Source organism: Cynocephalus volans, chromosome 10, assembly GCF_027409185.1.
Source record: "Cynocephalus volans isolate mCynVol1 chromosome 10, mCynVol1.pri, whole genome shotgun sequence".
Taxonomy (NCBI): domain Eukaryota; kingdom Metazoa; phylum Chordata; class Mammalia; order Dermoptera; family Cynocephalidae; genus Cynocephalus; species Cynocephalus volans.
This window is the reverse complement of record NC_084469.1, coordinates 5,902,416-6,003,795: the sequence shown is the minus strand read 5'-3', so window position 1 is coordinate 6,003,795 and position 101,380 is coordinate 5,902,416. Positions and strand designations below refer to the sequence as shown.

The 101,380-nt window shown below is 52.0% G+C and overlaps 1 protein-coding gene across 1 annotated transcript; it reads right to left on the bottom strand.

Moving 5' to 3' along the window:
- Positions 1–348: 348 nt before the first annotated feature.
- On the bottom strand, positions 349–66,976 carry SRCIN1 (SRC kinase signaling inhibitor 1). The gene is given in 22 exon segments (XM_063112981.1): positions 349–483; positions 9,716–9,862; positions 14,343–14,495; positions 14,839–14,993; positions 16,673–16,907; positions 17,407–17,653; positions 17,956–18,103; positions 18,212–18,342; positions 23,100–23,275; positions 24,412–24,599; positions 24,908–24,951; positions 25,208–25,300; positions 26,324–26,646; positions 26,649–26,780; positions 26,782–27,177; positions 27,676–27,769; positions 28,172–28,370; positions 28,951–29,146; positions 32,835–32,858; positions 39,471–39,569; positions 42,668–42,969; positions 66,853–66,976. Coding segments are annotated over 22 exon segments (3,741 nt in total).
- Positions 66,977–101,380: the final 34,404 nt, after the last annotated feature.

Genomic DNA, 101,380 nt, shown 5'->3' with positions numbered 1-101,380 from the left:
CCCAGGATGGACTTGGGAGGAAGAGTGGTGAACGAGAAAAGGGAGAGACGATGACAGCACGTGGGCCGGTGAGAGGCCACATGGGAGCAGGACATCAAGGGGAGGTGGTGTGTTTGGTTTTTAGTTTTACGGTTTTACTGTTTAAAAAAAGATAATTAAAAGTGGATCATTTAAAAAACCAAAAACACCAAAAGGGGATGAGTGTAGAGAGCCGAGGAAGTTCACCCCCATGGCAAACCCTTCAGAGGGTCTGGAGAATGTGGAGGGGTGGAGAGGACGGGAAGAAGAACAGGAGAGAAATGGTAGGAAGGAGGGAGGGGGACAGGCGGGGGTGGAGGTGTGAAGGTTCTAGAAGGAGATGGAAGAATTCCTCGCCCCAAAGGAAGTCAATACAGGGATAGAGGTTCTGGAAGCCGAGGGTTTTTCTGAGACTGGGCTCGAGGTTTCATTGGACCCGCTCATCTCTTTAGATGGTTTAGTGGCCTGGAACAAAAACAGGGGTCAGGGGTCAGAGAGGAAGGGAGAGCCTTCACACTGGCTCCCAGCTGAAGTTTCGAAAAAATGGAAAACCTCCACAAATCCCAGAGAAAATTAACTGCAAAAAGAAGAAACCGGAGGGACATCTGGACAGCAGTCCCCTGAGGGAGCTCACGACAGGGGCAGAACCGAGGTTGGGGAGGGGCGCAGGGTTGGACTAAAGGGCCTTGGGCAGGCAGACAGGGAGACGGGGAGACGGGCACTGGGGGAGGCGGGCGGAGGGGAGGAAGGGAACCATTAGCTGTGATGGGGTGCACGCCCTCAGGAGGCCAGAGGGGAGCAGCCAGGGTGGGTGGGTGGGGCAGCCCTTAGTCCCAACTGGCCAGTGGCCCAGCCAGGGACCCTTCTGGCCTCAGCAGGAGACTCATCCTAAGCAGATCTTTTGGTGCCAGTAGAGGAGTGAGCTTGTCTCCCTGGGGAGCACGTCTCCAAAGAACACCCAGCTGGGAATCCAAGAAAGAAGGCACTTCCTGCACCCAGCCTGCCACCCAGTGGAGGAAGCTCTGAGCACCCCCTGCCAGTGTCCCTCCAGCTCTGAGTTGCCCCATATTGGTCACAGCAGGCCACTCCCTCATGACGTGTCCTGCTCTCACTGGTCAGCTCTGATAAAGTGGGCTGCTCACCCTCATCCCCACCTCCAGCAGACTCTGTGTCTACAATGGTCCTGGAGGCTCGTCCTCTGGAGCTGTGGCCTCCAAAGTGTGGTTCAAGAGCCAACTGTAGGGCTGGCCCGTGGCTCACTTGGGAGAGTGCGGTGCTGATAACACCAAGGCCACGGGTTTGGATCCCATATAGGAATGGCTGGTTAGCTCACTTGGGAGAGCGTGGTGCTGATAACACCAAGTCAAGGGTTAAGATCCTCTTACTGGTCATCTTTTAAAGAAAAAAGAAAAAAAAAAGAGCCAACAGTATCGCCTTGTCACAAATTCAGTTTCCTGGGTGCTCTCCAGAACCCGTCTCTGACTTGGGCTCAGGAATGTGCATTTCAAGCCAGCGCCCAGGCAATTCTGCCTGCACACTTACCTTTGTGACCCACCATATTAGGGCTACACAGACCAGGTTTTCTGCCTGCAGTTGTATTTACTATCCCTCCTGGCCTTGCTTAGCCACTAGTGTCAAAAAAAGATGGAACAGATAAGAGTGAAAACAGTCCTGTGGCTTATCACCAGAGACCTCCCTGAGGTTAGGTCTAGGCAAGTCTGCTCCAGCTGCTGGGTAGGCTCTGTCAGATGCCTTGCAGGGGGAAAGCCAGCGTCTAGAGCATGCCCTGCCTCCAGCAGCTGCAGAGAGACAGGAGACCTCAGCCTGACAGTGAACCCACCCATGCTGCTGGAGATCACCATTTTCTCTTTCGCAGGTGCACAAGTGGTCTGTTCAGTGACTCATCTGAATTTTCAGTCTACACTGCCCCGTTACAAAAATCAAGGCAGGGGTTCACCATTTGGGTTCCTAACCCCTCTCCTCTTTACTGTGGCTGCTTGTCCATTACTCAAAGGGGGTTCTAGGGCTGCAGCCACAGGATGGTTTGATTCACACAGTCCTTTGCTGAGTGCCACTTGCCAGGCATGGCCCCTGCCCTCACGGAGCCCCCAGTACCTGGGCCCAATGACAAACTCATTTAAGGGCAATCAAAAGCTCTCTTACCATTTTGTCTCTTACCATTTTGTCACTTACCATGGGCTCAGTCCTGCCCCTCTCCTGTCTTTCCCATTTAAAGTTCTTTCTCCCAAAGAAATGGCGGGGTGGGGGGTGGGAGTGGGAGGGAGCACATCCGCTTTCTCCTTGGTGTCCCTTCACATCTCACCATGTTCTGAACCGATCTTTCTAGTTAAAAGCTTTTTCTGTTCCTTCCCTTTAGCATTTTTTAAGAGCCTCGGTCTGTTCCAAGCTTTGGTCTTTGGATCACTTGCCTTCCGGCCTATGCCACCACCTGACTCCTGTATTCACTCAGCTGTCATGTTCTCAGCCTGGTGATATACCCCTTCTCCCTCTCACAGCCAGTGCAAGACCTTTAGACATCTAGTGTTCACCCATTCATGTGGACCCCTCCCAGCCGCTTATGGTAACTCTGTAAGCATTAGTTTTGTAACGTCCTTTCAGGCCATCTTCCCTCCCAGGAGACTGGCTGCAGCACCATCTAAAAATCAGCTTTCCTGAAGCTGAGAGAGCATTCCAGCTGTGCCCAGTGACCCCATCCTGTGCTGCTCAGAGTTCTCAGGTGACACAGCTGCTGTTGCAGAAGCTTCCTGTCACTTCCATTCCACCTGCAAGTCCTCACCTGTTGGTCCCAATTATGTCCACAGAAGCAGAACTTTGTCACCTTTGTGGCAAGGCAGAAACCTCATAGATGTTCAGCTTTCAGCTGTGGGAGACATGGAACACTGAGCTGGGCTCAGAGGCTGAGCGCTGCACACCTCGCGCCTGCTTGCAGATCACAGTCTACCACCTGCTCTGTGCCAAGAGCACACTGCCTGTCCCTCCACACTCCGACCCATAGATTTCCATACAGGGGTGGATCACCCTGATGTGGTGACCCTGTTGGCTGCCTCCTCCAGGGCCATTCCCAGCACCACCCCTCCCTAGCCCACATGCCCTTCTTTCTTGCTAACTCCTGCCTGGATCAGGTATTGGGCTGTCAGGAGAAGTTGGGCTTTCCCACAACCTGGGGGTGAGGGGGCACAGGGGTCATGACAAATCTATGGCAATTCAAGCAATTTCTCTCTCCTTGCCAGAGGCTGATTTAGGAATGGTCAATGAGAAGAGAGGGGAAGTCTGTTGGAGGCTTCTGGAAAAGATTCTCCTGCTTCTAAAAAGATTCCCCTGCTTCTAAAAAGAGCTATGTGCCCAGGACCCCTGGGATGAAGGCAGCCATGGGGTGGGGGGCAGGATGACAGGCCCATAGGACCAAATATGGAAGGGACCTGGGTCCTGATTCCTTGAGCTGTTGAATTGCCCAAGCCTGGAATCTCCCTACTTCCAGATTTCTTATTTTGTTAAATACTACCCTTCCTTATTGTTTAAGCCATTTTGAATAGGGTTTCTGTTACTCACAACTAAAAGCATTCTAACTGATACACATGAGTGCCAGGGTTCCTCCCTACTGTCTACTCAACCTTTTTTAAAAAAATTTTTAAATAATGTCTTCTAGTATTCCCATCACGAACACTATCTCTTCAAGGCCTGACACCCACAAGGTTATGCTCCCTAACAAAGCAATAGAATCCAGCATTAAAACAGCAGCATTTGTATCAGGCAGACCTGGGTTTAAGTCTCAGCTCTGCCACTTTCTAACCGTGTGGCCCTAAGCAGGTATCTCTATGGGCCTTCACATCCTCACCTGCAAACAGTAATAATGGTCCCTACAGTATCAGATTCACAGGAGATGATGCAAACAGAGCCTGAGGCCCTGTACCCGACACTCAGTATGCATGCAATAAATGGTTATTATTTTAACCTTTCAAGTTCGCTTTGACTATTTCCATCTGGATTGGGCCTGATCAGTGGCAAGCTCGTTCATTCATTTATTCATTCACCTACCCAACAAATAGTGACCGCTTATGCGTGCCAAGCACTGCTCTAGGTGCCATAGGCTGCAGCGGTGACAAACGGATAAACTTTAAGATATAAAGTGCTATGAGGATTAAATAAGATACAGAAACTTGGTACCTAACAGGTGTGCTGGCTATTTTCCATTTGCCTCCCCGCCCCCCCTGCAGATCCAATTTCTGCCCTGCTCTGTGCCCTGGGAGGCTGACCCCTGCCGTTCCTTTTCTGATTGGCATCTGGTTGGGTCCGGCCAATGTGGGTCAGGGCAGGGTGGAAGGACAGAGAGGGGGCAAGTTCCTTCCCCAGTCCCTCTCTCCTTGGAGCCATGCCATGGGCAGCAGCTGTGCCTCTGTGACTAAAGCTCCTGCTGCTCCAGCTCTCACGGGGCTCCCTGACACTATGTCCCCTTGCTCTCCCCCTGGGGAGGTCACAGCTTCCTGCTCTTGCTAGTTCCTGGGTGCCTCAGCATCTCTTGTTTGTTCCCTCAACCCTCTGGAGTGGTCTCTTTATTAGTCTCCTCATTTGCACCATCTAAGGAGATATGGTCGGTGCTCAACAGATTTCTTAGCCCGGGAGAAGATGGGGTGTCCATAGCTTCACACCACACCCTGGATCCTTGCACTCCTGGGAGTCTGGCTCCCATGCCACCCCTGGATCCTGAGCACAACACTCCAAGGGCTTTTTCTCAGTCCTCTCCTCCGACTTCTCTATAGTATCAGGCACTGCGGCAATGCACCCCCATCTCGGAACTTTCTTCCCTGCCGATTTCTGTGACTCTGGTCCCAGCACTTCTATTCCCATCCTGCTCAGTATTGTCAAAAACAGCTTTGAGCTCCCCGTGGTAGAATCACTTGACAGGGAGCGGCCTCTGTTACCGCCCTGGTTTCTGGCAAATGTACAATCCAAATGAGGAGGATGGTGGGTCTTCCCTTTGCAGAGAACTTGGTGGTTTTCAAAGCTCTTTCCTACACCGATGTTATGTGATCCCAGAACTCTGCTGGGTACTTTTGTCCCCATTGTACAGATGAGGAGAGAACCTGGAGAAGACGGAGAAGTTTGACCAAGGCCACGGACTGAGCTGGTGTGGAGCGGTGTCCCAGCCCAGGTGATCCAGGGGGCTGGAGCGCACCAAGGGGGTAGGGTGGGGGATAATGGGAGAACTGCGGCAGGGTGAACCGAGGCTGAACACGAAGAGCCCTAGAGCCCTGGGCAGCATGTGAGGGGATTTAGGTTTTATCATCCGGCAGGGCCAGAGGGTACAGGTTTTAAGCTGGGGATGGGCGGGCAGGGTGTGTGTGCACATGATATAACCAAACTTTATAAAGTTCCTTCCCCACCCCACAGGTCTTAGAAAATAGGTTTGAGGTGACAGAGGTCATAGGGAGACCTTAGAAAAGCATGCGTTTTGGTAGTGAGGCATAGATGGGTTTTCCCCCTGGTTTTTTTTTTTTTTTAAGCAGCCGTCCGGTACGGGGATCCGAACCATTGACCTTAGTCTTAGAAGGCAGCGCTCTAACCGACCAGGCTAACCGGCCAGCCCTCCTGCTTCTTTATATTTTACTTCAAAAAATTCTCACAAGAAACATGTACTACTTTACCAGAAAGAAGACATTCTTTTAAAGAGAAGCTACTGGTAGCATTTCTTTTCTCCAATAGTGAACATGCAGAACGAGAAATCAAGAAAGCCTGCCCATTTACAATAGCCACCAAAAAAATAAAATACTTAGGAATTGAGTTAACCAAGGAGGTGAAAAATCTCTATAATGAGAACTACAAACCACTGCTGAGAGAAATTAGAGAGGATACAAGAAGATGGAAAGATATCCCATTCTTGGATAGGAAGAATCAACATAGTAAAGATGTCCATACTATCCAAAGTGATATACAAATTCAATGCAATCCCCATCAAAATTCCAAAGACATTTTTCTCAGAAAATGGAAAAAACTATCCAGTCATTTATATGGAACAATAAAAGACCACACATAGCCAAAGCAATGCTGAGCAAAAAAAATAAAGCTGGAGGCATAACACTACCTGACTTTAAGCTATATTACAAAGCTATAATAACGAAAACAGTATGGTACTGGCATAAAAACAGACACACTGACCAATGGAATAGAATAGAGAATCCAGAAATCACCCCACACACTTACTGCCATCTGATCTTTGACAAAGGCACCAAGCCTATTCACTGGGGAAGGGACTGCCTCTTCAGCAAATGGTGCTGGGAGAACTGGATATCCATATGCAGGAGAATGAAACTAGATCCATAGCTCTCACCGTATACTAAAATCAACTCAAAATGGATTAAGGATTTAAATATACACCCTGAAACAATAAAACTTCTTAAAGAAAACATAGGAGAAACACTTCAGGAAATAGGACTGGGCACAGACTTCATGAATACTATCCCAAAAGCACGGGCAACCAAAGGAAAAATAAACAAATGGGATTATATCAAACTAAAAAGCTTCTGCACAGCAAAAGAAACAATTAACAGAGGTAAAAGACAACCAACAGAGTGGGAGAAAATATTTGCAAAATATACATCTGACAAAGGATTAATATCAAGAATATATAAGGAACTCAAACAACTTTACAAGAAGAAAACAAACAACCCAATTAAAAAATGGGCAAAAGGCTAAGTAGGCATTTCTCTAAGGAAGATATACAAATGGCCAACAGACATATGAAAAAATGCTCAACATCACTCAGCATCCGGGAAATGCAAATCAAAACCACACTGAGATACCATCTAACCCCAGTTAGGATGGCTAAAATCCAAAAGACTCTGAACGATAAATGCTGGTGAGGTTGCGGAGAAAAAGGAACTCTCATACATTGTTGGTGGGACTGCAAAATGGTGCAGCCTCTATGGAAAATGGTGTGGAGGTTCCTCAAACAATTGCAGATAGATCTACCATATGACCCAGCTATCCCACTGTTGGGAATATACCCAGAGGAATGGAAATCATCAAGTCGAAGTTATACCCGTTCCCCAATGTTCATCGCAGCACTCTTTACAATAGCCAAGAGTTGGAACCAGCCCAAATGTCCATCATCAGATGAGTGGATATGGAAAATGTGGTACATCTACACAATGGAATACTACTCAGCTATAAAAACGAATGAAATACTGCCATTTGCAACAACATGGATGGACCTTGAGAGAATTATATTAAGTGAAACAAGTCAGGCACAGAAAGAGAAATACCACATGTTCTCACTTATTGGTGGAAGCTAAAAATTAATATATAAATTCACACACACACACACACACACACACACACACACACACAAAACTGGGGCGGGGGAAGAAGATAATAACAACCACAATTACTTGAAGTTGATACGACAAACAAACAGAAAGGACATTGTTGGGGGGGAGGGGGGGAGGGAGAAGGGAGGGAGGTTTTGGTGATGGGGAGCAATAATCAGCCACAATGTATATCGACAAAATAAAATTTAAAAAATAAAATAAAAATAAAATAAAAATAAAAAAAAAAACCATTTTAAACACAGAAAAATTGAGAGAAGCATAAAAAAAAAAAAGAGAGGCTACTGGAATAGTGAAAGTGGGGGGCACTGCTGGGCCAGCAGGTGGCGGGGGCGGGGGGCTGTGTGCCTGTCGGGAGAGAGGGAGAGGGAGGAGCTGAGGAGGCCCAGGGTAACAGGGGGCATTGGGGGCGTGAGTGGGTGACTCGAGCTCAGAACAGAGACCTGGGTGAGAACAGAGACTGGGTGGTGCCTGGTGCTCAAGGAGAGGAGAGCATGGTTTAAGGGGAAAAGAGGCGGAGGAGCCTGGCCACAGAGAGGTGAAGAGGCGGGCAGAGAAGTGCCCAGAAAGAGCCGGGAGGGTTGGGCGAGGGTGGACGGGGGAGGAGAGGACACCAAGGAACGGAGGGTCTACACAGCTCCCCGGGGGTGGGGTGCGGGAGGGTGTGGAGGCCCCTGGAGACCTAGCCAGGCCCAGTGGTGGGGTGGAGGGAAGGCAGAAGTGGGCTGAGGGACAAGTGGCGGCCAGTGCAGAGGCGTGAGGCCGAGGCAGGGGCAGGAAGAGCTGGGCTCTGGGGAGGGATTAGGACGGGAGATGGTGGAGTGTGGTTACAGCTGAGGAAGGGGCCTACTGAAGAGGCGGGAGCACATGTGTGCACGGGGGATGGGTGACAGTCTGTGTCTGTATTTGGCTCCCCCACTTGCCAGCTGTGTGACCCTGGGTAATGCCTCAGTTTCCCCACCTATCAAATAGGGATTATAAGAACCCACCTCAGAGTGGTGAGTGCAAAACGAGATAATGTATGTGCCTGGCACAAGGGAACACCCCATAAATGTCAGCTGTTCTTCTGGGCCTGCCTGGACAGGATGAGGGGAAATCATCCATGGGATGGCAGGAAAAGAGCTGGGAGTGGGACTTCAGGGTGAGTCTGGGGACCACGAGAAAGTGGGGAGCTAGTGAGGAGAGGTGGGGGGGCAGGGCTGGCTGGCCAGTCTTCAACAGATTCTCCGGGGAGCCAGTAGGCAGGCAGAGCCTTGTGCACCCAGGGAAATCCCAGTGCCATGTGCTGGGAAGGGCTTTGGGATACCCGGGTCCCAGTCCTGGGTGATCCCACCTTTCTGTGCACCTTTGAGAAGTCCCTTTCCTTCTCTGAGCTGTCCCTCATCTGTAAAGGAGGTGGGACATCTCTAACTTCCTGTCTGAGCCTAGAACCTTCTTTAAGTCAGAGCATCTGGACATATCACAGCTTCCATCCCTGCACCCAGAATGTGCTTGGCACACAGGAGCTGCTCAGAAATATTTACTGAACCAAACAAGTGCACTAATGGTCTCTCTCAACATCCAGGCCTGGGGATCAGCCTGCACCCTCTGACCAGGCCACATGGGCAGGCCACAGAGCACTAAACACCCACTGGTGAGGTTTAGCTACTCTATCCACTGCCCCGGAGCCCTCTAATTCAGTCTAAGGGGTTGCAGCGACCCTGCAAATCCTACCCCACCCCTACCCAACCTGGGCCAAAGTCCCTCTCCCTCGCCCTCTCCCCACACCCCAACGTTACAAAGATCAGTGGTGAAGCCATTGAAACCCAAGCACAAGGGTGGAAAGCAGATGCAAAACTGGATTCTCCTGAAGCTGGGAGAAGGCCTAAGAGCTAAGAGAGAGGCTGAGAAGAGAGTGGAAGCCCCAAAGAGCAGGTGGTGACTTTAGACCAGGCAGAAGGAAGCAGAAGAGAGGAGCAGAGCAGCCAAAAGATGAAGGGTGTAAATCCCCCCTCCAACCCCCAGTGTAGGCTGGGCCTTAGAAGGGACCCAGGCTTTGGGGCTGGAGGAGTCTGAATCTGCTCGCTGCCCCTTCCCTAGGAGTACGGCTGCAGAGAGGGCCTTCTCTGCCCCCCGCAGAGGAGAGGGGCCTGGCCGAGAACACATGCTCTAAACCAGATCCGAAGCCCCAGGACTGGGAGGAGGGAGGAGATGGCTCAAGGGATGGGTGGGGCAGTCCAGGAAGGGAGGGTCTCTCTGGACAGCGGCAGAGGAAGGTGGTCACGGGAGGAGTGGCAGGGATGCCCAGCACATAGCAGAAGCCCTGTGTGCAGCCCTGGGGAGAGCTGGATGGGGCCCCCTGTCCCTGCCCTCACCTGCTGCTGGGCCTGGATCCTCATGTACTCGGCCCTCTGCTTGCCATGCTTGCTCTTGTCGGGGCTTCCTGCCTGGCCCTGGGCTGCCTTCAGCCGAGAGGCCCCCGGAGTCACCACCTTCATGGGTGGCACGCTGCCACCACCACTCTGTGGGAAGAGGAACAGGATTGAGGTTGGAAGGTCCCATGTGGAGGTGGAATCACACAGGAACCCTAGGCGCTGGCTGGGGTCTCGGGCTGGGACTTTGTCGGTGGGGGCCTTTGAGACCTGGAGACCCCTCTCTGGCTCCACGTTGCAGTCAAGGACTCAGGCCCACTCTCTGAGCCCAGGTTTAAGGCCTCCCTGCAGGAGAGGGGCAGGGGCCCCCGGCCAGGTTCCCAGAAGCTCCTGAGTGAGAACTCTAGTGGGTTCCTTGAGTAGCTCCAGAGCAGCTGGAGCCCCCCTGGGAAAGCCACTTCTCAAGGGAGGGTCCACAGCACCACCCCCACTCCTGGCAAGGAGCACCATCCTGGGCCTGAGTTTTAGGGCGTCCCTCTATAATGACAGACAGAACAGGATTGGCAGCCCTGGGCCACGTCCTCCTAATGGGAGGATAGAGGCGAAATCTAGAGAGGGGCAAAACTGGTCCCCTTGAACCACCCCAGGTACCAGGCCTGCCCAGAGGGGCTCTGTGGATCCAGAGGCGCAAGTGGAGAAATGACAGAGACAGACAGAGTCAGAGACAGGAGAGGGAGGGGAGCAGGGGACGGAAAAGGGGAGAGAACTTTATTTGCTGGTTTACAGATACAGAGCAGAGGGGAGAGGCCCAGCTCTTGCCAAGGCTGGGAGGGCTGACCCCTGGGTAGGCTGGCTTCCCAGCCTCCCGGGGCTCTGCCTGCAAACCCTGCCAGGCACCAGGCCCCCAGGAGGGTGGAAGGGGCTGAGAGAAGGCCAGGGGAGGAGGGGACTGGCATGGTGCTCCCGCAGCCCCCGACTCCCTCCAGCTCTGAGAGACTGCAGCGTGAAGGCAGCAGGAAGGACAAGGAGGAGCAGCCACCTGTGGGCTGGGGGGCGGTGCTAGGGGGCTGCCAGGAGGCCCCACAGCCGGGGCTGTGCCCATCTCGCTCAGGGTGGCCTCCAGCTCCTGGAGTGTTTCCTCCAGGCTGTCCATCCGCTGAGTGGTGGCGAGCCACGCTGCGCAGCCTGGGCCGGTGGCAGGCTGGCCCTTGTGCACCCCACTGCAGGCTTGGGTCTCACGTCCAGAGTCCTCAGAGGTCTCCTCTGGGTGGGTCTCAGCAGTAGAGGGCTCCTGACCTCCATCCGGGGCTGATCCCTGAGGACAGAGGACACTGGCTCCTCCATCCTCTGGGCTGCAGCGTCCTGCGCCCAGTCTCTTCAGAAACGCCCCTTCCTTCGCCAGCATCGAACTGCTCCTGGGCCAAGGAGCCTCAGCTTCTACTCCCAGCGGGGCCTGCGGGCCATCCCGGCCCCTCCTGCTGCCAGCCAAGGTCCGGGGTCTCGGGCTGGGGGTTGTCCTGGGACATGGTTCCTCAAGCCTGACCTCTGGCAGACAGAGAGGGTTGGGGGCACACTCTGTCAAGATGATCCGTGGGATACAGAAGGCCCTGGGACCTGGGGTAGCCTGGGGGAAAAGGAAGATGTGGAAGAGTGTGATCCCTGCAAACCAAACTTCAAGCTGGGATGAGGGGTTAGAGATAGGTGAGCCCAGCCCCTTCCTTTCACAGATGGGGAGAACCGAGGCAGGGGCAGGTCCTAACTAAGGTTACTCACAGAAGCACAGATACATGCTTATTTCTCAACACCCACGTTCAACTCTGCGGACAGGTCTCAGGGTTATTCCCATGAGCTTGCCTATTTGTGCAATGGGACAATAATGGGTTGGTGGGGAATTAAGTGAATTCATGTCGGCACATTGTGAGCACTCCATACATTTCAGCTGCTTGTCCAGCTGAATTGCATGACTGAGTCCTTCAGCCCTGTGTGCATCAGCCTGCGGCCTCTGAGATTGGGGCCATCATCCTCGTCTCAAGCCAGAGACTCCTGTCCTCTCTGCCCCCCGCTACTTTGTGTGCCCTCCCCAAGGGCTTCAGTCAGAAGGGGACAGGCTGGCCTTGGCTGGGTTCCTCTGCTGCACGCACACGGCAAGGCTCCCTCTGGGCTTCTGCTTCTGTGCGAGCATCCCTGGCCCTGGCCCCGGATCCGGTGGGGGAGCAGAGAGAGGCACTCAACTACCACCCCCCAACTTGGGTGAATTCTGGTCTAATGCTGAGGACAGCCTGCTGCCAGGTGCTTTATATACGTCTTCATCCTTAATGCTCACTGTAACCCATGAAATGACTACTACTCTCATTGTCCATTTCGCAGATGAAGAATCCGAGGGCGAGGGAGATTATGTGACTCGCCCAGGTTGCTTACCCAGAGCTAGTTAGCGACAAAGCCAGGATTTGAACCCAGACAGTCTGACTCCAAGTCCAGTGCTCTTTCCACTAAAAGGAGCCCCGGGGAGATGCATGGGGGACAGCAGGGATCCCAATCACGCCCTCCCGAGGCAACCCACCCAGCCCTGCAACCTGCTTACCTGGAAGTGGGGGTGCAGACTGGGAAGGCAGAGAGGGTGACCCCGTGCTCTCCCAGCTCCACTGCCCGATGGCACCTCAGGATGCAGAGGGTCAGCCAGGCCCAAAAGGCTAGGGAGGGGCCTTGCCCACTGGGCCCCCTCAGGATTAGCTCCCAGAGCTAAAAGGGGTAGGGGTAGGGGGGGCCAAGGTGCCGAGGGTACAGCCAGCCCAGGAGGCGCCCCTTCCACACTGCTCATCCCCGAACAGCTCCTCGGACTGCTCCGTTCCCCTCCCCTCCCCAGCAGACAACACTGGCCACCTGTCTGATGCCCGTCTGCTCCCCCCTGCCCGGAAAGCACAGCATCACCAGGCCTCAAGCCAGGTCAGAAATCAGGTGGTGGCCAGCATGGAGCCCACTGTGGGCCACTGAGAACGAGGCAAGGAAGGTGAGACGGTATGCATGGGAAGCTGCCCTCCCCCGAGCAGAGGCCCTCCTGCCCCAACCTGACCCTCCCCCATCCTCCTCCCCAAGCACAGTATCCAGGGGTACAGACAGCAGGTCCACCCCCAAATTCCCAAGAAAGAATAAAGAGGAAATAAGTGCAGCAGGACAGCAGCAAGGACTGAAATTAGAAGGAAGGAAGAATTTCCCAATATTGAAAGACAGAACCGGCAGCTGAGGAAGGGCACGGGTTTTCATCCATTCCAAGCTCCCTGACCAGGGGAGGCCGTCAATGAGGCTTCCCCGGGGGGTCCTGGCCCCCAGGGCAAGGCATAGGTTCCAATGGGAAAAACAGAGCCCCTCACCTGTCACAGGCAGCAGAGCAAGGGGTTGGGGGTGGGGACAAGGCAAGGGCTCAGGACAAAGTCAGATTTTGAGTTGGACCCAAAGTCATCTTGTGAGGAAGATCTAAACTCCAATCTTGGCGCAAGACAATGCTCAGGCTCCGGGCCAGACCTGAACTCAGGCTGCAAACTGGAACAAAATACCCAAGCCACCATGAGCCAGACTCGGAATCAAGTCTGTAAGAAAATGCAGACTCACAGGTATCTTGAGGGCTATACCCAGGCTGCTGGAGTCTCCGGGGAAATCCCACCTCGGAGGCAGAGGGAGGGGAGGGGCACATGCCTGTCCTCAGAGTGGGGGAGGGGTGATCCACGTATGTGAAGCTGTGGCAGTGGCAGGACTGGGACCGTGACTGGAGGTTTAGCAGGTTAGCGTGAGAGGTGAGGAGAGGAAGCTGTGGAGGCACAGGCAGAGAGAGAGCCGTGAGAGGTGGGGGGCAGCCCCTGTTACCTTCCGTGTGGGGCCCGGGGCTGAGCCCCCGAGGGGCCCCAGGTCCTGAGGGGACAGCAAGGTGGGGATCGGCTGGCGGCGGGGCGTGGGGGGGAGGGAAGACACTGAGCTTCTCTCAAACACCTGGGGAGCAGAAGGTGGGGGCAGGTTTGGAGGCGGTACCAGAGAGGAAGGGGGTGCCAGTCCGGGTGGCATGGGGACAGTGGCCTGGGATGGCATTAGGCCCCCAGCTTCACCCCTTACCATGGCCACTGCCCACTCTGCCCTCCATTTCATTTCTCCTGAGAGGCCCGGGTTGTCCAGGGTCTCCAGGCACTGGGACTGGAGCTGGGGTGTGGGCTGGCTGCTGAGCAAACTTGAGTATGGCGACTCCCAGCACTGGGAGAGTCCTAAGGCACATGGCATGAGGGTCTCAGAGCACTGTCCTCAGAATACTCAAGTGTGGGGGTCTCAAGCACAGCTGTCCCTGAGACTTGGGGATGGGGGTCTCAGCACTTGGCGATCTCAGATTATTGAAGTATAGGGCTTCAGGGTACAGGGGGTCTCAGGCCACTTGGACGGTCTCAGAGACTACAATAAAAAAACTCAAACCTGCAAGGAAGGACTTTAGATCCCTCCCCAGTGGGGAAGAAATGGAGGCACGAAGGATGGAGTCCTGCACGGGCCAGTGCTCAGCAAGGAGCCTGAGAGTCCAGCCACCTGCCCAGTCCTGCCACCTGGCCTAGGGTCAGCCTGGCTGAGGCCTTGGGGCCCAGACAGGCCCCTGACCCACCTCTAGCTCTGCGATGATGCGGTCCTCATCGTCCTCGTCCTTGATGGCAGAGGCCATGATGGGTGGTGTGGAGGCTGGGCGGACCACCTCGGACACGGCCCGGCGCAGCTTCACCTGGGGCTTCTGCACCTCCAGCTCCTCGGACTCGGCCTTCTGCAAGTCCCCGCACCCCTGTCAGGACCATGTTCTGCCCCACTGCAGCACCAGCTCACCTCGTGGGCCCCATCAGTTCTAGAGCACCATCCACCTACTCCAGCTTCTCATCTGCCATGTCCTCTGTCCCCTGCCAGGATGTCCCCCAACAGGTAGAGGGCGGGGCGGGCCTAGGGTGGATTTGGGCAAACACACATACCCGGGATCCCAAGCTGCAAGTACAGAGTCACCACTGGCCAACCCCCTCTTTCCTTCCACTTCCACGGAGAGAAAAGCCTCTCTTCTACCCCAGAGGGTGGTCAGAGGTCAACTCCTGGCCCCCTGCCCATGGGGGCAATGGTACCTTGATGAAGGCTGAGTCTTTCTTGCTGGTGACCACCACCTCTCCTGTGCGTGTGGTGGTCAGGCCGTGGGAGGAGGGGAAGCTCCGGCGGGGAGGGGGTGGCGGAGGCGACTTGGAGGGCTTCTCTGTGCGGTATCGGGGCACTGTCAACTCATCTGCAGGCAGCCAAGGGGCTGGGGGTCAGGGGACCTGCAACCCTGGAGTCAGCATACTACATCTGACTCCAAGGGGGTAAACTTTGCTTCTTCCCCCAGGGAGGAGCAGGCAGAGAGAGGCAAGCTCAAGGGAAAGAACACAGATTCTCTCCCCTTCTCTTACCACCCCATGCAACCCAGCCCCAAGCCTTGTCACTCTTCCTCTCACAGCATGCTAATCCCTTGCTACTCAAGGTGTGGTCCGTGGACCAGTAGCACTGCCGCACCTGAAAGCTTGTTAGAAATGCAGCTCAGGGCTGGCCCGTGGCTCACTTGGGAGAGTGCGGTGCTGACAACACCAAGGCCACGGGTTCAGATCCCTATATAGGGATGGCCGGTTAGCTCACTTGGGAGAGCATGGTGCTGACAACACCAAGTCAAGGGTTAAGATCCCCTTACCGGTCATCTTTAAAAAAAAGAAATGCAGCCCAGGCCCAACTCCTGAGCTGCTACACCAGAATCCAATTTTAATGCATCCCCAGTAATTCGTGTTCAAGTTTGAAGAGTGCTGCTCTACTCCATCTCCTTCCCACAACCCCTCAGCCCCTGCCCAAGCTCACATCTCCATCTTTTCTCTGTTGAGCTTGGCTCTGCCCACCAGGCTCTCCCTTCCTCCAATTCTTCCTCCAGCCACATTTCCAGAGCAACAGGCCGAAAGGTAACTCTAACATGACATTCCCCTGTCTTTGATTATCCAGTAACACTGCATCACCCCTGCCCACCCCTTCTTGGACATCAAACCATGTCCAAGTTCCATAGCGCAGCCCCCTCTGCGCCTGCCAATCTTTTAGCCTCAGCTCTGCTTGCTATTCCCTGGCTTGGACCCTCTTCAGGCAGCACCAAACACACACCTCCAGCCATTCGCACATGCTGTTCCCTCTCCCTGGAATGCCCTTTCTCATTGACCGGAGAAGTGCCTACCATTTTCAAGACTCCAATGGGAAGCTCCCTGCTCTGGGAAGCCCTCCTGCCCTCCTTTAGGTCTGCACAGCACCGGGGCTCACATCTGCTCTTGCATTTAGCACCTGCATTCTATTTCTGGCTTATACACTAGATATGGCCTGGGACAGATTCTTATCCCATAGAAAGTGCTTGATGAACATAATGTTAATATCATTTCACCACTAAATTTTGAGTTCCTCGAAAGCAAGCACTGTCATATCTCCATAGCTCCAGCACCTGGCACACCATAGGTGCTTAGCAAATATGTGTTGCAGCAGCGAATAAGTGAATGAATGACAACTGCCACTTTGGTTCAGATTTCTGCTTCCCCAGTGAGCTCCCAGGCCCACGGAGCAGAGGAACCGTGTTGATCAATACGGGTCAGCACCGCACCTGCTGTCAATCTGGGTCAAGGTGCACACTCAGGCCAATGACTGCCTGCACTTGCTCATCTTCCCTGCATGGTCCTCTCAGCAGCTCTCAGAGCCGGGGGAAGAGCCCCGTATGGAGTCCAGCTTACCCCGTCCTTCTGGGTCTCCACATCCCTTTAGTGCGCAGCTGATATCCCAGCGCTTTCCTCTCTGACAGCCCCACCAGAGTGATTCTCATCCCCTGGTGCCTCCCCCATCAGCCTGAGAGCTCCTGGGGATGGGGTGCTCCAACTCTGGGCTCTTTGTCAGCCCCTATTACCCCCATACCTGAGCCCCTCCTCCCGCTGGGCTCTGTTCGGGGGGCGGCCTTCTGGCCATGGGGGACCTTGGGGGGCTTGTGGTCTGGGGTGGGGGCCAGGCCCTGGTGGGCCTTGCTCGCACAGTCCAGGTCAGGGATGGCCTTGAGCAGCTCCGCTTGCGTCTCTTCCAGCAGCCGGTTGATGTCCTTGGCGCTGTACTGGGTCAGGGCTGCCCGCTTCTCCTCCCAGTCTCGCTCCGCAGCCTTGAGAGGAGTGGCCAAGAGTCAGGACTGAAGTGGCTGCCCTGCTCTGGGACCTCTGGAGCCTCAGCCCCTTCCCGCAGCCACACATGCAAGGAATGGAAAAGGAAGCCTCACATTCGATCCAGCCCCCCAGCAGCCCTTCAGATTTCTCCTTGGGTGTTACATGCTACCCTCATGGGTCAGAAATGCCACCTTCACTACACAAGGAAATGTTCTTGATATATTTAGGCCTGTTTCTGAACATTTTATTCTGTTTCATTGACCACACAGTCTATTTTTATGCTAACACCACACCACTTTGATTATTATAGCTTTATAATATGCTGGCTGTTTAACAGGACTAATGTTGCCTTCATTATGCTTCTCAGACTTCCATTAGGGAACTGACCCACCTCCCCCAAGAAAAAAGATGCACATGTTCAGCACTTCCCACCCTAGAACGGTGGTAAGAACATGTGAACCTGCTCTGGCCCCCCACTCCCAATCCCAGCCCCAGCACCTCAACAGACACAGCCTTGTCCACGCTTCTCTTGCCAGGAGTGTCCAGGCCTTTAGTGGGGTTGCCTCCTTTGGGGATAAGAGGGGCTCCCTCGGCTGGCCCACTCAGCTCGTGGAGGTTCAGCGGGGGGCTGGAGGGTGGCATTTCGAAGTCCAAGCTCTTGTTGAAGTCAGTTTCGGCTGTCATCTTCTTAGGGGACTGACTCAGGAGGTTGTTGGGGGGTGGCCACACACCCTCCTCCACTTGCCTGGGGTTGGGAGAGTTAAGAGCAGCTGTGAGACCAGCAGGGTGGTGGCCCTCTCTGAGAGTCCCCTAGCTTGAGGCAGGGAGGTGAGGAGAGCTCTGGGATATTGCAGGAGAGAGGGGAGGGCCTGGGGAGCAGTGTCTGCATCCAGCACAAGGGAGAGCCAAGCCTACAGCATGCGAGGGGCCCCAGGTCACATCCAGTTGGCACACCAGAGACCTTGGAAGGGTCAGGACCAGGCTGATCTATGAAGCTGGGCCCAGTTTGTAACCTCATGGGAAACCAGAGGTCAGGGAGAGAATGACCTTCGGATCTGTGCCAGCGTGTCCGTGACCCCACGGCAGCGCTTGAGGAGCCCGTCCAGGCGCTGCGGCTCCTCCTTCAGGAACTTCACCGCCTCCACCTCCACTCGCAGCACTACCCTCATCTTGCTCTGCAGGCCTGGGAAGTGAGCTGAGGGGACAGGAAGCAGTGAGCTGGGGGGGGAGGGACCTCAGAGGACTGGGAGGACCACAGGGTGGGGTGGAGCCGGGCATGCCACACTTCCTGGAGCGGGCTTACCCTTAAGCTCTGTCAGCGTCTCCCCGAGCTGCTTCAGCACCAGTGCCTTGTCCTCCAGCTCGGGGCCAGGCACCAGCCGGTGGTTGTGCGACATATCCCTCTGGATCTTCTCCACTGACTTCTCCAGGTCACTGTAGCCACAGAGAGACCCTCTCAGCCCCGCTGGCCCCAGCCCAGCCCCCTGAAATTGGGCAGCTGGAAAGAAATCAGGCCACCAGTCAGACCAAAACTCAAAACCATCCACCAGGCCATGTGAAGTCAGAAATGCCAAATCTCAGAGATGAGGAGACCTCAGGAGAGCTCCCTAAGAGGGCCTCCCCCATCCCTCTGGAAGCTCTGATCAGTAACATCAGCCCAAATCTTCCTCCCTGTAACTTGCATCTTCTGACCCTCATTCTGCCAAGGAAGCAGCGGGGAAGTTGGCAGCTTTTTGGAGAACTGGAGGCAGCCGCATGTGCCCCTACGGGGGGTCTCTTATCTGCCAGGGACACTGCCACGTCCACCAATCTTTTCCACCCCATTTTGGCCACCTGCAGCCAAAACTGCTTTAGATTTTCAGCTGGTTTATACTGAGCTTGTGTCATTCAAGGCCCCACATCTTTCTAAAATGTAAATCAGACCAAGTCACCACCCTTTGCATTGAACCCTAAATGGATTCCATCATCCTGAGGCTAAAATCCAAACTGTTCAATGCAGCCAAGAAGGGCATGAGTAGTTGAAAACTTGGCTGTACAGTCAGACAGAGCCAAGCTCCAGTCCCAACTCTGCCCTTCCCAGCAGAGATCTTAAGCAAGTTACCTAATATTTCTGGGCCTCAACCTCCTCATCCAAAAAACGGGGATGGTAAAAGTTCCTCCCTCGTGGGGCCATTATGAGGATTAAATGAGCTAATGCAGATGGGAAGGCAGGTGACAAGGGTCCAGCCCCTGGAGCTGTGCTTGTTTTCCCTCCAGCTGCACCCCTACCCCCGCTGGCTTGCTTCTGTTTAGAGCCCTTCAGAACTTCTCTTGAGTTCCTTGCATGTGCTGCCCTCTCTGGCCCGTTACAATGCTGTTTTCTCAGCCTAGAATATTTCATTCTCACATACACACACACACTAATTTCCACTCGTCCTTGGGTCTCAACAGCAAGCTCTCTTGCCAGTCCCTCCACTTGGGGTTGGGGGTCTGCTTCCTGCCCCCCAAACTCCTGAGGCTCCTGTTTGCTGGGTTGTGCAGGCTTCTGACCACTAGCCTCAGGCAGGGAAGGATCACGTCTTCCAGATTCATCTCCAATTCCCAGCACCTGGCACGGTGCCTGGTGTAGAGTAGATGTCTGGTGAATAATTGTGGAATGAATGAACACGTGAAGGGAGGAACTGCTGCCCAGGTAGGTCATCTCAATTCTGTGCTTGAGTTGTTGACATTCCTGACCCATATGTGGGACTTTACATACACTCCTGTCAAATCCCATCTGTTGGATTTTGGCTCAACAACCCAGATGCGAACAACTTTTCACTTTCAGTTCTACCATCCAACAGATTTGCTCCTCCTTAAAGCTCCGTGTCATCAGTAAGTCTGATCAGCATGCCTATACATCTTCATCCAAGTAGCCGAGGGAGACAGACCAGATTGGAGCCAAGGGCAAAATCCTGTGACCCAACACTACCAGTTAAAGAGCTATCTTGTATTAAGTACTTAATGTATGCCAGATGCCACACTTAGCCCTCGACTTTCATTACCTTACTGATCCTCAAAACAAATCGTAGAGGTGGGAACTGTTATTACCTCCAATTTACACATGGATAAACAGTGGCTCAGACACTACACTGCACTTCTCAGCTTCTCTTGCAGTTAGAAGTGGCCTTTCAACTGAAATCTTCCCAAAGGAATATGAGTGGAAGGGGTACATGCCACTTCGGAATCTGGCCCATGAAAACCTCCCATGTAAGCTCCTCCGTGCTCTTTTCCCCTTCTGCTGGCTGGAAAGGTGATGATTCTCTGGGTGATCTTAGAAGGCACATGCTGAGGATGGCAGAACCTCCATCAGCTTGGGTCCCTGAATGACTGCAGGAAGGAGAGCCACCCAGTACTATTCCATGAGCAGAAAAGATAAGTCTATTACTTTCGAACCATTATACAATTTGGAAGCTTATCTGTCGTGGCAGCTACCCAAGCTAATTAATCAGCAACACTAACAAAGCCTTTGTTATTTAAAAAAGAGGGGGGGAAAAAGAGGCTCAGAAAGATTAAATAGTCCAAGGTCACACAAGTATTTTTTGTTTTATTTTGTTTTGGTGGCTGGCCGGTGCAGGGAACCGAACCTGTGATCTTGTTACAAGCACACAACTATTCTGTAGCAAAGCAGGATCTATTCACATCTGACTTTAGCCACTGTTTCTGTGGAATTTCACTTCCACACTGGATTAACATCACCCATACACCCACCCATCGTCCTACCCCAGCCCTCGCTCCACCACATGGGAAAGAACAACTCTCCCTTACTTGTGTGTGTGACACCTGACTGGTTCACTCCCTGACATCACTCTGACTGGGAAGAGACCTTCGCTTGAAGGCAAGCCTTCAGGAAGGGACAACACTGCCACTCCCAGGCAGAAGGGACTAGGCTCTTCCTTAGGCTCATTCAGTGCTTTGGTTTTCTAGTCATCCAATTTGCCAAAGTTCGGGGGTCCTAATTTGGGCAGGCCCTGCAAAAGAGACCTGGACCAGCTGGTCAAGACACTGAATTAAAAAGTGTCCAGGCTTTCCAGACCTGGGTTTAGTCCTGGAGGAGTTGAGAGGAGAGGCTCAAGACAGAACCAGCTAAATAACTTGAAATGAAAAAATTTGCCCCTAGTTCAAAACTTATTAAGAATTTCAAGACAGCAACAGCAGAGCATTAAGCCAAGCATGGGGCCCTTCTGAGCATGGGGACCTGCATAATTGCACTGGTCGCATGCCTACAAAGCTAGCCCTGAGCTAGACAAAGGTAGACTCTGGGAGCCAAAAGGTCTCAGCCAGCAGAGCCTGCCCCTAAGGGCAACAGCCAGACAGAGCTCAAGTATTTGGCTAGGTGGACAGGTGAGTGAGCCAAGCCGAATGAAGCACAGAACCAGACTTAAATTCCAACAAGATGCCAGGAAAGAGGAAAGGGCACAGCAAAGCAGAGCAAAAACAAGCATGTGGGGGCTGCAACCAGAGAAGGGTCAGGAAGAGCTGCAGGGTTAACACCCGGGAGGCTATGGGAGCTGGGCGGGGAGGCCCTTCATGGCCAGGCCGGAGCCACTTACAGGGCTGGCAGGCAGCCCAGCCCCTGCCTCACCCCAAAGAGGCAGAAGCCCCATTCCAGGAGAATGAAGAATCCTGCCAGAAGCAGTATTTCAGGCCACAAGCTCTCTCATGTGAGTTGTCTGAGTAATGGGTTTGATAATGGGGCAGGGGGTAGAGAGTCCGTGTGTTCCTGGAGAACAGAGGCCCCCAGGAAGCCAAGGACCAGACACTCATAATGACAGGAGCACCGATCCATCCTTTCATCTCTTCTGCCTCTGTGCTTTTATATTTCCTTTAATTTTCCTTTAATGTCTCAGTAAAGTTTCTTTGGAAAATTCTGATCCAGCTCCTCTGTGCTGAATGGAAAGAGACAAGGAGACAAGGATGGGACAGTTGGGTAGAAGGAATTCCCTGGGTCAGAAGGGATGGCAGCTGCTGGTCTGTTTGGAGATCTGGCTGGAGTTGACACTAAGCTATCACACTTACAGTGATGGGATGGCTGCTGCTGGCTTATTTCCACATGGAGCGGGCCCTTACTTGAAGGCCCCATGCCTTTCTGAAATGCACATGTACCACCAGGCTGCATGGGACCCGGGCTGAGGAGCAGTGACCCTCCTCAAGCAGCCCCTTGCAAGAGATCCAGATACGACTTAGTGAAGAAGCCGGGCTCCTTTGAGCAGCCTCTCCTGGCTTCTTGAGTCAGTGGCTAGTATAATTCAACTCCTTGCTAAAAAGAACCACAAAAATCTTAATACTGGGCACAGATGAGGATGCTGAGGCACAGAGGACAGGAACTGCCCTGATTACACAGCCGCTCAATGCTGGAGCTGGGTCCTAGGTCCCCTATTGCCCTGTGCCACCAACAGGGGGGCCACAGGAAGGAGCAGGGCCTTGGCCTCAGATTCCAATGACTAACAAGGGAAGGCTGCAGTGGGGCAGGGGCGCTCACTCCCTGGATGGACAGCAAAGGCACCTTCTCCCTTCAACGGTGCCAGACAATGGAATCGTGGCCAGACAGCTGTTTGCTAAATTTGGATCAGAAGACTGTCTTCTTTTAACCCTGCCATGTCTAAGCATCTGGGGGTAGGGTGTTCTCTTCCTTCTTCCTTCTGAAAACACTAGCCCTGTTTCAGCTGCACTAAGAGAGAAAGACTTTTCCTTGGCTGTACCTGGTCTCAGAGATCAGGAAATTGGAGTGGTGGCAACAGTGGCTGGTCAACCCGAGTTGGAGCTGCGGCGACACCTGAACGCTCCAACTGAATGCTTTACCCGGGGACCGATTTGCACAGGTCACAGGCCAGAATGAAAGTAGGCAGAGGGAGGAGGGAAATCAGGCAGCTGGCCACATGAGAGTGAGGCTGCAGGCCACAGGAATCCAGACTGTGCATCGTTAGGAAGCAAGACCATAGCAAAAACAGGCGTCAAGCCAGAAAAATCAGGAATTATGCCAGATGGTCAAAGGTTTGTGGGTCACAGAGAAAGCTGGCCACAGAGGAGAATGAAATCAGGCTTCGGAAAGATCAAGGTCACCTGTGATTCAGAAGGGAGCTGCGCCTCCCAGTGAAACCAGCTTGTGGGTCACCGCGGCCGCACCCCCGCCCTCCCTCCGCAGCCGCAGCCGCAGCGGGGCCGGGCCTCACTTGAGCTGCTGAGTGATGAGCTCCTCGTCGTTGAGGTAGCGCAGCCGCTCCTCCTCCACCAGGGTGCGCTGCCGCTGCAGCGGGTCCTCCTGCCGCCGCGCCGCCTCCGACACGCGCATGCTCAGCTCCGCCTCCGTGCGCTTCAGCAGCGCGCGCACCGACTCCTGGTTCTGCAGCTGCGGGACGCGCGGATGGACCGTTGGACCCGGGGCGGGGGGAGGGGGGGCGGAAGCGCGCGGCAGGGGAAGGCGGGCGGAGGACAGCGCCATGCGGAGCGGGGCTCCACAGAAGACGCGACTGCTGGGCTGGGGCCGCGAGCCGCAGCGAAGGGGCGGGAGGTGGGGGCGGGGGCTGAGGGCTGAGTTCTGGGGAAGAATAGACGCGGGAGAGCGGGATGGAGATCTTGGAGGGGGCAGTGACAAATGGAGCCATGCGGAGGTGCGGTTGCACGGCTGTGGCCGGGAGCAGCAGCGAAGGGGCGGGTGTTGGGGACGGAGGACAAGGTTCAGTTCTGGGGAAACACAGAGGCAGGAGGAGAACGAGATGGGAATATTTGGAGGGCAGGGGGTGGCCCTAGGCCGGGCGCTGCCGACTGTGCGGCTGTGGCTTCGAGCAGCCCTGAATGGGGACGGGATTGGGATGAAGGACTCGAGTGCTGGGGTTTGAGTTTCCGTGGCTGGGACGGGAAGACTTAAGTTAACGCTCGAACCCAGTTCCAAGCCCGAATGGCGGGGGTGGGCTAGCTCTTACCCGCTGCCCAGATGGCAATTCTCTGCCCCCTCCCCAGCCTGTCTCTGCTCATTATCTCCACCCGACGGGCGCTCGGGCCCTCTGGAGGAGCGAGCCCAGCGATACCAGGCTCCTGACAGGTGGGACCATCTGCCAGGCGGGGCGGGGGAGACTGTCCGGCTCAGGAAGGGGGAGCGGAGGGGACCTGGGGGAAGGGCTCCTGGCAGAACCCACGAGAAGGACTGCGGGGAACTGGAACTACCCGAGAGGAGCAGACAGGGGAGGGGGCTCAGTGGGGTGAGCTGGAGGAGCTCCCGGAGGCCGGTGAGGACTCAGGGACGGGGAAGGGGCGTTGGGAGGGGGACATGGGCGCGGGGTGGGGGTTTGGCGAGGGAGTGGAGATTCAGAGAGGGAGCAGGAGCTCGAGGAAGGGCAAGGGGAGAAAGGGTCCGGAGAGGGACCCGTGAGCACCGCGGGAGCTCTGTTGGGGAAGGATAGGAGAGTAGGGATAGGGCGGACCTGAGAGAAGGGGTTTCGTCAAATAGGTGGGTTTTGGTGGGACGGGGCCGGGAGGCGGCGCTACCTGGAGCTTGCGCAACTGCTGAAGCTGGCCGCGCAGGTCACTGGTGCTGTTCTGCAGGCCACGCAGGTGCAGCTGCATCTGCAGACGGCTAACGGCAGTGGGCTGCCCTGCAGGGGTGCTGCTCGCCGAGGGTGGGGGAGGGCCGGACACTGGGGTGGCTCCGGTGGTCCTGCCGCCTGACCCGCAGGCTGCAGAAAGGGACCACGAGGATGGCAGATCGTGAGCCTGGGAAGGGCTGGGGGCAAAGTGCTCCCCACTCCCGACCTCACACAGTAGCCAGAGAGGCACATGGCTCTGACTCCCTGCCCCAAGTGGTGGTCAGCCCTAACTGTGGGGAGCAGAGTTCCAAGGCAAAGACATCTTGTGCTAAGGTGACTACTGATTTACTTATTGGAAGCCCAGTGACATAGCTGTTGTTTAATCCCTACTTTACACATTAGGAAACTGAGGTTCAGAGAGGGCAAGGACCTGTGGGGGAGAGGAAAAGGTCACTCACGTGCTGAGGGGGTGGCTGCTCCATTGGAACCTTCAATCTTCTCACTGTGGCACAGAAAAAAAAAAAAAAGATGGCTATCTGGGGAGTCCAGGTCAACCACAGATTGTCAAAGCTAGGTGGGCCCTACTCTCTTCTAGCCCCCAATCTCATAATGGAGTTCCAGCGAAAGGGAGGGACTCATCCAGGGTCACACAGTTTGCTACCTTGGCACAGCTGAGCACAGGGCTCCTGATGCCCACCTCTTCTTCCTCCCGCCCCAACCCCAGGATTTGGCAGTGGTTTTTGGGAGAGGGGCCTCACCTGGGCGTTTCAGGCTCAGAGCCTCGCAGTAGGGCGCTCTGCACCAGGCCTGTGAGGCTGGCAATCTGCTTCTCCATGGCCTCCATACGCTCCCTGGGAAGGAAGGTGGTTCTGAGCATGCTTCTGCTGTCTCCTGTCCAGCCACCCATTCCTAAAACTGTTAACGAGGAAATACCTTTCCCTCCCTGACTTGTAACAAAGACAATTCAAAGGTCCCCAAAACCTAAGGATCAAGACCATAGCTCCCGCCATCTCAAGACCATAGCTCCCGCCATCTCTCACCACGGCCTCCCCTAAAGCCCCCCACCCTCCCCCGTGCCTTTGCACACGCTTCCCCCCTGCCAGGTATGTCTTTCTGCCTACCTCCTCTCTGAAGCCTTGAGGAACCCCTCCTACTACGCCACCCGGGGGCAGTGCAAGTATTTTTTTTTTTTAGTGTGTCTCTCTACTAGACCAGGACAGGAACTGGGTTTGCCCAACTTGGCATCGACAGTACCTGGTGCAGTGCCTAGCACACAGGCCACAAGAGAGCTGTGGGAAGACTAATGGCTTCTCCTTGCCTCACAGCAGCCCTGCCTGAGGGCAGAGGTTACCTCCCGCCCTGGTTACCTCCTCCAGCCCTGCACCCTCAGGAGGGGACCGGGTGCTGGGCCAGGGGTCCCCACCCTGGGGACTAGGTAACCGAATGTTCTCTCTCGGTCCCTGTTTCTTCCAGCCCCATCCTCCTCGATGGAGTTTCAGCTGGTCCTGTGCTGGACAGCTCTCGAGGTTGCAGATCCTTTGTCCGAGCTCGAAAGGAACTAAAAGGGACTGGTTCAGCCCCACACTTTTACAACTGGGGAAACTGAGTCTCAGAAAACGATGCAAACCCACGTCTCCACAATCCTTGTCTGGAGCCCTCTCACCCGCTCCTTCAGGACTTACAGACGGAAGGAAAATGGCATGTCCCTCTCTCCAGTGCCCTCCCTGCCACATCCAAGATGCTCTGGCGACCCCTCAAGACCACTCCGGGTCTACAAAGCATCTCTGAGACCAGGACGCACACTTGCCACGAACTCTGCCGAGACCCCTGTCCCGCCACCCCCCAAGCCCTGAGGCCTCGCGAAAGACCCTCACCTGGTCTCCGTGTCCTTGGCTGGCACCGGCGGCCCGAACCCAACGAGCGAGCGCTCCCCAGGCCCGGGGAAGAGCTCGGGAGGGGGAGCTCCAGACGTCGAGGCGCCCCCGGCGCTGCGGGTCTTGCCTCCGGGACTCTCGGCGAAGACGGACGAAGAGCCCGAGTCTTTGCGGAAGGACTGTCGCACCGGCGAGCCGCGGCTGGGCGGCCCCGAGTAGGGGCTGTGCGGCGGCGGGGGGCCTCCGGGGGGCGCCGCCACGTCGGCCAGCTTCTGCGGCGACGAGGGCGGCAGGCGGAAGCCGTAGCCGTCGCCGTAGAGCGGGGCGCCGCCGCCCGCCGCCTTGTACAGCGAGTCCTCCAGGTCGGACTGCAGCGCGGCGGCCGAGTAGGTGCTGAGCGAGCGCACCGAGCCGCGCTTGTACAGCCCGCCGGCGCCCGGGTAGGCGAACGGGTCGCCGGCCGCCGCGGCCAGGCTCAGGCGGCCCTCGTGCAGCAGCCCGTAGGGGTCGGCGTAGAGGCCCTCGCCTTTCACCAGCACCATGCCGCCCGCCTTGCCCGCCAGGTCCTCGTCCGGCTTCACGTCGCGCCGCTCCAGGATGGCGCTGGGGCTGGGGCTGACGCCCTGGGCGGCCGGGGCGCCTCCCAGCCGCTCGGCCGCGTGGTGCACCGGGCTGCCGGCGTACGAGGGCGGCCGCCCCCCGGCGTAGGAGAGGCGTGAGCGCGACGGCGAGCCCGACGGCAGCCCCGACGGTAGCCCGGGAGGCGGCGAACCTGACGCCAGGTGCGGCGCCGGCGACAGGTTGTTGAGGCGCCGCGTGGGCGACGACTCCCGCGACGCGTACACCATCTCTCTCTGCGCAGACAGCCCCCCAGAACCCCACGGGGTTGGTCACAAAGGAGACCCCCTGCCCCTTGCTTGAGGAGCCAGCATCTCCCCAACGCTTAGGAAGTCCCCTCTGTTCCCTGCCTTCCCACTATCCTGCTGCATCTTGGGCTCCTTCCCCATCAGGTCACCCAACAAGGAGGAAAAAGTGGCAGATGGAAAAGCACCAGAGGGGCAACCCTCAGCCCCCGCTGTGGCGAGGAAGGGATGGTTCCCGAGAGAGGCCTTGGAGTATCTAGAAGCCTGTTAGAGAAATCCTGAGCGGACAGGCCCGGAATGGAGGGGGACGTGGCAGATGGGACAGGGCCTCTTCCATAACCCCACAATTAATGGAGGCGACCCTCTGCCTTAACCCCTGTGTTCTCTTCTTGAAAGCTGGCCCTGGTCCCCGGTGACAACTGCCAGACTCTGCTCGCTTGGACCCCATTTGCCTAACCACCCCAATTGCCTGGGCGTCCCCAGCCATACCCGGAGGTCCCCGTTGGTGAGGTGTGAGCCAGGGAAAGCGGCGTAGAGTGGCTCCTTCCTATAAATCTTGATAATACTGCGATCCTGGATATCCCTGGGAGGAGGGAGGAGGTGCACAGGGTCACCATCCACCCCCCAGCCCTGCACAATGAGATGGGGCAGCTACTCCAGGCAGAGAGAAGAGAGTGGCAAGAGGGACCAGCAGCTCCGACCCCTTCCTAAGTCCTTCGCCTGCCACCAACACACACACCCAGCAGCCTCCACCCGTCCACTTCCTCAGCCTCAAACCGAAGTGAATCAGCGGGGACGGATGATTTAGAGGGGAAGGGGTAGGGCTCAGATGACTGAGGAAGGGGGCGGGCCAGCGGCGCTCAGAGAGGGGCAGGGGGAGGCTGAGGCGGCGTCAGGAAGGGCTCAGGAAGGGCCTGAGGGCTCCAGCACCCCTCAGAGGAGGAGTGTGGGGAAGCCCACCCCATCCCCCTGGGGCCACGCCCACCGGACGTCCTCCAGCTCGTAGAAGACGTTGCGAGCCTCGTCCTTGATGAGGATGGCGGTGTTGGGCGACTTAAGCATGCCCATGGTGAGCTTCTGCGGGAACATGTGCGCGATGAGTGCGTGCAGCGTGTCCAGGCTGCTGACCTCGTGCGTGATGTGTACGCGCCGAGTCTCCTCCCCGAACTGCAGGAACAGCACTCCTGCGAAGCAGACGCCGCCCTCGCTGTCACTGCCACCGCCACCACGCCGCCCGCCGAGAGAGCGAGGGGGGCCTTCGGGAGCCGCATCCGTCCCGCAGCGGCAGGGTCTGAGGCCGGACGCCGCCCCCGAGTGCAGGTGCACCCAGGAGCTCCTCATGCTGCGGGCTGGGGCGGCAGGCCGGGCCCCCAGCCTCTCAAGACACCCTCTGGACCCCAAGGAAGGGGGACCTGGACGAGGAAATGGAATTGGGCGCAGGAGCGGGCAAGGCAGAAACTGAGAGGGAGTCGGGAAGGGTAGAGAGGTGCTAACGGAGAGAGGTTGGAGAGAGCTGGAGGAGGGAGAGAGGTGACAAGGGAGGGATGAGGAAAGGGGGAACTGCCCAGGGACTGAACTAGAAGCCAGAGGGGGAGGAGAGCGTTGGGGGAGAGAGGAGGCTTGAAGAGAGGGAAGGGTAGGGCAGGGGATGCTGAGGGAGAGAGCAGGGCTGGGAGGAGAGACGGAGTGGGAGAGAGCGTGAGGCGATTCCTGGGCGAGGAGAGCAGGGGAGGAGCCTGGGGCTGGCGGAAGGAGGGGCAGTACCTGGCGAGCGCAGCTTGGTCTGGCTGGCAGAGCGGGAGAGGGGCAGGCTCTGTCGAAAGCGGTTCATCCTGCTGAATCCCAGGGGTAGCTCAGCCTCTGACATGGTCTCCAGCGACTCAGCCGAGGCATAGGACAGCTTGGCCGCCTGGTCCGCCAGCCCGGGCTGGGCTCCCTGAGTGTGGCGTGAGCTTCGGGTCTGCAGGGCAGGGTAGGACAAGAGGAACCAAGCATGAGCTCCCCTGTGCTTGGCTGCTACTCCCATCCAGGCCTGGGGAGCCCGTCACCAGCCAGCAACGCACACACACGCGCACACATTCACAGGACAGTTTCCTGGATTCCAAACTCGCTGTGTGGCCGCGGGAGAGTTCCCCAACCTCTGAGGGCCATGGCCTCCCTGCAACACCCAGCAGGTAAGGAGTGGGCAAAGGACTCAGGCACCCTGGGAAGGCAGACAAGAACCCATCTGAGCAGGAGCCATGGGCACGGATGCTATTTTAAGCTTCCAAAGAACAACAACACAAATTTGTCACTGAGGTGAGCAGCAGAATCGTTGAACAAATTGGGGCATTAGTTCCAGACATTAATTAAGTGGCGGGTTTGTGAGCGGTGAATTTATTCTTCATGGAGTTCAGAGGGTTGGAGTGGGGGCGGGAAGCGGGGCCCAGGGAGAAAGCAAAGAAATCTAAGGACCCCAGGATACTAGCTTTGGGAAGTGTGGGCTCTCACAGAGCTAGGCACAGGGAATGTCCTTGATTTAGGGTGACTGGGAAAACTATGACAAACCCCTCAAAGTCAAGTGGACCCCTGTTTCAAACAGATACCTACCTACCACACACAATGCACATGCTAAGCTCAGTGTGATACGTATGAACACATGATACATGTGCCAGGCCTCAGCCCCTCCCTGAAAGGCACACGCTGCCACACGGCTGGCCAGCCTGGCTAGCCTCCCCAAGTACCCTACATGACAGCCACCTCCGTGAAGCTACAGCTAAGGGTGATATCTAGCAGAGGTAGAGAAGAATGTCACAGGGCAGCTGGATTGCTCTCTCCTTGGGGTGGGGATGTGTCACACTATGATTTCAATTGTACTTTAAGAGCTTACTTTTGACTGAAACTTGGGGCTGTCACTCAGGGCCACAGCCCCTGCCATTCTGCCTCAGTCCCCACTCTCAAGCCTGGCTGCTGTACAGAAAAACACTCATTTACATAGGAGAGTAAGATAATGGATCAGATCTACATTATTCCATGTTATTACACTATATACATATTTTATATGTATTATATACACATGTATTATCAAGAAAAAAACTGCCCAATTTTTCTGTAAAATAAATTGTCTATTTTCAACAACAAATCACTCAAAACCATTAACACTGGTTATCTCAGGGTTTAAAGAGAGCTTTCCTTTTTTACTTTAGAGATTTCTCTACAAAATTGTGTAAAATTTGCACAATCAGAATATATTACTTTTTGGTAGGGGTGGGGCAGCTGGTCAGAATATATTACTTTTTATCATTTTAAAAAGACAACAATGAAAGAATCTCTAAAATGAAATCATTTATTCTCTCCTTCAGTTCCCTCTTTCCCCAAATCCTCATTAACCCCTAAGTAATCTCTATCCTCACATTAACTCAATCTTATGTTCCAATTGGATTAGCACTTTCAAAAAGAGAGCACCTTCCCCACAAAGTGGTCTTGATGGCTTGAGGATGTGGAAAGTCGGATAGGGGGACATCAGGGACTTTCAGCCTTGAGCACAATGCTTTGACCAGTGGGTGGTCAGGAATCTTGGGTGGAGGGAGGCAGGATAGGAACTGGGCCTACTTGGGGGGATGCTGGTGCCCAGACTTTAGAGGCTGTGGCTCAGCTTGAGGCTGGCCACCACGGCCAGCCTGTGACCCTCTCAGGGCAAGGAGCTCCAGGCAGTGTGGGGAACTGGGTCTGGTCTGGTGGTCATGGGGTTGCCAGGCAACTGAAAGGTCAATGGTTGCCAGGCTAGTGTGGATGAGGGGCTACAGAATTCAGGCAGCATGAGGCAGCTAGCAAGGATGAAGATCAGGGGTGGCCACAGAGCCAGGGTGGCACAAGTGAGGCGCCGGTAAGAAGACGGAACAGGAGCCAGGATGAAGGGGGCCAGGGCAGGGATCCAGGGTGTTGCTGACTGCTGAGAAGGTGGGAACCCTGGGAGAAGAGATGCCCACCACCCCTGATCCACAAGTTCCCATCCCCATTCTGGTCTCATGGGCACCTTTCCATTCTCACAGCCTTTGTAGAAAACCCTCTTGAGAAGGGGGAAAACCTGCTAGCACTTCTCTCCATCCCTGGGCTGAGACAACAGGGCAGAGGAAAGTGAGACATCCAGAAGGACTTCCCAACCACAAGAGAGAGCTCAAGAGAACCAAGCAATTCAAGCAGAGCTCTCTGAAGAGAGGAGGGAGTGAGCACCTGTCGCTAGCTGTTCCAGGGGAGAGTTGACTTCTGGTCAGAGGTCAGGCAGAGGGAACCTTGAGTTGGGGATGAGGCTCAGACTAGGACCGGAGGTTCCCAAAGGCTGTCCACAGACTGTGGCAGAATCACTTGGGAGCTTTTAAAAAAACACTTTCGAGGACTCCACATTCACTGAATCAGAATCTCTGTGGGTTGGGCCCTGGGGTTCAAGATTTCTGGAAGTTCTTAAGGTGATTCTGATTTCAAGCCAGGGTCCATGATTCTGATCACTAACAAGGTTAGCTGCCATGCAGGCCTTGCTGTGAGCTAGACACTGTGCCTAGAACATGCATTATCTCACTTTTTCCTATCTGTACAACTCTCTGATGCAGGCATTGTTGTTCCACTTTACAGAGGAGAAACCGAGGCTGGGAAGATTATGTAACCTGCCGTAGGGCACACAGCTAGTTAGTAGCAGACTGGAACTCACCACCAGGCAGTTTGGCTCTCAACCCACGCATTTAACCACTACACTTTCCCGCCTCCTCCAAAGAGACTATGCGTGACACCATGATTCTATGACTCCATGATTCTCTGATTCGAAGACTTCTTACAGTGCTCTGAGAGAATGCATGCAAATAAGATGCTTGGGGGCTCTGGGATGTATGCCTCCCACCCCCTGGCACAATACATGGGACTCACAGGGGCCAGAGACTCCCATAGGCAAGCAGCAGTTTAACTTGGTTCACTCAGCTCTGAGCCTGAGTGTTGGGAAGATGGAGGAGATGCCTGAGGGTGCTCCTCCAGGGGTCAGCAGGATGCCCCTGGAGGGGGCAGGCAGCTGTCCAGCTCTGGATAGTCCAAAGTCTCCAGAGGCAGCATTCCTGAGCTTAGCCCTCCACCTGGACAACAGGTTTGGGGGTGCAGGGCCATGAGTCGCTTGCCTGGCACTGACCAGCTCCCCAACGGTGGAGAGTAAAAAAGAGATGAGGGACCCATCATAGTCCTTCATCTGTGGACACTTCACCACGCTGGGAGGTGAAATCTGAGCTCAAAGAACAAGGCCCTCAACAGGATCATGGGATGTAGGTCCCTAACTCAGAGTCAGCCGTCTCTCTAGGCTGGGGGAAATGTCAGGCAGCTCCTCTCATTCAAAATGCCTCCCACGGGCTGGGGAAGCCTGGGGACTGAGTGTCTTCAACCCAGATCCCCAGCAGAGCTCGGGGGTAGGGTGGGCAGTCAAACTCCCACTCTGGATCCACAAGCCCCTGGCAAGCAAACCCAGACTCTCCCAAAGCAGCAGCCACAGCCTGCAGCCCCAAGGCCCACCGCCCACACCAGAAGGTGCCCGTGCAGATGCACACCCCAGGACAAAACATGTGCAAGGGAGGGGCAGGGGCAGGGGACAGAGAGCACATGCAGTCGTCATGGAAGCAGAAGCATCACACACTGACCTTGAAACTCCAGTAGTTTGGCTGCTGATGGAAATAAGAGAAGAGATGGTTATGAAGGGGCTGGGAGGGAAGTGGAGGGGCAAGGGCCGGTTAGAGGCCCTTGGAGCTCAGCACTCAGCCCTGGGACATGAGCCCTCTGCCCTCCCAGGAGCAGGAAGGAAGTAATGCCTGGTACATCCATTTTCTACCAAGCCCTGGAACACCATGGTGCACCCAGGAAGGCCCTGCCTGAGCAGGGGAGCTCCACTCCAGATGTCGGCAAGCCATGCATTCTAGCTAAAGTAACTGTTCTTGGAGAATGGCAGGTAAGAAAAGGCACAGAGAACCATGATACAGGGACACAGTCAGAAGAGGGGCACAGATCAATCTGAGTTGTGGGGTCAGAGTAATGACATCTGGTTGTGGCAGGCCAAGGAAAATTTCCTACAAGAGGTGGCATTCGAGCTGGGTCTTGAAAAATGAGCAGTTGGAGACTGGGAAGAAAGGCAGGCTGAGCAAAAGGCACAGCATGGGAAAGTGCCGAAGGGTAGGTGAGCGGAGAGCGTGCTGAGGGAATAGTCAATAGTCCAGTGTGGCTGGGGTGCAGCCTGGGAAGTAGCAGATTAGGGCTCCGGGGATGGGGTGGGGTGCGGGAAAGGCTGAGGCCAGATGATGAGTGGCCTCAAACGCTGAGAGGAAGTGGTGAACAAGCAGAAAGCATCTGAATGGAGCAGAGTGGGATTGAACTGGACCCCAGCAGGGCTGATGGGGCAGAGAGCGGAAGAGGGAGGCCCATGTAGCATGAGGGACCTGGATCATACACAAAAATGGACAGACGCCAGTAAGCTTACAGCACTGGGTAGTGGGTGGGGAGGTGTGGGCAGGAAAGGGAGCTGGGGAGTTTGGGGACCTGGACAAGGCCCTGTGGCTGGACAGATGAGAGAGGAGGATTCCTTGCATCCCCCCTAGTCTCTCTAGAATGAGGAGCCTGAGATACCTCCTCATTCACAGTAGCCTAGGGGTGCCCTACCTTCCCTAGAGACCAGAAGCCCTTCCAGATGGCTAAGGGCAAGGAAGGAGCAGCTCTGAGGCCGGGCTGGTTCTTGGCAAAGCTGAGGGCACCCTGCTGACCGGTGCCAGCCTCAGCAGGAAGACAGAAGCAGCAGATGGCCCAGCCCTGGGGTGCCTGGCACAAGCAGACAGATTGCCCAGGCCTTAGAGTCACTGGCAGAGGAGAGAGACATCGAGGGTCCTCGATTGGGGAAGGACACCATGCCAGGGTGTCCTGTGACACCTGAATGCTTTCATGTCAGGGAGTAGTCAGACAGGGGCAGAGTCGAGGGGCACTGCTGAATGGAGGCTGTGCCTAAGGCAGGCCTTTGGGGTGGGGGTGCCAACAGGCCAGGGCCTGAAGAGGTTCATTGGCCAGGACTGCCCCCACCTGAACCACAATCCTCATCTCTCCTCCCAGCACTGTCTCCAAAAGATGAAAAAATAGTCACATGCCAGGCAGGAGAAGGGAACAGCAAAGTCTGTGCCCCAGCCAATGCCTGGAATAGTCTACGGATACAGGCCACCCCCATGTGTACCAGGGGATACCCACAGGTACTGAGGGGAATGGAGAGGAAACACAGGGTGGAGTAATAGGCTCTGGCCACAGCTGCCTGTGGCCTTAGGAAGAGGAATTTAGCAGAGGGAGTGGACACATGGGGGGCAGGCAGAGCCAGGCAGAGGGTACCAGCAGGCTTATGCTGAGAGTCCTATCTGCAGACCCAGCGGTGATGGGCAGCTCTGCAGAGAAGGCCTGCTGTGCCTCACCCACCACCACATGACACCAGGCACGAGCAGCATACATGTGGGTCACCCACAGCTACCCACCACATGCAGGCCCACGCAGCTCTCAGACACATCCTCAGATAAGGACATCTCCACAAACACACCCAGAGCAACAAACACACACCCACCAAGGGACACAAGCACATAGAGAGAAGCCCTCCATGGTCAGAAACAAACAGAAACTTGGAGACCGATATTCATATGTAGACCACCCCCACTTGTATGCAAACAGATCCCCTGCCGCCACAACCCTGACTTGCTCACACACTCTCTCACAAGCACCACATGTGGTCACAGAACATAAGAGCTGTGGATACCATTCACACCCACCCTCCAAACACCACACAGAGTAACAGAAACACACAGAACCATGGGTATCCCTTCACACAGAGATGCACGTGCACGCACACACACACACCAGCTGCAGAAACACACACGAAGCAATCTTCAAAGCCACCCACATATCAACAGAAAGTCCCATCCCTCTTTCCCCTACTAGACAGGTCAGGGTACTCTTGCCACCTTGGCCACTGTCCCATGCCTATTATGCTCCAGACATCATGTGTCAGAGAGGTGACCTCTTAACACTCAAAAGACAGAAGATGCCCCCCCAACACATTGGACTCAGGGTACCATGTGCACATGACTGGAACCCACCTTGTGCTCCTGAAGGGAGACAGAGACGGGGCCTGGCTACAGCCACAATGGCTATGCCCCCAGTGTGGGCCTGCCCCAGGGTCTTGAGGCTGCATATAACCTGGAAGGGACAGGTCACTGGCGGGGGCCAAGGGAGGAGACTGGGTAGCATCAGTGCTACAGGAAAGCTCAACCGAGCCCTACTAAGGGGTAAAGATGGAAGAAGAGCTATGTTTGTGCTTGGGGAACTTGTATGAGTGACACTGGGATCAAAATCCTGGGACTTTTGGCTCTGATCTGTAGAGCACATTTGAGTGACACCTTCTCCCCTCCTCCTGCCCTCCGTCCTCCCTCAGGAAAGTGGGAAGAATGATCCTCTTTCATGGTGGCCCTACCAGGAATGAGACACATCGTCTCCTGGCAACTCAGTGTCCTTGGAGGGGAAAACCGTAGTGGGGAGAGGCCTCTGGGGACACCTTCCATCCCTGACTGTCTCTTTCCAGGGTGTTAACCCATAGCACAGCCTTGGGCAACTGGGAGCAGAGAACTCCTCTCCTGTTCTCTAAGGCAGGGGTGTTCTCCCAGTCACTCCCCATCCAACTTCCAGCACCCTCTACCTCCTCATCCTCTTCCTGGGTGTCTGTTCCTCCTGCAGTGCCCAACATAGTGCCTGATATATAGCTGGCCCTCAACAAATAATGTGACAATGAATGAATGCTAATAAAATAGGACCAGCCCACGGGAGGAGAGGATGTCTCTGAACACTCTGGTCTGGCACCACTCCCTCCATCTCCTGGCACCCAGCACTGCTCAGTCTTCTGGGCTTTTTTCCTGAGAATTTCCCAGCACCAGAAACCCCCCTGGAAGGAGGGCAGAGAGGGCAGGAGGGGCCCCAGAGAGGTCTGGCTCCCCAGCCCAAGCAAAATCTCCAATACCAAGGCAAAGCTGTCTCCCTCTCCCATACTAAGGGAGGAGTCTTGCCTTCCAGGCTTGAGTAGAGGAAACCCTGCCAGGGGCGACCACTTGTGGGGAGGAGTCTTACAGGAGCTGGGGCAAAATGAGAGGTGTTCTAAGAGGATAAGATGGAAGCCAACCATCCCCAGGTACAAGACTTTCAGAAATGGGGGAAGGGGTGCTTCTTTGGAGACCCAAGGAAGCCAGGCCAGGAGTCCTCAAACTCCCTGGTGAGAACAGGAAACAGCTTCTTCCCTCTGGGGGCTGAGGAGTTAACTCCCTCTCTCCCTCTACTCTAGCCGCTGGTAGTGGGGTTCCTTTCTCCCCCTGCAGTGGGTCCTTTCCCCCCAAGCCCGTGCCCTAGGAGGGGCAGGGCCTTGACCCTTGGGAGCCTTAGCCCACCATTTGAGGTCCCTCCAATCCCCTGAGCAGATGTCCCCCGTAGGTTAGGTGAGTGCAAGATCCCTCCTTGACCTCCAGCCCGGACGATGCATGTTCCAAGGAGGAAAGACAACCCACGGGTCTGTACCCCACCTCCTTAATCCCCTGTCTCAGCGTGCACCGGCGCACACACCCACCTCTCAACTCCCGTGAACACGAGTGCACGTAAACACCCGCCCCCCAGGCCGGGGCTAAGCAACGGGCCACTGCGGGCGCCAGTCTCCCACCGCGATGCACAGGCACGACCCTCCCCCCAAGGCGTGCGGCTCGACACCCTCACCTCCTACCCCTTCCCAGCAGAGTGTGTGCTGGAGGGGAGGGCTGCTGCGGGACCTGCGCTGCGCCGGGGGCGAGGGCTTGCCCTGGGAAGGTCATGACTTTCTGAGGTTGGGGGAGGGGGCGCCAGCCGCATTTTGGGGTAGGGGCCCGGCCCACGCGGAAGGCATCGAGTGCGGTGGGGGAGGGGAAGAGGCGTTTCTCAGGGATCGGGAACCCGCAATGAGCGCCCCCCACACATGGACCGGCCCTTGATGTCGCGGAACGGCCCCCCCATCTTCGTGTCCCCGCCCCCAGCCGAACCCAAGGCCGCGACCCAGGCCCCCACAGCCTCTCCCCTTACCTGCGGCCACAGGTGCATGCGTGGGGCTCTCAGCCCCGGGTCCGGCGTCGGGCGGGGGAGGGAGGGCGGCCCCCTACTCCCACCCTCCCGGGCTCTCCCCTTCCCCGGCCGCCTCCGCAGCTGCTGCCGCCGCCGGTGCCCTTTGCTGCAATGCGAGAGCCGCCGCCGCCGAGCCGGCCCGGGCCCTGGTCGCCCCGGTAACCGCGACTCCACCTGGCGCGGCGCTGCGCGCCGCCGTGCACATCCCCTCTCTCGGCCCCCTCCCCCGGCGCGGCCCCGCCGGCGCAGCCCCGCGGAGGAGCGGCGGAGGCTGGTGGCTGCGTCGCCGCGGTCACCCGATACGCCGGCCCGCCGCCCGGGACTCGGGTTGCAGCAGGAGGGAGGGAGGTTAGACAGTGGAAGTGGGGGGAGGGGCTGTGGCTTGGAGTCAAGTCTATGATGCCCTCCCGGGGCCCTCCTCACCGCTCCCATTCCCAGAGTCCTGCCTCCTGCTCCTCCACCGTCCGTCCGAGCCCACAGCCTCTCCCCACCAAGGTCTTGGCTGTGCACCTCTGCCCTTTCACTCTCCCATGACTTGATCCCCAGTCAAGTCTAGGAGACCTAGGAAGCCTAAGTTTCCTTGGTGTCTGATCTTATCCTGCTGTGTGACTCTGGCCTTTGCCGAACGTCTCTGGTACCACACTTTACAAAAAGAAACTTAAGGCTCAGCCCTGGGGCCTGGGAGTGTGATAAGTTCTATGTATCCAGTGAGGACAAGATCCTGTGCAGAGCCACTTTCCCACGGTAATTACAGAGCCCTGGGGTAAGGGTCCCCTAAAGCTCTCCCACTTCCTCCATCAGAGCAGATTCCAGATGTGATCAGGCCTAGAACCCCACCACCTGGGACAATTCAGCTCACCAAGTCTAGCCTCACTCCTGTGCATCACCCGAATTCTATCACAGCCCCAAGACGTTCCATCTGGGGAGGACCTCTGGGTGGCCCCATGCACCCCAGCCTGCCTGTGCACACCACACCTGTTCTCTGCCCCATCACCATCTCTGTCCCAGCCCCACTTTGGCCCCCAACATATATACCTGGCCACTCAGAACAAGTCTGTCCCACTTGCCCCCAGCCTTGGGGGCAGACACATCCCTGTTTCCCGAAATCCAGCCACGATGGGGCTGAGAGCCGGGAAAGGAATCAGGCTGAATGCCCTGTGAGTGATGCCAAGCGTGCCAATCTGTTGCTAATCTTGAGTTACATGCTACTAAAACGTCCATGCTCTGGAGGCTTGTCGTTTCCTAGGCGGTCACAATTTTCTTTCTTTTAATTTGCCTTGAAAAAGTCAAGCCTTGTTGCCCTTCTCTAAGGCGAGCAGGGCCTGTTAGGAACTGGCACCCATACTAACCATTGGATTCTGCCACTACCCCTCCGCCTCCTGCACTGACCGTTCTCAAGTCCAGACCTCCCCTGGGCTGCTCCCTCCCTGTTGCAACTCTGAACTCCCCAGTCCCTCCTCCCCATGTGGGTCTCAGATGCCTATTTTTCTCCCATAGAAATGTCCAGGCGTGAGCTGGAAGCCCAGGCCCCCAGGATCCTAAGTGTGCCTTATCTAAGCTGAGATCTGTCTTCCCAACAGGGAAACTGAAGTTTGCTGAGGAAGAGGGGAACAAGTGGCTAGACACCAAGTCCTCTAAAAATTTGAAACTAAGCCTTGAACACAGCAAGAAGGGTGGGAGAGAGACATCATGCAGAACTTCCTGATGGTAAGACATCAGGGGAAGGTTGGGTCTGCCCAGAAATGGAAGGGTAAGGTGTGGATGGGGGGAAAAGATGCTTTTCTGTGGGGGTATAGCATAATAGACTCCTGAAAACCCACGGAGCAAGGCGGGACTCCTGTTTAAAGGAGAAAGTGATACAAATTAAGAGAAAAAAAAAGTCCTGAGTAACCTCCCTCAAAAAATTCCTTCCCCAAAGCCAACCAGGTTTGGAGAGGTAGTGGTAGGGAATCAGACAATCAAGGGACATGTGAGTACAGGGCATAGAAGTCTCCTAAAAATGGGGGGCTCCCACATAAAAGAGAAAGGGATGCAAAATAAAAATCCTGAATATCCCCCCTCCGGAAAAAATGTCCTCCCCAAAGCCAAACTCTGCCATAGGTTTGGGGGTGGGGTGGAGGTGGGTGACTCACCTGGGCCGGCTGGCCAGCCCCGGAGGGGGCGGAGTCGCCATGGAGGTGGGAGCAGAGGGAGCTGAGGAGGCACACGGGGTCCACGGTCCAGCCGCCAACCTGTGTGTGCGAAGCGGGGGACACCCCATTAGGGGGAGCGGGCAGGAGCCGCTGGGGGACTGTGACAGGGCTGGGAGGGGCATTCCTTGGGCAGTCCGTGGCACAGAGCTCTCAACATAGAGGGACCTAGCAATGCTGGCAAGTCCCTTACTTAGGCTGGGTCTCTAACTAGAGCCCTGGGTCTGTTTCTGAGTGTTTGTCTCTCATGTCAGATGGGGGTTCCCTGAACCCAGGGCAGGGCCGTCCCTATCAGATATTCCTGAAATTTTTATCACCAATTCTTAATTTCCTCCTTGCCTTCTGCTTCCTCCCCTCCTCCAGCTCTTCTTTCCTGCCCCACAGAGACAGGACCCACCAGGCAGGAGTGCCCTCATCCCAGCTGTCTCTGTCCCAACAGCATGTCTCTCTTGCCTGCCACCTCAGTGAGAGTGACTTACTTCTCCTACCCCAAGGCCATCCCCTCCCGATTCCTCCAGGACCTGCTCCCATGGCCCTCTACCCCCTCAGTAATCTCAGATTCATTCCTCTCTCATTCAGCCACTCACTCCCCACGCAGTTGCTGAGCCGGCACTGTGCTCAGGCACTGTGTCACTTGCCATGGATCTGCCTGCTCACACTCTAAGGGGGAACGACAAGCGCAGGAAGGAAGGAAGGAGTCTGTGAGGGAGTGGCTGTGCTGTGCTGCATTTCCTCAGCATTCACTGGGTGCCTACTCTGTGCAGTGAACGTGCCAGACGCAGATGAGGCCTCAAACACGCCACCTCTTCTCTCCCAGGCCTGCTGCCCCTCACAGCTGCCACCAGCTGTCTTCACCTTTCCCTGCCCGAACCTCCCCAGACAGGTCGGTGGCCAGGGCTCCTGGTTCTCAGCACCCCCATCTCCTAAGCCCTGAAATTGGCCATCTCCTCACCACACCATGAGAAGCGAGCTCTCAGTACCTCTGGACCCACAGATCCTAGCCAGTCCTGATGGCCTTTGGACTTCTGAAGTGCAGATGACCCTCCTGCTGGCCTCTCCTTCAGGGCCTTTCTCCTCTTCCTCATGGATGTAGAGCACTCCTGGTCCCCCACTTCCCTTCTCAGGCTCCCACTTCCCCTACTCCTCAAACCTATCTCCTCACAGTCCTCTCCCCACTTCCCAGACATTTCCCTCCCAACCCTCTTATTTCCCTCCAAGGCACCAACAGTTCCCTGTCACCCAGGTTTTCTGCCATTGCCTCCTAGATCAGGCAGCAAACAACCCTTGGTTAGTTCTTCCTCCAATCCCATCTGCCCATCCCTTTGTCTTCCCTCATACGCTCTTCCTCTTCTCCTTTCCCTGCCTCCAGCCCCACTTTTGTCCTCTCCTAGTCACCATCCAAAACAACCACAGTCCTCCTAGCCACCGTCTGGTTCCACTTTTTCAGTCTGGCCCCAAATATCCCACTGCCTCCCACCCTGAGCCTTCTGCACCAGCCAGGTGGCCCTCTATGCCACGCCCCAGACCAGCTCAGGCCTAGGTTCATGCTGCTGCCTCCCTCCACCTCCTAAAACAACATTCCCTTCCTCTATGCCTATTCAAACCTTCTTCATCCTTCTGAGCCTAGTTTAGGTCCCTCGTCCTCCAGGAAGACTTCCCTGATCAGGCCTGCCTACCTGATCTCCCCTCTTCCAAATCCCCTTCCAACTGGCTATGCCCCTCATACTTAAGTTTAACCATCCTTTCTCCCCAGCTAGATGACAGATGTTCCTGCCCTTCCCCCCACAATCTAGAGCACACAGGGGGAACCTACTGAAAGCGGATCCCTGAGGGCGAGGGCCACACCTTCATCTGCAACTCTCCCTTATCCCAACCTGGACCCTGCTCCCAGGAGGACTCTGGAGCTGGCAAAAGGCAAAAGCCAAACAGAACTGTAGGTGGTATCAGGGGGTAGATAAGGTACTAGAAATATGCCAATGTGTCCTTGTTCCCTGTAGTGAGGGTGGGAGTGGGGACCCTCCTCCCCATCCCCAGCCACACCCAGTAGTACCTAGAAAAGGGAGACAGAGCAAAGACAGGATTGGGGGCAGGACTGACACCCCAAGTCCTGACTGAAAGAATGCTGATGGGATGCACCACCCTCCCCTCTGTCCCTTCTCCCAGAGGGGACAATGCCTGAGTCTCAGCAGCCAATATCCTGCAACCATCAAGGCACCTCACCAGTGTGGGATGTAAGCAGAAGACTAGTCCCAAGAAAGAACTTTGTTAGACAAGAAGCTCATAGTTGGTGGAGAGATGCATTCAGGAACCCAAGGATCTGGGGAGGTGTAAAAGGGAGGCACCCCACCCCATATAGAAGGAGACAGGTCCTGGTCCCTGAGGCCGAGGCCCCAACTCCTCTCTAAGCTTTACCGATGGTAGGAGAGAAACCAAGGCACAGAGAGAGGAGGCCTCCAGCTCAAAGTCACACAGCAAAGGCTGGCCTGTTATCTCATGTAGGAGAGTGTGGTGCTGGTAACACCAAGGTCAATGGTTCGGATCCCCTTACTGGCCAGCCTCCCACTCCCACCCTCCAGCCCCCCAAAAAAGAAAGTCACACAGTGAGTCTCAGGGAGGAAGGAGGTAAAAGGCCCCAGTTCTGGGCTCTGTTTTTGCAGGGACTAAGGACACATCAGATCCAGCCTAATGAGGCTCCCAAGGCCTGACCTTCCCTTAGGGCCCATGTCACAGAGGTGCAGACACCAATCATCTCAACTCCACCACTGGATGGACCTTCAGGCTCAGAACAGTCAGTCCCCAGGCTGTCCCCTCCCTTCCTCCCAACCACTCCCTTGGCCTCCAAGACGCACCTCCCTGCCGTTCTGCCCAAACAGCCTGAGTTAAAGAGACTGAGCTCTCTCTGCCCAAACACGTGCTCCAACTTCCAGGACTGCAGTCAGAGGTACAGAGGCTGAGTCCTCGCCCGCTTCCTCCCCAGACTCCAGAAAAGGCCGACCCTGGAGGGACAGCTTCTTACTCCTCCCGGTCCTCTCTCGGCCCCAGACGCTTCTGAGAGTTGGAATGAGCCTGGGAGCACGGATCAGACCCCCTGCCCGCCCGCCAGCCCCCAGCCCCCAGCCCGCAGCGGGGCTCCCGCTCACCTGTTCTCGCATCCTGTCCTGCTGGCCTCGCAGGGCCAGGGCGTGCTGGGGGTACTTGCTCTTCAGGTGGTCCATGAAGGCATCGCGCTTGCGGTCGGCGTCCGCCTTCTGCAGCCCGCTGAGCGCCTCCAGACTCTGGGCCGCGATCACCGTGTGCCGCCGCTCGGACGTGTGCACCAGCCCCACGTTGGAGAAGCGCCGGCCCCCGCCGCCCCCGCCGCCCCCGCCCCCCAGGGTCCGGTACTCCCGCGGGTACTCCGCATCGTCCGCAGACAGCATGGGGGGGCTGCTCCGCTCCGGATCTGCGAGAGGCGAGAGGGGCACGGCAGGGTCACGGCGCGCCCGGCCTGGGGCGGCCCATCCCCCACCGGGGCGTCCCTGCGGGGAAGGCGGGGCCGGTGGGGGGGGCAGAGAAGCGTCAGGGGCGAGGCAGGGGCGGCCCAGCTCCCACTAGGGGACGGAAGGAGGCAGAAGGGTGGATGGGGTGCAAAGTGAGCTTAGAGCCCCAAGGGAGAGCAGGGGCAGGGGCAGGATACAGCTTCTCGCTCCTCCTCGGTGGGTTTGGAGCCATAATGACTGCCGGGAGGTGCTGTTATTTGAGGCCGAGGGGGATGGGGTTGGAAGAAAAGGGTAAAAGAAGGTGTCCTGGACAGCTCTCTAGAGACCCTCCCTTCCACCTTCTTAAAGGGGGTGCCAACAGGTGAGGGAAGGGAGTTGCCTTGTAGATATTTCCTGAAAGATGTGAAAAGGAGCTTGCACTGTCCTCCTTTCAAGAGCATCCTCTAAGGAGAGTCTGGGGGCTCTGCCTCCTCTCTCAGACTAGCGTGTCCAGGGCATACTATCCTCAAGGCTGGAGGCTGGTTGGGAAAGCGGCCGGGGCTAGGATATGTGGGGGGAACCAGGGCAAAGATCTCTCAGGGCTTCCCAAGGAGATGGGGGCCCAGGGTCTGGGGCAGTGGGGACCCCCTTCCCCTCCCTCCTCAAAGACAGACAGATGGATGGACAGGAGAGGCTGGGCACAGAGAGGACAGTGAGAGATGGACTTGGGACGGACTTAAAAAAAAGAAAGAAAGCAGACAGAACAGCTCAAGCCTTCCCCCCAGGACCTTCCCCTCACCTCTCTCCTCCCTTTCATCAGTCTCTCCTCCCGATACACACATAAGCTCGAGACCCATAAAAGATGCACAGGGGACAAAGGACAGTACAGAAGAGAAATAAAAGAGAGGGCCGGGGGTTGAGGTCCCCACGCAGAACTCTTAATCCCCTCCCTAAATGCCCACCAGCCCTGAGCTCCCCAGCCAGCCCTGCTGTCCCCCACCCCCCCAGCCCAGCAGTGGCCAGGGATTCCCGAGTTCACCCACACCCCGTGAGGGTGGGAGGAGCTGCTGGGGCCTACCTCAACCATATTCCTGGCATAAAACATAAATTTCCTGCCCCTCCCCCCGAAATCACCTGCACTGGGAGACAAGCAGTCTCCCCTGCACACCCCAAGCCCTACAATCTGCCAGCCTGAAAATGGCACCCCCTTTTGTGTAGCCTAGGACAGGGCATCAGGTGCTGCAGCAGACACAGGCACTCACAAGCCCCCACGCTGCCTGACTCACAGGGGCTCCTGGCGGGGAGGGCAGACCGGGGCAGAAGAGGAGGCGGCTGGGAACTCTGGGACACAGCCGGGTTCACCAGCGCCACCTCCGCACATCCACTGTTCATCATGCCCATTGCCAAGGCTCAGTCTCCCCCTGCCCAACCGCAGGAGGAAAGAGGAGATTCGGCCACATTTCAGGAAAAGCCGCCCGGCCCCCAACACACAAGCGCACACGCACACGCACACACACTCCTCCCTGGGGCACAGAGCCAGAGAGGACCCGGCATCTCCCACCAAAACCAGAGGAAGAACGGCTCCCACGGACTCAGAGATCCATCTTATAAGGGCCTGACTGCCATCATGATGGCCTGTGAGCCTCCCACACCCCTGTCAGGTGAATGTCACGTGGTCCCCATTTCCGAGATGGCTACCAGGGCTCAGAGAAGTTCAGTGACAAGCCCAGCCACGGTGCGTTGAAGAGGCCTGATTCCACCCCAAGAGCTACTAGGTTTGCACTGCCACTCTTGCTCAGCAGATGACAGCTGCTCACTGAGTGGACACTGACAGCAACGCTTGGCACTGGATGGACGTCCTTGTTTGCCTGCTGGTCTCCCCACTGTCGTGCTGGGTCTAGTGTTGTCCCTCTCACCACAGTCACTATCCTCTGATGGGGCCCCCGAAGTGAAGTCCAGATACAGAGATGACTTTGGGAGGAACATCATGGCAGAACACTCTTATTCTCATAAGGATTAGAAAAAATGCCAACTAGGAGGTCAAACCACTGATTTCATAGATATCACCCCTTGGGAAGGTAGTGAAGATAAGGTTTCCGTGTAAGTAAATTTATTTAAGTCCCAAGTGAGTTGAGTTCACAAAAAAATATTAAATTAATGCAGTGCAAAGGAAAGGGCTCCCTGATGTGATGGCCCCTGCCTGAGTGAGGGGGGGAACCCTGGGGCTCTTCCAGAGGGCCCAGTCCCTGCCCTTGAGGAGCTTGTGGCAACCCAGGGTAGCCAGCGAGTGTGGGGCTGAATAATACATCCAGGAGAAGCCTGGGGCTGCTCTCTGGGTGTAGGAGAAACAGCCCCAACCAAAGTCAGAAAGCTGCCTCCATGACCCTCGACCTCCCTCCTCCTCCATTCAGCCTCACCACCAGCTGGACGTTTGCGGCCACCCTGGGTACAGCTGAGCAGGTGGAGACCATCTGGGCCAAGGGCTCTGGACACTCTGTAGCCCTTTCTCTGCCCAGGCCTCACGGACTCTGCCCAAGCCTTCCAGCTGGACCCCAGCTCGAGAATCCAGCTCCAACCGCCTGAGCCAGAAGGATTCGTCCCCACCACCAGACAGCCAAGCCCAGCTCCCCTCCTAGGGCTCTGGACACACACGTAGGTGCCACTGGGACAGGTCTCCAATTTTCATCTTCCAGCTGCTTCCCACCTGGCCCTCCTGGATCCAGAAGAGCTCCTCATCCCCTCTCCCTCCCGCTCCATGCCAGCACCTCCTTCCCTACCTCCTAGGGGGCATCCGATATGTCTGGGGTGGGTGGGGTGATGAGCGAGCTATAGAGCTGAGTGAGCGAGCGAGTGAGCGAGCAGTGACTGTGGGAAGACTGGGGGGCAGACTGTGGCAGGGAGGGGTCCCAGCTTCTGGGGGAGGGCTTGGGGAAGCAGGTCAAGGCCTCACTTTATGACTCATGCTCTTGGGAGTGGGGAGGAGGCTGCCAAGTAGGCTTGAACAGAGAGGGGAGGAGGAGCTAACCCCTCACTGCCTCCTAGAGGTCAGGAGTCACCTTCAGGTGCCCAGGCATTGGGGTGAGGGGGTCAGGACCCAGATCCTGGTGGGGGAGAGGGCCAGGTCCTGGGGTGTGGCAGAGAGAGGGGAGGGAGCAGGAGAAACAATCTGCTTTCTCTGAGGCGCAGTGGCAAGGAGGGGCTCTGATTTGAGAAGATCAGAATCTCTTTAAGAATCTTCCAGATCCTTGGCTTTATTTAACAAAGAAGGAAGCTGAGGCTCAGGGACAGGGATGAAGCATCTGGGTAACCCAGGCGTCCTGGTTCCCTGCTCTGTACTTACTTAACTTCTTTCTGCAGGGCCCCAGTGGGGCTGGGAGGACTAGCCTGGGCTTCTGGTTGTGGGGCCATCTTGCTGTCCTTAGGAGAGGGAGGCCAGTGACATACCTCCTGGGGGGCTCTGAAGACGCAGACATGACTGTTACTTGAAGTCAGAGCATTAGGAGAAAAAAAACCCAGGCCAGAGACACCCTGGGTTTAGTCAGCTCCTTTCCCAGGGGCTCCGGGCTAGCCATTCATTTAGTTGTTCACTCAGTCAACAAGTCTCTTCCCCCTTTGAGCCTGAGGGCCTGACCTGTAAAACGGGGGTGTTAACCTCTTAACCCTGCCCCTGGGCAATGAATGAGAAGCTGGCAAGACAATGGAGGAGAAAGTACATTGTTTTCAATTAAAGGCATTCCAGACCTGTGGGCTTGTTGGGCCCCAGCAGGAGACTGTTCCAGCCACCAACGAGTCCTGGAGTGGCCCTGACCCTCCCCGGATTGAGCAGCCCAGGGAAAAGCCAGGGAGATCGATTCCAATCTAGCAAGCAGCAGGATCCAGGCACCAGCCAGCCCTGAGCAGATCAATGCTTCCTGTTCAATGGCACGGAGAGTGGTGAGGGATCCAAGGTGGGGTCCTAAGCAGGGCCAGGCTCTCCTGGGGGGGGGGGGGTGCGCAGGGCCTGAAAGAACCTGAGGTAGAGAGGCAGAGTCAGGCAACTCTGGGGGAAGGAAAAGCAGAGCTGGAGTACGCCGGGGGAGGGATGTTGGGGCCGAAGGCCCCCTGAAAGATGGTGGTTGGGGGAGCCAGAGAGGTTAGGGAGGGGCTGCAGGGTTTCTCTCCACGGGCCCTCAGTGTACAAGACTGACTATAATTTTTCAGCCAGAGATTCATGCTGTGTGGAAGTTGCCAGGAACTGGCGAAATCCAGAATCAGAGGGAAGGGTGGGAAAGGGACTCATCCTCAGCTCAGCCTTCCCAGCTTGAGAAATGGGGAAAATGCAAGTGGCCCTAGGCTGGGGTGACCTGGAAGCAGTGGGCGCCCCCCAGTGGCTGGCTGAGAATAAAGGCGCAGGTGCTCTGGAGGAGAGCGACATTGTCATTTGTCCAACCGATTCCAATTTCCACGTTCACTTTTGAGCCTGATTTATTTTTATCCTCCACTGCATTCTTTTACATGAGATCACTGTAACTCATTATGAGAATTAAGATTCCAACATCTTAGTGACACCATCGCATAAGCCATCAAGCCCATCCCCACCTGGCACCTTTACCCCAGGTGTCACCATCTACTCTGTCCTCTGACTGCTGCTGGGCAACATTCACACACGACATCATCTGCAGAGGAAGAGAAGAGGGAGAAGAGGAGGGAGGGAGAAGGAGCGAGAGGAATAAAGAGGAGAAGGTAGAGGGAAGAGTGAAGGTACCAGCTGCAGAAAAGAGGGAGCAGCAAGGACTCCCTGGAGCCCCTGCTGCCAGGTCCCCCAGCCCCAAGCTCAGGACACAGAGTACAGGTCCTTATTTCCCTCTCCCCAGAGATAATGAGGCTGGACAAGGCCCCTCCCTTGGGAACCCGAGAGTCTGTCCTATGTGTGCCCCCCCATCCATTGCTTGGGCTGCAGGCTGGGTGGAAAGGGAGGGCAGGAAGAGCTCAGGAGCCACAGGGCCCTGGGGCTGGTCAGGACAATAGGAGGGTGCATGGAGATTGCTGGAAGGCTGGAGGGGCTGCCTCAGACCCCAGAGCGCTTGCGCACACGCATGCAAACAAACACACGCCACACGAGGCTCCCCCAGTCCAGCCTCTGCAGCCAAAGCAAGAGGAGTCCAAGTCACCCAGGAGGAGCCCCGAGGCGCTGACACTGTCAATTGTGCCTGACAACTTCATCCTGTGGGCACTTGCTGCAGTCAGGAAGCGCACTGTGCTTGGAGGTTAGAGGCCAGAGGACAAAGGTTAACAAGGGACCAGATATATCTCCAGCTTGGCAGAGGCCCGGGAACCTAGATCAGGTGAGGGATCCTTTACCTCCCCCCCAGTGAAGGTCTTGGCTTTTCTGTCTTTGGGTGCCCAGGCCCCTCAGTCTGTGCTGTCCATGGGTCCTTGGAGCAGAAGCCTATCTGTGTCTGTTTTCTAAAACCATCTTTTCCGCCCCAGACCACAGCAACCAAAGTCATTTTCTGGGCAATTGCCTTTCTGTAAACATTCCTGTGTAATATCCCTCCAAATTGCTAATGCCCAGCACCCTGTCGAGTCTCCCTGTCACTCCAACAAGAGCCTCAGAGGTGGGGCGGATGGTGGGGGAAGGGTGATTGCAGGGGAGGAGGCAGCTGGACTGAGGATTAGAGACAGTGGCTCATGCCCAGCTCCTGGCACAGAAGGTGGGTCAAAAGCCCCCACATATGCACCCCATGACTCCCCAATCCCTCCCAACCCAGCACCACCCCCTGAATGTCAGACCACTTTAGGAATGCTTTCTGGGCTGGAAGGGAAGTCAGAGGGGCAGGGGGAGGGGAACCCTTGGGAGGGAGGGCCTGTGATGGGGTCCTTGGAGAGGGCCCAGCAGGAAAGGAGCTGACTTGAAAGCATGGGGAGATGGTTAGACAATAAGAATGACATTCTGGTGACTGCGGGCAGGGGCACCAAGGAGATGGGGCAAGGCCAAGCAACCTGTCATCACTGGGTCCCAGAGGCAGGCCAGCTCCCCTCCTGCTCAGGTGTAAGAGGGAGGACAGGAAAGAGAAGAGGCCAGGCAGAGCCCATCCCCGCAATATGGGCCCTGCCCACTATGTGGGTGCTGCAGTGGTGGGGGAAGGTAGGCAAGGCAAGAGGGTGTCAGGTGGTCCTTGGCTGGCGACACATCTGATCTCCAGAGCCACACTGGATAAGGGTCTGGGGTAGATTGATTCTCCTCGGTACAGCATGGGAAACTAAGGGCCGGGGAGATCGAGTTAAATCACCAGTCACCACATGGATGACTTCCCCAGGGGTGGGGTGAAGAGGGGGAACAGGACTGTGACCTATGGCCCTGTGGTTTCTCCCATCCCCATGTGCAGGGAACGGTGCTGCCCCCACCCCCAGCCCCAGGGAAGCTGAGCCTCCCAACTCCTGCGGGATGGGAGACCACAGAGCCCTGGAGGGAGCCAGGAGCAGAGATGTTAGGGGAGGAAGGGTGGGTGCAGGGCACCGCCAGTCGCAGCTTCACGCTGGCAGAAACACAACCAATTTGCGCAGATTTAAAACCCACTGAAGGCCATTTAGTTGGTAAACGAGTCGGAATCTAATTAAAGGACCTTGTCAGGACTGGGGGAAGGAGCGCTCACCTGTCTAAGAGGCGCTGGTAGGGAGGGGGACCGGGCCTCAGCAGTAGAGCTTCTGGGGCTTTCCACAGGGAGAGAAAGTGAGGGTGTCAGGCGGGCTGGGGGTGACGGAGAGGGCACTGCCCCAGCCAGATGCTTCCCTGCCCATTCTTGCTTCTCACTCATCCCAAGGCTGGCTCTGTCCTGCTGACTCTGTCCACCCGCTCAGACTGGGAGCACTCCCAGGGCAGGGCCCACGACTCCCCCTTAGACTGGGCACCCCTGGAGCAGACCCATGTCTCCCCCATCAGACTCATCTCCTCCCTCAGACTGGGCACTCCCTGAAGGCAGGACCTATGCTAGGGTGGGGCCCCTGTTTACCTCATTAGATTAGGGGCTCCCTTAGGACAAGGCAGCAGAGGTGCCATTCCACCCAGGCTGGGTGGTCTCAGACAACAGACCTGGGTGGGATGAGGAGACCCACAAACCACCTCAGGAGTGTAGGGGGGCTGGGGACAGCCAAAGATGCCATTAGGTTTGGCCTTAGTGTCACCCTCACCAGCCGCCCCGGCTCTCTGTGGCTGTGGAGTCCTTGCATCCTTCTGCCTGCTGTTGTCCCCCCCACTCCCCAGGATGGGCACAGTGGCTCTCTAACCCTGGTGAGGGGAGCCCTCCCCACAGCTCTCATCTCCTGGGCAGGGAGGACTGATGTCACCAAACTGTTCCTCTGCTTACCCCTACCTGTGTCTGGAAAACCCTGGTGCTCTCTCTGTGGCCAAATGCCTTTCACAGGAAGGAAATCGAGGCTGGAGAGCAAACCTGACCTGGTCGTAGGAGCTGGAGGTAGAGCCAGAAATGGAACCCAGGCATTCTGGCCCTCAGGGACAAGGATTTTTCCATTCCACTATGCTACTTCCAAGAAAGCAACTGCCAGGGGAGCCCTTCTTCAGGCTGCAGGCCCCAGGAGGACAGACACTAACAATATCCTTAGGAGGGACCAGCAGCGAGGCAGGAAACATGCCACTGCCCCCTGGGCCCCAAGGAGAAGAACTGGGGGCATGGCCTTGTGACACCCTCAGGGGCCTATCCAGGGGGATGCTTACCACATGGGAATCCGGGTGCCCGCATGGCATCCCAACCACAGACACAGACAAGACTCCCCTCCCTTAACAAAAGAGCCAACGAGCCAGCCCCTTCCCAGAATTTCACATATACAACCCTCCCTCCTCTTTCCACCCCTCCCCTCCCACACAACAGGCAAAGCTGTGGCATTACAAAAAAATCATTGAATTTGGGGGTGAGGAAGCTCTGTTCCAACCCAGCTCTGCCACTGACTAGTTATGTGACCTTGAGCAGGTCAGGGGCCTCTCTGAGCCTCAGTCCTCTCATTTTTTTTTTTTTTTTTTAAAGCTCACAACAGACAGGCGTGCAGGTTGTGCACTGCACAAAGGCACTGGGCCCAGAGGGTGAGTAGCGGCCAGTTCCTTTCTCATCTACCCCACTGCCTGATTTCCTTTCACTCCACTGTCAGAGTTTTAGCAGACCTGGAAGGTGGGGTTTTGATGTTTAGCCTCTAATGAAGATCTGGCTAATTGGCTTCCCTGGGAAGGGAGGGGGCGGAGAGGCGGAGGGGAGCACGTCACCCCCGGTCTGAAGCTGGAGCTGGAAAAGCTGAGAACAGCCCTGGCGTGTGCCCACATGGTGCAGTGTTAACAAGCTAACTCCTGCATGGCATCTCCACAGCTCATGCACCTGGGAAAGGTGTCCTGTCAACTCCATGTCTCCTTGGAGAAGCAGCCGTGAGGAACACAGGCCAGGAGGGAGGGAGGAAGGAAAACGCAAGGATGGGAAGGGAGGGAGGCAGGTGCCTGTCCTGGCTCTGCCACTACTCCAAGGAGGCTGCCAAAGCGCCCTCTCCCCCAACGGGCACTCCAGCCTCAGGGTGCTGTGCCCAGGCAGCAGGTGTAGGCAAAAGACCTTTACCACACCCTTAAAGCTGCCTCTGGCTGAAGGTATGCACAGAGAGAAGCATCTTGTTTCTTGCTTCAGCAGGGAGAGACCCCAATCTGTTAGAAGTGAGGGATAGAAGCCCCGTCCATCACCCTTTCTCACCGTGGACAAGTGTCAATATCAAGTATTCACTGAGGGCCTTATGAATATCAGGCAAAAGACCCAGCCTTACCCAGACCCCTCAATACCCTCCTCAGAGATACCATCCTCCCTGGGGTCAGGCCCTCCCTAGGAGGCCTAGTCCTAGCCCCACAACCCCAGCACCCAGACAGCTCCCTCAGCCGCCAGAAAAATCAGGGTTCCTCCAGGTTCCAAGCACATGCTTAGTTGCCCAGACACACACCTCTGCTCCCTTGTCACCCCTGTGCACCCCAGCATACACCCATGTGCCCAGCATATGCTCAGCAATGTAGGCCCAGTCACGGACTGCCTCATCTGCACCCTCCACAGGCATCTACACACAGAGGGACACACCTGGGCCCAGCCAGGGTGGTCACCATGCAGACACCACCCACACTCATCACTCTGCCATCCTAGATGCCATGTGGACAGACAGTGCACCATGCCTGTGCACACACATCATGTATATTCAAGGCCCCCAGAGAGACTGCAGTGCATTTGGGGCTTCCTAAAGTGCCAACTCAATGCATCCCCAGCTTGGGATGAAGACACTGGGCACCCCATTTGCCTATCCTGAGTCTAGCTACGCCTCCACATGGAAGCAACTTCCTCAGTTCTCTCTCTCACTTTGCCAAGTTCATGGTCTCCTTGCTGAAGTGTTTACATTCTTTCTTGAAATAGAGGGACGGGCACAATGACCTCCAGGCCACCCCACTCCAACCAATGCTTAAACAACGAGGCAATGCCAATGACTGGAATTCTCCTCTTGGATCTGGACACTCCAGTCCTTGCTCTGTCTCTACAGGTGCTCAGTCCTGTCCACCAGGGTGAGGGTGCTGGTGGGCCTTTGCCCCAGCTTCCGGCTGCTGGTGAAGGTGGAGGGCAGGGCTGCTGGGCTCCAAGGCTCAGCTCTTCCCTCACAAGTGGGTTAATCACTCCACCGCCCTGCAAGCCAACTGGGAACGAACAACCAAATCTGCATCCCATTATTTTCTCTCCCTAGGGACCAAAGCCTAGGTTAGTATCATGAGAGACTCCGGCGGGGGGAGGGAATTTGGAGTTCTGAGTTCAGAGAAGGTAGCCAGAGACTCAGTCGCCACTGGGTTCCAGACAGGCCTGGGAAGCTGGGGCCTGATCAGATACCGGGAGCATCTTACGCAAGTTCTCTCTGTTGTCTAATCTGATGCCTCTCATCAGAGCAGAATCTGGAAGGTGGAGCACAGGCTGGAAGGCAGGGGGTAATTGAACGGTCTCATCTTCCATCTGCTAAAGATGTGAAGACTCCAACCTTCTCTTCTCAAGTGCACTCATCCATCTAGAGTGACGAGAATTAAACCCAGCACCAGGCTTGCTGGATGCCGTGGGAAATAAGGACCAGCCCTGCAATGATGGCCACTCCTGATGAGCCCACACACTCATGACAGTCTACAGAGGGCTCTTACACCCATCACTCACTTACCACATAGTCGCCTTGTGTGAGTTTGCCCTCCCCACTTTACAGATGAGGAAACTGAGGCTCAGGAAGGTCAGAGTTGATACGTGGAGGAGCCTGATCTCAACTGCAGAGTTTCTCAGCACAGATCTCTCTTCCTTCCCCTACACCCTGATGCCCCTGAGGAAGATGCTGGTTCTGCCACTGAGTCATCCCTGAGTCTTCATCTAAGCCATTGGGCCAGAGCCCCACATGTCCCCTCTGTCTAACTCCCTAAGAAGAGAACGCTCAAGCCTCCTTCCCAGCCAGGCACAGAGACCATCCTCTGTCCTCTTCCGGGAGATCTGTTCCCCAAGGCCGGGGGAGAGGGATGAGATCCCAGGGTGGGGGAGCCGCCTGAGGACCACAGAAGCCCTAGCTGGAGCGGGGAGCTCCCACAGTCCTGAAAGAATTTCTAGGGAACCCACCTTTCCAAAGCCCTCTTCTCACATCTGAGCTGGACACAAAGCCCTCCGACTCCTGCCACAGGCTGGGCAGAGACAGGAGAGCTGCAAGTCCTTCCCATCCCAGGAACTCCATGCAGTCAGGGCTTGGATAACTGCAGGAATGGAGAACTCATTACTTCCAAGGCACCAATCATCTTGTGGGGCTCCTCCTTCCTTAAAATCAGCCAGAATCTGTGCCCACGGTCCTCGGAGGGGCCCAGGGGAAGGTCATGACCCCTCCCTTTGGAGCAGGATAGAGGCTCCTGAACCCGAACCTTCTCTCATGAGCCTGACATCTCAGGTCCTTCCTGTGTGGCCTGGCTTCCAGGCCCCTGGCCATCTGCACTGTCCTTCAATGGGTGAGCCCCATGTTGTCACCATCTGTCTTAGCTGGTGGCCTTCAGAACTACCCCAATGGTCCAGAGGAGGTCTCAGCAGCCCAAATGATCCCTCTCTGCTCCTGCTACTAAAATGCTTTACCCAGCCCCCCTCCTGCTGCCAGCTTATATGCCAGGAAAAACAAATGCCCAGGGTATAAGCAGCCCTGCTCCAGGACCAGAACATACCTTCCTCGCCTCCCTCTTCTAACTCTCACACGTCCTCCAACGTTGGACCTCAGGGGCCAACTTGACCCCTCCTGCCTGGGATGGATGACTTTCCTGGTCAAGTCAGCTGAACTTCCAGCTCTTTCCACGCACTTCTATCTGCTCTCTGGTGCCTGGCCTTGCTAATGTGACTTGAGGGGTCTGCTCTGAGTCTTAGCTCCTCTCAGCAACTATACCCCTCACAGCTCCAGCTCCAGACACCAGACAGTGTGCTCAGAAGTCCGAGTGGATAGCCTGCTCTGCCTGTAATTCTCTGGTTAGCAATCAGAGGCCTTGGGAGCCCTGTCCAGCAACCAGCCATCTCAGGGGTATGCTCAGCCACTCTGATGACTGGAAAACCATTAGCCCACACAGTAATATCTGATGATATTAACCACACAGTGATTCCTCCTTGCTAACCTACTTCCTCCTCCCAAGTGCTGACCCTGCCCTGCTGCCAGAGGCCCCAGGCTTGGAAGGAGAGGCTCCCTACCCCCAACTGCTTGCCTGCATGTGCCCCATGTCTGCATCCCCTGCTTGCGCAGTGGCTAATTCTGGCATCTCATCAGACAGTAATTATGGGGGAATCAGCAGAGCTGTCATCTCTGCAGCTCGGCACCTGTCACCAAGCCGCCATCCCCAGGCTACTGGGATGGGATTGGAAACTAAGGGAGGAGGGCTGCACTGGGGTGAGGGACATCTGCTCCCTTCCTGCCTCCGTAGCTCTCACCTCCCATCCCTACCTTCCCATGATGAGCAATGCATATCAACTAGGTGGCCACTAGCCACACAAATGCTCCCTGTTACTCAGGACAGGTACTGAATTCAGGTGTCATGTGTAACATGTATGCACACCCATGATCAAACCAAGTAGGCAGAAGGACACAGCAAGCCAAGGCTCAAATCTCACCTCGGCCACTTCTCATATGTGTGACCTTGAACAAGTCATTTCACTTCTCCGAACCTCAGTTTCCTCAATAGCAAAATGGGCAAAATAGTGCCTACCTTGGGAAGATGGGAGGAAATAAGTTATGTAAAGTACTTAGCACAGTGCCTGGCACTTGTATGGTCATGTATTCGCTCAGCAGACAATCAGTACACACCTGCTGTGTTCTGGGCAACGTGGGGATGCCGAGATAAATGAAACACGGTTTAGCGAGGATCACACGGTGGCCATACGGGGGCACAGGCATCTTGTTTGGCTAGTGATATTTGTTTCATTTCTTTTCATTTCATGTGCCCCTCTCCTCACTACAGTCCCCACCAATCCCTACTGTCCTCGTCCAGTGCTTCATTTTCCGCCCCTGAAGACACTGAGTTTGCTGCCTCCAAGAGCAAAAGTAGACTAGTAGGCTCAGTTATTCCAGAACTGATGACTGTTCAAGAAAGATCACATTAAGAGTCATGAGAGATTGGATAGTGCTCGGGGAGTTCAGAGGGGCAAGCCCAGAAGTGGTCAGGGAAGGACACTTCAGGGAGGAGCTGGCTCAGGGAGGAGCAGAAATAGGAGGTGATAATGGGAGGGCGTTCCTAGAAGGGGAGCCACAGAAGCAAAGGCTTGCAGAGGGGAAGGCCAGGCCTACTGGTGAAGCCCCCAGCTGGCTACAGCAAAGACGTCTAAGAGGAATGGGTTTGGGGAGAAAAGGTGTAGATAAACCTCAGAGTCAATTCTTCATGGCATGAACCACAGAGGAGCCTTATGTGCAGGAGAGCAGAAAGGGAGGCGAAGGTGAACTCTGCATACAGCATGAGGGATGGGGGCTGAACCCAAGAAAGGCTTCAGGTGGAAGGCAGGACGGGAGCCCGGGGAGCAGGGCTGTGGCTGCCACGGAGACTGCGGTTATCTCTCTGACCTTGGGCATATTACCTAACCCTTTGGTCTCTCTGTCTCCTCCCCTATGAAAGGGACAATAGCATTGAGCTCACGGGACAATTGTGAGTGTGAAATGGACTGATGCAGGTATGGAGCTTAACCCAACATATGGCTCTCAGTAAGTACTTGGTAAACACTGGTCATTTGTATATTTATTATTACAAAGGATCACTGTTTTTTTCAAAACTCAGCAACGACTAGATGAGCGCCCCCACTCCCCTGCCAGCTCTCCACTCCCTTGGTCTTTCAAAGCCCACAGAGGGGGCATGGATCTCTTGTCTGCTACCCTGGAAGCCTCCGCGCTGCACCCTGCCCCCCAACTAGGCATTTCAATAATCCTTCACAGCCCTTTTCCCAAACCCATCCACACCTTATTCTACTCTGGTGATAAAGCAGGATAGGTTGCTCCACCTTTTTATGGATGCAGAAAATAAGCCTTGGAAAGTACTGAGCTCCCCACTGTTGGGGGTATCCCAGAAGAGGATGCGTGAAAGAAAAAGTATTCCGGCCTCTGCCAGAGGCCCTCGTCCAAGCCCCCCTCCCACACACATCGAGCCTCAGCCCCTCTACTGTTTGTCTGGGGAAGAGGAGGTGGCCCTTGTGACCAGGAGCGGGACTGACAAAGCGGAAGGGTTGTAGTTTCAAGCCACTCCTGCTTTCTCCCAGCAGCAGCCTAGGATGGGGGAGTTGGGGGAACAGCATCGTTGCTCTTTCAGGAAAACGGTAATTTTAATTAAGAGGCAGACAAACGAGCGCTCTGCAGATCGTCTCCGAGCAAAGTTATTAAAAAGCCATCAAGGCGGCGGCAGCCACAGTGGTGAGGAGGGCTGCCTCCCCCAGCTGCCCACCCAGATTGGGCTGAACATCAGCTCAGAGAGCTGGAGAAGGGCTGGAGAACACAGAGCCTGGAAACTGCTGAGACTGGGATTCTGCAGCCCCTCTCCTGAGGAGGCGGAGGCAGCACGCTGACAGCACCCAGAGCACAGCCTGCCCCTCCCAGGTTGGGGAGGTGGGGGACAAAAAGGGGAGCAGCAATTAGGCAGCCCCTGCTGGGGGCCAGGTGCTGCTTTTCCTTTACTCTTCTCAACAACGCTGACTTGTAGGTGTTCTTGCACCATTTTACAGGCAAAAACACTGAGGCTCGGAGAGGGAAAGTGGTTTGTCCAAGACCACACAGCTAGGCAATGGCTTAAGTAGGGATTTGAAACCAGGTCAGGCTGACTGTCTAGTCTAATGCTCTAGGCTACTGGTCCTGGGCTCAGGAGCGGGCAGCAGGCTCCCCTGCCCATACAACCTCCCCCAGCCTGGGCTCCTTGATGCCCTCTGAAGTGGCCTCAGCAGTAGCCCAACAATGCTGCCAACAATCGCCAGGATCACTAGGGACTTGGAGCCTGAGTCACTACTTGCTTAGCCGGGTGACACTATGAGAGGGGCATCATCAGGTCAGAGGACACCCTACAAGGACATAAAGTACAAAGGAGCTGCCAGCAGGGAGAGCAGGAGCAGACAGGAGCATCAGTGGACATATTGTCACCTCCCTGGTGTGGGAGGCAGGTACCCTGCCGTCAGCTGGCCAGGCCCCAGGTGGAGGCCCCACAGCTGGTGAATTCAACCAGTCCCTTAACCTCTATTTGCTCACCACTGATGCAAAGACCTTATCTGTCTTGGTCATTGTTGGACTCAGCCTAGCCCAGTGCCTAGCATAGAGAATGTGTTCAAAAAATCTTTACTGAATAAATGGATGAATAAATGAGTAAGTGATTGAATAAATGAAATGAGATCACAGGTTTGCAAGTGCCTATAAGCTAAACAAAACTGTACTAAGTCCAGTGTAGTCCCACCCTCTCTCATCTCCCACCCTCTTGCTATGGCTGGAATCTGGGCTTCCCCCCATAAGAGGGACCCCTTGCTCCTGACCCTCTCTCCCCAGGCCACGAGTCCCCTCAGTGACACTCCTGCCTGTCCCCGCCTCCCAAGTTATATGAGGCTTTGCAGCCTGCACACGCGTACATGCACACGTGCTTGCACACGCACGCTCATTCACATGCACACACACATTCTCTGCCAGGCAAGATGCCCTCCCCAGAGTCAGGTAGCTGCTGCCCCCTCCCCTGGCAAAGGTCTGGGCCCGTCAGTGATAGCCCCCTCCCCCATTTCTGGCCCCCCAAGCTGGGGAGGGGCCTCTGACTAAGGAGTGTGGGAGGTGGGATGGTGGGGGGAGGCCTCCCTCCTGGCTTACTAACCTGGAGACTTTAAACAGAGGGAACAGAGTCCTGGAGGCTTCCCTCCCGCTGCACGCTGGAGCCCTGGGTGAGGGACAGGAAAGGAGGAAAGTCGTGAATGAATGCCCAGACAGGCCCCATCCGGGAGGGAAGGAGCTGGAGAGAGGAGGGGGCTGGGGCAGGGGCTCCCGAGGTGGGCTGGGGCAGGGGCAGGGACCATGGGCCATGAGGGGTGGAACAGGGACAAAGAAAGGCAGAGCCTTAGGCGCTGTCCCTTTGGGGGTTACCAGGGTCTTGAGGCAGGCACGATAGAGACTGGATGTTGGAGGAAGAGCAGGGACCAAGGGGACAGAGACACTGGTGAGAGACAGACAGGAGGACAGACAGCAGGACAACACAGAAAACATGGGGTCCCCAGAATTGGGTTCCCAGGACAGACAGCCAATAAGTCAGACCTGGTGCTCCTCCCAGAAACAGGGGCAGACTCTTTTCTGGGGTGCCCATGCAAGATTCCAAATGATAGCACCTTGGAGGGCCCATCTGCCTCCCCCATCCAAGGTCCCCCCAGTCTGGAATGTTAGTGGGTTCAGGCTCAGAAGGGCCTGCCATCATCATTCTGCTGACAACCCTCTCCCCAGCCTGACACCTCATCTGCTCCACTCACCCTTAAGCCTGAGGAAAGTCCCCCTACTCTGTAACAGAGGAAACAAAGGCATTTCCCACCCAAAAGACACTCACACACTCACACTGATAGGGGCTGTGCAGGAGAAAGGTACCCCTGTCCATTCCTGCCTGAAGCCCTTCACCTAGCTCCTGCCTCCACAAACCCCCAACCCTCAAACTGCCATGGCAGGGACCCCTGCAGTTGTCCATCATGCCCTCCTCTCACCTGCAAGGAAGTCCTTCCTAAATCTACTATCTTTCATGCCGCAGTACCTGTCTTTTGCCTTTTACTGTGAGATATGCAGGATTACGACCCTTCCTGCCTAGAGACACTGCGGCCTGGGCACCACTCAGGCACAGCCCTCACTTGGCTGGCTCAGACCCATCCATACCCATATCACGTCTGGTGGCAAGTGTTCTCAGAGCCCCCTGCCAATCTCACGGTTCCAATTTTCCCACCGATTACCCAAAACGCAGACATCCCAGGGAGAAACAGCTGCTGTACCCAGATGTTGGTACATCAACTGGGGGAAAAAAATCAAGAATGCTCACTAACATGTCTAGCCCCAGAGGGCTTCCTGGATGAGGCTGTGGGGTTGGAGTTAGGAGGTGAGAGGGACAGATGGACATAGGAGCACAGGGTGGGAGGAGTGAAACTCAGGAGCTCTCACTTCCTTCTTTCCACCGGCACTAAGTGGCAGCTCCAGGGGCCCAGCCCCAGACAGGCTGAGGTGAGGAACTGAGTTTTAGAAAGGTCTGAAGAGGTTTTCTCATGCATGCCCTTTCCTTCATGGAGAGTGGTCCCCCATTCAATCATTCAGTCAAAGAGGAAGAGGAAGAAGGCAAAGAAATTACTATTTATCAAATATTTACAGTGTGCCAGGAACTCTGCCTAAATCACCGCATTTAATCCTTGTACTCATTCTGCGAGGAAGTCACTGTTAATACCCTCAATTTACAGATGAGGAAGCTGCTTCAATGAGGTGAAGCAACTTGCCCAAAACCACACAGCAAATGGTATTCTAGCCCAGATCTGTCTAACTCTAGAGCCTGAGCTCCTGACCCATGAGTTAAACTGCCTCTCACACATCCTCCCCAGTCTTTGGCTGTCTTCCATTCATTGCCCTCTGGGAAGTTCTGCCTAAAGTCTAACCTCTTTCCATTGCACGCTCCAGCATAAACTACTTCCTAAGGGCAATAAGGTGGAAGAGAAGCTTTCTCTTCAGTCTCTTTCTGCCTCATCCCAGTGTAGGAGGCACATTATTCTAACCCCAGGCTGCCAGATTGACCACGAGAGGGGGATGAGCTATCAGGTTGAGGAGAGATGGGTCCAGGATTTCCTGACCTTCATCTTCAGGATCCAGGAAGGCCCTCGCAGGCCCTGGTTTTACCAACCGGAAGTTCCCAGAGTGCCCAGGCTGGGGAGAGCCTAGAGGGTCTGGGCATCGACAAAGTGAGAGTCTGTGTCAGTCCTAACAGCCCTTGCTTTTTGTCAGAGGGCCAACTTTCAATTTATAAAGGGATTAGAAACAAGAAGCAGGGACTCATCTGGCCACTGGGTTGGGGTGGAGTGGCAGAGGGTGGCCCAGGAGAGGAGGCAGAGAGGCCTGAGATGTGTCTGCAAGGGCTTCAATGAGCCCTGGAATGCCTTCCCAATGAGCTGGAATGTGAATTATTCCCCATGAGGCAAATGCTGGTGTCTGGGATGATGCGAGGGGTGCCAGCTCCGTCTGCAATGATCACGCACCCTGGAGGTAGGGAGTGACCGCACGACACCCCTCCCTCCACCTCCTAAGCTCTGCACAAACACCTCTAGCTAGAGCCTTTCTATGGGGTCTCTGGGTCTGGGGCCTCTCTGTAGGCTCTCTGAGTCTGGGGGCTCACCTGGGAGCCCCTGGGTCTGGGGTCTCCAGTGTGCTCTGTGGCTGAGAAAAGAAGCCAGTGCACTGCGATGAGAATGCCTGCAGAGGTGAGGAAAGCAGGCACGAGAAAACCCAACTCCTTTCCAGCCTTAGCTTACTCCATACCAGGACATGCAGGCAACCGAGTCAGGTGGCTGAGGCTACCAGAGCCAGGATAAGGTTGTGGGAGAGCTGAGCCACCAGCTGGAAGTGCCTTGTAGAGGAAAACATGGACTGGATTATCATCCCTGGCTGGAATGGAGTGCGGCAGAGCCAGTTCTGCTGGGGTGGAAGGAAAACAGTGAGTTTATGATTCAGAGGACAGCTAAATCCTGCAGCCACTCCCTTCCTTACCCATCCCCTGGGCTGGGAGAACAGATTCTGGCAAGGTGTGCTGTCAGAACAGGAGGGGCTGTTTGTAAGGCATGAGTGTGTGTGTGTGTGTGTGTGTGTGTGCATGTGTGTGCATGTGTGTGCGTGTGTGTGTGTGGGTGTGTGCACCCAATATTCTCTTGGGCCAAATCTCCATTTTCCTGGGTTAGCAGAAGCTGGGAAATATCCTTCCCACCCTCCATGTGGCAAGGCATATATTATTTCAGGGGAGAGGAGATGGGTAGAACTTGTAACAGCTGGAAGGGAGCTTACAGATCCTCTAGTTCCACCCTCTCTTCTATATCAAGGATACTGAAGACCAGAGGGGGCAACTAAATTGCCAAGGTCACACAGCAGTCAGGGAGACAGGCAACTGTCACCAGTTCAACATTTGTTCTTTACATTGCGCTTTGCCTTTCTGCCCTGAGGAATGGAAGAGTAACTTTCCTGTCCCCTCTCTTCTCCAGCAGCTCTGGACCCCTACCCATCATGGCCCCCTGCACACTGCCAACCATGATAGCCTGGACTCCTCAGGTCAGCAGAAAGGTCATGCTGACCCGTGCCCTGCCCCTCAGTACAACACTGGCCTACTTGTGCTTATACACACCCGTCATTGAGGTGAAAGATGCAAAAATACCGCTGGAGCTCCCCACCTTGAAGTGGCCACCCTTCACACACTGGGACATTTTTCTTCCTATCTAACCTCAGTTCCTCCTACTGCAGCGTGGGCTTGTTTCCTTTCCAGCTGTCCTGTGCAGAGATGGGCGGTAGGGAGAAGAGCAGGTTTCCTGCCTCCAAACCCTTCTGTTTGCCCACCCCCAGCAGAGAGGAGGAGGGCAGGGTGTCCCAGTGCGCTGGGCCCTGAGGCCAGTGTATGCACAGGGCGTAAAGGATGGGATGGGGAGCAGCAGCTTGATTATGGAGGGAACAGCTCTTCTAGGAATTGTCCCTCCAACTCCTCATTCCTTGAAAAATACTCAATCTCAGATTTATAAGAGGGTCTTCTCTGGGTTCAGAGACATCTTTCCTCTCCCCCAATACCACTTATTGAGTGTTTATTATGTGCCGTTATCATCGGTTGTTTTATTTAATCTTCACAACAATTTCACGGTCAGAAACTAACCTGGCCCTTGGGACAGTCCTTCCCTAAAACTAAGTCTAACCTTGATCTCTCTTGCCGAATTTTCTCTGGCCCAGTCCTCCTTGGTGCTGGAAGGTGTTTTTTTTCCTGTCTTCAGAGATTTTCGTCATTACTCAGTGGCCCCATGCTGTCCTCTCCAAGCTACCAGTCTTTACCCCAGCCTTGCCCCACGTGATGGGTGTTATGTGGGTCAAAGAAACCAAGGCAGGACTGATGATTGGGATCCAGGGCACATACCAGGTGGCAAGATAGCAGCCCTGGGAGAATTACCCATGAGATCAGACTGGGCTGCTGGACGTGGGGGCAGAACTCCCTCTCTGGTGATGTCTGTGACTCTTGCAGGGGGCATGCGGCTCCACCTTCTGTGCAGTAGTGGCTAGGCAGGGCCCAGAGAGGCAATGGATGACCTAGTCCTCTCTCAGTAACCACCTCTCTGAGACCCGAGCTCCAGCCCACACATACCCAGAGCCCAGAGGCCTGGTCAGAAGTGGGCAGGGGCACAAAACAGCAGGATGTGCCCTGAGCTGTTGGTAGGAGCTTAAGCCAGAAGAGGAACTCTTATACTTAGCTAAGCTCCTGGCATCTAGAGGGTGCTCAGGCCCTGGGAATAGTGAGGGAGACCTGAAAGCCCCTCTGGAAGCTGTAGGATCAGGCCTCAGTGGGCTTTCACACACCCTATCCTAGCTACAGGCAACTTTGGTGAATTCACACACCACTTTGATTCCGTTTGGACCTTTTGGAGCAGGAATGATGAGGGCAGAGATCCCCTCCACTAGGGCCATTTCCCCATCCTGCCCCCAGCATGGCTAGAACGCAGAGGCCAGTCCCACCTCCCTAGGGAATGCCCAGGCCTCAGTTTTCACCCTTCTGGGAAATGCCAGCCCTGAAAGCGTGGGCCAATGGGCAAGGGGAGTCAGAATGCTGGGTGGGACTCTGAGCCCAGAGTGGGCGGCACTCTCGCCCTTCAAGCAGCACCATTAATGTATGCAAAGCATATGCAAATCACCCAGAAGAGAGACACAACATCGCTGGAATGTCAGAAGAGACCTTGGAGATCATCTAGCCCACACCTCCTCATTTCACAGGTGAGGAAAGAGGCCCTAGCTGGGCAGGGACTTGCTCAAGGTCATGCAGATATTTAGGCACTGAGGAAGGATCAGAACAAAGTCTCTTGACTCAGTCCAGTGCTCTTTGCGCAAAAGTCTTGTCTTCCATTGGGGGGGGATTACGACAAGGCAAAGGGGGGTTCCAAGCCTGGAGAGGGCTCCAGCAGGCTTATTTATCCCCAGTGGGAGATGGAGCCAAGAGACTTCTTGGACCGCTCCCTTCCCACCTCTGAGCCTGGAGACAGTCTGGTAGGTGTGACGGGGATAGAGTGCAAGGGCAGCAGTGACGCCTGGGGGGACCGAAGGGGTGGAGGGGCAGAGGCCAGAGGCACTGGGCAAGAAGAAATCCGCTCTGGAGGTGGAAGCGAGCAAGGTAACTGGAGTGTCTGAGGCAGGGGAGGCAGAGTCCAATGTCAGGGCAAGGTGCCCGCTGAGGTGCGGGAAGGGGACGGCGCCTCACTACACACACACACACACACACACACACACGCACGCACAGACACACACACACACACACACGCACATCTCTAAGTGCTCAGCAGTCCCCTTCTGCCTGGACTCCTGACAGACCATAATAGCCAGCCCCGGCCCATCCCTTCCATGGCGGCGGCTGTAGCTGCCTCCTCTCCCCACCCCACTCCCCCCATCTTGGCTTCTCAACCTTCCAGTCCTAGAAAGCAGGACCGATGCTGGGGAAAGGAAGGAAAGACAGATGGGGGGGTGGTCAGAGGGAGAAAAGGGGAGACTAAAGAACAGTGGGGGAGGGGAGAGAGAGAGTACGAAGGGCAAGCAGGAGAAATTGAGGGGCAGGAGAAGGGAGACCAGGCGGAAGAAAGTGGGGGAGACCGAATGGCAGAGGAGGAATGGAGAGGGGGAGAGGGGAGCAGCAGAGCAGAGAGGGCAGTGTTCTGGAGCCCCATGGAACTGAAGGCCGGTGCTGGAGCCGGGTACGGGTATAGGAGCCTTGATGCTGAGGTCCTAGGCTGTCTGGAGGGAGTTGGGGGCCATGCCCCTGCCCCTCTGCCCACCTCCCCAGCAACCCCCCTGGCTGCCAGGAAATCAGTCCTCCCTCCTTCTCTGCCTTCCTCCTTCCCCCCCTCCCTCGGGGCAGGCAGCCCTGCTTCCCAGCCAAATCCAAAGCCTTCATCTCCGCTTTTCAGAGCTCAGAATGAAAGAAGGGGAAGCGAGTGCAGCCCTCAAACCCGCTGACGGCCAGATTTTTATTATCTTTGCTCGAATGGGCCCTAGGAAGCCAACGAGGGATTCTTCAAAGAGCGTCTGAGTGCCTCGTTGAAGCCTGCACCTGCACTGGCCCACCCAATGTAGGCAGCAGGGGCTTGGGGGGCACAACCTATCCTCCACCAATCCTAGAGACCACAGCCTGGCTGCCGGAGCCTCTCCTTCAGCACCTTGTGCCCAGGCAAGGGCCACCGGGTCAGGGAGCCCAGATCAAAGGCTAGACCTAGGGCTGCTGGGTCTCTAAGGCAGTCTCTGTCCCTCTTTGGGCCTCGAGGACACAAACGAAGGAGTAAAACAGATCTCCTTGCCAGGGCTTACAGGAGATAAGCGCTTGGGATTCCTCGAAAGAGAAGCTTTTATGGCAAGCCCTGGATACTTCTCCTGAACTCTCCACATGCCCCAACACCTATAGCCCCCCTCAATTGCCTCCTGACTCCCCCTTGCAGGATCCTTCCCAATCGCAGCTGCCTCGTCATGTGCTACTCAGGATGACAGGCACAGTGAACCATCCTTCCTCGAACCTCAAATACAGCTCCCTAGGATCATATACTCAATCCTGTCTCCCTTCTTTCCCTAAGACCTACCCTGGATTGGGGGTGGGGGCTAAACAGACTGGGTACTTCAAAGAGCCCAGCCCCTTTCTGCCTAAGCACTTCTAGGGCTGGGGTTTTGGCAGAAAATGCCAAGGTTGGCACTAGGCAGACAGCAGCAGTGCCACCCCCGCCCCCCAGCTCTGACCACACTGTTGAGATGGATGCCTGCAGCCAAAGAAGGAATTAATGGTTCTAATTAAACCCTTTTTCCAGGGTGGGGCCCTGGCCACTGAGAGAAAGAAAGTGCAAGAGTGAAAGAGAGAGAGGGCATCAGAAAGGTCCTGCATCCCAGTGCCAAACCCAGTACCCTGCACACCTCTACAAAGCCTGGAGCCCAGCAGGAGTCAGGCTGTGAAGACCCCAGACCCCCTGCACTAGGCAAGGAGGCAATTCAAGGGGCAGAGTGAAAGCCTGGGATGGGAGTAGGCCTCCAAAGGGCTCATTCTAGGGACGCTTTCCCTAATGGAGTCCCCTTCTCCACTTGGCACTGCCTCTTTCAGATAGATCTCCAGGGCACAGACAGTGGGAACCAGAAGGGGGACCCATATCTCCAATCTCCGTCCCAGCCCTGAGGGTCATCACAGAGAACCAGCCATCATGGAAAGGGTAGAAGGAGCAGTGCTGGGGGGGGGGGGGGAAGCACTGGACAAAGACCCTCTTGTCCCCAAGGCAGGGTGGCAAGAAGCCAGGGCAAAGCCTTTGCACTTGCTGCCAATGGTGCCTGGGTGCCAGGCAGTCTGGGTGGGGAGTTGGGGGGGATCTTATTCTTGGAACCCCCTTATACCCAGAGCCCTCACCCCCATTCTTTGCTTCTACATCAGGCCACCAGCTAAGTCTCTGCCTCAAAAACTCTCAGCTTGCCTGGAGCACTCCTTCCTGTGTGAATGTGTGTCCCTGACACTTGTCCAGAGTGGCCCCAACACCAGCCAGAACCAGCAAAACCCCTCACATGTACACCACCACTGTCCCCCATATACACACACACTCTGCACAACTATGCCAAAGACCGCCACCACCACAGCTGCCACCAGTGATGACAGAGCCTTACATTTTCAGTGACAGTCTCTATCAAACACATCATCAATTCTCTAAGACGAGCAAGAGGGATAGGGAAGGGAATGTGAGAAACTGAGGCATGGAGTTAGACAGCAAAGCATTTGGCTCAAGGTCACCTAGACCAAGATACCCAAAGTCGGGAAGAAGGTATCCTAACCACCCCCCCCAAAAGTGCTCAAACCCCACCCAAAGGAACATTCAGATCCACAAACCTGGAAATCTGGTCAGCTTCCCTTCCCCCCACTCCCAACCCTCATCTGTTGCCCCTTCCCCCAAACAGACAGTAGCTCCTACATCTCCTTTTGAAAGGTTTCAGCCAGAAACCCCCAGTTCGGGGGGGACCCACTTCCCTTAAAGTTGGGGGGCTGCAGGGCCTCCTGGTCCCACAGTATTTGAGGAGAGGGTCTGGGAAAGCCAGTCCTAGATCCCATCCTTGCACACATCCCCGTTCCTGCTCACCTGGCTCCCCTCGGCCCCCAGGGTCCCTCGATCCAGCCTCCTCCCTGGAAGAGCGGGCGCTGCCCTCCGCTGTCCTCTCCCACCAGGCCAGGGCAAAGCGCCGGAGGCACTGCCAGGGCTGCATGGGGAGGCGTGGGGCGGGGGGCGCGCACTAGCAGCCGCACACGCCCCGCCGGGCCCTGCCAGCCGAGCTGCTGCGGAGGCACCCGGCTGGCCCCCTCGGCTTCCACCAGCATCCTGCTGCCCCCACCGACAGGACTCGGAGCCGGCCCGGGAGCTTCTGACGTAGCAGGGGGGTGCGTGGGAGGGGAGGGGGGGCCTCAGCGCGCCCCTCGCCAGCCCCGCCCTCTGCCCCTCAGCCTCCTGCGGTCCCTATCTCCTCAGTCACCCTAGACGCCCTCCCCAGCTGGGGGCGCCCTCCCCTGCCCCCTGGCCTCTGCAGGGGGAGGGTTTAAGATCCAATAGCCCCTCCCCCAACCCCGCCCTCTCGTGGGCCCTCCCTACCCGCCAGCCGAGCGGGAGCAGGTCCCCAGTTTCTGCAACTGCTGCTGAGGCTCAGAGGTCTCCAGGGCTAGGGCCTCGAGGTGCGGGGGGCGGGGGAGACCGTGTGGAATACAGGCTTGTATCCTGGCAACACAGCCAACCCCACAATGCACTCATCCCGGTCCTTCCCCGGGGAGCTGGCGCAAAGGGCCCCTTACCGCCGTCCCAGCGCGTGCACCCACTCTGGGAGCTGGGGGACAGAGGCCGCTGCTACTCCTCTCACTTCTCTACCCCCTGACCCTCCCTCTGACCCCTCCTCCTCCTCCACCGCGGATGGACCACTCCCCTCCCCCCACTCGCCTCACCATCCATCCCCCTTCTTCTTCTCCGCACCCCTCCCCCCTCCGCACAACCCCCTTTTCATTTTAAGCCCTCGGGCCCCCTCCTCCCGGCAGCGCGAGGCCCTCCCCACCCTGTCTCCAGCCTGGCAACCCCTGACCCCCTCTCTGGTCCCAGCATGGCTCTCGCCCGGGTCCTTCTCCCAAGCCCGGCGCGCGGCGGTCGCCTGCCCCCCCACACACCTGCGCCCCGAGCATCCCTTGTCCCGCGGGCCGCCGCCCCCACGGCCCGGCCGCCGCCCCCGCCCCCGGCCGAGGGGAAAACACACAAAGAAAACAGAAATACCTTCCACTTAAGCATGGAGGCACATTAGGGAGGAGAGAGACAGGGACATGCCTTGGGACGGAGCGTTCCCCATCGGGCGGGGGCGCGGGGGGCGGGGGCCCCGGGCCGGCCTGCCTGGCGCTCGCCCTCTCGCCGCCTCGCGGGCTCCTCGCTCGGCCCCAGCCCCGGGGCGCGGTGCCAGGCGGGCGGGCCGGGGGCGCGGGCCCCGCCGGGGTGGACCAGCTGGGAGGGCGCCGGCGGCTGGGCGTGTGGGTGCGCGCGCGCGCGCGCGGGCGTGTCACCGAGTGTGCGAGAGCGAGTGTGTGTGTGTGTGTGTGTGTGTGTGTGTGTGTGTGTGTGTGTGTGCGTGCGCGCGAGCGCGCGCGGGCCGGCGCGGGTGTGTCACTGCGGACGGGAGCGCGCGCGGCGCGGGCACCCGCCTGTGGCCGGAACGTACAAAGGGCCGCCCGGGGTGGCAGGGAGTGGGGGGAGGGGAAGGGGCACTGCGCCTTCCCGCGCCCTCCAGCAGCACCGCTGGATCCCGCGGCACGCGGCCGGGACAGGGGTGCGGGGCGCGCTCACGACCCCCTCCCCACTCCACCTGCCTCCCCCACACCAAGCAGCCCTCGTGCCACGATGGAGACAAATACATTGACCGGGGACCAGCCTTGGAGGAGGCACCTGGGGGAGAAGAGGCACCTCGAGGCTGGGGGACTCTTGGGTCTCCAAGCCCGGGCGCGCCTTGGGATGAAAAAGCACTCGGGGTGGGGCAGGGAGGCAAGGCGGGCCGGCGAGACGTGGGGGCCACTCTTCAGCCAAGGTGACCTCGAAAAGCAGCAGCCGCCCTGTGCAGGAAGAGACTGGACCCTCCTCTGCCTCTGCCCGCGAGCCCCCCTCCCCCCCCTCCCCTCCCCCCGCCTCCCCTCCCCCTCTCCTTAGACTGGGCTCAGCCGGAGAGACCAGGCTCCCCGGCGCCCCCTGCTGGGCTGCCTCCTCGCCCCCACTGCGGGTTGCGGCTCCTCTTCCAGGCGTGTGCGGGAACTGCAGGGGCGCGTGCTGGGAGTGAGGGGAGTCTGTCAAGTGAGACTCCAAAGTAGGACGCGTCAGCTACGGTCCCTTCTCCTTTTCTCACTAGGCGGCTGCATTGCCACTTCCACAGCAGCCCGCAAAGCGCCAGCCCTGCCTCACACTCGCCTTACCCCCCGCCCCTCCCAGGTCCATCTTGGCTGGCCTACCTGTTGTCTCTGTAGACTTCTCCAGCAAGGACCCAGACCCACGCTGACTCTTCTTCATGCTCCGGCTGCTCCCTTCCTCTCTCCCTGCAGTTCTCTGGCCAGTCCCTTCTCTCCCAAGCCTCTCTTGGAGAGGGGAAGGTAGGCTGAGTCCCCTGACCCTTTTATTTACTCCCAGAATTCCCAAAGCCAGTTTAGATGAACAAGAAAGTGTCACAGTACATCTCTTCGCTATAGGCCACCAGGCAGAGTGGCAGGCAGGCAGAGAGCCCAGGAGAGGAGACCCCACTCCAGTGGCCCATACAACAAACCGGTTTCCCCACTTCCTGGTGTACCCAGTTGCAGCCTTAATCTGGGCTCTCACAATTTCCTGCCTGCCCCCAGGCCTGCCCCTGAGCCAGCCACATGTTCAGCTGGGGGCAAGGTCCCAGATGTCCCTTAGAGATCAATCTCCAGTTGCAGAAACTCAGGTGGCAGGGTCAGGACTGGAGGAGGTGGGGGCACTTACCAATTCCAGAGGGACAGCTCAGGAGGGAAGCCAAGAGCTGTGTCCCGGACACACTGTCTGGGCACACGACCCCAACAGTCGGCACCTTGACTTCTCCCCTCCTGGGCCAGCTGCCTCTACCTCTGCCAACTGGATGGTGCCCATCTTTTGGCCTCTGAGCATGTAGTGGGCATCCATCCAGCTCCCTGCCTGGCTGCCTGCCCAGGATGGACTGGGGAGGGAGCAGGCCCTGTACAGGGGAGGGGTCAGAGTGGGTAGGTGTTGCTACCCCTAAGCTGCACGAACACCACCTCCCAAGCCTCTTGGAGCCCAGAGCTTGCTCCTCCATTCAGTCCCCCTATTCAACTACACAGGACTCTTCTGCCCTTCACCTTCCCCCAACTCAGATTCTCCCCAGGGGGTAAGATCTCTTCCCTCCCCCACTTTGTACCCACATATGGGGAAGGGAATCAGCAGGTGCTTTACCCATAATCTCTAACTTAACCTTTTCAACCCTACAGATGTGGGCATTTTCAGCCCCATATCAGAGATAAAGGAGTTGAATCCCAGAGAGGTATAGTCAATTGCCTCATCAAAGAGGTGAAATTCAACCTAGATCTGCCTGAGTCCAAAGCTCCCAGTCTCTTTTCTATCACCACCATCACCCCATATCCCTGCGGGCTGCCAGAAGCAGGGGCCAACCCCTGGCACACAGTCTTGTAACCATCTATTTGTTAGAAGAAAGCTGGGACTGGGAATGTGGCTGAGAGTTAAGACATACAATTATGTCAACAATAAGGAACTGGGCATTATCGCCTAAACAACATCTGGAAAGATGTTTGTCCCGTCACACCACATGGAGATTTTTCTGCCCTTACGCTAGGTGCCAAGAAGCCACTGGCTCAGGACTGGGTGGGAAAGTTGCTGTGAATCAGCCCCAGGGACTGGGAACAGTTCCAAAGGTGTCAGTAGAACAAAGCATCCATTTTTCCCCAACCTAAGGGGAGCTCCGTCATCACGAGGGCCCCCTCCATAGTGACGAACCTAAATCAGATTCAGGTAATATTTTTTATTTGTGTAGCTCACTTTTTAGTGACAAATCCTTAACAGTCACAATCATCTTCATAGTGGTGAGCTCCTTTGACCCCCTCCTACCCTCAACTCCCCAAAGATGTTTCATCCACACCCACCCCACCCAGGAGGGCTGACTCCATAAGTCTCAAAGAGGGGTGAGAAGGGATGTAGCTCTTCCCTGAGGCCCCAAGTTGAGCCAGAGGGTGGATGGCCTGATCCTCTCTTCTGCCCCCGTGCCCCCAGGGGAAGATAGGTGCCTCCTCTTCCTCCCATCACACCTCAAAAGGAGGGGATTCTGGGGCAGGGAGAAGGCTGGGGCTGCCATCTCCACTGATCAGGGCGAGAGCAACACAGGTATTACTTCTCCAGCTGAGAAACAAGAATTGCTCCTGTAAGCTGGCATGGCGCCCAGGCACAACCAATGTGCCAGCTGCCTCCACCTCAGATGCCTCAGGTGCCACCCACCCCCACTCTCATTCCTCAACAGGTAACTGCCCCCTGGCCTTCCTCCCCTTCATTTCTGGTAGTGCTCGTGGTTGGGAGGGGGCAGTTGGCATGTTTGGGAATCCAAACGGCAGATCTTAACCACTCACCTTGCCCTTCTCAAACGCTCCACCTGCCCCCTCGCCTGCCTGTTCCTGGGAGCTGCAGGAGGAGGTTACGGGGGAGCACCTTAGAGGTGAGAATTCTCAGCCTTGCTTCTCCTTCCCCAAGATGCAGCTGGAACACTGGTTGTCCCTGGACAAACATCTGGGCAGGAAGAGGGAGATGGGACTTGGGCTGGCCCGAGAGGGGCACATGGACTCTAGAGGAAGGCACAGGGAAAGGAGTGATATGGAACTTACGGCTGGGACACCAAATGAGAGACCAGGAGCAGTGACCTAGCATCTGGGGCAGAAGCAGGGGTTGGGGGGGGTAGCTGAGGAGGAGCGTGCCTCCCTCTGCTCCAGGCCTGCATCTGGGGCTTTCTGACCACAGTCTAGTCCTCCAAGAGCCCCTAAATCTCTCCTTTCACATTCCTCACTCTCCCATTTCCCCTCCTACCCCGTAGGAAAGGAATCTCAGTAAATTTCAAAAGACCCTCCCCATTGCCTGCAGTCCTCCCTCCCCTGCTTGTTATTGTAATGAATGCTAATGATGCTCGGTAATTAATGCCTTCATTAGCACATCAAACTTGCTTTCTGAGGGAAAGTAGAGGGGGTTCTCTGGGGTCTGATCTGTATCCAGCCCGCTCCAAAGAACCTTATCCTGTTGCCTTCCATGGGGAGGAGCCCAGTAGACCCGGTAGAGGGACTTGCAGCGAGAAGCCGAGGCATTCACTTCTGAGTGGGAATTTTCTGAGCACAAGGCTCTGTCTTCGCTGTCTGACAAGGGTCCTATCTCTCCCATCAGCCCGGGAGCTCCTTGACGCAGGCCCTGTGCCTCCCTCATAAAGTACAGCTCCCCCTCACAATAGGGCAGTGGCTCTCAAACTAAATGGAAAAGCAGAATCACCTGGAGGGCCTGTGAAAAGAGAGATTGCTGCCTGCCCCTCAAAGTTTCTGATTCAAGAAGTCTGAGGAGGGGCCTGAGAATGTGCATTTCTAACAAGTTCCCAAGTGATGCTGCTTCTGTGGCCGGGGACCACACTTGGAGAACCAATGGGGGTAGGAACTGTCTACTTGCTTTCTCAGCTTTGAGCTTTGCCAGGAAAGTCAGCCCTGCTGGCATGTCACAGGCAGGGCCTGGCACACAGGGAGTGTCCCTGAAAAGTCTGTGGCATGGATGAATGGGTCTCTTCTCTCCTTTCCTCAAACCACCACCAAGGCCGATTCCTGCCATCATAAGCATCCCTGGCTCCTCCTTCCTCCCCAGACCTTGACCTTCAATATTGAGGAACAGAGATGACCAGAACTGGACCTGCTGACCCCCTGCTGTGTGTCAGGTTGGTGCTCAGTGCTGCTGATGCCCCTCTCCTGAGAGGAGACAATAACAGCGAGGCAGAGGCTTCCAGCACCCCACCTCACTCTGGGGTGACCTTCCCAGAGCCTGAGTAGGGAGAGGGGCTTGTGGCTTCAGTCCATGAACATGTGTGCAGCCCCCCACCTCCTTTCCTCCCACTGGGTCCTCTAGGCATAGGAATTGCCTCGGTGGGTGAGTGAACTCGACCTTGGTGCCCTGGGAATGGGGGGTGAGGGGATTGGAGTGAGAATGAAGAGATGGAAGAGGAGGGGAGAGGAGGGCAGACAGAAGTGGGATGAAGAGAAGGAGAGAGGTGGAGAAAAACAGGAGAAAAGAAGAGCAGAGGGAAGGAGGCAGAGAAGAGAAAGGATGGGGGGAGAAGGAGAGGGAGGTAGTGAGAGAGGAGAGGGAAAGCAAGAGAAAAGAAAGACGAGGAGAGGGGACCAGGGCGGGGAGGAGGAGAAGGGGCCATCTGCGTCTACCCTTGAGAGGACATGCTATGAGCCCAACTCCTACAGGACCACACCCAGCGTGGCCTTGAGGCTCCAGACTTCACTGTGTGATCCACCCATCTTGGTGAAAAAGGGAGAGCCACTCTCTTCCCCTCCAGCCAGCCGCCTCCCCAGGCCTGCCAGCCAGCCTTATAATCCTGTGCTGGCTGGTGGGGGGACAGGACAGGTACCGTCCCGATCTGTGTTACCCAGGCTAGCATCTCCTTGCCTTCCAAGTTCAGCAGCCACCTGTTCAATAATGAAAGTAGGTGGAACCCTCGTACATGATGGGTGGGAATGTAAAATGGCTCGGCATCTATAGAAAACAGTTGGCAGTTCCTTAAACATGAAATTACTTTATGATCCAACTGCTCAAATGTCTTTCAGTGGATGAAGGGATAAACAAATCGTGATATATCCGTACAATGGAACACCACTCGTCCATAAGGAGGAACGTAGTACTAATACGTGTTTCAAGATGGATGAACCTTGAAAACATCATGCTAAGTGAAAAAAGCCAGTCACAAAAGACCACAGATTGTATAATTCCATTTATATGAAATATTCAAAATAGGTAAATTCATAGAGATTTGCCTGGGGGAGGCAGGAAATGGGGAGCAGTCGGGTGTGGGGTTTCCTTTGGGTGATGAAATTGTTTTGGAACTAGATAGAGATGGTGATTGCACAACATCATGGAAACACTAGACGCCACTGAGCTGTTCACTTTATAATGGTTATTTTTACATTATGTGAATTTCACCTCAATAAAAAAAAATGTAATAATGAAAGTAGGAGTTCACCAGGAGTTGATCCATCTCAAGATCTCAATGTATCTTCTTTGGAAACAAGACCTTGTGCCTACATGAAACAGTCTTTCCCGATGCTCTTGGGCACTGCCTACCTGCTCTGAAGACTCTCAGAAGATGCTCGGAGGACCCTAGGGTGCTTTTGCCCAGGCCGTCCCTGCAGCCTTCTCCTCTGCCTGGCTCTGCCTCTAGGGAGCCTCCCTTCCAGCTTCATGCTTCCCAAGCAGGCAGCAGACGCGTGATCAGCACGGAGGAGCTAACATCGTGCCATCTGCCTCCAGCGGCAGGCCCACCCTCCCTAATCTTCTTGCTTCAAACATAGCTTTAAAAAGCTTCTGGTTTTCTTTACCGCAGATTATTTTAATCACCCCCTAAGTGGACCTCCTGCTCTCTGAAACCTCACATTCCCCCCAGTGCCCTTCCCACGTGCCAGGCCCTGGGCTGGCTGCTCAGGGTGCAGGTGGGCTGGGGAGGAGTTCCAGGATGAGTCAGGCACATTCACTGTTCCTACCTGCTCTAACCTCCTGACAGACCCTCCTACTCAAAGACCTTCAGTGGCTCCCCACTTCCTACAACTGGGGATTGTAGGACCCTGAAACCTTTGAGGTCCTGATGAAACTTTTGTACCCTCTCCCTAGACAAATGAATAACCATGGCCATCCACAAGAACCGTGGGGACCTACCTGACCTTATTCTGCAGCTCATCCAAGGACATGCGGGGCAGAGCTACTCAAAGCGTGGTCCACAGACCAGTGCTGGCTGTTGATTCAGAACAAGAGTACAGAGATGAGGAGTAAGCCTTGAGAAAGCTCTACAGGGATTTGACATGGCCACCACATCAGGTGCATGATCGTTTTTACTGTATTTTGCACAACTGTGGGTGCACAATCAATTGGAAATTAAAAGAAGAAAAAAGTCCATCACCCCAGAGAGTCCTTATTCCCTAATCTATGCAGCCTAATCTCTGGCTACACCTGCAACACTATACACACACACACAGACATGGCCTGTGTCTTGCTTTCCCACTCCATGCCCTGCCCAAACTGGTTCCCACTATGTGCTTGTCCTTTCCTTTCTCTGCACCTGTTGACACCTGACTCCCACTTCAAGGCCCAGCTCAAATTCCATTTCCTCAATAAAGCCTTCCCAAGCCCCACCCCCTACCCTCCACACACACACACACACACACACACACACACACACACACACACACACACACACACACACACACACACACACTCTAGCTGAGTCCCTCTCCCCCGGGCTTTCATAACGCCCACTCAGTGTTATTTGTGGCCCTCTGTCTCCTCCAGGGGGCAGAGCTTTGCTCCTCCTGGTCTCCTTTGGCCTCTCCACTCTCTGAAGCATCCAGCACTGAGCTGCATGGATTCTGGACATCCTGCTCTCCTGATTCTACCCCTCCTGGCCCTCTCCTGTGATTGTTCCTCCACGTCCATCCATCTTCCCTGCTGGCCCTCTGAGCTCCCCTTGGCGAGGTCTGCATGTGGCTCCTGCTCCACCCCGACTTCACTCTCCTTTCCTGGAGTCCAACCTTCTCAGCAACAACTGCTAGTGTATGACTGGGGCCAAAAATGAGTGACATACAAGGCATTAAGAACTGTAAAAAACAAGTTTTACTTAATTTTTGCATATGAAATCCTATTTGAATGTGATGAGTGATGCAAAATTCAAAAGGTACAGAAGGGAACACAGTGGAAAGTCAGTTTCCCCACTGTATTAGTCCATTTCTGTTGCTTATAACAAAATACTTGGAACTGAGTAATTTTTAAGAAAACAAAATTTATTGCTTACAGTTTCTGAGGCTGGGAAGTCCAAAATTCAGGGAACACACCTGGTGAGGGTCTTGCTGGTGGTGACAGTGACCCAAGGATATCACATGGCAGAAAATGGTGGAGCAGAGAGAGAAAAACTCTTCATGTGCTCTCTTTTGAAGCCCTCATCACCACACCACGACCGCCACTATTAATCCATTCATAACAGCATGGTCCTATAATCTAATCATCTCTTCAAGGCCCCCACTTTTCAATTACCATAGTAGGATTTCCCACTCTCAACAGTTACAGTGGGGATTAAGCCTCAGTGAGGCTGGGTGGGGGGCACCCAATGTGCAGCACCCACCACCGCCTCCATCCCCAGCCACCAGGTCCCGCTCCAGAAGGTGGATTCTACAAAGTTGGATTCCACCATTGCCAGGTTCTTTGGCCCTGGCAGGGCTTGCTGGTGTGATTCAAAGCATTTCCTTTGTGTTCTCTTACCTAAATACCAGTGCAGGGCACACACTCAACAATATAAACTGGAGCTTGTTCTCCATCAGCATGTATAAAGGTGCCCCACTGATGGATAGTTAGGCTGTTTCCAGTGCAGGAGATGTCCTGGTAGTCACTTTGTTGCATATCTGTGGAATAAATTCCTAAAATGAAATAGCTGGATAAAGGGCATGTGCATAATAAGTGTCTTAAATGTGAATCATTATTTCTGTTTTTGCCCTGACTAGCATATCCATAGCAACCAATCTTTCCCGATTTGGCCACTTATTCTTCTAGTTATGTGCCAGCTGAGGAAACTGAGGCAGAGAAAGGCCTCTGTAGAATCCAATCTTGAGCAAGGGGTTGAAAGCAGGGAGAAATGCAGCTTCATCAGAGTTAGAAACATGCCTTGAGGATCCTGCCCACCTTGAGAAACAGAGGGAAAGAGGGCCTGTTTAGCCCGAAAAGGGAGAATCTAAAATAATGATCACCTCGTGTGTGCAGGAGGAGAAAAGCCAGAGAACACCCAAGGAGTTCCATGTCAGCAGGAGAGACTGAAATTAGCTCTGAGTGTGAACTTCCTGGCAGTGCAGGAGGGAAAATGAAGGCCTGGACCAGGGGGAGGGACCCTGGGTGACTCCCTGCTCAGAGATCATGAAGCCAGGATTGAGGGTGGAGACCCAGCCAGGCCTGCTGGAAGGCAGAGAGCTAGAGCAGGTGACCACGTAAGCTGCCATGCAAAGGCACAGCCTAGCCGAGGGGAAAGCTGAGAACTGGATTAATAAGGCAGGGTCCAGAGCTTTATAGTGTCCAAAGCAACCGCACAGTCAAGCCTTCGAGGAGGGATTATGAGTAACCCATTTTGCTGATGAGAAAATTGAAGCCCAGATAAGTTAAGAAACTTGTCCATGGCCTCTCAGGGGAACCAGGACTTGAGCCCAAGCCTTGAGTCCCCACATCCAGTGAGATGACTCCCACTACCTTGTCTCTTGGGGCTAGAAGCTTCCCAGACAGGACCTAGGCCTCCTTTCTTGGTTCCTCCACCGACTTCTCCAGGCTGTCGGCACCCCCACTCCCCTGTGCCACCCTCCCCACCAACACCCTCACTGGGCAGCCCAGAATAGGGTGGGGACTGCAGGGAGAGGCTGCAACTCTCCCTCCTGTCTAACAACTGACTGCGGGAGGCAGGAGGTGGGAACAGGTCCCAAACTCCCATCTCACTGTCCTTGCCCGTCTCCATCTCAGACTCTCGTGACAGGAAAGTAGGCCAGTTTGGAATATGTCACGGATATTTTCGACATCCCCATCTGTACTATAGCTTCATAAGCAGCCAAATGGGGTGGAGCCAGAGCCTTCCTGCCGGATGAGGGATACACCTGCTACCTCTGGGGCTCAGAGCCCAGATGGGGGCTAGGGTGTGCACAGGGGACCCCGGAGGGCACTGCGCAAGCGCCCAGCAGTCTGGACAGGGTGGGACAGGAAACCAGCCAAGTCTGTCCTCTTCCCAGAGGAGCGAGAGCAGAACAGCTGGGACCTGAGGACACCATCCCACTGCTCCCCGTGACAGTGTGCCTGGCTAGCCTGGGGGTGGGGCACTGAGGAAGGAGCAACCAGTCCTCAGGCAATAGGGTCTGGAAAAGCTTTATAGAAGCTGTGACTGATATTTGAAGTGGGCCTTGAAAGCAGAGCAGGATTTTGTTGGGTGGAGAAGAGGAGGGTGTTCCCAGCCAGGGGAGGACGTTGGGAAAGCAAGGGCTGGCTTGGGGTGAGCTGGAGCTGGTGTGGCTGGGGGATAGAGGGCTGACCAGGGAGTGGCAGCAGGAGAGGCAGGGCAGGGGCACGCCAGCATTGGAGGAGCTGTGCATGGTGAATGCCCAGATAAGGGGCTTGGGGTTTGCCCCACAGGTGCCCATGGAGGCTTTAAAGTGGCATGATTCAGAAAGAACATGTATCTGTGGGCAGGGAGAAGCCAGCCTGGGGGCAGCAGGGATGCAGGGAATGAGTGAGAGTTCTCTGCCAGACACAGGACACCCTGACCACATCCTTCTGCAGCTGGCTGGCAGGGGCACCTCTCCTGTTTGGGGGAAGGGAGACCAATGTGAGGAATAAATTCCTTGTAGAGATATAAAGACGTACTAGCTTAAAGGACCAAGGTCAGGGTGGGGGGTGCATTTCAAGAGATTCTCCTGGAAGGGCTGGTAGAGGAGACACGTGGACACGTGTGTTTACTAAGTACCTACTATGGGCACTAGCAACACGGCCTCATTTAATCCTCACAATAAGCCCAAGAGGTACATATGCTTTCCCCCTTTCTATTGATGTGAGAACAGAAGCTGGAGAAGTTCAAGTCCCATCCCCCGAGGTCTCACAGCCTGTAAATGGGATAAGAATGTCTATATGTCCCCAGAGCCCAGCCCAGCTCCTTCATCCCTCATCACCTCCCAAATAAGAGCCAAGGCTCCCTCCCAAAGAAGTGCCCAACCTTCACTCCTTGCACTGTCTCTACCCTAGGCCAGGCCTCCAGGGCCCCATGGCAACCCCATGAGATAGCTGCACCCAGAGGAAGAAACCGAGGCTCAAAGGAGTTAGGTGACTTGCCCAAGGATACAAAGCTAATCAGTGGTGGAAGCAGGATTCAGACCCAGATCCCTTCTCACACCTAAGGATTCTGCCTTCTTCTCCCCTAAGCACCTAACCTCTTTGTTCTCCAGATTCTTCATCTGTAAATGGGCCTGGGAGGATAAATGAGAGAGTACACAGATATAAGTTGCTCAGCACACTGCCTGACATTTGCTCAACATTCAGCAAATATTTATTGAGCACCTACCACGAGCAGGACCATCTGCCAGGCATTGGGATGCAACCAGAAACAAAAACAAGCCCCTGCTCTCTTGAAGTGGACACTTAGATGAGCATTGAGACGGGAATAGCCAAAGACACAGAGAAAGTGCTCAATTAACATCCCACTAAGCCCCGCCTGCTGGCTGTGGGAGCTTGGACGAGTCACTCTGGCGCTCTCTACTTCTGGATCTAGAACACAGGAAGACCGCAGAGGGGAGGTGCCTCATGTAGCAGCGTAGTGGCCACGTATTACTGTCACTGCTGCCTCCCTGCAGAGCTGCCCTGCTCCGACCCCGGTGAGACCAGCAAACCACCCCCCCCACCCCGCCATTTTCATCCTATCTGGGCCAGGCCGCAGCAGTGGCCTGTGCTGGCTGATGACAGGTGCGCACTCTGCATCCTGTTCCCTGTCTTCCCGGGACCCACAGCCTCTGCTCCTTGTCTTGTTGCAGACTGACAGTTACCCAGCCTCCATCCAGATCCAGCCCTGAATCTGACGCATCTTGTTGAAGTTTGTTAAGACCCTGGTGTTCAGGGGACGCCTTTGAGGCCCTGATGCTTCCCTAAGCAGTGGGGCCTCCAGCTCTTCACTTTCAAGGGGCGGAGTGCGCTTCTGGTCAAAATCAAGGAGCTACCCATAGAGGGACAAGGAAATCAGAGCCTAGCCCTAGGAACACAAAACAATCATAGTTGGGGCAACTCTTAAGCACTTAGGATATCATTTTATTTTTCCTCTGTGTGTATAAAATCTTTTCCTTTTTTTTTTTTTTTTGGTGTCTGGCCAGTACAGGATCCGAATCCTTGACCTCAGTGTTATAACACAGCGCTCTAAACAACTTGAGCTAACCTGCCAGCCCTAAAATCCCATTTTAGAGTTGATAAAATTGAGGCTCAGAAAAGTGAAGTGTCTTGTCCAGAGTCCCAAGCCCCTGTTCTCCTCTACCTCCAGGCCACTGGCCACACTCGGCCCTTCTGTGTGTCCAACTTCCAGCCACGGCTGGACTCCAGTCACCAAGTTGTAGGGGAGCGGGGACTGCAGGACTGGGGAGAAAAAGTCTTGCACCTCCCCTTGGTCATTGCTGCCCTGGCATCCCTTCTGGGGACAGTTGCCCCATCCTCCCCCAACCTCAGTGTCAGGAAGTGGGGCCAGGGTTAGCAGGTGGAGTCAGGTCCTTCCCAGTTGCCCATTGCTGTTTCCAGAACATCACTCTATCACTTTCTTACAAAAGCCCCTGCTCTTCCCACCTGTGCCACCATCTACCCCCCCACTTGTGCCGTCCACTGACCCCCCAGCACTGCCTCTCATTTACTGATGCCTTTGGCATCCCAATTCCTGTGCACCCTGTGTCACTCCAGAGTCCGAGTGTCTCAGTTCTACAAGCCTCACATGCCTAATCACTCTGCTCTACCCACAGCCTTGTTCCCATCTGGACATTGTCATCACCTGTAAGTGCTCACATTTCCTCTCTGACCACATCTGCTGCTCCTTTTATTCAACTAGTGCTCATACAACTCTTCTTCAGTCTCTCATCAACTGACCCTGAGATGTAAGTGCACGAATAAGGCAGGGATGTCCGCTCTCACCTTCCTTCATTCACTATTGTACTGAAGGTTTTAGACAGTGCAATAGGCAAGAGAAACTAGGCACCCAGGTTTGAAAGGAAGAAGAAAAATGGTCTTTATTTGCATATGGCATGGACTTCTATGTGGAAAATCTGACAGAATCTAAAAAATGGCTATTAAAACCAATAGGTGAGTTTAGCAAGATTGTACAGTATAAAATCAATACACAAAAATCAATCATAGTTCTACATACTAGCAAATAAACAACTAGAAATTGAAATTTAAAGTACCTATTTCATATTAAAATTAAAATTTTTAAAATATGAAGTAGGGAGAAGTCTGACGAAGGATATACAAGACTTATATTCTAGAAACTATGAAACATTGCTTAAAGAAATTGCAGAAGAACTGAATAAATGGGGAAATACACCAAGCTTATGGATCAGAAGACTCAATACAGTTAAGATATCGATTCTCTCCTAATTGATTCATAAGTTCAACACAATCCCAGTCAAATTCCCAGCAGATTTTTTTTGTATAAATTGATAAGCTGACTCTAAAATTCTTACGGAAGTGCAATGGACTTGGAATAGTCAAAATAATTTCAAAAGAGAAGGGGAAAAAATTTAGAGGACTTACACTACCCAACTTCAAGATTTTTATAAAACTACAGCAACCAAGACCACATTATGTTGGCATCAATATAGGCAAATGGATCAAGGGACAGAACAGAAAGTCCGTAAGTAGAACCACGCATATATGGTCAATTGATTTTCAACAAAGATTCAAAGGCAATCTAGTGGAAGAACAGTTTTTCAAAACTGGTCCTAGAAGAAAAAAAAAAAAATGGTCCTAGAACAAATGGATATCCAGATACAAAATAAAAAATAAAAATAAAGTACTTCACACCACATACAAAAATTAATTCAAGGTGGATCATAGACCTAAATATAAGCCTAAAAGTATAAAAATTTTTGAAGAGCTGGCTGGTTAGCTCACTTGGGAGATGTAGTGCTGATAACACCAAGGTCAAAGGTTCAGATTCCTGTACCAGCCAGTTGTCGAAAATTAGAAGAAAACATAGGAGAAAATCTTTGTGACCTTGAGCTAGGCAAAGATTTCATAGATAGGATACCATAAAAGAAAACACTGAAAAATTGGACTTCCTCAAATTTAAGGACTTCTATTTGAAAGATACTGTTATAAGAATAAAAAGACTGGAAAGAGTATTTGCAAAGCATATATGTGATAAAGGACTTTCATCCAGAATATGTAAAGAACTCTCAAAACTCAATAATGAGAAAACAAACAATCCAGTTTTTAAAATGGGAACAAGATTTGAACAGACACTTTAACAAAGCAGCTATGCAGATGGCGAATGAGCATATGGAAAGATGCTCATTGCTAGTCATTAGGAAAATGCAAATTGTGGTTTTCACAATGAGATATCACTATTAGAATAGCTAACTTTAAAAAAAAATTACAATACCATGTGTTGGTAAGAATGTGGATCAAGTGGAACTCTCATACACTGCTGGTAGGAATGTAAAATGGTAAACCACTTTGGAAATTAGTTTGGCAGTATCTTAAAATGTTAAACAGACACCTACCCTATGACCAGTAATTCCACTCACAAGTTATTAACCCAAGAGAAATGAAAGCGTACAACCATACAAAGACTTGTATACCAACGTCCATAGCAGCTGTCTTTGTAATAGCCAAAACTGGAAACAACTTAAATGTCTACCAGGTGAGTGTTTAAACCAATGGTGATATATCCATAACATGGAATACTGTTCAGCAATAAAAAGCAACGAACTATTGATACACACAACAACATAGATGAATCTCAAAATGATTATGCTGGGTGAATCAAGACAAATAAAAATGCATAAATTTATAACCCAGACGATGCAAACTAATCTGTAATGACAGAAAACAGATCGGTGTTTCCCTAGAGATAAGGGAAGGGGGTGGTGGAGTGTGGCTGGAGCAAGAGATTACAAAGGGGCACAAGGAAACTTTTGGGGTGAAAAATATGTTCATTATCTTGACTCAATGATAGTTTCATGAGAGTATTCATATGTGAAAACTTATCAAATGTAAATTTTAAATATGTTATTGTATTGTCAATTATTCCTCAATAATAAAGCTATAAAAAGTTAAATAAAAAGCAATAATCAAATAAAAGAGTTAATCTGAAAAAAAAGTAATGAGATATAAATATTGGGGGGAAAGAGCACAATCATTACAACATGCAGATTATATTATCACCTACTTAGAAAAGTAAAAGATTCAACTGAAGCCTTTTAGATCATATCAGCAAGTTCAATGAAATGGCCAGTAAAAAGAAAAATATACGAAAATCAATAGCTTTATTTTTTACCAACAGAAAAGGTTTTAAATGTTGGAAAAAAGTAACTAATTCGTAACGACAATTAAAGCTATGAAATACATAGGAATAAACTTTACGGGCCGAGCCCGTGGCGCACTAGGGAGAGTGCGGCGCTGGGAGCGCGGAGACGCTCCCGCCACGGGTTTGGATCCTATATAGGAATGGCCGGTGCACTCACTGGCTGAGTGCCCGTCACGATAAAAAGACAAAAACAACAACAACAACAACAACAAAACAAATAAACTTTACCAAGGACATACAAGAAGACCTGAATAAATGGAGAGATGTATGCCGTTTTCTCAAAATAGAAGAATACTTTAGGTAAGCTGTCACTTCTCTCCAAATTACTCTATAAATTCAATGCAACTCCAGTTTAAAGTCCCAATGGAATTCTATAACTGAAACTAGAAAAGATAATTCAAAAATTCTAAAATTCATCTGGGAGAGTAAATGGGTACCAAGAGCAAAAAAAGAAAGAAAAAAAAGGTAGTAAAAAATAAGGATCATGGACCAGGTGGGAATTGCTTCCATTATCACTAATCCAAACGTATCATAAAACAGTTGGTATTACAGTAAGAATAGGATTTGTCTTTACACATAGTAGGTATTTCATAAACATTTGTGAAATAATTATGAATGGGCATAATTGAATGAATAAGCAGACAGACCAATAGGACAACAGTCCAGAAACACTCTCAAAACCCTTTTCCATATAGTGAATATTTTAATATAAAGGTTTATCATGTGTTTCTATCAAATATGTCCTTGATGTCCACAAGCACGTCAAACTCAACGGGCCCCAAAGTGACCTCGCTACCTCTCTCCCCCTGCCAACCCCCCTCCCCTATCCGTGCTCCTCTCCTACGTCACAGTTCCACGTAATCACCCAACCAGGAAAAGTGGTCACCCTGGATCCATTTCCCCCACTCACTCTCTCATTCAGTTTTACCTTTTAAGACATCCCTCAATCTCCACCGCATGGGAATTTAGCACATGATAAAAACAGCATTTCAAACTAGCAAGAAGGGAAAGTGTTGGAGCAAGTGGCTCCCCATCTATGAAAAAGAAATACTTAACATAAAAATCCACACATAAAAATCTCAGATGGATTAAATATCTAATGGCAAAGCGTTAAACTATAAAAGCACCAGGAAGAAATATAGGAGGATTTCTAAAATAATTTGAGAAGGGGAAGAACTTTTATAAGACATGAAATTCATTAAACCATAAAGAATACCAAAAGACTTGGTTACAGTCAAAGATACCACAAAGTTAAAAACTGAATGCTAAAATGGGAGTTTTGCAGCATTTAAAGCATAGATGGGGTTAATTACTATTACTAAAATACAAAAAGCTCCTACAAATCAGTAAGAAAGAAGTAGAAAATCCTACAGGACAAAAGGGCAAAGGTAATAAGAAGACAATTTATAGAATTTATAGGATAAATGCAAAAGGCTAATAAACCTATAAAAAGTGGGTCATGCTCACTAGAGTCAGGGAAATGCAAATTAAAACAATAATGAGATACATTTGTCCATTAAATTGGCAAAAAATTAATACGATTGATAATGTTCAGTATTCAGATAAGTGTGGATAAAAGGGAGCTCTCATAATTTGTTGCCGAGTATACAAAATGGCACCACAGTTTTGGAGGCGATTCATCAGTGCTCAACAAGATGTTAAACTCTTTGAGAAAGCGACTCCCTTTTAGTGGAAATCTGTTGTTTTAGCTTGCCCGGTGCCCATCCTCCCTTCCTCCAGCATCTGCCCTCTGCTTACCTCATGCTGTCCGTAGAACCCCTTCTCTCCTGCTCTCAGGCAAGTGGGCTGTGGGGGCTGCCTCCCAGTTCCAGCAGTGAGGCCTATGACTTGGGCTCAACCGATCAGTGTATCCCATCCCCCTACTCAGGCAAATCGATTGGTTTAGGGCAGAGCCTGGGATCTAAATGACAGCCAACTTAGAGACCACCCTGTGACTTTTCCCATCTCCCACAAAAGAAGAGCAGGTGGAATGTGGCTACCTTGACTCCACATAAAAGAGTTGGTCTGAGGATGAAGCCAAAACAAAGGAAATCAAAGCCAAGTGCTGTTATAACACCAAGGTCAAGGGTTCAGATCCCCATAGAAGCCAGCCACCAAAAAAACCAAACAAACAAACCATAAAAACAAAGCCAAGTGCTGCTGAAAGATTATGAAGACAAGGTTTGGGCACGTGGACCCAGCTATCCCTGAAATCAGCTGTCCCCAGGAATTTAGTCATGTGAGCCAATAAAGCCCCCCACCTTTTTTCACTGAAGCCAATTTGAATTGCATTTCTGTAACCTGAAAGCCAAAAGAATCCTAACTAATATGAATCTATTCATTAAAATATTTGCATGACTAATATGAATCTATTCATTAAAATAGTAGGTATTTCACATTGTTGAGGGGGAAAAGTTTTGTGTAAAAATGTTATTCCATGTTTAATTTAAAAATATACAATTACACATATAAAAAGGATTGGAAGGACACACACACACACACACACACACACACACAGAGCCAGTAATTATCTCTAAGAGAGTCGCAATGAGCGCCAAGGGAATCCACTTGAACCCTGTATATGTCTCTATGATTTGAATTGTTACTACAGAACATTGAATAGTTCATTCAACAAATATTTAAATAGTATCTTTTCTGACCAATCCCTGTTCGAGGCTGGGGGCATAGCAGACAAAAATCTCTGCTTTCACGGTGGGGAGAGCCATCAGTTTAACAAATCACAATATCTAAAAATTAGTGAATCCCACTCTTTTTTTTTTTTTTTTTTGTCGTTTTTTCGTGACCGGCACTCAGCCAGTGAGTGCACCGGTCAGTCCTATATAGGATCCGAACCCGCGGCGGGAGCGTTGCCGCGCTGCCAGCGCAGCACTCTACCAAGTGCGCCACGGGCTCGGCCCTAGTGAATCCCACTCTTGTCTTTCACTGTGCCCGCATCCAGGCAGCTGAGTATCACTAGAGAAAAGCACACAGCTGAGAAGGTGAGGACCAAAGAAAAGCGTTGTCCCCAACGCTCCGTGGAGACTGAACACGACAATCCTGCGTTTCGGTGGTGAACTCTCTCTTGCTCTCTAGAGTGACACCTTCCAACATCTCCCTTCTCTTTCCTTAAACTGCTTGAAAGAGTGATTGCAATTGCCATGAGGACAGTCTGTCAGTATTTCTTCTCCTTCTGGGAACAAGACAAGACTGAACTAGCCTGCCGCGTGAGTTAGGCATGGCCATGCAACTTGCTCTGGCCAATGAAAGGTGGACAGAAGCGATGTGCGTTACTTCCAGGTGGAGGCACTTTAGAACTGGTGCACAATTTGCCATGCGTCTTTCCCCTGCCACAGCAACCACTGACAATGTGGCTGGTGGAGGCTCCGTCCAACCTGGGTCTGAGTGAGGATGATGTGGAGCAGAGCTTCAGGTCAGCCCACGATGGCCGTGTAGTCGGAGCAAGACACAAGCCATGGATGTTGTGGTAGTTTGGAACTTCTGAGAAACAGAGTTCTAAATAGGATTAGAGGTGCAAAATATATACTGGGGGGAAAGCCTGTGAAGGATAAAAAGCCAGAGGAGGCAAGGAGAGCCTTCTGACCACAATGGAAGGCTGACCCCTGTGAGAAGAGAGGAGGAATGGAGGAAGATTGGGAGGAAGAGTCTCGGCTGCCCTGCATTTCTAAGAAACTTTCAGAAAGGCTGACGGGGATGATCCCCACGCAAAAATTGCCCGTTAGAGGAGTCCAGAGGCCCCCAGGTACGGTCTAGCACTAGCACCCCTGCCATTGGCTGGGAGCAGCCCGGAAGTAACATGACCTCAATCCAAACACAGTGAAAGGTGCAGAGGGGAGCCACCGGGGCTGTCAATCTGACGTAAGAGGAAGGGTCTGGGAGGCCTGAGAGTCGGCTTCAATCTACCCCATCCTCGTACCAGGATCTTGACTCCACCACAGGAAAGAATTCAAGAGGAGAGTCACAATAGAAAGTGAGAACAGGTTTAATATTATAAATAAGAGATACAGATCTCACAGAGTGCAGCCTAGCTCCAGAGATTGAACAGGGCCCACACCAAGTCTAATACGAAAGTGAGAAATACACACTTATATTTCAGTACAGAGTGCAGTCTGCTTAAGAGAGTGAGCAGCTTCTTGCTGAAAGTAAGCTTAACACAAAAGTAAACCATACACACCTCAGCCAGCAAAGTGCAGGTTGCCCCAGGAGAGTGAGCAGCAACACTGCCTTCTGCTGGGATTTGGCTTCTAGAGTTTTGCTATCTGATGAATATTCAATTAAGGGGGTGGTTCCCAGTTATGTAAGGTAGTCTTGCGCATGCTCGGTTGGTCCCTTTTGGGAACATGTTCATTGGTCAAATCTTATCACATGCATCAGGCATATTCAAGAATATTCTCTGCTCTTTAGCACACCTAGTGGAAGGTCATTCAAAGGACAAACCTTTCATTGCACATGTTTGGCTACCAGGGTTATATAACACTTCTCTACTGAGCATGCCCAGCCACTTAATTTGCATAAACCAGCCCCTGAGGTCTCAATTTCACCATGTTGGTGCCTAAAATAGGTCTAACTAGCAACAGGAACTTTCCCCTAAGGGAGGGCCTAGGCCAGTGGTCTGAGACCTTGGGGAGTGGCTTGAAACCCAGAGGTGTGTCCTGAAACCCAAACCCAGGGAAACTGAGCACCTCCTATCTCAAATTAGCTATGCTCTGTGTGGCGGGATCACTTGAAGGAAATTTGGGCAGTACATTCCAGTGACCACCAGAGTTGCTTTAATCCAGGAGCCAGCAAACTACAGCCCAAATCCAACCTGCTGCCAACCTGGGCCAAATCTGACCTGCTGCCTGTTTTTGTAAACAAACATTTGTGGAAACATGGCCACTCCCACTTGTTTACATGTCGTCTGTGACTACTTCTGCACTACAATGGTAGAACTGAGTAGTTGTTATTGAGATTGTGATCTGTGTGGCCTCTGACAGGAGTTGGGACCCGCAAAGCCTAAAATATTTATTAGCTGTCCGTTTACAGAAAACGTTTGCCAATTCCTACCTTAACCGACTAATACTTGGGGGTTGTTTATTGGCATAGCAAAACCTAGCCTATCTGACTGGTATAGTTACCTACATTTGTCTTAATTTCCTCACTTCCCACTCTGTAACCTACTCCATCCTTGTGCCCCACCCCCAACTCCATTCAAACTACTCTTTCCTAGGTGGTAACACACCTGTGTTAGTCCTTATGTGATTGGACCTCTCAGCAGCATGCAACGGTTACCCATTTTCCTCTTCTTAAATCACACTCCTTTCCCGGCTTCTAGGAGACTATACTTGCTAGGTTTTCCTCTCATTACCTCTTGGACCACTTCTTCTCAGTCTCCTGGGCTCAACCCAACTGTTAAATGTTCCTCAGGTTTTTTATCTAGGCCTGCTTCTACCCTCCCTCCCTAACATTCCTGTGGCCTTAATTATCACCCATATTCTAGCGGTTCCCAAATTAATATCCCCAGCTCAGATATGAGCTCCAATGGTATCTATCAATTGCACGCCAGACCTCTTTCCACTTGGTTGTCAACTAGTACAAAAATGTTATTTTTTCTCTTAATCCTGTTTCACTTTCTGGTTTTTTTTAAATGAATGGTAGTACCATGAACCAAACTGCTTAAACCAGAAATGGGAGTGTCTGGGGCTGGCCTGTGGTTCACTCGGGAGAGTGCGGTGCTGATAACACCAAGGCCCCGGGTTCGGATCCCATGTAGGGATGGCCAGTTAGCTCACTGGCTGAGCGTGGTGCTGACAACACCAAGTCAAGGGTTAAGATCCCCTTACCGGTCATCTTTAAAAAAAAAAAAAAAAAAGAAAGAAAAAAGAAATGGAAGTGTCTTCCTTGATTCTTTACTCACCTTCACCCTATACTCTAAAGGCAATCACTAAGTTCTGTTTTTCCTACCTCCTAAATATCTAACCTGTCCACATCTCTCTATCCTCGTTGCCATGAATTTAATCCAAGCTGCCATTTTTACTCACTCAAACAACAGCTACAATCTCTTAACTGGTCTGCATTTCTGTATATGTGTTCTTCCAGTCAAATCTTCATACTGCAACCAGAGACTTTTGCAAATGAGGATATAGAAACAAATAGAAAAGAAATAGAATATGATAGATTTAAACCCTTCTATATTAGTATTTACATGAAAAGTAAAGGGAGTAAATGAGCTAATTAAAAAAAGAAAGATGTCAGACTGTACTAAATAATAATCTAATTACATGATGTTTATAAGAGGAGTATCTTTTTTGGGGGGGGGCTTAAAAGAACAGAAATTTATTCTCTTACAGTTGTGGAGGCCAGAAGTCCAAAATCAAGGTGTTGCAGGGTTGATTCCTTCTGGAAGCTCTGAGGGAAAAACCCATTCCATGTCTCCTAGCTTTTGGTGGCTGCTGGCAATCAGTGTTTCTTGGCGGGGGGCTGCATGACTCTAATTCTTGCCTCCATCCTCACATGACCCTCTCTTAAGAGGAGTATCTTAAACATAAGGATGCATCAAGGTGTCTGGCCGGTTAGCTCAGCTGCTTAAAACCCAGCCTTATAACACCGAGGTCACAGGTTCAGATCCCCCTACCAGCCAGCCAGCTGCCAAAAAAAAAAAAAAAAAAACTATAAAGGTTAAAATTAAAGGATGAGGGCTCACCAGTCAGCTCAGTTGGTTAAGGATAGTGTTATAACACCAAGGTCAAGGGTTTGGATCCTCACATCAGCCAGCCACCAGATAAAAATAAAAAATAAATTAAAGGATGAAAAAAGATATAATGCAAACATTAGCCAAAATAAAGTTGGTGCCGCTGTATCAGACAAAGTAAACTTTAGAGCAAAAGTATTACTAAAAACAGAGAGGGACATTTCATGATGATAAGAGGGTCAATCCAACAGATTATATGTGTATAACAGTTCTAAATTTATATGCACTGTACTGGCCAGGCGCAAAATAAATAAATAAATAAATTTATATGCACCTGATAATATAACCTCAAAGTATATAAAGCAAAAACTGACAGAATTAAAGAGGAGTTAGATAAATTTCCAATTATAGTTAAAGATTTTTAACACACCTCTCTCAGTAACTAATAGAACAAGCAGATTTTAAAAATCAGTAGAGAAATAGAGAGGTTTTGAACACAATTAAAAAATTCCCTAACTGACATTTATAGAATACTATTTTTAAAAAAAACAAAAAAGGAGGAACCAACAACTACAGAAGGCACATTCTTCTCAAGTACCGATTTTGACACTTAACAAAATTGACCATATGCTGGGCCATAAAGCGAATCAACAAATTTTCAGTTACTGAAATCAAGCATAGTGTGTTCTCTGGACTCAGTGAAATGGAGCTAGAAGTCAGTGATGAAAGGATAACTAACCCTCGCCCATCCAAATGCTTAGAAATTAATAAATCTCTGAATAAGCCAGGTGGCAAAGAAGAAACCACAGTGGAAATTATAAAATATTTTGAACTGAATAATAATGGAATACAGCTAAAACCATACTCAGAAATTTATGAAATTAAATTCATATAAGGAAAAATGATAAACAATCAACGATTTAAACATCCAGTTTAAAAGGCTTTAAAAAGAACACTGACTAGCCCCACCCCCCAAAAAAGTAGAAGGAAAGAAACATTAAAGATAAAAACAGAAATTCAAAACATAGAAAACAAACATGCAATAGAGAAAATCAACAAGAACAAAAAGTGGTTCTTTGGAGAGACCGCTGTAATCGATACAAACCTAGCAAGAAAGATTAAGGAGAAAAGAGAAAGAGAGGGAGAGATCACAAGTCACTAAGATTTGTAACAAAAAGGAAACATTACTACAGATCCTCGGATGACAAAACGGTAATAAGAGGATATTACAAACGACTTTGTGCCAAATTTGAAAATTTAGATAACATGGGAAAATTCCTTTAAAAAACACGACTTAACAAAAAATGTCACAAGATTATCCAAAAATGTCACAAGAATATTTTGATTTTTGAGATCAGAATAGTCCTTTATCTGTTAAAAAAAAAAAGTTGAATTCTTGATTTAAAGTGTTCCCATAGAGAAAACTCCAGGCCCAGGTGGCTTCACTGAGGGAATTCTTCCAAACATTTAAGGAAAAAATAATACCACTGATAATGGATTGAATCCTGTCCCCCAAGTTTTATGTTTTAGAAGCTTGATCCCCATTGTGACTGCTAAGAGGGTGGGAAATCCTATTATGGCAATTGAAAGGTGGGGCCTTGAGGATGTGATTAGATTCTGAGGACAATGCCCTAATGAATGGATTAGTAATAGCGGTCATGGGCGCGGTTCCGAGGACTTTAAAAGGAGAGCACATGAGAGTCTCTTTCTCTCTGTCACTGTTGCCGCCAACAAGGCCTTCACCAGGTGTGTTCCCTGGACTTTGGACTTCCCAGTGTCCAAAACTGTAAGCAATAAATTTCATTTTCTTTGTAAATTACCCAGTTCCAGGTATTTTGTTATAAGCAACAAAAACGGATGAATACAACCACCTTACACAAACTCAGAGAATAAAGAAAAAGGAACATTTGCCAATTCACTTTGTGAGACTTGCATAACTGTGATATCAAAAGCTGATGGGGATACTGCAAGAAAGTTTCAGGCCAATAGCACTGATGAATATAGACAAATCCTACCCAAAAAATACCAGATCAAATTCAGTAATACATTTTATAAAAAAAAATTCACAATAATGATCAAAGGCAGTTTTGTCCAGCAATGCAAAGTTAGTTTAATATATAAATAATAACAATAATAATAACTAATCACATAAAAAAAATAGAAGGTCTCTCTGACCATTTCCAAAGGTGCAGAAAAAGCATTTGGCAAAAAAAAAAATTTTTTTAGAAGATGATCGGTAAGGGGATCTTAACCCTTGACTTGGTGTTGTCAGCACCACGCTCTCCCAAGTGAGCCACGGGCCAGCCCTGCATTTGGCAATATTTAATATCCATACATTATTTTTAAAAAACTCTCAGAGGGCTGGCCCGTGGCTCAGTCGGGAGAGTGCGGTGCTGATAACACCAAGGCCACGGGTTCGGATCCCATATAGGGATGGCCGGTTGCTCACTGGCTGAGCGTGGTGCTGACAACACCAAGTCAAGGGTTAAGATCCCCTTACCGGTCATCTTTTAAAAAAAATAAAAAATAAAAAATAAAATAAAAAAATAAAAAAACTCTCAGAAAACTAGGATAAAAGGCACTCTCCTCAATTTGATAAAGGATGTCTCAAACACACATGTGCACACACACACACACACACACACACAGTTGACGTCATATCTAATGGTGCAGTATTGAGTGCTTTCCCCCTAATACTGGGAACAGGTGAGGATGTCTGCTCTCATTTTTTCTATTCAACCTTGTCCTAACTAGCTCAATCAAGAAAGAAAATAAGTTAAAGTCATAAAGATTGGAAAGGAAGAAGTTAGTCTGTATTTGTACAACATGGTCACAAACATATAAAATTCTAAAGAATCTACAAAAACTGTTAGAGCTAATGAGTGAAACTAGCTACAACATTGTCAAAATACAAAAATCAATTGCTTTTCTGTATATTAGCAACAAATAATTGGAAAATTAAAATTTAAAAACACCACCGGCAATAATGTCAAAAAATAATAAAACACTAGTGAATAATTTAATTTCTTGGAAGATGTGCAAGCTCTGTGCACTTAAAATACAAAACACTGCTTAGAGAAATAAAAGATAACCTAAATAGATATAGAGATGAATCCTGTTCACAGAAAGGGAGACTCAATATTGTCAAGACATCACATCTCTGTTGATCTACAGATTCAATGCCAACACAATCAAAATCTCAGCAGGTTTTTAAAATAGAAATTGACAAGCTGATTCTATCAAGTGGTGAAAATTTTCTCTTCAGTGGGGAAGAGAAAGTTTTGTACTGGAACGACTGAATGAACTTCAACCCTCACCTTATACTGTGCACAAGGATTAATTTGAGGTACATCATAGACCTAAATGTAAAAAGCTAAAACTATAAAGCTTCCAGAAGAAAACATAGGGGAATATCTTTGCAACCTTGGAGTAGGCAAAGATTTATTAGGACAAAAAAGTACTAACAATAAAAGAAAACAACTGATAAATTGGACTTCATTAAAATTAAAAATTTCTGCTCACCAAATAATACCTTTATAAAATGAAAACGTAAGCCACAGAATGAAAGAAAATAATCATGTATGTAAATGTGAGAAAGGACTTATACATAAAATAAGCAAATAACTCCCACGACTCAGTAATGGAAAGACAAACAATTCAATTTTTTAAATAGGCAGAAGACTTAAAGAGACGTTTTACAAAAGAAGACGTTTGAATAGCTAGCTAATAAGCAAATGAAAGGATTCTTATCATCATCAGTCACCAGTGAAATTCAAACTAAAACCACAAATTCAGATCCCCCAACTAGCCAACCACAAAAAACAAAGACAAAACAAAACTAACTAAAACCACAGCAGAATGCATATCAGAACGGCTAAAACTAAAGTCTGAAAATACTATGTGCTGAGAGGAAATGGACAATCAGAACTCGGTGATGTGTAAAATGGTACAACCATTTTGGAAAACAGTTTGGCATTTAGAGATACACCTACCAGTGCTGGGCAATTAACTCAGGTGTTTAGAGCATAGCCTTGTAACATCAAGGTAAAGGGTTTGGATCCCTGTATTGGCCAGCCATAAAAAAGAAAAAAGAAAAAGTAGAGATACACCTACACTATGACCCAGAAATCCCATTCCTAGATTTTACCCAAGAAAAATAAAAGCATATGTCACACACAGACTTGTACAAGAATGTTTATAACACCTGTACTCCTGTAGATCCAAACTGGAAACAAGCCAAATGCCCATCAACAGACGATTGAACAAACAAATTGTGATATATGAAGGGTCTCAAAAAGTTCATGGGAAGATTTGTATTATCTTTTAATTCTCTTTTTCCACGAACTTTTCAAAGTACCTTCATATTTATGCAATGGAAAACAGCTCACCGATAAAAAGCAAGTAAGTACTGATGCATGCAAGAACATGATAAATCTCAAAAACATTATGATTAGTGAAAAAATCCAGACACAAAAGAGTACATATTGACTAATTCCATCATATGAAGTTCTAGAATAGGAAAAAAACATTTTTTGTTGTCTGGCCAGTACAGGGATGCAAACCGTGAACTTGGTGTTATAAGGTGCTGTGCACTAAACAACTGAGCTAACTGGCCAGCCCTAGAATAGGAAAAATTTAACCTATGGGGATAGAAATAAAAACATTGGTTGCTTCTGGAGATTAACTGGAAAGGGGCATGAGGAACTTACTGGGGTGTCATATTTTAATTGAGGTAGTGGTTACACAAGGTATATAGTTTTGTAAAAACTCTGTACTTGAAAAGCTGTGTGTTTTACTGTATGTAAATCAGACGTCAATAAAAAATTTAATCATGTGTAAGTAGCAAATCATTGATATATAACCGAATGTTTTAAGGAACTTAAAACAATTGTTTATTTAAGAAAAAAGTTACACTCAGAATCATGCTTAATGATAAAATACTAGGGGCTGGCCAGTTAGCTCTGTTGTTAGAATGCAGTGTTATAACACCAAGGTCAAGGGTTCAGATCCCTGTACTGCCAGCCACTAAAAAAAAAAAAAAAAAAAAAAAAAAGATTAAATGCTGAATGCTCTTCTCTGAGTTTGGGAACAAGACAAAAAAGTCCACTTTCACCACTTTTACCCAGCATTGCATTGGTTTTAACCAGTGCAATTAGTCAAGAAAAGGATATGAAGATTGGAAAGGAAACAACAAAACTATAATTATTTGAAGATGACATGATTTTGTATGTAGAAAATCCAATGGAATCTGCAGATAAACTATTAGAAATAATAAGTGAAATTAGCAAGGTCTCCGTATATAAGATCGATATTCAAAATCAATTCTTTTTCTATACACTAGTAACAAATGATTAGAAAATAAAGTTTAACACAAAGCACAATACACAAGAACATAAAAAATAAAATACCTAGGAATAAATGTAACAAAAGATGTGAAAAACTTTTACACTGAAAGTGAGAAATCTTTATAAGAGATATTAAAGAAGACTCAAATAAAGAGAATACCATTTTGTAAAATTAGGAGACTCGATATTGTTAAGATATCGATTCTGCCCCTAATTTTTTTCACAAATTGAATGAACACCAGTCAAAATCCTAGAAGGATTTTTTTTGGTAAAAATTGGCAAACCAATTCTAAAATGTTATGTGGAAATGCAAAAGAACTAGATTAGCCAACACAATCTTCAAGAAGAGCAAAGTTGAAAGAGTTATAGTACTAGATAGCAAGACTTACTACAAAATATATACATATATACACATATATATATACCTATACACATATATACATATAAACACATATATACATATAAAACTACAGTAAGAGAATAGCACGAGGATAGGCAAATAGACCATTAGTACAGAATAAAGTACAGAGACAGACCTACACATATATAGTATAGTCACCTAATTTACAACAAAGATGCAAATGCAACTCAGTGGGCGAAATGATGGTTTTTTCAATAACTGGTGCTAGGGCAATTAGATATACACATAGAAAAAAGTGAATCTTGAGTTCTGTTTCAAATGTACCCCCAAATTAGAGATGGTATTAGACTTAAGTGTGAGAGAATAAAACTATAAAGCTTCTAAAAAAAAAAATCACAGAAGAATATTTTCATGGCCTTGGAATAGGCGAAGATTTCTTAACCAGGACATAATGAGCACTAACCATAAATTGGTTAAAATTAGTGGTAAAAGATTGACATATTTGACTTCATTAAAATTAAAAACCTCTGTTCATCAAAAGATGCCATCAAGTTGAAAAAGTAAACCACAGAATACATAAACAATTCCTGCTAATTAATTTTTTAAAAGACAAGTAGTCCAATTTTTAAAAAATAGGCTAAACACTCGAACATACTGCACAAAAGGGGATATCCAAATAGCCAACAAATGCATATGAAAAGCGCTCAAATCACTAGGCAGCAGGAAAATGCAAATTATAACCACAATGAGATATCACCGCACATTGACAAATAGAGCTAAAAATTTAGAAACTGAAAATTTATGTAAATTGGTATAATCATTCTGGAAAACTGTTTGACTGCTTCTATGAAAGATAAACATAAGCCTACCCATGATCTAGCAACTCCACTCCAAGGTATGTACATGAGAAATATAAATGTACATTTCCAGCAAAGAACAGGGATAGCCAAAAACTCGAACAAACCTGATGTCCATCAATAGTAAACTGAGGGACAGATAAATTGTGTTATAGTCATACAATGGAATTCTCTACAGCAATAAAAATGGATGAAATCCTGCTAATGCAGCAAAATGGACGAAATCACAGATACAAAGTTGAGTAGAAGAACCCAGATATAAAAGAGTTAGGACCGTATCATTTCATTTCTATGAAGTTCAAAATCAGGCCAAAAAAAAAGAAGAGGCAAAACAAATCTACGGTGATAGAAGTCAGGCACATGATTACCTGTGGCGAGGGGTATTGGGTGGGGACATTCGGGACATCAGTAACTTTCCGTATCGTGGTCTGGGAATGGATGCACCATGGGAGTACACCTATGGGAAAATTTATCTAGCTGTATTTACTGTATGCATATTATACCTCAATAAAAAAGTTTTTAAAAGATAAGAGAATGTTATGAATGATTATATGCTAATAAATTTGTAAATTTACATGAAGTTGGCAAATTCTTTATAAAGCACCACTTACCCGTGGCGCACTCGGGAGAGTGCGGCGCTGGGAGCGCAGCGACGCTCCCGCCGCGGGTTCGGATCCTATATAGGAATGGCCGGTGCACTCACTGGCTGAGTGCCGGTCACGAAAAAGACCAAAAATAAATAAATAAATAAATAAATAAATAAAAATAAAGCACTGCCTACCAACACTGACACACACAAAAATAGAAAATCTGACTGGTCTCATATCCACTAAGGAAATAGAACCAATAATTTAAAGCCTAGTCACAAAGAAAACTCCAGGCCCAGGTGGATTTACCCATAAATTATTCCAAATATTTAAGGAAGAGATATCAAACTTAAAAAAAAAAAAAAACTCTTTCAAGATTAGAAGGAGAAGCAGCATTTCCCTACTTGTTTTATGAGGCCATTATAATGTTGATATTGAAACATGATAAGGATATCACCAAAAAAAGAAATTACAAGTCAGTCTCTCTCATAAACAAAAATGAAAAAAAACCTAAACTAAATACTAGCAAATCTAATACAATAATATATAAAAGAATAATATATAAGTACGAAGCTGAGTTTATTCCATGAATGCACAATTGATTTAACATTAGAAAATCAATGTAATTCATCTCTTTAACAGAATAAAGTACAACACCCATGTGATTATCTCAGTAGATGCAAAAGAAGAATTTGATAATAATCAACACTTATTCATGAGTTTTTCTTTTGTTATTTATATTCATGATTATTTAAAAAGTAAAACTCTCAGCAAAGCAGGAAGAGATGAAAATTTCTTTAACCTGAGGAATGCCAAAATATCAAAAACTTTTTGGGTGAGATAGACAAAGATGTTTCTATCACCACCGTTTGATATTGTACTAGAAGTTCTAGTCAATAAAACAAGGAGATTGTATAACACGTATAAAGATTAAAAAGGACAAAATAGCCATTATTATTCACAGATAATATAACTAATAGAAAAATATATAATATAAATATATAGTATGTATATAGGTCAAATTGGTCAGTAGTATTGTTCAAACAATTGTTTATTCTTCTATGTGTTTACTGATTTTTCTGTCTACTTGTTTTATTAATTTTTGAGAGAGGGGTGTTAAAATCTCCAACTACACTTATAAATTCATCCATTTCTCCTTGCAGTCCTATCAGTTTTTGCTTTATGTATTTTGAAGCTTTGTTATTAGGTGAATAAATGTTTAGAATTATGTGCTCTTGTTGAAGTGAGCCTTTTATTATTATAAAGTGGCTTTTTTTATCCTTTGTAATAATTTTTGCTCTGAAATCTATTTTCTCTGATATTAGTATAGTCCTCTTAATTACTGTTAGTACAGCATATCCTATATTAATATACTCACTCCAGCACTCTTTTGATCAGTGTTAGCATAGTAGATCCTTTTACTTCTTACCTATTTGTGTCTTTAAAGTGGACTCCGTAGACAGCTTGCAGATGGGTTCTGCTTTTTCATTTGCCTTTAAATTGGGCTGTCTAATCACGTATCAATTGTTATTACTGATATGGTTGAGTTTAAATCTACATTTATTATTTATTTATTTATTTAGTTAGTTAGTTATTTGGAGGCTGGCTGGTAAGGGTATCTGAACCCTTGACCTTGTTGTTATAACACTGTGCTCTAATCAATCTAAATCTACCATCTTGATTTTTGTTTTCGTTGGTCCCATCCATTCTTTTCATTCTGAAATAATTTTAGGTTGACAGAAAAGTTGCAAAAATAGTACAGAGAGTTCACATATATTCCTCACCCAGCTTCTCCTAATAATAACAATTTACATAATCATAGTACAATGATCAAACCAGACAATTAATGTTGGCAAAACACTATTAACAAAATTAAATACTCTATTCTAATTTCACCAGTTTCCCCCCAAGGTCCTTTTTCTGTTCCCTGATCCAATCTAGAATTTTACATTTTTTTACTGATGTAAAAATACATAACATAAAATTTGCCATCTTAAACATTTTTACATGTACGGTACAGAAGTGTCAACTACATGCACATTTTTGTGCAAAAGATCTCTAGAATTTTTCCTCTTGCAAAACTGAAAGTCTATTCACATTGAACAACAGCTTCCCATTTCCTTCTCCCCAGCCCCAACACCACATTGTAGATACCTCATATAAGTGGTATAAGTGAAATCATGCAGTGTTTGTCTTTTTGTGACTGGCTTGTTTCATTCAGTCTAATGTCTTCAAGGTTCATCCACACTGTAATATATAACAGAATTTCTTTTTTAAAGCTGGTAATATTTAATTATATGTATATGCCACATTTTCTTTATCCGTTCATTGATGGGCACTTTGTTTTGACCTCTTGGCTACTGCCAATACTGTTTCAATGAATATGCATGGGAAAATATCTCTTCGAGATCCTGTTTTCAATTCTTTTGTATATATACCAAGAAGTGAAATTGTTGGTTCATAGGATAATTTTATTTTTATTTTTTTGATGAACTTCTATACTGTTTTCCATAGCAGCTACACCATTTTACACTCTCACTAATAATGCACGTGTTCCAATTTCTCCACATCCTCGCTACCACTTATTATTTTCTGTTGTTTTGAGGGTGGCCATTCTAACAGGTGTGAGGTAATATCTTATTGCGGTTTTGTTGTTGTTGAGTTGTAGGACTTCCTTATGTATTCTAGATATTAGCCCCTTATCACATTGTGTGGCTTATAAATATTCCATGTATTTCTTCCATTCCGTAGGTTGCCTAGTCACGGTGTTGTTTCCTTTGCTGTACAGAAGTTTTAAGTTTGATGTAGTCCCACTTGTCTATTTCTGCTTTTGTTGCCTGTGCTTTCACTGTCATATCCAAGAAATGATTGCCAAATCCCATGTCATGAAGTGTTTCCCCCATGTTTTCTTTTAGGAGTTTTGTAGTTTAGGTTTACGTTTAGGTCTTTAAACCATTTTGAGTCGATTTTTGTGTATGGTATGAGGGAAGGATCTAACCTCATTCTTTCACATGTGATTACCCAGTTTTCCTAATACCATTTGTTGAGGAGACTATCCTTTCTCCATGCTGTGGATTGAATGCCCCCCAAATTCAAAGAAACTTAATCCCCAAAGACATGCACTGACAGTACTCAGCTGAAGACTCAAGGGGGATCCCCTGCAGATCTCCGAGATTCTCTTCCTCTGTGGAGCTTGCTCCTCTTCAGCACCTTACCCTCTGAAGTCCTGGGTCTCCCTGGCTCTCCAAATCCTCCTCCTCAACTCAGGTAGACCATCAGCCTCTGCCTGGCTTACCCCTCCTTGTATTGTGTCTGGAAACTCCCTCCAGGCAGTAGACGGGGATCATTGTAGGACTTCCAGCTTTGTTTCTCTTCTGTCAGGGATCACTATCCTGTGCTACCTAATGTGCATGTCCAAACACCACTGTATTGTTTATTTTTTCTGTTTTTTTAGTTGTTTCATGTGGGAGGGTAAATCTATCTCCTGTGACTCCATCTTGGACAGAAGCAGTTCAGCCCGTTCATTTTGGAGATTGATGTCTTTCAATGTAGTGAAATTTTCTTGTAGTAATTGTCAATTTCCTGCTCTCTTCATCTCTTTTGAGAACTCCTACTAGTCAGATATGGGAGCTACTGAACTGATCCACCTAAGTCTTCTATCTTCTCCCCCCCCCACCACATATTTCTGTTCTTGAGAGAGATTCTTCAGAGCAAGAGATTTATCAGTTTTGTCTGCTGCTTATCTCTGGAGAGTAAAACAATGCCTAACATATAACGGGTGCTCAACAAACACTTAAATAACTAAAGGAATTTCATCTCTGTCTTTTTTGCTATGCTCTGGGTAATTTTTATTTTTACTTCATTTCCAACCTTCTGACTCTATATCTGTATATTTAGTTTCCAGGAACTCTGTCTTATTCCATTTGAGTCCCTTTTCACTGCATCCTATTCTTCTTCTTTCTTTTTTTTTTTTTTTTCCTTTTATAACTATTAGAGGATATTTATTATCAGGAGCCACGTATTTAAGTTGTGTGTGGGGGTTCTGTTTCCTTAGCTTTTCCTTTCCCCTTCTTATTCTATCTTTCTCTTTTATAGCAGGAGTGTGGCAGCCATAGAAATGCACCAGCCAGGGCCGAGCCCGTGGCGCACTCGGGAGAGCGCGGCGCTGGGAGCGCAGCGACGCTCCCGCCGCGGGTTCGGATCCTATATAGGAATGGCGGGTGCACTCACTGGATGAGTGCCGGTCATGAAAAAGACAAAAAGAAAAAAAAAAAGAAAAAAGAAATGCACCAGCCAGATCTCATTTCAAGAGAGAATTTGCCCTGAGGAGCCCCGTCATCTGACAATCTCCAGCTGCAACCCTTTCTGGGTCAACTGCAGTGTTTGAACTGGGGACACACCTTCCCCAGGCAACTCCAGCCAATTA